At 39.1% G+C, this 144,179-nt stretch overlaps 1 long non-coding RNA gene across 1 annotated transcript; it reads right to left on the bottom strand.

The window, feature by feature from the left end:
• Positions 1–43,779: 43,779 nt before the first annotated feature.
• Positions 43,780–143,811, bottom strand: LOC122239243. The gene is made up of 4 exons (XR_006218191.1): positions 143,707–143,811; positions 142,389–142,470; positions 142,009–142,177; positions 43,780–43,843 (listed from the first exon to the last, which is right to left on the bottom strand). It is a non-coding gene; the product is annotated as an uncharacterized LOC122239243 (long non-coding RNA).
• Between the last annotated feature and the right edge of the window lie 368 nt (positions 143,812–144,179).

The raw sequence follows: 144,179 nt of genomic DNA, 5'->3' as shown, positions 1-144,179 counted from the left end.
GTCTCCAGAACAGCATATCCCAGTGTGGCTGGATATGTGATAGTGAAGTTAGTGAAAGGTGAGTAAGGTGTATAAATGAGAAATGAGATCAGAAGTAGAGGTCTTTTGAGTCATGGCATCAGTCAGAGTCACTCAGACGGACCAATCAAATGGTAGAGAGTTAAATAAAGCAATTGTTTACAAATGTCAGAGGAAGTTTAAGGGAAGTCAAAACGGATAGCAGAGTAATCTGCGGAAGGGAATTGCTGGGAGTTCTTACCACGTCTAGTATTGAAGGGTCAAGGGAAGAGAGTCATTCAAATAGGCTAGGAGAATGGCCACCTGAAGTAGAATGCCACCTGTCAGAGTGACTGCCTATAAGAAACTCATTATCCAGCAGGAGCTGTGGTCTTCAGTGCTACGGGCACCTGTGATGACCCTGAGGGGAAAGAAAAGGATAATAACCTACCTCCACCATCTGCCTATGCCTCCCATCTTCTGCCAGGGCCTCCCTTTGGCTAAGCCTAATATAAATCAGAGAAGCACAGACCTATTGGGGGTACAGGGCTTAAAGGTCAGACTCCTGGGCAGAGACAGCACAGTGGGATTACAGAGAAGGAAAGAGAGTGGTTCTGGAGTGGCAAACAGAAAAACGGACATGCAACGGTGTTGTTCTATGATGAGCAGTACATATAAAGCTAAATTAAGGCATCAATAGCTAAAATGAATCAAAGGGGAAAAATTTTAAATATATCAGAGTAAACAATGTAGAAAAAACTGGATATGGAAGGTCATGATCAAGTTGGTAATACAGCAAGAGAGCAGATTACAAGTGAGAAACATAGGGTGGGGATAAAGTTAATGAGTCAAGTTGAGCACAGCATGGAACTCAAGATGAAATGTCCAGAAGGAAGTTAAAAACATGGGTCTGGCACTCAGAAGAGAGAGGGAGATGGAGTAGACTTGAGTGTCACTGACAGTTGGTTGTTACAATGACTGGATACAATTTTCCAAGGAGGGCACATGGAATGGAAAGAGGGCAGATGAAGCCATTGGGATAAGAGTGAACCAGAACCAAATATCCCGCTTCCCACCACAGAGACTCGGGGGAGACAGCTGTGTCACTGATGCAGTAAGAAAGAGACAATCTCTGTAAAACAGTGTCATAATCCAAACTTCATACAGGTTTTCAGCTCATTGAGACATATTCTTTATGGTCATGGAACTCCAAGCTGTGAACCCACTCACATTCTGTCCATAGGAAGACATCGTCATCCTAGGTCACGCAGAGGATCACTAAAAGTTATTTTCCAAGGACACTGAGCAAAATATGGTAAGTGAAAATGAGACACAGAAAGAAGCAAGATAGCATGTAAGAAGCAGCAAAAAAAAAAAAAAAAAAAAAAAAAAAAAAAAAAGGACAGAAACAGATACAGAAGTCAGATAACTGGAATTATCAGGAATAGATTATAAAACAACTATGTTTACTATGATTAAATAATTACAATGCAAACTGACATGTTTGGAAAAACAAAGTCTAACAGAAGGCAAATCCAGGCTTCCAGAAAAGTCTTCGGTGTCCACTGGGCATTTACCCAGAGCCTCTCTGCTAGAGAAAAAGCCTTTCCAACCCACTACTGGGATCACTGATTCACTGATCCAACTGGAGTGCAATCAAAATCATATCTTCAGGAAGCAACATTACAGAGATTCTTTTGTTCTCCAACATTGTCTACAGCCCCCTCCTGGGAGGACCTTTACCTCACATGATTCATCAGTCCAGCATCCCTGAGTTGCTTTCTGTCTCTGAATGGACACAGAAAAGTATTTTATTCATGATGGACAGTTGCCCAATTGGAGGATAGCTTAAGCCTGACCCAAAGGCAGGCATGGAGTGAAGAATAAGTAACTTCCAAATTCCTTCCAGGTTGACAGGGCTGCTTTAATTTAGGTGCAGACCGGTAAGTGCTTTTCTGCACGTGACTTTACTGTCCTTTCAAACAATAGAAATTCTTCCATTTCCTGCCAATAGACTGACTCTCGGTGTCTGCGTAGAATGGTGGTATAAATTTTATTTTTTCAATTTGGGCAGGAATCACAGAGTCATGGCACATGTCAGGCACTCAGTAAGTATTTATTGAATGAATAAAACAATAAAAAATAATAGGGCATTTTCAAGAATGTCGGGAAATTTCACCAATAGTTGGTAGCCAGCTACTATTTTAAATCAACCTAACTTTATTTTCCTAATCGTTTTATGTTGCTGCCTGAAACTGTAATCAATGCCATCAGAAAATATTTTGCCAATAACTGTATTTCTGAGAACTTCAAATAATGGTGGGCTCATGTAGGAAATAAATGTGGGCAGCATTTGGTCCTGAATATCACCCACATTTATGTTTGCTTACTCTTGGTATATTAAAATCTCACTGGGAAAATAAACACTAGACATCTGCCTTTGAAAAGAATGTCAACAAAAAACATTAAGAAGGTTCTTTTCCTGGCCTGTGATGTTCCATTTAGGACCCCAAAAAAGGCTGACAAACCTGATAAAATTGCTTTGAAATGTGGAAAATAAAGAACTGTCGTTTTATCATGTTTTTTTTTCTTTTGACACAGTTTACACAAAATGAAGTCTAAACGGACAGCCTATTTTTGTCATTTTTTTTATTACTTCAACAATGTGAAATCATAAGAAAATTTGAAACGCTGGTACCACCCCCACCATCAAGAAAAAGGTTACTAAAATAAAGTCTGTGAGGGTTTTGAATGAATAGAATACTATTCAGTGTCTTTAAATGGTAAACAGTTCATGCAGAGAATGATAAAGAGTCGAAACAGAAGATTCACTCAGAAGAAAACATTTCAGTCCCTGGAGATCCTGCTAGGCAGTGACCATGTGAACATGGCTACAAAAAATTAGAAAACCTTACTGAGGTAATATTGAAGGTTGAGAAGAAAAGCAAACACATTTCTCTCTCCTCTTTTTGGGGGAGAAATCCACAACTAATAAAAAAGTGCATGGTTAGCGAGAAAGTATAATAAAGTGGCTAAATTAAAGTGAGTACCAACAACCATTTTACAGAAAAATGTAAAACGAGGGGCAACGTTTTACGATTTTCAGTGAGATAGGTAAATCAATGGTGATATTAGAAATAAATAAAGCCAAGTTTTAAATAATGCATTGGGTGAAGGTATAAAGAAGTGTATAAAAAGATACATATCTGGAAAGATACAAAATTTCCGTAGACAAATGGTTAATGATTCAGGAAATAAGTAGAATGATATGTGCTTCTTTACTGGATTTAATGTTCATGTAAGTCTACAGATCAGACATTTATGGAATGTTCCACAATTTGAGAACGATTGAAAACCTTAATATCACATGGACAGTTAAAGGGACGGAGGATAACATCTTTGCAAAAATGTAAAGAAATCTGGTTATCATTTCTTTGTTCATGAAGGACTATTATTTAACCAGAGCAGTTGAAGTAAACATCCTCTAAGAAGAAAGCAATATGGCTTCAGTTGCATTATAAAGACTTTAGATTTACCCTGAACATGTATGCCCTGGGGGAGATGTACATGCTGAATTGTTAAAATGGAGAATGTTCTAGAATTTTCTTCTATATAAATCTTCCAAGTTGTAATAAAAGCTCACAGGTTTAGCAGAATAATAGTAACCAGTGATCCACTTATCCATTAGTGAAAAAAATCATGGGAGCATAAGCAAGGCTCTACTTACTGGATTAGACTTCCAGTCCATTCAATGTAGATTTTGTTGCCAAAGGTCCCATGGGAAATCCTATAAGAACAAAGTTTTTTCCCCATGTATTCATCCTTCATTTCAACAACTCTAAACTCTTTATGACCTTGGCATCATTTCCCCAGAATCGTTTATAACAGCACTACTCTACTGCTTAAAATAATGAATTCCATTACCTTTCACATATGGAAGTCATCCTCTTTTTTTCTTATGGAAGTGTAACTGACACACAATGTTACATGAGTCAGGTGCATAATACGGTGATTAGACAAATCTATATATTACACTGTGCCCAACCCAAGTGTAGCTACCATCTGTCACCATACAATGCTATTACAATATCACGGACTATATTCCCTATGCTGTACCTTTCATCCCTGCAGAAGGCATCCTTTTAATTTTCTCAAATTTACCTTCCTAAAATTTCAACAAGGGCATCCCTCTTCCTACTTTTGGGAACCCAGGTAGTATGTAGTGTTTCTTTTAGTCCTTTAATTACATTGTACATTAATATAAGATTTCAGTCAATCTCTCTCTAGGTATTCACCTGTCTAAAAGAAATTAAGTTTTAAGTCTAACTTCACCCTTACTCCATATCTCTTCTTTCATTTAATTTTCTCTAGTCTGAAGCTTCTAAATTCACATGCATGTATTTCCTTCATCTTCTGTGGGACGAGTTGCTGAACAAATGGTCAGGAAGAAAGGCAAGGGACTCTGTTCGACTCTTCTGGTTAGTTTCCTGCTTGGTATTTTCTAAATATTTTCTGCATGAAAAGAATCTAAGTGGTGCTCTCCTAGCCTAGTTTTCTTACCAGGGAGAAATAAGATGCAAAGGAAGACAGAGGGAGTCTTAAACAAAACAAAACAAAAAAAAAACAACCTGTGACTTGTAATCGTCTTTTTGAACCCAGAGCCTACCCATATATTTCCTGATAATAATATCACACCTTTACTGAAAGATTCTGTGTGCCAGAAATTAGCTGAAAGCTTTATACTCATCATCTATTTAATCGTCGTAACAACCTCATGGGGTAATTATAAGAGTGGCTGACATTTATTGAACCATTTATATATGGCAGGCACTCTTTTAAGTGTTTAACTCCTACCATCTCATTTAATCATTAAAACAAATGCATGAAACAGGCATTTCATTAGCCCCATCTTAAAGATGAGGTCATTGAAGCTTACAGAGTAAGGTCATACAGTTAATAAGGGAGCTACCAGAATTTTAACGTGAGCCCATGCTATTGACCACTATACTACACTGCCTTATTTATGAAATGATGAATAAACATACATAAGTAAATGAGCAAGAGTGAATGAGTTAATAACTAGAACTAATAGACAATTCTTAAGCCATAGAAAATATGTGGGCATTGTAATGTGTGATAGTTGGATTACAACATCAAGGCTGGATTATACTACCATTCAAGGGCCTTTCAGTTCTAGAATTCTGTGAAATTAACAGCCCAAGTACATCAACTCAAAAGCTTTCGCTACGTTTAAGATTTATAAGACCTAATCAAATTCCTGACTTTTTGCAACACTAACAATCATCAAAAATGGCTACAAAAATTAGCAAGCTTTGTTAGTCTTTGTCTTTCTGATGAAAGGAAACACTGGTCCTAATCAACGAATAAAAATAGTGAAATTCTCAACAAAGCAATGCTTGCTTATCAGTTATTTCAGCTTGTACAGTCCTGTTAGGAAGAACTTCAAAACACAACAGAAATCAGAATCAAAACACAACAGAGGGGAAGTGTGTGTGGACAGAAATAAACGTTTAAGAAAAATATGGAAGTTGTTATCAGATCAATGTCTAATAAGCATTCTTTTTACTCATATTTATTTATCAACTCCTGAAGTGTAAGTTTATTTCAAAAACATACTGTAAAAGTAATTTTGTTATCTAGTTCCATGTAAAAAAAAAATCTATGTGACCCTGAGATGATCTAAAGAAGCAACTTCGAGATGTAAAAAAGAATGTCAAGCACACTTAACTTTTCTACTCCCCATTACAAACACGATCTGTGCAGATTCCTGAGCCGCCACCTCAGCATAAATTTATCAACACATCTTGTATATTAAACTTCACTGAAAAGCTTTGAGAACGTCTATCAGAAGCTGAATTTAACTATGTAGTATTTGGAGAAACTACACTTAAAAGAATATTCTCAATAGCTGTTTTTGGTTTAGGCAGCAGGTTTGTTCTACTGAGACTCATTGGACCTTCACAGGGGTGTAAAGAATCTGAATGTGAAAGGAAACTTCAGATGATCTCGTCTAATACACATGAGAAAACAGTGGGCATTCTTTAGGTCTCTGGCTAGTTAATGGCAGAGACAGAATGAGAACTATGGTTTTCTGTTCTCGGAGTCCCCTGCACACTCTATTGCACTACACTGATGTATTAGGGTTCTTTATTAGAGAAGCAGAACCGAAAAGTTATATATATAAATAATATATATAATATATTATATATAATATATATGCTATATATAATATATAATATATAATATATGTAGTATATATATAATATATATAAAGGTTATATATATAATATATATAGTATATATAATATATATAAAGGTTATGTATATAATATATAATATATATAATATATAATATATATACTGTATATATTATATATATGGTCTATACATATATATACTATACATATATAGTATATATTATATATAATATATACTATATACATATATAGCATATATAATATATACAGTATATATAATATATTATAAATATTATATCTATTATATAATACTTTATATATATATGTGTGTGTGTGTATATATATATATATATATATATATATATATATATATATGCTATTCTTCAGGGGAAAGACTCCAGGAACAGGCAGCAATGGTCCAAGACAAAAATCTTGACAGCTCACTACTGCCAAGAGAACAGCTGGCCCTGAGGATATCCAATGGGACAGTGCGTTCAGGTTGCCACAGCCTTGTACCCTGGCAGACATCATATTAGGACCTCAGGGAAGCATGCCTTAAGCCCCTGGCCTTCAACCTCCTGGAAGGTAATCGACTGGGCAGCTGTCCTACGCATGCTCAGTTCACTCACCCATTCTGGCTTCGGTCAGTCCTGCCCCCAGTACAGCCCCGAGCCCAGAGCTGTCCTCCACACTTTGCTGGGCCCCCAGGGCTAGGTATCAGTGCAGGGTGACCCTGATTGTGGCCTCAGGGGAAGCATGGAGGAGGAGTGGGTACACTTGATCGGTGGCATGAGCCAGACTCCTTACAACGAGTCTGGGAGAAGGAGCCTCCGACACCCAGGGCACTCAGGTTTGTTCCTCATCCCAGGACTCCCGTCACCCCACTGTAGAACTCCAGCAAGAGTGGGCTTCCTCTGGAAAGAATAGCTGCAGTAGCAAAGCTTCAGGCCTGATTCTGCTGCCTTCCAAGCCCCTCCCTGATGCTCAGCATTTCCAGCCCATCCTGTCCCTGCCCTCTCATCTGAACCCACACTTAGTTCCCACCAGCACTGGGAGCCACAGAGCACATCCTCCAGGCTTCATCTGTACCCTGTTTACCTTTCTGAGAAGACCCACACTCCCCTGGCCAGCAGGTATCACCCATGGTGTTCAAAAAAGGAGGACATCTCTTGATTAAGAGTCTTGGGTAAAGCGGCCAGCTCCCCCAATACAGGGTGCTGGCAGTTGAAGGGGTAGTCAGGATAGATATTTTTATAAAGTAGATTTATTATGAGGGATTGGTTCACATGACTATGGAGGCTGAGAAGTCCTCTGATTTGCTGTCTGCAGGCTGGAAACCCACAGAAGCTGGCAGTAATTTCAGTTGGAGCCCAAAGGCCTGAGAATCTGAAGAGGCAATGAAGTGAATTCCAGTCTGGGGGCTGGAGATGAGAGGAGATGTTCCAGCTCCATCAGTGGGGCAGGAAAAAAAAGGGTGAATTCCCCCTTCCTCAGCCTTTTGTTCTTTTGCTTTACTCAGGCCCTCAGTGGATTGGATGATGCCCACCCACACTGGGGAAGGCAGTCTATTTCACGGAGGCCACCCAATCAAATGTCAGGTTGACACACGAAATTAACCGTAACACTGGCCCTCCCCTTCAGTGCTTCAAGACTTCACGTCAACCCACACCTCCAGAGAACAGAATCGCTGGCAATACGCCAATAACCTGGCACTCGAAGTTGTCAGAAGAGAGTGAAAAATGTGCAGGACTAGCTCATCCATGCACCTATTCAATAAATATTTGAGAAACAACCATGTGTGAAACACTATGCGAGGCCTGGAGAGGCAGTAGTGGGTATGCGTCAGCCCTTATCCGTAAGGAACTTACACCAATTGGGAGACAGACTTTTTAAAAGAAAGGGGGAAGTATTACAACAGTGTGCCCAAATGAATAGGCATGCATTTATAGAGCATCCTGTCTGAACCACTCACTGGGTTAAGCGCCTAGGACACATCAGTGAACAGGAGACATAATCCTTGGTCTCAGGAAGTTTACAGTCTAGGTAGAAAATTCTACTTACGGTAGTCTTTTTTTTTTTTTAACATTTATTCATTTTTGAGAGTGAGGGAGACAGAGAGCATGAGGGGAGGAGGGGCAGAGAGAGAGGGAGACACAGAATCTGAAGCAGGCTCCAGGCTTCAAGCTGTCAGCACAGAGCCCGATGCAGGGCTTGAACTTACAGAGTGTGAGATGGTGACCTGAGCCGAAGTCGGACGCTCAACCGACTGAGCCACCCAGGCGCCCCTACTTACAGTAGCCTTAACCTAGAATTTATTAATGGAACTTCATTTCAATTTAATTTTTTTGGTGATCCTATGTATTTTATTTTGTGCATTTAAAAACAACCCTGAGTGGTGGTCCCTGAGGCTTCCCTAGACTGCCAAAGATGTCCTTGATGCAAACTTTTCGTCTATGACTTTGCAATGTGAAATCAAGAAGGCACCCTTAAATAACACGCTCCTTGTCCATGGTAACAGATACATCCTCACAATTAAATCCTGGAGTTTGTGTACGTTTGAGAAGGGTTTTCAGGTAATAAACACTAGCCCATAGGCTTCAATAAATGACTCCGTACACAGACTGTCATTAGAGTCCAAGGTCAGATCCCATGTCTAAGAATAGTCAAGCACATCAGGGCACTGAGCTAATGGACAGCAAGAAATTACCCAGAGCATTGTGCCCACTGCAGTTCCCTCAGCTGAACCCCCTCCTCTTACCCCAGTTTCTGTCACTTCTCATGCCAACCAATTAGGTAGAAACGGTGAGGATTAATCCACTGTGTCGTAGCAGCAGCTCACTGCTCCTCCAAATTAGTAAAAATGAGAGCTGACAGTACAATATAATTTTAGAGATGGAAGGGACTTTCAAAATCATGTGGTCCGACTTCATTTCATAGATGAGAAAACTGAAGATTAATAAAATTATGTGACTTACTCAAGGTCACAGAGCTTATTAGGGAAGGAGCTGAACCTAGAATTTAGGATTCCTGACATCCAGGAGAATGTTCTTGTCACTTCCCTTAGTCCTTCATCATGGAAAGGTCACAAATATCAATATAGATGTCACCAGTATAAATACATTTTAACTGACTTTGGATAAACCAATGTGGACCATACAAGGTTGGAAGAAAAAACAGGGCAGATAGTAATTCATTATAAAACAGAAGCTACAGTCTATAAAACGGACTTCAAATGCATGGATGCACACATATAAACCACCATTTTTGTCTGACACTTTATTTCAAAATCCTTTTTTCAAATTAAATCATTAAATGCTTACTAAAATCATCTTTGTCTCTAAAAAGCATCTTATTAATGGGCCCGGTACCTCTGCATAACTCTCTTGTCATGAACTGTATTCCTGCAGCTCAGTTTTGATGGTATAATTTCCATCTTCATCTTCCAAACAAATGTAGTGTTGTCATTCTCCAAGGTTCTCCTGGTTCTTCTCCAAGAACTACTGAACTATGACACCAGCAGAATCTGAATAGATCCCAATACGGGAGACAAGAGCAAAATGATATTCGAGACTCCTATAAATCGCTGCTCCTCCTGTCCTTTAAAAATGAATAAAGATGAATTGTACTCTATATTTCCTCCAGACAACTTTTCAAAGCCAAAGAAATTTTGATTTATGATACTCCTCTGAACATCAACTTTCAGAGCCTCCTACTCATCCACATTTATAACTTACTGGCGTAACACCAAGTTCCCTATATTTATCCCTATGCTGTCATGTATTGGGCTTCGGGATGGGTGTGTGAGTTGTGCCCAACGTGATACATGTCACTGTGCATTTGCCAAGTGTAGTAAAGGTGAGTAAAGCTGCCCAAAGTGGCGTCTTCAAACCAGCACAGTAATCTGTTCCTCCCTCGTTAAACAACACCTTCAAGCAAAACACTTAACAGACACTTAGCTCCTTTTGCTCAAGAGCCATGTTTCAGTCGCAGAGATATATGTGACGAAAATGCAGAAATGTATCTCTTGACTATCTTCTCCCAAATATCCTGTGATTCTCAAGTAATATTTGTGAAGAGCTGTAAACCATGGAAGGCCTTCTACACACCTTATAGATCTCTGTTGTTATTACTGCTATTAGGGGAGCTTGAGAATCACTTTAAAATGGGCATGCATGACAGTACATGAGTTATTTGTAAGCACATACATGGGAAAATCTCATTGTGAGTCTTTCATTCAGCCACATATCTCTTGCTGTCCAAATGTTTTGTAACGCACCATGAATACAGGTCCATAAACTAATTTCTTGTCTAGTGTCCTGTCTGGCCCCCAACATGGTAGCTGGTGTCCAGGTATTTTATTAAATGGGAGAAGAAATGCTGGAAAAGAAAGGATGGGGGTAGCCTCTTGAAAATCTATGTTTGGGTAAGGCTAAGAAAGATGGAGAAAATTCAACACCTCTTCTACAAAAACTTTTAAGAATCCTTTCTCCCCCAAAGAGGTAGAATTGACTACTCCTGTCTATGTGGCACCAATATCCCTTCCACACACTTCTGACACAGTGCAAACCACATCCTATCTCAATTCGTTGTTCACACTTCTGTCTCCCTCTAATCGACAGAGGAAAATGTTGTTGGCTGGGTGTCTGCATCCCCCACCCCCAGCCCAGTGTTTCGCATAATAATAGGCACTCAATAAAGTTTGAAACCTTGCAGTTGGATGAATACATTTGCAAAAATTGGGAAAAGAGAGGACAAAGAGAGACAATAAAGGAGATAGAGTAATAAAGATAGTAAATAAAGATAGTATATAGTAATAAAGTAAATAAATATAGTAATATATATTTATTATATATATTATATATATTTAATATATATATTATATATAATATATATTTTTTATTTTATTTTATTTATATTTATATTTATTTTTATTTTTATTTTATTTTTATTTTATTATATATTTATTTTATTATTTATTTTAAATTTAAATTTAAATATTTAAAATAAATAAATATATAAATATATAAATAAATAAAATAAATAAATAAAATTTAAATATTTTTAATATTTATTTTTATTTTATTATATATTTATTTTAATATATATTTAATTATATATAATATATATATAAATAAAGATAGTAAATAAAGTAAAAAAAAACTAGTAATAGAGAAAGCGATGGATAGGAAAAGAAATGTGAGAGAAAAACATAGGAAGAAGAAAAAAATGACGGTCGCTCAGAATGACCCGACTGTGCCAAGTGGCTTGTGTGAACAGAAATTAATTGGTGAGGAATAGAGAGGAGTAGACTGACAGAGAAAATCGGGTTCCCCAAATTGTTAGTGCCGCACATTTGTTTTCTTCGCAATGGTCTGAAAAGTGGTTGCTTCTCCACTCCCATGCCTCCCCCACTGGACTAGAGGAAAAACACCCCGAAACTGCATCTGCTGTCAGGGTCAGTCACTTATCTGAAAGTATTTGGTGCATGACCACTGATGACCCCTGTGCTGTACCACTTTCCCTCTGAAGTTCTGGTGAAGGGTAAGTGGTCCCGGCAATCAGAGAAGTTACAGCACAGTGGGAGAGACCAGCGCAGATAAGACAATGACACAAATAAAGTAAACCTGTCACTGTGTTAAGAGCTATACAGATTAAAACACGGTTCGAGGAGAGAACAAACAAGAATTGGACCCATTCGGCAAAGCCAGGCTGCCACAGAAATGATGCCAGAGCTGGGCTAGGAATCAACCACGTGGTTTTGGGGGAGAAGAGCATGCCAAGCTGGGGGTACCAGGATCACAGTGCACAGACGCCATGAAGGCCGTGATGATAAAAGCTGGTTAAATTGCCTTATGGATAAGATTTTAAGAAGGTCTTCCTCTTCCATTTGTAGTATCACCTTCAACAAACTGCCAACAAACGTGGTCGTCTCCCACTATGTTGAGGGGACGCCTCAAAGAAGAGGAGAGGGGTGAGTGGATTTCACAGACCTTCAGAGGAAGACAGTCAGCAAAGTTGCTGGGCCTGCTATTTCATGGGGCTGACGGACCATTCATCTACATAGTCTGGGGGGGCGGGGTTTGTTTGTTACTTCTTTTCCCACAAAAATGGAAACATACTCTATAGCTATTTAAATCTTTTTTTTGTTTGTTTGTTTTAGTGAATGCTACATAGTGAACATCTCCGTGAGTCGAATATGGATTTTCGACATCACTTTTAAGTGTTACAAATTATCCCATCACGATTATAACGCAAATTCTTCAACCGGACCTCAGCTGTTGGACATGTATATTGTTTCCAATTTTTTTTAACAACAACAACATGGAAAGGATGTTTTTGCCCCTGACCTTAGCCTTTTTATGTAAATGGTACTGGGATAAAGTGTAGTATCTGGGGTCAAGCAGACCTGGGTCAATTTCCGGTTATATCACTTAGAGCTGTGTGACTTGGGCAAGTCAGTAAGCTTCAGGTTCCTCAACCATAAAATGAGGATTCTAACAGGACCTATCTTATCAGATTGCTTGGAGGGTTAGCTGAGATAATTCAAGTAAAGTGCACAGCAAGATGTGTGAATACAACCAGCACCTAATAAATAATACCTATTGTTTTGGTGAGAAAAGTTTTATGTTTAAGACTTTTGATATATGTTGCCAAATCACCCTCCAGAAAAATGTCATGTGAATTGGTTTTTTATCAGCCACATGAGAGACAACCCAAGGAAATTGTAGCAGAGATTTATGTAGCAGAGATTCACTACACCATCACTGCTGCAGAGAATTTCCTTATAGAAAAGGTCTGGTTTAAAAGCAATAGCAGTGGGGCACCTGGGTGGCTTAGCCAGTTAAGTGTCTGACTTCAGCTCAGGTCATGATCTCCCATTTTGTGGATTTGAGCCCTGCAATGGGTTTTGTACTGACAGCCCAGAGCCTGGAGCCTGCTTCGGATTCTATGTCTATGTCTCTCTCTCTCTCTCTCTCTCTCTCTCTCTCTCTCTCTCTCTCTCTCTCTCTCTCTGCCCCTCCCCTGCTTGTGCTCTCTTTCTCTCAAAGATAAATAAACATTAAGAAATTTGGCAGGTGGGGGGGGGGGCGGGCGCCTGCGTGGTTCAGTCAGTTAAGCAACCGACTTCAGCTCAGGTCATGATCTCCCAGTCTGTGGGTTTCAGCCCCACGTCCAGCTCTGTGCTGACGGCTCAGAGCCTGGAGCCTGCTTTGGATTCTGTGTCTCCCTCTCTCTCTGCCCCTCCCCTGCTTGCACTCTCTCAAAAATGAATAAACATTAAAATAATTTTTTAATAAAATAAAATAAAAGCAGTAGCAGAAGCAGTCAGTGTTCTCCTATATCTCATTGGATCCCTTCACCACATTTGTCAACATCAGCTACTGATGTGCTTTTCAACCCCAATAGCCAGCAGAGGGTTTGGTAGGCTTCCTTCAGGCTGCTGGGATCTGCTTTGCTCTGTGCATAAGGACAGCTAAAATGCTTGGGGATTCACTCCCCTCACTCCAGGGATAGCCCTTAACCAAAGGCCAACAGGTAAATGTGTATTAATGCTCCAGTGTCCTTGCTCCCTCATGGGGACAACTCTGAGGTGTAATGTGTGCTGTCTTCAAAACTCTCCCATGGGACCAAACAGGCCATTCTCTGTGAGCCATGTTTGCATGGCCTCCTTCCTTTCCCTGACCCACTCCCCATGCCTTTAACCATCTTTTCCTGGGAGCATTTCCTTAAGAAGTAAATTCACAGAAATTTCCATTTGGCAGTGGCTTCCGAGAAATACAAAAGCCAATTTTTTTTTCCTTCTGGTTTTGAGAGTTTTAATATGAAATTGTTGACAAATTATTTTCTAACAGAAAACAACACATCACTTATTTATTTCTTAGGGATTTGCATGCTGTCGCACTGTTTCCGTGTCATCAGCAAAGGAAAAACTGGAGAGCAGGGTAGAGGAAGCAAAAGAGTTTGCGTTTTAATGGGAAGTGTGCTCATGTAGTGACTGCTCAGATATCCTGGACTCTAATCTAGGTCTGCTGATAACTAGCTGTGGGATCCTGAGCAAATCACTCACCATTGCTAGGTCCCTGAACAACTACTGATATTCTCTAGGGCTCAAGAATATCTACTGGATATGTCTGGGGCTTTTTCACGTCTGTGAAAATATTGCTACCTGGAAAGGCAGACATCAGTTGGAGTTCACGTATGCCTTTAATCCTTACCTTTCAAATTTCTTTGAAGATACCCACATTTCTATCATGGGCTTCCTAATTCCAAGCTCATTTTTCTTCTGTCATGGCCTCTTAGGGAGGCCTTTGATGAACAACAGATTCTATCCCTGCTGCTATAGGAAATCCATCAGTCATCCCACCCCTCCCCATGAATTTCTGACTCTCTCACTCAATATATTATCAACCATGCAGCTTTGAAGCTTTGATATTCTCAGCAGAGCAGGCATGTTTGCAGTAGATCAAAAAGGAGAGAAACTGGACCTACATCACTTATCTTCTCATCTGGGAAATCTGAGTAAGCAAGGCCCTCTGAGTTCAGAGAGCACAGAGCGGGAGAAGAGGTAGTCCTGCGACTGAGGACTGGGTCCCCTTCCTGGGCTCATAAGGAGGCACGACATATTAATGAGGAACCAGAAGGCCTAGGACAGTTCAAAGTTTTCTCTGAAAGGCAGCAGGCTCCACAGTTTTCTTTCACAGTGAAGCGGGCTCCAATTATTCTGCGAACAAATGGATTGAGAGGGTTGGCAACTTCTGGCTGAGAGCAAGGACTTAAAAAGAAATGAAGCCTATTCCTGTTTAAGTAAAGACTTAAAACTCAAGACAAAGCACGACATACACCCACAAGACCAGAAAAAACTTTTTACAGTGTGATGATATCAAAAAGATGGTAAGGAGGTTGATCAACAGGAACTCTTTCACACTTTCAGTAGGAGTGAAAATTGTACGACCACTTTGGAAAACATTATGCCATCACCCGCTGAAGTTGAATATATGCATATTATATGACTGTGCTCTGAGATGAACAGGTACAGAAACCCTTGCCTACAAGCTTAAATTCAGACCAGTTTTAATATATGTGAAAAATGGGAAACAATACAAATATCCAAGTATTCTCTGACAAGGATATGGATAAGCAAATGAATAAATTAGTATGTCGTACAAGTGTCTATTCAGTAATGAGAATTAATGAACTGCATCATATGAAATATCAGAAATAAATCTTTGGGGGCACCTGAGTGGCTCAGTCAGTTGAGTGTCCAACTCTTGATTTTGGCTCCAGTCATGATCTCATGATTCCAGTGAGATCCAGCCCCGCATTGAGCTCCGTGTTGAGCATGGAGTCTGCTTAAGATTCTTTCTCACCCTCTGCCCCTCTCCCCCACTCAGGCTTGCTCTCTCTCTCTCTCTCTCTCTCTCTCAAATTTAAAAAGAAAGGAAGAAACCTTTAGACATAATATTTAATTAAAAAAATCAAATCATAGATTATGGACTGTGTTACCATTTTTGTAAAAGATCCAGACCAGACAATGCAAAACTAAGCCATGTGTTATTGAGGAATACCTACACATGAATTAAAAAAAAAAAAAAAAAAAAAAGTTCTTAAGAAAAAAATGCCAAAAAAGTCTAAAATAATCATTATCTCTAGGTGGGAGATTGGCAGAGGTTAGAGAGTAGCATGTGTTGTTCTAGTTTTTCTATAGGGTCCAGCGTCCATGAGTGTTCCCTCTATTAATATGCCCCTCAATCATCATATATATTACATACCATTTTTTAAAAGTATCAAATATTACCTAAACAATAGTTTTTAAATAATATAAATATATGGAAATGCAACTCTAAAAGGAGAAGAAAGCAGAGCAAAGAGGCAAAATGGACTCCCTTCTTAGTAACCCATAGGCATTTGTGGGCATTCATTCATGAGTCACTCTCCAAAGTCATCACTACAGTTTGATCCATATGGAATAGCCAATATCACACTTCAGTTCCTCCACATTTAGTCATGGAACAGTAATTCCTGTTCTACCAAATTCACAGAGCTGCTGGAATATTGTAATATGAATTGGCAAACTCAGAAATGTGTCACAGGTATTATGTGGAATTGTGATCATCTTCCCAAACCTACCTTGTGAGAATGTTGGAGGACAAAGGACAGAGGAAAAGTCTTAAGAATGTTAAAGACTAAGAAAAGTGACAATGATGTAAGGAACAAATAACAATAAAATAATTACAAGACAACTGGTAATTGATCCAGAGCCTTTGCTTACTTTGTTTTCTCTCATGCTCATATTCTCTTGCTATTTATAAAAATGTATAAAGAACATAAAAAGAGCAAACCACAGTCTATGTAATTTCTTTTAAGTGCTGAGCCAATTCAAAAGCAAATACCAGTATATGTTCCTGGGGCTTTACATTTTCACATATAAAAGCACACCCACTTGCTTATATGATCTTCTTAAAGGTAAAATTCTGTGAGGTAAAATTAACTAATAGAGGTAATTTGGAAATTCATAGTTTTATAATTGCTACTATTAGGTATAGAAGCAAATAAATAATTTTTCAGGGCATTTGTTTGTAAAATGAAGTGGTACAAATTCAAAAAAACACAAAAATGCTTTTTGAAATATTTTCCAAAAGTTTGCTTAATGCAAACAAAATTGGTCAAAAATTACAAAATCAGTTAAGCGATTTTGAGACATATTTATCTATGTGATAGTAAGTTAATTGACTGTTTTCCTTTCCCCATGAATGAATTAAATTATTTTACATGACTGACCAATTGCTTCTAGTAACAGCTGTGAATGACCACAATACCCTGACCAGGGCCACCAGAATGGTCTGTTCCGACCTCACCCCAAGCTTATTCATCATTTTGTTCTTTATTTAAAAATTGGGCTATAAAATAATCACATCATATACCTCATTTAGGAAGATGAGAACGAATAGTCACATGGTTACAGTGAAGAAACAGAGGCAGGGAAAAGTTCAATGACTTCCTGAAAGTCACACGAAGACAGAACCGAGAACAGAAAACAGATTTCTTACCAGTCAGTCCAATTAGCTATATTTCCAAGTTTACCTTGACTTCTTAGATCACAGAAAAAGAGAAACCCGATTACCATTCGTGTATTATTTTGTACTGAATTTCTATGTGTCACCTGAAGATCAGCGTAGGGAACAACTTTCTCTCTGCTCTGGTTTGTGTGGTGGTCTACGAGGAGGAAAACAACTTCATCCAAGCCCCATCTTTCTACTCAGCCTAGTGTTGGAAGGTAGACATCTCCCTCTATTCCATCTGTGAGAAGCAGTGAACAGGCCTGCTGTTAGCAGCCTGAAGCTGGTTGGCAAATTGTATTCACATCTCTTCTCAACCTAGTTTTAACTATCTGACCTTCGAAACAATAAGTCCCAGTGTGTAGGCTCCAGGTTTTAAATAAAAGTGAGAAAAAGAGGCCTCCTGGGGGCTCCAGCCTAAGCCATGTTCCCCAACTCAGTTTACCAGAGGCCTTGCATTTCCAGTAGGGTATAGCTACAGTATAAGGGAGATGTTAATCATTTGCCAGTGGCAAGGTTGTCTAAGCTGCTTTACTTCAGGAGCCCCTCCCCCATTTACAAGTACAAAGACTGCCTACTACTAGACCACAAGTTCTCAATTCCCTATTTTTCTTAGACATTAAGACAGGAGTATCCACACTGGGCAATATACTGAGAACTGAGCATATTCTTATGGAACAGACTGAGATTTGCCCCGCTGGTCCACCAATAGGCAAAGTTCTATAGCTGAACACAATCCTACCACACATTGTGAGAGCAGCAGTTGAAAGAACTCTTAGGTACAGCGAATGGGAGATGCATCAAATAAAGACTAAGGGATCTGCAAGTGAAGACCCAGCTCCCATATTGTCTTTAACACTTAACTAATGTCCCTTACCACCATACTTTCCAATCCTCCCACTTGACTTCTCCCGAGCAACAGGCTCTCTCCCTTCCCATAACAGATTCTGTTGCTGCTGCAACAAGAGCCTCTCTCCTAGGCTTGAGCTGTAGGTGTTGGATGCTAATGGCTCACCCCTAAACCCCGCCTCTCTTAGAGCTCCCTGGGAAGTAACACACCAGGCCCCAATAGCTCACAACCAGTGGTTGATGCAGTGCTTCTTGAACACAGCACACTCTAAAGTTCACTTCCACTAGGTTCATTTCCATCATAGTTTCCATCAACTCTAAAGTTCATTGCCATCATTTCCACCAGAGACCATACTTCATCTGAACCCATATCTCTGCTTATCCTCCCCTGCCCTATTCTGCTTCCCTTACTTCTTTGTAGGTTTATCCTGTGAGCATTCTCTCATTAAAACCATTTGTATAAAAATTCCCTTCTCAGGCTCTGCTCCCAAGGACATGATCTGAAGATGCTTCTCAAGCAAACTTCCCAGGGTCAGCTCTCAGGCCACTCAGAGTGGTCTCTGCACTTTCTTATTTTCTAAAGGTAAAAATGCTTTGCCTCTTCTTTGTCTTACCCAGAATACATTTTTTTCTTTCCTCCTCCTCTCTCTCCATTAGCCCTGTTTCCTCTATGTTTCCCCTCCAATATTATTCTTATTCTATTATTTTCTTGTTCTTCCAATGGTCCAATACACCTATAGAGCAATTCCTTAGCAATATAAGATCCAGCTCCATTTTCTTGAGGGCAGGAAGGGCTTTATGTTCAAACCTGCCAATGAAGTAATGAAACAGCTTTCAGTATCATCATGAGAGTTCAAATTTAAATAAACTGTTTTTGTTTTGTTTTAATCAGTTTAAAATAAATAATACTGGCTAGTAACTTTTTCATAAATAAATACAAATCAAGTTCAGTAATAAACATTAAAAAAACACAGATGAAGAACATTTAGAAAAGAAAGTTTACATGTAAAAAGTTTTACAGTGGAGTTCAAGCTTTAGAAATACTAGTTGACCAGATTTAAATAAACAGATATTTAAAAGGGAAAATTTATAAGGTTATCAAGTTTACAAGATTACGGTTAGTCTCTTGATGATAGGAATGTTCCCTCACACAATCACCATACCAGTAAGGGTTGTCACATATCAATCTTATAAAAATCACAAATAAAGTCGGTTTCATTGGAAAGTCAGTAACTTATTGGAAATGGCTATGGTTTTATTTATTTTGGAGGCTAGAACAAGAGAGTTGACCCTGGTTTGTTGCTGTTGCTACTGTTGAGTGTGATGGTGCACATTTATTCACGATGAGGCAGTGCAAGCAGGTTAGCTTTGTTTCACATGGGCTGTTCTTTATATTTTGTGAAGACGACTTATGGATTCCAGCAGGAGGGGGGTATTTATCTTCTTCTTCTAAAGGCCCTGTTTTTAATAGTTCCTTACTTTTTCTTGTGCAGTTTTCCCAAACGACTTTGTTTATTTTGTTTTGTTTTGTTTTGTTTTGTTTTGTTTTAGAAAGAGATTTATTTTTAAGGAGTTGGCTTACACAATTGTGGATGTATGATAAGTCCAAAATAGGCCAGCAGGCTGGAAACCCAGGGAGGAGTTGCAAAGGCAGTCTGCTGGCAGAATTCCCTCTTGGTCAGTGGAGGTTAGTCTTTGTTCTGCTAAGATCTTCAATTGGGGGCACCTGGGTGGCTCAGTCAGTTAAGCATCCAACTCTTGGTTTCAACTCAGGTTATGATCTCACAGTTCGTGAGTTAAGCCCTACATGGGGGTCTGCACTGACAGCATGGAGACTGCTTCGGATTCTCCGTCTCTCTCTTTCTCTGCCCCTGCCCTGCTTGCTCTCTATCTCTCTCAAAACAAATTAATTAAAAAAAAAAAAAATCTTCCATTGACTGGGTGAAGCCCACCCACATTATGGGTGCCTTACTCAAAGCCCACTGATTTAAATGTTAATCTCAGAAGAAAAAAAAAATACTAAAACAAACAAACAAACAAAACACCTTCATAGAAATATCCAAGATAGTATTTAACTAAATATCTGAACATTGTGGCCCAGCCAAGTTTACATAAGAAAATTACATCGGCAAATTCCAAGGTTTTTTTCCCCCCATTAGTTAGGTTTTCAGAAATGAAGATACACTTTATACATTGTTCTAGAATAAATCAGATCCAACATGTCTCATTGCATTTCATCATAATCTCATCGCATTTCATCATAACCAGGGAATAACAATCCCTTAATTTAATTAGTTTAGTAATTTTTGCTGGAAAGTATCTCTTCTCATTGGCTGGTGTGGCTTTAACCTCTGTGAAAGTTATTTCCTTTTCCAGTATCAAATTTCCTGATCAGTGAAGTTGGTAGAGTTAGCTTTGCAGCAAAATTCTGAGTAAATTAAACTGGTTACTGAATAGGTTTTCAGAGAGCCTCAGATACTGACTCACAAACTATGTGCAACATTTTTAAAGGAGAGATGGGTACTCATGGAGTAGACAGACAAGAGCCCAAAGACAGATTTCTCAAGACAAGAGACAGGGAAGCATGGTTTCAAAGTCAAGTCCTACAGATACCGTTACTAGTGAAAGGAAAGAGATAAAGTATAGAAGGAGGAGTTTGGAACAAGTTGAAAACAGATGACTAGTTGTATGGTATGAAAGGAGAATATATGTAAAGAAATACCAGGAAATACATTGCCTGCTGCTAGGGTGAGCTTTTTCATATTCTCTCTCTTGTGAGCTTGGATCACTTCACGAACTTCAGCATCTGCTCATGGGTAGCAGAGAATCCAAACATACTAGTCATCTTTCAACGAAATATGCGATACATCAATAGTTTTCAACCTTGGTTACATATTAAAACTAACAGGAGCAATTTAAAAATCCTTATGCGAAGGCTACAGCTCAGTCCAATTAAATAGAATCTGTGGTGAGACACAGACATCAATATTTTTAAAGCTCCCCAGGAGATGCCGATATGAAGCCAAAGTTGAGAACCATTTACATGCATCCTTAACATAATGTACATAAATAGATCAGGAGATACAAACATTCTATGGGCAATCGACATGAATTCTGGAAAGGTTTAAGGATTTTAAGTATAAAAAAGGAGGAGTTATACTTTTCTCCAGAATGTCTGGGTCATAGATGAGAAATAAAAACGGCTCTAGGGCTGTAATAGGATTGAGTCATGCAGTGATTATAACATAGGTAGGATCCCAGAATACCCCTCTCCACCCATTAAACACATGCCAAAAGAGAAATATTTGGATGTAATACACTGACAGCACTGAAAGGCATAAGAGTTACAAAAATTATATAACAAAGAGGCATAAATTTCAGGTTCTAGACATTTGGTTTTGCTGTCTTCTCCCACATACACACCTAAAAAAGATGGCACAGGTACTGAGATTAGGTTGTTTTGCTGAAGAGCCTCAACAGGGCGCTCTCAATGTGCCTGCCCTCAGGCTGTGGAGGAAGTGATTCAGCATGGGAGTGGCCACAGTACATACCACCAAGGCCACTGTACTCTTCCTGGGGGCAAGCTGAGATAGCCAAACTTAAGGCAGCCCCCAAGTCCTGTTCCCTAAAATAAACAAATTGACAGGAGAAAGCCTCAGATGGGGGTGGTTTTATATTCCCCACCTGTTGATGGTACTCTCAATACTGGAGGAAACTATTTAAGGTATAAGAGTTAAGGACCATTGAGAATGGAACGCTACTACTGAATACAGCACCAATAAATACAATAATATGTTATTGGTTAAGTTGTTAGAAAAGCCAAGGTTGAGAAAGTGAGAAGGGTCACAAGAGAAATGAGGAATTTCTACATTTTTGCAGAATGTAAGTTCTGATGTTATCGAACTGTGCAGCTGGGATTCCAAAACGCTGATTGAAAAAAGGTACCAGAACCCAACAGACCACAAAGTGGGAATTGATGATGACTAGATAGTGCAGGGGGGTGACATAGGACCACAAATTGGGGATAGGCCATCACTGTCAGAAGCACATTGTCCAAACATCCAAAAAAGAATTTTAAAAGATATTTGCATCAGGCAGCCTGTGTGAGATGACTCTGCTGTGAGTTGGGATGTCCGCAATCATCTCTAGGATTGTGATGGAAGTGAAACCAATGGCAGCCAAGGACAGGTTGGAGAGAAAGTACACAGGGATGACGTGGGAATCTGGGCCAACAGAATGCAGGTTCCCAAGAACAATGACCAAATGCATGGTCTGGGACGGCCAAAAGAGGAGGGGCTGCAGTTCCATATCATCTGAGAGGTTTAATGGAGAAATTCCAAGACATGTGTTTAGATTCTTTGGTCCCATGTGGCTGGGACACCTTCTTCACTTATTCATTCTCCAATGTTCTTTCTTTCTTTATACAAAGTTTCTGACCCAAATCATTTTTTTCTCTCTAAATAAGTTCATTTAATACTTTTTGCAAAGGCAGATCTACTTGCAACAAGTTCTCTCAATTTTTGTTTGTCTGAGAAAGTCACCATTTTCCTTTCACTTTTGAAGGATAACTTCACATGATACAGAATTCTAGGCTGGTGGTTTTCTTCTCTCGATACTTTAAATATTTCACTTCATTCTATTTTTGCTTGCATGGTTTATGAGGAGAAGTCAGATGTAATTTTTATCTTTGCTCTTCTAGAAGCAAGATGGTTTTTTTCCCTCTGGCTTTAGACTATTTTTATCCTTGACTTTATGAACTTTGAATACAATATGCCTACGTGTTGTGTTTTTGTGTGTGTTTGTGTTCAGTTTTGGTTTTGGTTTGGGCATTTATCTTGCTGGTGTTCTCTGAGCTTCCTGGATCTGTGGACTGGTGCCTGATATTAATTTGTGGAACTGTCAGCCATTATGGCTTCAAATATTGCTTCTGTTCCTTTCTCTTATGCTATTCCACGTATACGTATGTTCAACCTTCTGTAACTGTCCCACAATTCTTGGTATTCTGTTAGGTTTCTTTTTTTTCCCCTGTTTTCCTCTTTGCTTTTCAATTTTGGAAATTTCTATGGTCGTATCTTCAAGCCTAGAAATTCTTTCCTCAGCTATGTCTAGTCTACGAATAAGGCACCATAGGCATTCTTAATTTCTGTCAGTGTTTTTGATCTCTGGCATTTCTTTTTTTATTTTTTTCTTAAAATACCTATCTCTCTGTTTACATTACCCATCTGTTCTTGCATGCTGTCTACTTTTTCTGGCAGAGCCCTAAGCATATTAATCCTAGTCATTTTATTTACTTATTTTTGAAGAGGTAAGGTTTTGTTTATTATTTTTTTAACATTTAATGGCTTCTCTTTTTAATGTATAGATTTAAGGTACAATTTAAAGTATTATCTCCACTGTAATTCACATTTGCATTATTATATACATTCAAACCATAATTCAATAAAAATAAAAAATAATTGTTGATTAGCAGTTGATGTTTTAAAAACAATTATAGTTATTTTAAATTCCTTCACTGGTAATTCCAATATCCCTACCCATATGACTCTGAATCTGATGCTTCTTCAGTCTCCTCAAACTGTGCTTTTTGCCTTCTAGTACATCTTATAATTTTTGTTGGAACCTAGACATGATGTCCTGTGTAAAAGAAACTCTAGTCAATAGGCATTTAGTGGTATGGTGGTAAGGTGTAGGGAGCAGGGAAACATTCTATTGTCCTATAGGTTAGGCTCTGATAAGTTTGTTCAGCTTTTTATTTGTTGTTAGGATGGAGTGGCAACTTCTAAGCTCCTTACATGTTGGACTGGAAACCCCTCAAAAACTTTCCAACACATGAAACTCCACAAGGGTCCACTAGCTCATTACCTTTCCATAAACTGGAACATCCTTTGTAAAACCTATCTCAATAGGATATTACAGCCCAAAATAGTAAACTCATACTGGAAAAGTATATATTTTTAGGTAGACATTCTCTGATAATTCAGTAGCTTCTTTATTAAGTTCCTCTCTTTCCAGTCTGAGCTTGCCTCTTTTGGAAAGAGCATAATCACTCATGAAATAAATAATTTAAAAATAAGCAGTGAACATCTTATAGTTTTTTATTACGTAACTAAAATAAATTTGTATATTAACAGAGAATTATTCTAAGGAGGCTGTCCAACTCAGACCCACCCCCTAAATAATATATTGTCTTAAATATGACCCATGTGCAAGGAGATAATTTACCTCGCTTCCTCATGGCCTCAGTCTATGATTTAAAAGCGAAAAGTCTACCTCCTTTCCCAAAGGAATTCATATTTCCCTGGATTAGTTAATATTTTTGCACAATGAAAATTCAAAATCTTAAAATCTATTCTCCATCCCAGCCAATTTTACCCTAAAATATTACAGGAAAAACTGCTTAAAGTTAAAATCCATATGAAGTTAACATTTAGCATTTACCTTGTGCCATGCACAAGAATTCCCTTTTCTACTTGCAAAATAAAGTGGGATATTGAAAGACTTTCCCCTCTAATTCAAGCTTTAGGCCTACTTTTCCAAAAAACTTTCTATGCAATTGAGTCAAGCACAGCTTTTAAAGATAAATCAGTATAGGCCTGACCTAACATACCACCATAAAGTACATTGGAGAGATGTCACAGCAGCAGATGTTGGGTCTATTTAATCCCGAGTCTGGCTCAGCAGTGCGTAATGCTATCATTAATCCACTGAGAGCACACCCCTCAGATGATAATTAGGAAGGAACTTTTTTTTTTTAAGTAACCATAATTACAGTGACACTCTCAATAGCTCTAATTATGGAAATGAGTTTCACATTAAGTTCACCTGCCTGATAATATACAGTAAAAGTCTATTTCAGCTGAAACATGTTGTTTGTTAAAACAGCAGTGTCTGAGGTTCAGGTATTCGACATGTGAATAATAGAGTCATCATCTCTAGAGTTTCAACTTAGATTAGAAACTGGTATTAATTTGCCTAGAGTTAGTGTTGTATGCTTTGCATGAAAAATGCATCTCTAGTCAAAAAGCTAGAAGATTTCAAACAACAGTCTAGTCCAGGTTTATTTCCTACTTTTGTCTGATGCCCGATGTTTTATTCTACTCAGAGTCCATAAGACATTGAGCAAGGAAGGCAGCTTCCTGCTTGTTCTCATGCTAAAAAAAAAATCCATAAGTTTGATGCTGATTGCTGATAGTCCCACTCATATTTTAAAGTTTTATTTATTTAAGTGATCTCTGTACCCTATGTGGGGCTCAAATTCACAACCCTAAGATCAAGAGTCACAACTCCCTCTGACTGAGCCAGCCAGGTACCGAGTCCTACTCATTTTTTATCCTGTGAAAAGTAATAGAGTTTGTAACTATGGACACAGAAGATATGTACACATACATACACACAGACACACATGCATTCACCCAATGGCTATAACAACCTAATTCCCTTTATGTAGACATCTCTATTCCCAGGAAGAAGAACTTGGAATCACGTATTTGTCTTTCAGAGAACGTAAGCATACCAGAGTAATGCATTCATCTTCTCATATTCAACAAATGGTAAAGATGCTGAAAGAATTGAAAGCAGTCTATTGTTTACAAGGAGGGATAAAGAAGGACTTCTAAGAAAGAACTATGTGGCCCCCTGCCTTGTCATTTTCCATCCTTTTCCTTGGTTTGGCTCACTCAGAATTACTCATCCAATATTCAGTGAGACTAAGAGCTCTAAGTTTGCCCATATAGCATCCACAAAGCAAACCGCTCAACTTAACTTTGCCAACTACTAAAAAGATCTCCTCCCCTTTGTTCTCAGCCTTGTTACTCTGAAGTTTGGAAGACTCTCCAACTCTGTAAGGTAAAAGGAGAAAGAGGACAGAGTGATTTATTTTCCCTTATTTTCCCCTCAAAATTCCAACTAAAAATGGCAAATGAGGACAAAATCCTGCTACAAGTCATTGTTATGAAGGTGACTTCATTTTGATGAAAGTTGCAAAGAGACAGAATATATTAACTCTGTTTTGAACTTTAAGACAACTCTTTCTCTCATCAGCTGCGGTCCCAGTGGTAGAGTTGAATGGGGGGAGATATCAGTTGTTTCAGTCCTCATTAAATTTTTGGCCACAAGCCATTGAACTAAATTCAATAAGCTGAAGCTTTGGAATTTACATTAGTTCTTTAAACAAAAGCTTCATTCCTGGACAATGAAGTTTTGAGTACAATTTGCTCTCCTAACAGTGGAAGGTTCACAGGGAAGAAATTAATTGGACTCTATTGTTCTTTTCTCTCCTTTCCCACCCCCAACATGTTAAACATTTCTACAGACCTCAAATGCTACTGTCCTTCATTTGGTGAAATTTAATTCAATTAAAATTACAAAACAGATGCAAAATAGATCATAGTAGGAGTCAATTCTAAAAGAAAAACGATAAAGCTATAAATTGCTCATTGATCCCTGCCCTCTAGTAGCTTGTGATCTTAGTCATGCCCATTTAAGACAGATCCTTGCCTTTGGTGTCTGATGAGACTTAAAAAGTAATCTAGCCAATCTGATTCCATATCTTACCTAGGTTTCATTTCCTCATACAAAGAAGAGCACTATAGATAAGATTCTGCCCCCAAAATAGTGTGAGATAAGTCCAACTTGTGGCTTTTCCAGATATGAACAATCTCTATCAAGAATGCCAATAATTCATTTCAATCAGCAAAGGAAAAAACTGTTATACAGATGAAAGATACCAGGGCTGGGAGGGGAGGGATGTGGGAGGAGCAGCGTGACTCAGAATAGGGAAAAAGTCAGCACTATTATAAAGTCTAAATCATGAAAACAATGTTGTATTGGTGACTGTAGTACTTTAAGAAGAGATGTAACCTATAGAAATCCTCACTATGGCAATAGTATTAACTGGTCTTGTGTTTTAAGAGAGTAAAATGTGATCTTTCCCCACCCACTTACTGCCTCCTTTACAGAAGACATACCTAGAGCAAATCTACACCATTTGAATGATGTTACTGAACTCCAGCTTATACTATTTCAGGACTATTTTATTATAGTGAGATGGAAAGTACTAGACTTCAAGTGAGAAAAAAAGCAGGTTCTAGTCCTAATTCAACCATTTACTACCCTTACTGCCTTGAACAAGCATCATAATTTTGTGAGCCTTAGCTTTCTCTTCTATAAAAGCAAGTTATTTGAGATAAGAAATGTAAAGATGTTTTAGAAAACCATCTATCTGTATGAAGGCAGGAATGATCATGGATGATGACCATGTTGTTCATCATCATTTTATAAACAGATCAGGTCTTTAAGAACAGAGATGGGACTAGATCTTTCCAAGAATCTGTCATATAACAGAAGTATAAACAGCTATTAAGAATGTATTAACTCAAAAAGCTCTTTTGATTCATATGTAGTCGAGCTAGAAGGGACTCGAGACATCATTTGGTCCAACCCAATCACATAAAAGACGAGAAGACTGAGCTCAAAGTTGACTTGTTCAAATAACTCATAAAGTGGTACAGACATGGAACCAGATCACAGTCCTCCTGAACTGGGCTCTGTACCACCCACATCAGACTGGGGTATGTTTCATTCAAGAAAAAGAGACTGCAAGTACATGTATGTTTGGGATGAAAGGGGGAAGTCCCAGTCTCCATGGGTGGCTGACTTAATATATGAATATTTTGACAGAGAAGCCCTTTTACAACAGGCTGTCAACCTAAGGATTCATCATTTGCTGGAAGAGGCCAGGTAAAACATAAGCAGTAAAGAGTGAGTGTTCTGACTACTAACCAGAATTCTGGACAAGCAGGATTGGGAATGCCAACAGAACAAGTGAGAAGTGGCATGTTGGGTTTTTTCTACCTCAAAACTCTGACTAGAAAGCTGTATTTCAGTGACTATCCTTGGCATGCAAGTATAAGAGAGACAGAGGAATGTAGTATAAACTCCACTGTCTGTCAGGTTTCAAGGCACATTTTAGATTCTTCACCTCAACTCCTGAAAACAAAGTCCTAATCGCCTTTCTGGTTTTCCCTATAAATTTATCTTCAAGGAGGTCATTAGAGGCAGGCCTCTGGGATGCTATATTCTCTCTCATTCAATGAGTTATTTCAGGGAGAATTTCAAGGACAAGAATGAGGAGAGGCAGAGTCAGGAGGACGTCATCTGGCACAGCAGAGCAGCAGGAACTGGGAACAAGCCGTCAAACCCCAAGCTGGAGGGCCAATGTGCTTCCATTCTTGCATCCCTCTAAAGTCTTCACACATACATATACCCACAGCTTATCTCTCCCCCAACCCTCAGCAGCTTGGCTCAAGCCAAGAGACAGTAGGGGACAAATGCACATATGTTCTGCTATTAATATCTAATTAATTGACACAAGGACTACCTAAGGAGCATAACTTTGAGATGCAGAGAAGGCAGCACAACAGTGACAGCAAAATGTCGTCTTTGACCATGGCCTTATCAGTCTAGAGAATCTCCTGGGGCATCCTACAAATATTTTGAAAGGAGCCTGGGGCTTTCTGGGTTGCTGAAGCTCTACATTTGCAGATGCAAAGACTTTCAGATTCTCTCAGAATTACACCCCATTTCTGAAAACCCTCGAAAGAAAATCATCAGTGCCAATAAAACAGGAGCACCCAGTACCATTTGATTGGTTTCACTATTCATCTCCTTATCCTAGAGCAGAATTTAACCCTAAGACTGGCCTGGCATTATTGGAGTTGCTCTATCTAAACTTGATATTCCAGCTTAAGGTAGAAGAAAGCAGGGTAGACCAATACAAACTTAAGGCAAATTAATGAATGCTGATTTGCTATGGATTCACATACTTTGTTGGATTTTCAAGTTTTTCTTCAGAAGCACTCTCAATAAATTATTACATTCTGCAGGACAGAAAGTAGCAGATTGCTTATGGGTGTTAGGGGAGGTTGGAGGGGGAGAGAGCAGTGGAAGAGAATGAGAATGATTCAGTCCACCCACATGTCTCTGATGTACTGGAAATAAGATTTCCTGAAACCGAGGGTCAGATTCTTACTGATGCTGCAAAAAGACAAAAGAAAAAAAAAGTCCTAAGATTTTTAAAGTTGCCCAGTTTCCTCAGGTCCATACATTTCCAGATCATGCTTTAGCCACCTAAAGCTCAAAGGCCACCATTTTGTTTATTTAGTTCTTGCATAATTTCTGTTGAAAGTCAACTTCCTTTTGATTAACTGTACTGGTAATATTATAGAAGCAATGGGTGACCAAGACTGGCTAAGCAGCAACTCGTATACCGGCTGGATTCTTTGAATTTGCATTACATTTCATCTGCCGCTACTGTAAAATATTCCTTTGGTTTTTCACAAACCCGGGACCTTCCTTATTACATTGGTTATCATACATACAGGCAGACCTCATCAAGACCTGCCTTTTCCTTTAAATAGGGCAGGGTGAAGGTGGGGAGGTTACTCAATTAATGCCACAAATATTTATTCCATAACTACGATGTTCCTAAGAAGGACAGTGGACAACAAACATTTGTGAAATATAGTGATTTCCTCAGAAACTGACATTGCAATGAGGAGAGGCCATGCCAAGCATTCCATGTGAAGAGTAAGAGAGTCTCAGGCAGTGGATAAGAAGAGGCCAGGAACTGAGGCTACCCACTCATGCTCCAGGGATGATGGAAAGATGCTAAGGGCATTCTGATCTGAGACACATTTCAAAGTAAACTTTCCTAAGGTCAATTTTTTTTTAACCTGCTATTAGTGGCACGCTGAAAAATTCTTGAGGGAAGATGATTGAAGGAAATTATTTTTATCTTCACAAAATAGATATTTTGAGACCACATAAATAGTAAAGAGGATTTCTGATAATTTCTTTAGAAAGAAAAATAAAAAAGCAAGGTAGCTGCTATTTAATTTAACAAAGAAATGGAGCTACAGCTCTTTAAGAGTTCTTTCTGAAATAAGAGTGTTATTTTTCTTTCTTTTTCTCTGCATTTTTTATTGTATTTTCCTGCTTCCCCTCATCATATAAGAAAGTACTTTACAATAATAAACTCAATGTTCTATGTGCTTGTTTTAAAAGTTCATTAGTAGGTAATTCATAGAAGATTCTGGTAATCTTTGACAAGGTTACACTCCACTCTACTGTGTCTTGAGAACAATTCCATTAAAAGGCCTTAGGATTAACACTGTTATTTCACACAACCCAGCTTAATGATATTTTTCTTTAATCTCTTACAAAGCTGTTAGGAGCAAGCAAGGGACATCAAGGATTTTAAAGAATATAACACCCTAATAAAAATATGAAAAGATTGAAAAACTTAGCCAAATATAAACCATTGGGATGGTTCTTAATGTCCTAAGTTAGGTTTATTCTTGAGGTCTTCCACAAAAACCCAAAGATTTTAGAATGTTACTCAGATGAAATTCAAAATAAGTCCCTATTTATAGCCCACATATTTGATCTCCCAAACATAAGAGACCTATAGACCTCAAAGTATCATTTAATTTAGAGTTTCTTGACCCTGGATAAACATTTGAATCACCCAGGAGCTTTCAAAGACTGCACTCTTATTTCTCTTCAGATTAATTAGTATTTTTTTAAGTTCCTCAAGTGATGCCAATGTGCAGAGCTGAAATATACTAATTTATTTTCTTATTCTTTGATAGTTATTTTATTTCTATAGCTTTGTGTTTTTTAAATACTCTTCCAAAGATTTTCTGTCTGATCCCTGCCTTCAAATACTCATAATTTTCTAGATAATTCAGTATCATATTTTATTCCCTAGTCTTCTGGTTGACGCTTCTTTCAATTTTGTACTGTAGTCCTCAGTCTAGGACTGTGTTTTCTCTCTTTAGTCCAAAACTGTGATATACCTATACTGCTACATTTATGTTGACTTACAAATTACTCTTACCCAAACACTATTGCAAGGCACACAATATAAAACAAGTGACAGTCTCTGAAAAGTAATTGGTTCCATAAATCTCTAGATGATAGTGATGGTGGGAGTGTCTTATGAAATAACAGACTACTGATAAATCAGGCTGACTTATATGGAATTTCAATTTCAGAAATGTTAGGCATTTTGATCCCAATCATAAACTCTGATCCTAGCCTGAACCTGATGTAGCAATATGTTGCTAAGTTTCAGATAAATGAAGAATTTGGTAAAACAAGAGCTTTTTCTGGGTTACCCTGTTCTACTAAGGTTGTAGCTCATAATCTTTGGAGTTGGAATAAAAGTTTTCTATTTAAATATGATTGTATGTTTCCCTAAGCCTAGAAGAGGCAGAAAGTTCCATTGATACTTGCCAGATAAATGCAAGTGGTGATTTTGAGTTTGTCACTGCAATTCAGTGTCGAACAGGTCCTATAAAAATAAACTCCTCTGCACAAGAAAGAAACTACAGCTTCCTATATGTTGCCCTAGGACAGATCAAATTATGGCCATGTCTGACATATACTAATTTTTTGTGTGTCAGGTTCCCTCATGGAAAATGAGTCATTCCAATCCAATCTGTGTTCCTAGGATGGCATTCAGGACAGATTAAAACCAAAACCATGTGAACAGGCGAATGGCTGGCACAAAAGCAAACCTTAACCTTTGTAAGGACATGGAGTTAAGGTAGAGCTGTTACCTACATAAGAGTGGCCTAACAAACATTAGAGTCCGTAAAAACATGTAAAATTTGGAGAATAGGCATTGGAACCACCCAGCTCTCCTAAAATATGTGATCCTAGGCAAGCTATTTAATCAGTCTCTCAGTTTCGTTATCTTTAAAATGGATTTAACACCCACCTTACATGGCTAGTAGGGAGGAAATAATAGAACACCCACACAGCATTTGAGGCAGTGTCTGGCTTATAAATGCAAGTCTGGGGGCACCTGGATGGCTCAGTCAGTTGAGCGTCTGACTTCGGCTCAGGTCATGATTTTGTGGTTCCTGCGTCCGAGCCCCCCACATTGGTCTCACTTCTGTCAGCAGGAGGCACTTTGGATCCTCTGTCCCCCTCTCTCTGCCCCTCCCCCACTTGCGCTCTCTCAAAAATAAACATTAAAAAATATGTAAATAAATGTACGTCTGGTTTATGAATGCCCAGGCATGCACAGAGACAGGGATGTATCTCTCATTATATAAATACACTAAGCTCTGTATCTCTATGTGAAGCCACACGTAGCCATACAAATACATACCCAAAAAGAGAAATACTCATATAAGGGGAAAAAAAACCTTAATCTTCTCTGTCTTCTTTCTAGAAATGAAAGATATTACCAAAACAGAAGGGGGCAAAGCGACAGGGCTCTTACATTAGTCACAGATCCCCCTCAACTTTTCCAAGAATACTTTGGAAGATGAATTAAGTAATGAGGAAATAGCTCTCACCAGTTAGGCCAGTGATCTGCTGAACAATTAATCCACTTTGAGGACCACAAAATTCTTTATCAGGGTCTAGCTTGCTGGGCTCTCCAATGTATAAAGATCGTGTTTCTTCGATGGGTTAGACAGCTAAATCTGTTCCAACTTGAGACATATTTTTGGGCTCCAAATGATGATCCAACTTGTCTGTTAACAGCAATAAAATTTACCAACGAATGCCAGATTTCCTTTCCCGCCGATTTTAGGCTGTGTTAAGTCCAACACACATTTGGAAAACATCACTCCATTGTATTTCTCTAACTTAAGAGGAAATGGTTAGAATAGGTGAGAAACACCCCAAGGCGTCAGTACAGCTTATATGGTGCTTCTTAACTTCTTCCAAGTTACAGTGTTCGGTGGCACAATTATACCCTAAAGTGAAAGAATTACACTTAGTATGTACTCAATGGGCATTTATTATGTAGTTGATAAACTTACCAAAAATCTTATGCGAGTCCTTTGGGCTCAGCCTGAGAATAAGTTCTTGAAGGATTTGAGACTTTCCAAGTAAGAAGACAGAGTCACAGAAAAGAGCAGTGGAGGAACAGTAACATATTTAAAGTTATACTGCCATTCAGAGAACACAGGAGTGGAACCGGAGTCTTAGAAAACCTAGATAAATGTCCCAATCAACCAGATGAGATGAATAGGAGAGAAAGACTCTACGTGAAGGTTCTCAGGGAAGACACTTCGACCACAGTAAAAAAAGTTTTTGAACAAAACATTTGATTTCTTCTTTAAAAAAAATTTTTTTTAATGTTTATTCGTTTTTGAGAAAGAGAGACAGCATGAGCAGGGGAGGGGCAGAGAGAGGGAGACACAGAATCCAAGGCAGGCTCCAGGCTCTGAGCTGGCAGCACAGAGACTGACACAGGGCTCCAACCCTCAAACCATGAGATTACGACCTGAGCTGAAGTTGGATGCTCAACCAACTGAGCCACCCAGGTGCCCCAAAACATTTGATTTCTTTTGAATTAGCCTGGTAAGAACGTTTCAGAGCGTGCAAGGTAGAGGATTTCATTCCCCAAGTAAAACACTTTAGTTGTTTAATAATTTGGTGTTATGTTTGATTTTATAAAAATGAGTTTAGGTCAGGCATATTTGCTCTAACAATGAAAATGAATACTACGTAGAACACACATTCTACTAGGAAAAAAATTCAGCTCAACTCATTTGCCAAATAATAACTGAGCATGTGGTGAATGTAAGGCATAAAATATTTTAATACTTTATTGTGCATCTTGAATAAAGGTATTTTATGTATTATCTAATTAAAATGTATGAAAAGACTAAGCGAAAATAAGGTGACATATAGCCTAAGTATTGTGTCCAGGTAACATACCAGTAAATGAAGCTATATTCCATTCTAACTCTGTATTCTATGTTCTCAACCATGTCCTAAGACAAAATCCCTTGTCTTAAGCACTTCATATTCAAAAGGACAGAGAAGACAAGCATTCAAACGACATCATATATAGTGCAATAAGGTAGGTAAATACAAATTAAGTCATACTAGATGATCACGACATGACAGACTTAAGAATGTAATATTTAAAGAGTGAGAAACTGATATTCAAAAACAAACTATGTTGTGAGTTCTAAGGCAGAATTCTAAAATTATATCCAGTGTTTAAAACCAGAGGTGTTTAAAATACAGAGGTGTTTTATCTGTAAAATAATTTATACTGAGAAGTTAAAAGGACCCTCATGAGCACTGAGTCCAGGCTCATTCCAAAATAAAAATTGTTCCTAAAAAATTCCCCAAAAAGTGTCAGATCTTGGCATTTTATCCTCCCATATTCCTGTTATGTCTTTTCTTTTTAATGTTTACTTATTTTTGAGAGAGAGAGAGAGAGAGAGCGTGAGCATGAGCGTGAGCAAGTGGGTGAGGGGCAGAGAGAGAGTGGGGAGACGCAGAATCCAAAGCACGCCCCAGGCTCTGAGCTGTCAGCACAGAGCCCGAAGTGAGGCTTGAACTCATGAACCTTGAGATCATGACCTGAGATGAATTTGCAGGCTTAACCGACTGAGCCACCCAGGTACCCCTCCTATTATGTCTTGATACTTACCGCATAGTAAACAGAGAGAGGACAACCCAACTGTGTCAAATTCTCTCCACCCCCTTTTGTAATTAAATGTTCCCTTAACAATATATTCCAATAACACCCAATGTATGTATCAAATTCTTTTTTATCCTCAGAAATTGCTTAGTACAAATTTTAGTTTATTTCAAATTCTCTTTTCTCATAAATAAGCATTTATTGAGTACCAACTAAATCAGAACCTCACATACCTGAGGGTGCATAAAGTTATGATATGTATGGCCCTTTGGAAGCTTGCATTTAAAAGAGGCTCATGCATTAAAAAAGAAACTCCAATAACCATACAAAGTTCCAAAGACTGCAATAATCATGTCGCAGCACCACAGAAGTCATAAAAAGTTCTAGAGAAGAAGCCCTTTTTATAGGCCTTGTGGGATGGGAAAACATGAAAGAAAAGGGATCACCCAATAAATTAAAATTTTAATCCTTAATTAACTATTTAATTCCAATAAGCATTTCTTATTCTAACTCCTATGGGCTCTAAAACAAAAGATGCAAAAGAAAGTTGAAATGCAATTTATGAAGAATGAACTAAATCAGTTTGTTTCCTACCTGGGCCCAGCATGTTTCTCCTATTCCACATCACTTCATTTTCTTACTGATTTCCTGTAAGCTTTCATTTCTAATAAACTAAGTGAACGAGATATCATATCATGCTCAAAATCTTTATTCCATATTTTCAAAAATTCTGTAAAAGTTGGGTTCAGAAGGAGTTAGTTGAACAATACTCTCTCCTTGGCATGCATGAGAATCAAGCCCAAAGCAAGTGGTTTAGAAAAGCTTATCAGGTAGAATAAGTCCAGCATGACATGTAAGAAACGGTCTCTGAACAATAGTCAGTCCCATTTGCAGGACATTACGCTGAAGCCAATGTCCATTTCCCTTCAATACAGAGGTGGTACAGACACAGTGAAAGAGCAATCATGGAAAAAGCCTTTCAAGCAACGTCAAAACACATGCACACACAGACAGCCCCCTCCCCCCCCCCACACACACAACAAACTAAACAGTATTCCATTCAAAATCTGCAAATTGCTGGACTCAGACTGAGCAGATGAGAAGAGATTGCTTTCTTTCTGACGACCTGGTCCAGAGACTCTAGATATTAACAACAATTTATAGCTCAGAAAAGAAGAGCAAAGTGAACGCAAACTTTTCCAGCAGAAAGCCTATAAATCTCACAGGCCTCTACAAAAATGAGCTCAGCCTTCACTGAGCAACAATATCTGGGGAGGGGAGTAGGGAAGGGAGGGGTGGGCTCCAGGCACTGGGAATTTTACCAATCATAAGAAAGCTGGACTGCAGCAAAAGCTGCAATAAAAGAAGTCAATTGTTCAGGGTGCAACTGCTCCAGTAATCCCATCTAAAAATGGGAACTGAGTTTGCAAAATACCGGAAAGAATCAGCATTCAGCATGCTTGTCCTGGGGGGCATGGAAATGCCCAGGACCACTGAAGACACGGAAGTACCGAAGGACTAAAAAGATCGTAAACAGAAAAAACAAAAAAAACAAAACTTTTGCAAAGCACACTAGTGAGAAGCTGCATAGGGTAAGGCAGAGAGTACTGGAAGGTTCATCTCTTCTGGGTCCGTCTTCACATTTGTGAAATTAAGACACTGGCTTAGCTGACTCCTCAAAGTTTTGTCGATATTAAGATTCTATGAGTTCTGTGAAGCACTACAATGAAAACTATACAAAGTAAATACAATAGTATAGGCAGCAGCAATAACACTCAACTGGGGAGACAAGGGGATTGCTGAGGACCCCTTGTGCTACACAGAGGATCCCAACATTCAAGCAAGGTTGGTGTAACCCCACACTCACTCCAACTCTCCAACACAAATTTTGTATCAAACTGTTAAGAAATTTACCATGTCCTGTGCTGTGTAGATATCACGAATTCACAGCATTTAATACCCTAATCCCTCACTAAAATCCTCCATGGCTTCTGTTGCCCCAAATAAGATCCCAGACTCCTGAACCATATCCTCCAAGGCCCAATACAATCTGACCCTGAGCTTTGTCTTCAACCTCACCTCCCCACAATCTCCCTCTGGTTTACTTCATCTGAGCCCACTGGCCCTATTTTTGTACTTTGGGTGCATCAAGCTCACCCCAACCTCAATGCCTTTTTCCTTCTGCCTGCAAAGACTTCTCCCTGCCCAACAACAGGCCGTTTCCTTCACATCATTTATGTTTCACTCCAAATGTCACTTAACTAAGAAGCCATCCCTGATTCCCCTACGAGTCACTTCATCACATTGCTCTTGTATTTTTTCAGCATTATTTACCATTCTCTGAGATTAAATTATTTCTTTACACATTTGTTTTTTGTCTTCCCTAACTAGATCATAAGCTGAGTGAAGGCACAAATGTGATCTGTTTAATGTACTCCTCAACATGATAGATGCTTAAAAATTGTTTGTTGAATGATTAAACCACAATTTAAGTATTAGCACCTTTATTTTACTAAGAAATCTCAGATAAAAGGTTTAGTGACTTGCTCAAGTGAAACCCTCTAGTAAATAATTATGTTAAGATTAGTTAAGATTAGGGACTTTAAATAACCTTTCTATTAGAATTTGTTTCTGCCTTTCTGGAGTATTCCATCCAAGTGATCCTAGAAGCCACTTTTCATCACTCTTTTTTTTTTTTAATTTTTTTTTTAACGTTTATTTATTTTTGAGACAGAGAGAGACACAGCATGAACGGGGGAGGGGCAGAGAGAGAGGGAGACAGAATCGGAAGCAGGCTCCAGGCTCTGAGCCATCAGCCCAGAGCCCAATGCGGGGCTGGAACTCACGGACCGCGAGATCCTGACCTGAGCTGAAGTCGGACGCTTAACCGACTGAGCCACCCAGGCGCCCCTCATCACTCTTTATAAGTGGAGCAAACTACCTCAGTGTATTGATAACCCTGCTCTGTGTATAAGAGGGTCTATTTTCAAGCATGTGTTAGAGTAGAGATGAGGTTCCGGGCTGGGGGGCGGGGGGGTGCGGATGGGGTGGTATCTTAGCATAAGACTAGGGATGAAATTTGATACTTAATAAGAATTAAAAATCATATTTTTCTATCGTGATGAGAAAGAAAGGGATCATGAGGTAGTTGGGGAAAATAACTAATTTGAGACTTGGGTATATTTCAATATCATCGGTCAATGGAATAATAGTCATGGATTTGAAGTTGTGTTCAATTATGTATTGAACTGTTTCAAAGCATGGGCTTGAAAGTCTGGACCTGAATCCCTTTTCTGCCATCTCTGCATGACCTTGTGGCCTGTCTGTACTTCACTTATAAACAGGGGTTACTATCATACACCTGATGCAGACTAAATGAATTTACAGATAGAGAACTCTTGGGTCAGAACCTAGCACTGAGTATCAATCAACACACGCTAGCTATTGTTATTATCACTAGTTTATACTTTTCACTGTGAGCTCTCACATTGCAAAAGACATTAGTCATTTAATTTTCAGATGAACCTTGTTATATCACAATATCTTCGATAGCTATGGATCTTTCACTCATATGTTACTGCATACCACCCAAAACCTTACACAATTCACTGACAACTCTACTCACATGGCTCAGGGAATTTCAGTGGGTTCCTCCCTTCGATTCTGAATCCCTGTTCTCTGCCATTGGCTTCAAACTTTTGGGTTACTTTTAGTCTAACTCCTGTGGACTACCTCCTAGGTTATACTTTCCACAAGGTTTTCTCTTTAGGTTTGCCCCTGGCATCTCTCAGTTGGCTCTTGCTCCTTGCTGAGCATCTTGATGGCTACTCTGGCTCATCCTGACTCAAGTTGGGTCTAGTATCCTGCTCTCCTGTTTCTGTGGAGAGGGACAGGAGATCATAAATACTACAATAGGGCATCCTCAGGGCACCTTGGTGGTTCAGTCGGTTAAGCATCCAACTCTTCATTTTGGCTCAGGTCATGGTCTATAAAGTCTTGGGATCGAGCCCCACATTGGTCTTGTGCTGAGCGTGGAGCCTGCTTAAGATTCTCTCTCACCTCTTTCTGCCCCCTCCCTCACTAGTACTCTCTCTCAAAATAAATAAATAACATTTTTTAAAAAAGAATAAAAAAGAACAATATGGCATCTCAACACAGTGTAGTTCAATAAAGTTGAGCCTGTATTCCAACTTCTATGGGACTGAGTCAAGATGTCTAACTTAGAAAAGAATGGACATCACTTAAGTATGTAGGGTGAATTCATATCTTTTTCTTTACCAGACTCATAAGTAATATCTTCTTTACATTCTCACTTTTTAATGCCATCATCCTTTAGTCAGAAAATATTTTCTGACAGGGGTACCTGGGTGGCTCAGTCAGTTAAGCACCTGACTTCGGCTCAGGTCATGATCTCACTGCTCCTGAGTCTGAGCCCTGCATCCGGCTCTGTGATGAAAGCTCAGAGCCTGGAGCCTGCTTTCAGTTCTGTGTCTCCCTCTGTCTCTGCCCCTCTCCCACTCATGCTCTGTCTCTTTCTCTCAAAAATAAATAAACGTTTAAAAAAATTAAAAAAAAAGAAAATAGTTTCTGACAAATCCTTCTTCCACATTTCTACTCTGCTTCCTCCAACCACTGTATGTTCAAAATGTCTTTAAATATACTTGAACGCTATAAAAGCCCACCATATTTCCTGGATCTTCATTAAAATTCTTGGCTAGAGAGTACCCTGCTCTCTCTATACTTTAAACATTTCCATATTTTCTAACTCATAATCTTTTACAAAATTGTTTTCAAAGGTAAATTTTAGCTAGGTGTTTCCAGGAAGCAAGAATACAGGAACTGAAATGTCATCATGTGCCACAAGTTCTATCATCTTATTTTTATTAAGGAAGTCTTTGGTAAGGGGCGCCTGGGTAGCTCAGGCAGTTAAGCATCCAACTCTTGATCTCGGCTCAGGTCGTGACCTCACAGTTCATGAGATCGAGCCCCACATTGGGCTCTGTGCTGGCAGTGCAAAGTTTGCTTGGGGTTCTCTCTCCCTCTCTCTCTGCCCCTCCCCTGCTCGTGTTCATGTGCTCTCTCATGCTCTTTCTCAAAATAAATAAATAAACTTAAAAAAAAGCCTTTGGTGAAACAAATTATTCTGCTTTGAAAACTAGTCATCTAGGAAGCATAAACCTTAAATAAAAAATAAAAACTCTAGCTTCTCGCAAATATGCTAGGTAAGGGTACTGCACACTTTGTTCAGAGGGTGATTATCAAAATCAGGTGGCATCAGTGTATCAATCTAAGTGGTCCACCTTGCAAAATGAGGAAATACCTTTAATGAGCACATACATTAGAGCTACTAAAGGAAAACAGCTCTATCTCAAAATATACCCTTCCTATGGAAGTATCTCATGAAATAGATACTATGGTCCATGGACAGCAGTCCCTTCTGCTTGTCAAGTCAGATATACTCAAATCAGGAAAAGCACAGGGAAGAAAGAGAGGCAGCCTACTACACAAAACCCTTACCCCAGTTACTTTACCCATCCTTTGAAGGAATATCAAATTTAACTTGAAAAGCACTTAAGCCTAGGCAGGATGAGCTACAGTGCCAACATCACTGATATTTATTGATAAAGTTAACATTACCAGTGGTACTAAAAAAATATAGCTGAACATTTCCACCGTAACTGAGGTCATCTTTGGGTGAAGGGTTAGAAAGGGTGTGTTATAAACTACTAGATCTGGCACTCTCTTCTGGCTATCCATGGAGCTCACATTTTCTCAAGGTAAACGTGAGAGTTCTCTCTACCTCAGCAAAACCCAGGACCAACAACAAAATATCACTTTCGCTAAGTGAGAGGAGCATGAGATTCATACCTGGAAATACCTCAAAACAGTCATCAATAAATGACCATAGACACAGGTAGGATGAGCAGTAAGAGGGTTTCGGTCTTGAGGGTTCACTCTATAAGACCTCTGTTGTCCATTAAATGTATGTTATTTACACCATAGAGTAAATTGCAGCCAAGGTTTGCCAGTTATGGAAACAGGGTGTCATCGGTCTCAGGGGAGCATAGAGAGTTCATCACAGATGACACAATGTTTAGCGTAGAGAAACACCAACAGGATCTGCTTACATCAACCTCCTGTAACCAAATATTCAAGTATGTGTTCACTCATTCCTCATTAAACACTTTTGTTTTTTCCGAGAGACAGAAAGAGAGAGAGAGAGAGCAGGGGAGGGGAAGAGGGAGAGGGAGAGGGAGAGAGAGAATCTTAAGCAGACTCGATCTCAGGACTGTGAGATCATGACCTGAAGCAAAATCAAGAGTCTGGGCACTTAACTGACTGAGCCACTCAGGTGCCCCAAACACTTCTGAATGCCTTCTATCAGCCATGTATTGAGCTGGCTGCTAAGGACACAGAAATGCATGAAATGTGATCTCTGACCTGGACAAATCCATAATCTATTAGATGATGCACATGCAAACAAAAGGTATCAGGTATCATAACAGGAATGTGTATAAGAGCCAATGGTGGGTTTAGGCAGCTGTGTGGGTGGCATTAACCAGGACAGGAAGAGTAAGAATTATGAGCAAGTGAGTGTGTCTGTGGGAGGAGGGGGGGGAGGGGGAGAGGGGGAAAGAAGAGTGAGAGAGTGAGTTTGGGACAGGGAGGAATTGGAAATAATCACTGCTTTGGACATGCTGAGTTTGAAGGGCTACAGGACTATCAGAGGACATGTTCAGTAGGCCATTGAGCATGAGTCTGGAACATCAGATCATAGTGAAGATTACAGTTGCACAGATCTGGAATGCAACCATATGCACGTAGTAGCTGAAGCCTTGGGTATGAATGGGACATCTCTTCCCTGAGCTTCTGCTAAACTGTTGGGTCCATTGTCCATTTCCTCTCATTACTATTTTCTACCCTTGGTATTTTTACCAAAAATATATTCTGTTAGTTGGCTCTCCTCTTGCCCCTTAATTTTTTTCTAGCATCATGTATGACTCTTACTTTTGATCTAGTTTTATTTTTATCACTTTTTCTTCTACTTTTTTCTTACTTCTTTCCAATAATTTTTCCTCATAATAAAAGCCTTCTCCCTTAACACTACTCCAAATATGGAATTAATCTAAATTAGGAACCTATATTTTTAAAAATTTTAACATTTTATCATGTAGAATTCATACATAAACAAAAATATACAGAGTATTCTAACAAACTTCCATATGCTTCAATAGGCAGCTATATTTTAAAAAATAAAATCAGCAATGAGTACTGCAATCATATATGAACCTCATTCTTCTCCTAAACCAGAAAATAACAAGGATAGCCTCTGTCCATGGATGTTCACATCTTTTCATTCTTAATCTCTTGCCCTGTGTTATCCACTATTCAGCCAAACTTTCCATTAATTTTATCCTTATAACCACCTTGTGGGAGTCAGGTGCTATTACTTTACCCATCTGATGCGAACAAAAACTTAAGACTCAGATTTAATGATTTGTCCAAAGTCACACACAACCAACCAATCAGTGTCTGAGCCAGGCAATTTTGATGTATTCCTTCAAACCTGCCTCAGTGCTTTAAATGCAGTGGAAACGATGTGAACACCAGTTGATGATAATTATATTATCCTGCTATAATGACATCCTTTGCATTGTTCTTATTCAAACAATTCCTTGACTCAGCATTTTCTGAATCCTTAAAAGAGCTGTTGGTGAATTTAACATACCGGGCTATTTAAAAGCCAATTAGTTGCAGGTAAGAACAAATCTTCCTTGACAATGCCAGGGGAGTCAGCCTTTTAGATTCAGTTTCAAAAGATTTCAGTGTCACTATCAATCTAGGTGATCATCTGGAACCTCAAGTCTAAGACATCCTTCCCAAGATTCAGGGATGCCTAAATGAGCTCACAGGCCCAGGGTCCCTGCCCAAGGTAAGGAAGAACCGGTTGAGGCAGAATAACAGCTCTTCTTCTACATGTGGTCTTGAGCCCAGTTTTCTAGTCCACCCTAAAAGGAGACATCATTCCTTCTCAAGGCCCACACCAACTGTATGGCCACTAGACCGAAAAGTAGAATCAGATCTCATCATGCTCTGGGGGGACAAGAGCAAAGTGTGATTAGGGAGAAAATAACTTATACTCCAAAGGAATTACAAGGCTATGCCAATTCATATTGGCGGACACCTGAGTAATATAGATGTAAACAGATTCTCAGAGCATTAAACCAAGGAGGGTGGAACTTAACATTGGATTGGGTTGAATTTACTGATATGGGTGCATTGCCAGACACTCGGGATTTCATGTGCCATCTCTAACAGAAGTGCCTATAGCAGTTTGCTTGGTGGGGTGGAGAGATCAGAACTTCCTTAGCATAATGTAAAGGAAGGAAATGAAAAGTTAAGAATACAGGGATGTTGCAGTGAATTTCTTACGTGACTTGAACACCTCCCAAGATCACTATATCTTTCTGGAACGACCAAAAAATACTTTCTTCTTTAAAATATTGAGAAAGACATCATTGATAGGAGTATCAATGTCTTTGAAAAGTTGTGTAGAACCTGCTCTGTATAGGCCAGGATGAAGGTACGATATGCCCCTATTGAGATGTCCTCCCTGATGTTAGAAGAGATAAGGGGATACTGGAGAGGCAAAGGCCAAGTGGCAATGGTTAACCACCAGAAGCAAGGTAGACATAATTTCCATAATGAACAGCAGAAAACAGAGACAACATGGCAGTCTGAATGTTTTGACCTTCATGGATCTGACAGTGGCTCACTGGTTTTCCTAGGAATGAAAAAGCATCAGCTTGCTTCTAAAATACTGTCTGATTTGTAGAACAGAAATCTCAAGCCCAGGAACTGAACTTAAAGGTCCACAATGGAGAGTGAAGACCTCTCATCTAGTTTTCACAATGAAGCAAGTTCATGGACTTTGAGCTTTCTTGATAGGTGGGCCTCCTTCAGGAAGGGCAATGTAATACTGTGCAATTATATACTGAAAATATTTTCCAAGTCTTTCCATAAAGTAACTACAGGCCATTTTCTGAAGTGACCACATACCAGAGAAAGGGAAAGATGAAGATATTTCAGGGGTTTCTAGACACTGGCTCTGGATTAATACTGTTTCCTAGGGATCCAAAGCAGAGTTTCTAGGGGAAGTTGGGAAAACAGTGGTCAACGGTACCTGGAGCTTTGTCTCCAGTTTTTCTTGCAGTGAGCCCAGTAGGTCCATGGATGACCTTGCATTGGCATCCCAGTTCCTGAAAATGTAATTGAAATTAAGTTGCTTAGCTCTTGGCAGAATCCTCACACTGGCTTCCAGCATTCACACACTTATGAATGGAGAAACAGAGGGTAAAAGTGGGAATGGATCCTATTCAAGAAAATTTTGCTATCACCAAAATATCACATTTATAAATAGTACATTCTATAGCATTTCCTGAGTCAATTATGTTTTAAGATATGAAATCTAGAAATGATTCCCAGACATCAGAACCAATGAAATAGATTTTCTCATTTCCATACACTGAAAAATCTGCCAGCATTTTATCACTACATTTTTAATGACAGCTTTAATATGATCTCTGCTTTCATCCACCAAGGACAGCTAATATCTCAGATTTTTGTTCTTCTGTCTCTGTTAGACACTCTATATTTTGAGTCAGTTCTGTAGCCCTTAGAAATGGGTTTACTGGTTAAACCATGATCATTTGCTTTCTATGTCAAAATACATTATTTTCAATGGAGACCATAAGTCAAATTGATTGTGTCTCCTCCCTTAATGAAAGAGTAGATGATAGTAGGGGGAGGAAGATGGCAGTGGAGGAGGAGGAGGCTGGGCTCACTGCATCCTGTGGATCACTTAGATTCCACCCACACCTGCCTAAATAACCCAGAAAACCACCAGAAGACTAGCAGAACGGATTCTCTGGAGCCAAGCGTAGACGAGAGGCCCACGGAAGAGGGTAGGAAGGGTGGAGAGGCGGTGCGCCCTCCACGGACTGGTGGGAGGGAGCCAGGGTAGAGGGGCAGACCGCCGGCAAAGCAGAGCTCCCGAGTCTGGCTGGCAAAAGTGGAGGGGCCGGACGGAGTGTGTCCTGACAGCAAGCGGGACTGAACATCTGGAAGGTTATAAGTTAACAGCTCTGCTCAGAGAACAGGAGGGCTGGAGGACAACAGGAGGGAGAGTTGTTGAACCCTGGACAGCAGAGCTCAGCTTGGTGGGGAACAAAGGCACTGGGAAGCGCCATCTCCTTCGCCCATCCCCCAGCCAAAACTTGTTTGCACCGTGCAAACGCTGTGCTTCTGTGGATCCATCCCTCCGGCAGCGGCGGGTCTGACTCCCTACAGGTGCCACAGGGCCCCTCCTGAAGTGCATCACTGAAGGAAAAGTGAGCTGAGCCTGCCCCTTCCACCCCTGTGCACCTTGCAGATCCACCCAGCTAATACTCCAGATCCCCAGCACCACAAGCCTGGCAGTGTGCAAGTAGCCCAGATGGGCCATGCCACCACACAGTGAATCCCGCCCCTAGGAGAGAGGAAGAGAAGGTACACACCAGTTTGATTGTGGCCCCAGCAGTGGGCTAGGGGCAGACATCAAGTCTGACTGCGGCCCCACTCACCAACGCAAGTTATTCAAGACAGCACAGGGGAAGTGCCCTGCAGTTCCGCACCACTCCAGGGACTATCCAAAATGAAGAAATGGAAGAATTCCCCTCAAAAGAGATGCCAGGAAATAGCGAGAGCTAACGAACTGATCAAAAATGATTTAAACAATGTAACAGAAAATGAATTGAGAATAATAGTCATAAAATTAATCGCTGGGCTTGAAAACAGTATAAAGGACAGCAGAGAATCTATTGCTACAGGAATCAAGGGACTAAGGAACAGCCAGGAGGAGCTAAAAAATGCTATTAATGAGCTGCAAAATAAAATGGAGATGACCACAGCTCGGATTGAAGAGCCAGAGGAGAGATTAGGTCAACTAGAAGATAAAATTATGGAAAAAGAAGAAGCTGAGAAAAAGAGATTAAAAAAATCCAGGACTACGAGGGGAAAATTAGAGAACTAAGGGATGCACTAAAGAGAAATAATCTATGCATAATTGGTATTCCAGAGGAGGAAGAGAGAGGGAAAGGTGCTGAAGGTGTACTTGAAGAAATCATAGCTGAAAACTTCCCGGATCTGGGGAAGGAAAAAGGCATTGAAATCCAAGAGGCACAGAGAACTCCCTTCAGACGTAACTTGAATCGATCTTCTGCACGACATATCATAGTGAAACTGGCAAAATACAAGGATACAGAGAAAATACTGAAAGCAGCTAGGGATAAACGTGCTCTAACATATAAAGGGAGACTGATAAGACTCATGACGGATCTCTCTACTGAAACTTGGCAGACCAGAAAGGAATGGCAGGAAATCTTCAATGTGATGAACAGAAAATATATGCAGCTGAGAATCCTGTATCCAGCAAGTCTCTCATTTAGAATAGAAGGAGAGATAAAGGTCTTCCCAAACAAACAAAAACTGAAGGAATTCGTCACCACTAAACCAGCCCTACAAGAGAGCCTAAGGGGGATTCTGTGAGACAAAGTACCAGAGACATCGCTACAAGCATGAAACCTACAGACATCACAATGACTTTAAACCCATATCTTTCTATAATAACACTGAATGTAAATGGACTAAATGCGCCAACCAAAAGACATAGGGTATCAGAATGGATAAAAAAACAAGACCCATCTATTTGCTGTCTACAAGAGACTCATTTTAGACCTGAGGACACCTTCAGACTGAAAGTGAGGGGATGGAGAACTATTTATCATGCTACTGGAAGTCAAAAGAAAGCTGGAGTAGCCATACTTATATCAGACAAACTAGACTTTAAATTAAAGGTTGTAACAAGAGATGAAGAAGGGCATTATATAATAATTATAAGGTCTATCCATCAGGAAGAGCTAACAATTATAAATGTCTATGCACCAAATACAGAAGCCCCCAAATATGTAAAACAATTACTCACAAACATAAGCAACCTTATTGATAAGAATGTGGTAATTGCAGGGGACTTTAATACTCCACTTACAACAATGGATAGATCATCTAGACACACGGTCAATAAAGAAACAGGGCCCTAAATGATACATTGGATCAGATGGACTTGACAGATATATTAGGAACTCTGAATCCCAAAGCAAGAGAATATACTTTCTTCTCGAGTGCACATGGAACATTCTCCAAGATAGATCACATACTGAGTCACAAAACAGCCTTTCATAAGTATACAAGAATTGAGATCATACCATGCATACTTTCGGACCACAATGCTATGAAGCTTGAAATCAACCACAGGAAAAAGTCTGGAAAAACTCCAAAAGCATGGAGGTTAAAGAACACCCGACTAAAGAATGAATGGGACAACCAGGCAATTAGAGAAGAAATTAAAAAGTATATGGAAACAAACGAAAATGAAAATGCAACAATCCAAACACTTTGGGATGCAGCAAAGGCAGTCCTGAGAGGAAAATACACTGCAATCCAGGCCTATCTCAAGAAACAAGAAAAATCCCAAATACAAAATCTAACAGCATACCTAAAGGAAATAGAAGCAGAACAGCAAAGATACCCCAAACCCAGCAGAAGAAGAGAGATAATAAAGATCAGAGCAGAAATAAACAATATAGAATCTAAAAAAACTATAGAGAAGATCAGTGAAACCAAGAGTTGGTTGTTTGAGAAAATGAACAAAATTGATAAACCTCTAGCCAGGCTTCTCAAAAAGAAAAGGGAGATGACCCAAATAGATAAAATCATGAATGAAAATGGAATTATTACAACCAATCCTTCAGAAATACAAGCAATTATCAGGGAATACTATGAAAAATTATATGCCAACAAACTGGACAACCTGGACCAGAAATGGACCAGAAATGGACCAACCTGGATCAGAAATGGACAAATTCTGAAACACCCACACACTTCCAAAACTCAATCAGGAGGAAATAGAAAGCTTGAACAGACCCATAACCAGAGAAGATATTGAATTGGTTATCAAAAATCTCCCAACAAAGAAGAGTCCAGGACCAGATGGCTTCCCAGGGGAGTTTTACCAGACGTTTAAAGCAGAGATAATACCAATCCTTCTCAAGCTATTCCAAAAAATAGAAAGGGAAGAAAAACTTCCAGACTCATTCTATGAAGCCAGCATTACTTGATTCCTAAACCAGAGACCCAGTAAAAAAAGAGAACTACAGGCCAATATCCCTGATGAATATGGATGCAAAAATTCTCAACAAGATACTAGCAAATCGAATTCAACAGCATATAAAAAGAATTATTCACCATGATCAAGTGGGATTCATTCCTGGGATGCAGGGCTGGTTCAACATTCACAAATCAATCAACGTGATACATCACATTAATAAAAGAAAAGATAAGAACCATATGATTCTGTCAATCGATGTAGAAAAAGCATTTGACAAAATTCAGCATCCTTTCTTAATAAAAACCCTCGTTTGGGCTGAGCACTGGGTGTTGTATGGAAACTAATTTGACAATACATTTTATACAATAGAAAGAAAAGAAAGAAAGAAAGAAAGAAAGAAAGAAAGAAAGAAAGAAAGAAAGAAAGAAAGAAAGAAAAGAAAAGAGTAGAAAAGAAAAGAAAAGAAAAGAAAAGAAAAGAAAAGAAAAGAAAAGAAAAGAAATACCCTCGAGAAAGTCAGGATAGAAGGAACATACTTAAACATCACAAAAGCCATTTATGAAAGCCCACAGCTAACATCATCGTCAATGGGGAAAAACTGAGAGCTTTCCCCCTGAGATCAGGAACACGATAGGGATGTCCATTCTCACCACTGTTGTTTAACAGTGTTGGATGTTCTAGCATCAGCAATCAGACAACAAAAAGAAATCAAAGGCATCAACAATGGCAAAGATGAAGTCAAACTTTCACTTTTTGCAGATGACATGATATTATACATGGAAAATCCGATAGACTCCACCAAAAGTCTGCTAGAACTGATACATGAATTCAGCAAAGTTGCAGGATACGAAATCAATGTACAGAAATCAGTTGCATTCTTATACACTAATAATGAAGCAACAGAAAGCCAAATAAAGAAACTAATCCCATTCACAATTGCACCAAGAAGCATAAAATACCTAGGAATAAATCTAACCAAAGATGTAAAAGATCTGTATGCTGAAAACTATAGAAAGCTTATGAAGGAAATTGAAGAAGATATAAAGAAATGGAAAAACATTCCGTGCTCATGGGTTGGAAGAATAAATATTGTCCAAATGTCAATACTATCCAAAGCTATCTACACATTCAATGCAATCCCAATCAAAATTGCACCAGCATTCTTCTCAAAGCTAGAACAAGCAATCCTAAAATTCATATGGAACCACAAAAGGCCCCAAATAGTGAAAGTAATTTTGAAGAAGAAGACCGGAGCAGGAGACATCACAATCCCAGACTTTAGCTTCTACTACCAAGCTGTAATCATCAAGACAGCATGGTATTGGCACAAAAACAGACACATAGACCAATGGAATAGAATAGAAACCCCAGAACTAGACCCATAAAAGTATGGCCAACTAATCTTTGACAAAGCAGGAAAGAATATCCAATGGAACAAAGACAGTCTCTTTAACAAACGGTGCTGGGAGAACTGACAGCAACATGGACAAGAATGAAACTAGACCACTTTCTCATACCATTCACAAAAATAAACTCAAAATGGATAAAGGACCTGAATGTGAGACAGGAAACCATCAAAACCCTAGAGGAGAAAGCAGGAAAAGACCTCTCTGACCTCAGCCGCAGCAATTTCTTACTTGACACATCCCCAAAGGCAAGGGAATTAAAAGCAAAAATGAACTATTGGGACCTCATGAAGATAAAAAGCTTCTGCACAGCAAAGGAAACAATCAACAAAACTAAAAGGCAACCGACAGAATGGGAAAAGATATTTGCAAATGACATATCGGACAAAGGGCTAGTATCCAAAATCTATAAAGAGCTCACCAAACTCCACACCTGAAAAACAAAGAATCCAGTGAAGAAATGGGCAGAAAACATGAATAGACGCTTCTCTAAAGAAGACATCCAGATGGCCAACAGGCACATGAAAAGATGCTCAACGTCGCTCCTCATCAGAGAAATACAAATAAAAACCACACTCAGATATCATCTCACACCAGTCAGAGTGGCTAAAATAAACAAATCAGGAGACTATAGATGCTGGAGAGGATGTGGAGAAACGGGAACCCTCTTGCACTGTTGGTGGGAATGCAAACTGGTGCAGCCACTCTGGAAAACAGTGTGAAGGTTCCTCGAAAAATTAAAAATAGACCTACGCTATGACGCAGCAATAGTACTGCTAGGAATTTACCCAAGGGATACAATAGTGCTGATGCATAGGGGCACTTGTACCCCAATGTTTGTAGCAGCACTCTCAACAATAGCCAAATTATGGAAAGAGCCTAAATGTCCATCAACTGATGAATGGATAAAGAAATTGTGGTTTATATACACAATGGAGTACTATGTGGCAATGAGAAAGAATGAAATATGGCCCTTGTAGCAACATGGACGGAACTGGAGAGTGTTATGCTAAGTGAAATAAGCCATACAGAGAAAGATAGATACCATATGTTTTTACTCTTATGTGGATCCTGAGAAACTTAACAGGAACCCATGGGGGAGGGGAAGGAAAAAAAAAAAAAGAGGTTAGAGTGGGAGAGAGCCAAAGCATAAGAGACTCTTAAAAAATGAGAACAAACTGAGGGCTGATGGGGGGTGGGAGGGAGGGGAGGATGGGTCATGGGTATTGAAGAGGGCATCTTTTGGGATGAGCACTGGGTGTTGTATGGAAACCAATTTGACAATAAATTTCATATATAAAAAAAATAAAATAAAATGTTTTTAATTAAAATAATAAATAAATGGTAAATTGTATGGTATGTGAATTATATCTCAATAAAACTGTTAAAAAAAAAGTAGATGATACACAAGATAATACTTGCTTAATATCCCTCTCAGCAATATTTTAGGTTGTCACATAAGAATTTTGACTTAAAAGGGCACCTGGGTAGCTCAGTTGGTTGAGCATCTGACTCTTGGTTTTGGCTTAGGTCATGATCTCATGGTTCATGAGTTCAAGCCCTGCATCAGGTTCCATGCTGACAGTGCAGAGCCTGATTGGGATTCTCTCTCCCTCTCTCTCTGCACCTCTTCTGTTTTCTCTCTCTGTCTCTCTGTCTCTCTGTCCTTCTGTCTCTCTCTCTCTCCACAATAAATAAATAAACTTAAAAGGAAAGAATTTTGACTTAAAAAATCAGAATTATTTCCAGTGTCACTATATGAGAAGGAGTCAATACGTTTTCAAAAGAACATCTTTGTACATGCTAATACAAAGTAAAATTTGGTACGTTGAAAACCATGTAGAATCAAACTCCTAAGGGAAAAATGTACTGCATTGAATTATCATGATAATGTTCTTTAAAACATTCCATCTTTATCTCTCAGGAAAATAAAAGCAAATTGAGAAATAGCAAAATTTTAAAAACTTTTGAAAGCCTTAAATTACATAAAATATAGAATTAAAAAAATATCCTATAAGGTTATGCAAAACAGGGTCTCCTATACAGCGTCATCTAGAAGGGAAGCCAGGAAATAGCAAGAGAGTCACATTAATAACTGCTTTTTAAAATTTTTGTTAAGAAATTGAATTTTCACACGTATGTTATCTCAGTCTCTTTTGTATGTTCAAACTAATAGCAACAGAATTTAACTGCTGAAGCATAGTCATGACTTAAAAATGAAAATCTTAAATAAAAGCTTACTATAGCCCATTGTTCCCTATTTTCATCTATTATATATTCCTTAAAAATACGAAAAAATCATTGTGAAAACACTCGTAGAAGGAAAAAAATTATCCTGAGAGCTAATGTGTTGTAAAATCACAAACTATACACTATTTTTCAGAAACTATCTTTAACATTTATCCTCAACATTTCATATGTGATCTCTACTGTTGTTCTTTTCCTTTACATCTGAACACAGTGTGTGTGAGATTGAAACTGGGTTCCAAGAATGTGACATTGTGGCTAAAGACTCACACTTTAAACCTTCAGCTAATAATTTCCAGCTTTATCTGCATTAGTTTAATTTTGTGAGACTAAGCATTTTAGCAATAATATGAACATCTGAACTTTTGTATTCTTCCCGTTCCTTAAAAAATAAAATAGAACAAAATCCCCAAATAGTTGTGACCTTTGCTGTTGCTGATAATTAATACTCAGAATCCTATATTTTTATGGGCACTTATTCAGAGTATATAAGACATCTTTGCATGCATTAATCCATTCAATACTATAATACAGTGAGATGCTAATGATTATCCCATTTGAAACTGAAGCTTAGCAGAGTAAATTGCATATGATTTCACAGCACATAAGCAGAGGAACCACTTAGAAAGATGACATAAATGCCGGTCACTCCTGTGTACTATCTTGAAAAATGGATTGCCCAGCTGACATACTGAAAGCGTTAGTTTAGGTAAGGAAGGTTAGGGGTGTTGTGTTGATTAGATTAAAGCTGATTACACAAATGGTAAATGTATGAGCGTTGAGAACTGCGTATTTTCTTAAACAATTATAACATATTACAAAAAGATATTTATTGTAAGTCTGAATATTAATTTTGGTAGAATTTCACACAGTAATTCAGCTCTTAAATTTCATAATCTATTTGTCTTACCCCATTGTTCAATACCCAAATCTTCCAGGCAAGCAAAGTGTATGTTAAAATTATCACTGAGGTTAATTCAATGAAGAAAAATCTGGTACAAGGAACGGAGACTTTATGTTAAATACTCCAAATCTACTGCCTAACCTAAAAATACTATGTTATGTTATATATAACATATATAATAATGCATACAAGGCATCTAAGTCATGAAGTCATAACTTAACTTGGACAATTTGACTAAAAAGACTGGAACTAGCTTGTTTTTGGTGTGTATGTGATATTTATATCAATTAAAATACTCTAAGTGCTCACTAATATATTTCTGAAATCAATACTAACATTTTCAAGTTTTCATTATATGACAAACACCAATTTTTAAAAATCAGTTTTATTTCAATTCTAGAAAAATTGTTTTAAATATAAGCCAGAGAAAAATACGCAAACCAAATTTATACATAGTATCTACTCAACGGTAGAAACTTGAGTGCCTTTATTTAAAAATGTTTACAGACTTATGCCTAATTTTCCAAATATTTTCCCAACTTTAACATACTGTGATGTGTATGTTATATATATATATACATATATATAGATAGATAGATAATTAAATGATTGCTAGTATCTTTTATTTAATATGCTTTTCAACCCAACGCCTATAGTCAACTCTCAGGTATTTGTTTATGTTGTCCATAACCTAATCCTTGACTACAAGGAGTTCAAATGTCTCTTCCTGGCCTTTTAAAATCATATAATTCACATATATACTTGAGTGATGTTCAAACTCAATGAACCCTATTGGACTTAACACTCCCCTTTTGTAACATACATTTTATAATGAACAGTGTAATAGATAATAGGACTTGTCAGTACCCATAGTTACTAAATATATAAATATATATTAAATAAAACAGTGTATAATAAGCTGGTATAAATGGGTATTTTGAGATACAAGTTTTCAGACATAGCTACATTGCAGTATTTCACTAATTATGAAGATATAATGGAGAAGTCAGATTCTTGCACCTGTACATAGAATCACCAAGAATGGGACATCAGCAGTAAATGCATTCTGATGAGTTGGAGCGGACTCCTCAAATTTATCTACTATAAGCAGCAGGTGTTCCTACTGATGGCATGATACATGATAAAAGTGGAAATCACGTCCTTGTAAAATTAAAACTAAGGCAGTATACAATTCTTCTTCAATAGACATTACAATGGTATTTCTGGAAAATTCAGGTTATATTAAAGCTCTGAAAAGAAAAAAAATCAAACTTTGTGTCGATATGTAAAATTGAGTTACATTCTTGGCTCAGATAATTATAAAGGAGGTTCTCACCTATGTGAATGACCAACAGACTAGCCAGTGGTTGTATATTGCAGTATATGAAGGAGATTCTAGGTTTATAAAGCTGTCCTAGACTTGACAGGGTGGCTAATGTCTCGGCCCCACCCATCAAACACCACCCCCAACTGCTGTGATAACCCAAAATGCCTCCACAAATTTCTAAAACTACCCCTAATGGGGTCATAATGTCAATGTTGAGAACCACTGGCTAAATCATCTTGGCTTTCTGTCTATGTGATCCAAATTCACTAAAAAACTGTTTTGGATTGGGGCACCTGGGTGGCTCAGTCGGTTCAGCATCCACCTGGGCTCAGGTCCTGATCTCACAGTTCGTGGGTTCGAGCCCCATGTCGGGCTCTGTGCTGACAGCTCAGAGCCTGAAGCCTGCTTCAGGTTCTGTGTCTCCCTCTCTCTCTGCCCCTCCCCTGCTCACGCTCTTTCTCTCCCTCTCAAAAATAAACATTAGGAAAAAAAAACTATTTGATCGAGTTGTGAAGTTCTAACAGTGAAAGTAATCAAGAGTTAGACAATAATGTTTCATGTTATTGAATGTTATATTCATGAACGTTCTACACTTCATGACAATTTGCTGTCTCAAGAATAGGGCATAAAAGCAAAATTAAATTTATGGGTTTAAGTACCATTATTAACTCTTTTATACAAGTGAACCAAAAGTAAAGTCTAATTAAAAATGGCTTCTAGTGTGGCAGTTTCTTTTATATCTGAATCTCACTTTGAAAAACATTTAAGATCCTGTTTATCACCTGAAGCCTCTATTCCAATCTACTTGCTTGAAATGTTCAATTGCATTTCATGGTACTTTTAAGCTTAATTAAATTTTTGCAACAGTGCAGGTCTGCCCTTTAAGGCAAGGCATTTCTTTCAATCAGTCTGATTTTCATACCAAAAAAAAAAAGGGCTTGTGAGATATTCTCATTTCTGCAAAGCAAATACTGTCTGCCAATGAATGAATGAATGAATGAATGCTAGTTTCCTGTGGCTATTTTTTTATTTTTTATCTGTAAAATTTTAATGTTTATTTATTTTTGAGAGAGACGGGGGGGGGTGGGGGGTGGAGACAGAGAGACAGAAACTAAGCACCAGCAGGAGAGGGGCAGAGAGAGAGGGACACACAGAACCTGAAGCAGGCTCCAGGCTCTGAGCTGTCGGCACAGAGCCTGATGTGGGACTCAAACTCGTAAACCATGAGATCATGACATGAGCTAAAGTTGGATGCTTAACTGACTGAGCCACCCAGGCACCCCTCCTATTGCTATTTTTAGGGAAAAAAAAGTCTGTGGCAGTGCGAATGCAACTGAGCTCAGAGGAAAAGAGCAGAATGTTTAATCGTTTGAGATACCATCTAATCCTAGAACCTTATATTTCATTAAGATCTAGATGATGAAAAAAAAATCTAACTCCTATTTGAATTAAAATTACTTGATATTATTTAGCTTTATGGTTCTTCTACCATTTAGGTTATGTTACCAAGACCAGGAAACCTAATGTATCTAGGAATAAACCTGAGCTTAATAAAGTGATTCGTGTCTCTCTATCTAATTTTATCTGCCAGAAGAAGCCAATTCCTTCTTCTATTTTTATTAGCTTCTTTTTGTGGCAACTGTCAACTACAAATCTGCAGCAGTAAGAGGAAAACCATAAGCAAGCGGGTCACTCCCTGCTACAGTCACTTCAGACGGCTTCTCGTTTCTCCATAGCCCAGTTCCCAAACATGCCAGAGCTGACCTTGCCCCACTCCCCAAAATAACCCAGCAAATAAGCAAACCTGTCCTCACTGGTACCAGGTATCCAGTTGTGGATGCCAGATATAAGAAGTCATTCTTAATACCTTTCTTCCCCTTATCCAATGCCTCTGTCATTCAATTCATAGAGTCCACACAATTTTACCTGCTAAAAAGCTAAGATCCACCCACCCAGCTGCCCATCTTTTGCAATAGCAGCCTCTCCTAAACTACCGTCATTTCTTGCTTGACATATTACGCAAGCCACCAAATCGGTCGGTCCATTTGTATTTACTCTGCTCCCCCACGTCCTCCCCAACAATGTTTTCACAATGAGTGTCTAAAAATATGACTGCACTGCTCAAAAGGCATTAATATATTACAATTGCTTCCCCCTCCCCCCCCCAAAAAAGTCCCTTACATGTGCTACTCAGTCCTGCAGCAGCGGCTTTTATCTACCATTCCTGCCTCACTCCATTTCTTGCTACCTTTGTTTGTGTCACATTGTCTCATTTCAGTCCCTCACTCCAGACATGGCTTCCTCCAGAGCCTTCCACATGCCATTTGTTCTTCCTTATCTGGGGAGATGGTTTAATGAGAACAGAGAGAACTGGGTGGAGTATGAGAACTGCTGTCTGGGTTCCTATGCCAGGTGCACCTGTTACAAGTTGTATAACGTTAAACCTTCTGCAATTTCAGTATCTGTAATATGGGGATAAATAACAGTGTCTATATCATAAAGTTATTCTGAAAATAAACAGATTTAATATACATAAAGCATTTAGGAATCATGGGGCAAGTGGTAAGTATTCAATACCGTCAAATGTCATCCTTCCTCTCTTCACCTAATTAACCCCTACTAATCCTTCAGATCTCTACTTCTGTGTTGCTTACAAATGGAAGAATTTTCTGGGGCGCCTGGGTGGCTCAGTCAATTAAGCGTCTGACTTCAGCTCAGGTCATGATCTCACAATTCGTGGGTTCGAGCCCCATGTTGGGCTCTGTGCTGACAGCTCAAAGCTTGGAACATGCTTCAGATTCTGTGCCTCCCTCTTCCTCTCTTCCCTGCTTGCACTCTGTCTCTGTCTCAAAAATAAACATTAAAAAATTTAAAAAAAAAAAAAAAAGGAAGAATTTCCTGATTATCCTAACCTAACCAGGGCATACTCCTTGCAAAGAATCAATTAGCACTGGGGTGTCTGGGTGGCTCAGTCCCTTAAGCGTCCGACTTCAGCTCGGGTCATGATCTCACGGTTCGTGGGTTCGAGCCCCACATTGGGCTCTGTGGTGACCACTCAAGAGACTAGAGCCTGCTTCAGATTCTGTGTCTCCCTCTCCCGCTGCCCCTCAGCTACTCGCACTATGTCTCTCTCTTTCTCTCTGTCAAAAATAAACATTAAAAGAAATTTTTTAAATAGAGTCAATTAGCACTGTGTATCTTTCACTGGGCTTGTTATAGAGTTTTAAACTTATGTTTATGTCTGAGTAATGTCTAAATCTCCACTAGATACAAACTCCCAATGACCAGAAGTGTTTTTAGTTTTGTTCAAAGGTGCATCCCCAGTACCTAACACAGTGCCCAGAACCTAGCAATGCTCCATATTTACATCGACTAAATCAATGTTCTCCCTTCTTCCTTGCTTGCCTTCCCTTTCCCATCATGTGATTTCACTTTATCAAGGTCCCACTGATTCCTGCCTTATTTAGTGATCTTCGCCAAACCTCCCAGTTGGAATTAATCTCTCCACTCTCTGCTCACTCATTGCTGTATTTCTCTTTTAGAATAATAACCATTGTCTACCTTGTATCAAGTTATATCTGGTCTATATTCAAGTATCTCTCCTCTTTATCTTTTTCAATTACTATTAGAATCAGGTTTCTAAAATTTAAATTGGTTTCTAACATTGAAATCTGATGTAGTAAAAGCTTTTTGATGATTCCTCAGAGGGTAAAGTCAGCCTCCTTAGCCTGTTACACATACAATTCACAACCTGATCCTGGCCAGTGGTTTTCCGGCTGCATATTACGTTATACTACCTCTAACCCTATGTCGTATTTAGACAGGAGTTCTTTATATGGAACAGAGGGTACCTGCTACCTTTATGGAGAAGCATGTGTATCATATCTCACAGGAATAAATAAATAAATAAACCCCAAATAAACAACAACAAAACACACATTTTTTAAAACGGTTTGCCTTGTTTCCAGACCCCAAAAGACGTGAAACCTTGGGCCTTTCCCACAAGATGCTGACTCACTAACGAACACAGTGTTCTTTCTTCCTTTCATAACACTGATCTGAAATTTGTGTGTGCATGCACACACCACAATGTTTGTTGATATGGACGTCATGTGAAAAAAATTGCTATTTTCCATGATCAATCGTTGCGGCAAAATGCTTTACTGTTTTCAGTTCATTCTTCCCTCTCTCCTGCTTTCTGACATGTGACTTTGCATTTCCACTCACTGAAGATGAGTAGACTTCCTCCCACACTATTGATGTTGGGCATGGCCGCATTGCTTGTTCTGACCAACAGGTTGAAACTGATAGTTTGTCAGTTTAGACGCCTATCCTTGAGAGATATCACCTTTATTCACTCACCCATGCATTTCTGTCATCACTTGCCCAAAGCAGAGAGGATGGGAGATACTTGGAACAGACTTGAGCCCTTACTGAATCTTGGAGCCACCAGCCAAATTCAAACTAGAACTGACATGCCCCAGCTGACCAGCTTATATGCTTATTAAACCATCAGGTTTCATAGCAGTTACATAGCATATTGACAAGAGCTAACAAGCATGGTTATCTTGGTAATCTTGTGGCAAAGTTTTACTTTAAATACTTGCTATATTTTTAAATTTGTGAGCCGGTCTTTTTAAAGGCCGGACTTTCTTGCAATCTTAGGTAAGCTTTTTTTCCCTTCTTTTCTAAATGTTTTATCCCTGAGTCATCCTTGACAAGAGCAATCCACGATAGTGCATTCAAAATCAGTTTTTAATCACTGTGGGGAGTTGTTTATTCCTGAACAAAGTTTGTCTGTCTAATGTTCTCCCGTTGGAATGCATTTTCTCCTAGGAGATGCCTGAATTCCTTGGCTAAATAGACTTCTGGCAGGCTCTTGTCCTTGAATTTAAATTTAAATTCTTCTTCCACTGACTCAAACCACCTGATACAGACAACGTTTGTTGCCCAGTTTCTGGTCCTTATTTAGAAGTAATCTTATGTGACAAGTTTATTTTCCCCAAATGTCCGCAACAATATCTCCAGTTCTACACACTCTCCTAGAAGCTTGACACTCTCCCATCAAGACGTGTAATCTATTTCCCAGACTCTTGAACCTAGACAGAACTGCGTGACTGCCTCAACAGATAGAACAAAACAGAATGTCTGACTTCCATAAGAGGTAATACACTTTCTGCCTGCAACTCTCTTCCTTGGAACCCAGTCACCATGTTACATGTCAGGCTACATGTTGGTGTTCCAGCCAACAGTCCCAATTAAGGGACCAGCTGACAGCCAGAATCAGCCATCATACATGTGAGTGAATGAGTCTTTAGATGATTCCAGTCCCCGACAACTGCTTCCATCAACTTCTCAACTAGCAGAGTTTATATCTGCCCTTATACCATACTGGGGGCAGGGGGTATCAGGGTCTGGCTACAGCCACGGCTTCTGTAAAGAGAACCACTGGGTTCAAGGCAATGTAAGAAAAGGAAAAACAGAACTAAGGAAGCTTCCTCTCCCTCATGCTCCCCCTGCCCTCTGCAGCCCTTCATCCTTGGAAGTTCTCTCCACTTTCACCAGCTCAATGCAAATAGTAGCTTCTCAAAAGGTTTATCCTATTTATTTTGTCTTCTTAGCTCCTGAAGTCTCCATTTCTCTCTCACTTCTATGGATTTCTCAGGGTTAATTTTAATGCAAAGAGACAGCAGCTCATGCTAGTTCACTATCTTGGCAACAAGATATATGTGAAACAGGACAGATAAAAGTAACATTTGCTTATCCATTAAATAGTTTACATTTTGGATGCCTATTCATAGTTTTCCAAATATTGCCTTGACAAGATAGATTCACAGGACTATCTCTGCAAGTGCCAATTTAAGCAGGGCCCCCGGTTTGGGTAACATTACTGCTTCAGATGCCTATTGTCTCTTGGTCCCTGTCAGAACTTAGAATAACAACCAGATGTACACTTGGTTCTACCTAAGTTTACATTTCTAAATGCCAACTATATTTAAATAGACCTCTTTCACTGGAATGTGATAAACAAAAAAAACCATACCTTAGATAAACTGGTTGCAAATTTGTTAAACAGCTAAACATTTCAAATGGCCTCATACGCCATTGGCTCAGCTTCCCAGTATTGCCTTGGTTTCCACTGTTTCTTCTGTATTTCTATGTCTGCTTTCTTCGCAACTTTGTGGCGGAGAGCTGTCCTGGTCTTCCATGACATAAGGCAAAATCTGTCTTGTCTTAATTACAAAAAGAGTTTCTCCAGATTTTCTCCACATTAGCTGCAGTCCCCTTCCACCCTAACTTTCTCTAGCTGTGCCTACGGCCACAGCCCTATCACGAACCAGGCGCTAGCCTCACAGCCCAAAGCTGACAGCTAGGACTTTGCCACATGGTTGCTGCTGGGCCTCTTTGATTCTTCACATATTTTAAGGAACTGTTTACTTATTGTGTAGTTTGGGGAGAAGAAAGGGTAAATACCTGACTGATGTCCATGGTTAGCATAGGGTGGGAAGTCTAAAATCATTATTAAAATAATTTAAGAATTAATCATTAATTTTGGAGTAAGAGGATTGGAAGTTAAAAAAAAAAAAGGAGTAAGTCTACCTACAGAGGCTAACAGAGTCAGATTCATTCATCTGTACAGATGGGAGAAATCTGTGTGACCCTCTGCTCCCGCTCCCTTATCGTGCAGATAAGGAAAGGGAGGCTAAAGAATGGGGCTTAAGTCATGCAGTGGTCACCAAAAGTCAGAGCATGGTGTGATCTGGCACATTGTGCCTCTGCTCAGGGCAGAGGCACTGGGGTACCCACCTCAAGGTAGTTGGCATCTCTGTTTGCTCCACTAACAAAATGGGAGCCCAGGCACAGGGTGACCTCTCTGGCCACAAACACAGAAGTTTTGAGAGATGTCTGCTAGAGCACAGAAATACATCTCAGGCTCCATGCGAGACCTTAAAATAGCTCCCGTGTGGCAGCACTGCTTGGATGGCTTGGCAAAGACAGTCACCGAGCCAACAACCCAGAGGATGCTTTCAGTTCAAGGTTGAAGAAGCTCTCAGCCCAAAGTCAAGGGGCTGGAACTTCAGTAATGTTCTAATAATCCAGAGAGGTATTCGTCCCTGCGGGTACTGAGGAGTGTCGAAGGGGAAGTGTTGTCAAAGTTAAAAACAAATAATTCTCTTATTTAAAGCTCTTATTTCTGATTCATTGTGGGTGGTGAGTAATATAGCGTTAGGTGGGAGGGTGATTGGCACGCAATTGTGGATGCGTTTTCCAGCTTGCACCTGCCTATCAGGGTACAATGTTGTGTGGCCAAACTCAAAAATACAAAGAAAAACAAATAAGGGAACTATTTAAAGTCACCCAAATCCCAAGGTGACCAAAGTACTCATTAATATCTCCAGATACTGGGCACTGAATAACTACTTTTCAAAATAAATGCAGTAAATCACCAGCTATTATTTTTAACAAGGGGCCAAACTTCAGGATTGGCAGGGCATGTGGCTAGAGAAACTGCTTCTATTTTCCCCTAACACAATGGCATATGAAGGCAGCCATTTAAAAAAAAAAATTTTTTTTAACGTTTATTTATTTTTGAGACAGAGAGAGACAGAGCATGAACGGGGGAGGGTCAGAGAGAGAGAGACACAGAATCTGAAACAGGCTCCAGGCTCTGAGCTGTCAGCACAGAGCCCGACGCGGGGCTCGAACTCACGGACCACAAGATCATGACCTGAGCCGAAGTCGGACGCTTAACCGACCGATGCCACCCAGGCGCCCCAAGGCAGCCATTTAAATCATGTTTTTGACCATCCTGGAAATGACTTTTACTTGTTGTGAGAGTTAAAGTAGCATCACTCAAAATTAAGGAAGCTAAAATCCTCCCTAAATGAAGATCTGCAGAATCATTATAAGAACTTGTTTTCCTATTCTTAAAAAAAAAAAAAATCCAAGAACTGTTAATGATCAGATGAAATGTGCCAGGACATTTTTTCCACATTTTACCAGGGAATATATTTTTCAAAAGAGAAATGTAAGTGGATAATAAACATATAAAAAATGTTCAATCTAAGTAATAACCCAAAATGCAAATTAAAAGAAAAACAACTAAATTAGCACAGATTAAAAAAGAAGATAATGCCTAATGCTGATAAGGGTACAGTGAAGTGGGCAATTCTCTTTTGCTGATAGAAGTATAAATTAATTTGCTTTTCCTGGGGAAAAAAAATAGCAATATGCATCAAGGGCCTGAAATTGCTAATAGCCTTTAAACCAATGATCCTATTTATAGTTATCTTGCCTGAAGAAATCATTTTAATACAGACAAAGCTTTATGCAAAATATTGCTTATGCCAGCATATTTATAATTCTTGAAAAGTCAAAACCAACTTAAATGTCTATGTATGGTAAGATTTAAAGAATAATCAATAACATATATAAACTGCCTACACATATTCACACAAGAAACATTTTTTTTAATACTAGAAAAAAATTTTTTAATATCTGGAGGATGAGGTTCTCCAAATTCTAGAACATGTGTAATGAAGTAAAATCCTGAAAATGGATGATTTTTTTCAACAAAAAAGGGGCACCTGGGTGGCTCAGTCGGGTAAGTGTCCAACTTTAGCTCAGGTCATGATCTCACGGTTCATGAGTTCAAGTCCCACCTCGAGCTCTCCACTGACAGTGCAGAGCCTGCTTCAGTTCCTGTTTCTGCCCCTGCTTGCACTCTAAGTAGGTAGGTAGGTAGGTAGATAAGTAGGTAAGTAAGTCAATAAATAAATAAATAAATAAATAAATAAATAAATAAATAAATAAAATCAAGAAAAGATACCTACTAAAATCACCTTCCAAGTGTTTTTATTCATTAGAGTTTTATCCCACAAAGATGACTTCTTACTTCAGTTAAAATGAGATCAAACCAGTCAAAGCCTCTCATTACAAAGAAGCTCCATTGGTTCCCAGACCCTGATAAGGGTTCTAGCCAGCTATCTGGAAATTTGATTCTGAACCCAGTATTTATGATGAGTAGCTGCTTCTCATTCTCTCTGATACACTGAGCCAGACACCCCAAAGTCAAAACCCTACATAGCCACATCTCTTCATCAGCCTCATTTGGGCTGCTTTCCTTATTTCATGCCAGCACCCACCCGCACCCCCCGGTTGCCACCCCCTCATTGGCTGCACTGAAAATACTACTTTCACTCCCAAGAATCTTACACTTAACTGGAAACCTACATCTCACTAGGCTCAATGGTCTCATTCTATTACTTAGTGACTCTATTTTGCCAGTACCAGTTGGAATTAAACCCCTTCCGATAGAGGTCCTGTAACATGAAGAGAGATTTCCTATCTCTAGTATATGTCAGCATATACTCTGAAACATGGGAAATCCACCTCTTGGTAACAGTTTACTAATTTGTGTGTGTGTGTGTGTGTGTGTGTGTGTGTGTGTGTATACTTTAACATAACTGGCAATGCCAAGAGGCATATGTGAATCCTCACGTTCTTCAAGTGAATCCTTGAATTCCTCAAGTTACACTTGCCAACTTCTCTAAAGAATTCCTATGGGAATAATGAACGAAAATTTCCTTCCATTTCCAGTCTAATTCATCACATTTGGCAAGACTTCCATGTGTCACTGAGTTTCAGCACAGTCGATAGTAAAGGCACTGAAAAATAGCCAGTGAAAGCCCAACTCTAAAATGATGGACTTAAGAACTCTTCCTAAATACCTTTGTAAAATGAATCCTAATAGGAAACATAATTAACAGCCTGTCATAGGATATCAGCTTTCTAGCATTTGTGACTGATTCATTTTAGGCAGGTGTTTTCAACTGTATTGCAACCAATGTCATTGGTTAAGCCAGGTCATGAGGGAATTCTACCATCATGGGAAATAAAGTAGCCTTACTACCAAGTGAAACTCACTTCAGTCATGGTACAAAAGTGGCCTGATTAAAGAAGCAGCTGGTTATATGAGTTCCTTTTTTAGGACAACCCTTCAAACCAGATTTCCCCAAAGCACCAATACATTGTAAAACTATGGAGGGCTTAGAGCACTTGACAAAAATATACTGCATTATGCAACAAAACAATCTCTTTTCCGTAGACAAGATTGTATTGTCTATCATTATTTCTGATGGTTTGGAAGGACATTCAGCCATATCTTAAGGGTTAAGTACCCTCCCTCCTCCTTCCTTCAGTGTCACAAATCGGGAACTTGCTTCAAAATTACTGCAGGTTTTTCAGAATATGTTGTTAATTTGCCTCTCTGATCACCATCTTATAGCTCTCTCCTGTTAATTTCCTGTTTTGAAGTTATGGGTTTTTCTTTATAGACCCTATTCATAATCACACAGGGAGATGTTTTTCTAAGGAAGCTGCAAAGAAGACAGTGTTTCCATTATTGACTCAGGCTACAATCTGGAAAAAGGAAGGAAGGAAGGAAGGAAGGAAAAGGAAGAAGGAGAGGAAAAAGGTAAGAAGGAAGGAAAGAAGGAAGGGAAAGAAAGAAAGAAAGAAAGAAAGAAAGAAAGAAAGAAAGAAAGAAAGAAAGAAAGAAAGAAAGAAAGAAAGAAAGAAAGAAAAAGAGAAAGAAACAGAAGCAACAAAAGACTAACTGAAGCAAGAGAGAAAACCAAAGAGTGAAAACGTCCCCAGGATGTTGGAAAGATGAAATAGTCATAAGAGTAGCAGACCTTTGGATAAACACTAGGGATCTGGAGGAAAGTTAATTAAAATGAAAATAAAATTTTTATAGGAAAATGGGAGAGAGAGGAGGAGAATTGAAAAGGACATGTGAATAAAAAAGCAAGAATATTCATGTTAAAAACATGGATTGAATGAAATGTAGCAAACAACTGAACAGGGCCAGTCTCACCTTTACCAGCATTTCATCACTTGGTAAAATTTGTTTCCTTGCTTTAATTGGCAACGCTCCACAAAACAGGAGAGCAGCTAAGCAATCCCATGAGCTTCCTCCACCGCTGCTTCCGTGCTCTATAAAATAGCCATTCCCTGTTGGAAATTTTCTAAGACTGGGGAAGCCATATCTCTGCCTAATCTCTGTGATCTCTTGCATTATGCAACCATCTCTGAAAATCTAATTTTTGCTATTAAATAAACTTTAGGCCTGTAACTGTATCCATGGACATCTTTCTGGAAATCACTGACCCAATGAGACAACTACTCAGGAGGCAATCTTGTGTAGAAATGCAGAAAAGAGAGAGTGTGTATGTGAATCATTGCCTGTGGCTTCGACTCTCCCTAAAGCAAACTATGCGCAATTTGGAAATGTCTACTCGTAATATTAATTAACCAAACTTGTAAGCATATACCGCAGGCATAGCCTATGCCAGGAGTGTAAAGTGATGTAAAAATAAATGGCCCTGTTTCCAAGTAATTTACACTTTAATGGGGAGGAAAGAATAAATTTAAAAATAGCAGTAAGTACTACTAAGGAGGAAAATATAAAATATCTTGGAAGCTCATAAAAGGAAGAGATGAATTCCTACTAAGAATATTAGGGAAGCTCCTTGAACTGGATATTGTTTGATTTGGGGGGCAAGCTTTAACAGAACAGAAGGAAATATAGTATTTGAAAAGAAAGGTATTTTGAGCAGAGAAAAACATGAGCAAAGGTACAGAATTGAAAAATTGTAAGCTGTGTACAGGAAGAACAGCTAAGTCAGTTTGACTAAAGCACAGGGTGTGTGAAAGAATATTTCTTGTATCTTCCATCCTTTAACAAGACTGTGTGGATAGTGGTCAAAAGCAAAGTTTCTAGAGCCATACTGCTTGGATTCAAATCTGTTCTCTACCACATCCTTGCTGTGTGACCCGGCGCAAGCAAATGGATTTTCTTTGCCTTCATTTCCTGTCTGTAAAATGGGGATTATATAGACACATATTTCATACAGATGTCATGGGAAATGGGCCTCAGGAGAGTCCATGGCACTAGATGAGCCATCCGTGAATACGAATTATTATCACCCTCATCTAGAGAGTCTGCATACATGGAAGGCCAAAAGGAAAATTATCTGGTCTTTTCTCCTAGCTACATCAAACTAGTTTCTTTAACTTATATACAGAAATCTTGGGCCATTGGAAGTGGAGGAGCACGATTAAAGAAAGACTACCCAGGGGCACCTGGGTGGCTCAGTCAGTTAAGGGACCGACTTCGGCTCAGGTCATGATCTCACAGTTTGTGAGTTTGAGCCCCACATCAGGCTCTGTGCTGACAGCTCAGAGCCTGGAGCCTGCTTCAGATTCTGTGTCTCCCTCTCTCTCTGGTCTTCCCCCACTCATGCTGTGAGTGCTCTCCTTCAAAAACAAATAAAAACATTTTAAAAAATTAAAAATAATAAAGCAAAATAAAAACTAAAAAAGAAAGACTACCCATTACATAACCTGATACTCCTGCATTCCTGTTCTTACAACATAGGTAAGAGAAAACAGTTCTTCTGATATTTCTGCTCATCTACAAGCATATAAGCTCACTGTTCTTGCTCAACCTGTCAATGAGACAAGGCAAGTCAAAGAATGGCTAGTTCCACAGAAAATGGGTTAAAGTTGGGCATTGTTTTTTCTGTGTTTCTTTATATGCTTTCGTCCTTAGAGGACAGAAACTCTCCCATCTTTGAAGGTCCAAATGTATCCCAACTCAAGGATCCACTTACAGGGGAGGGAAAAGCTTTCCTGGAACCTCTTAGGGTCTCTGCCTGGGTCTAAAAATTAGACTGACAAAGACAGATTAACACGAGAAAAGCATACCCATTTATCAGATATGATTTACATGACATTAGAACCTTAATGTGGAAATGAAGACCTGAAGAAAGAGTTACACCTGAGGATTTTTATGCCAAGTTTGATGGAGAGTAGATAGTCATGCAGATGTGATAGAGAATATGAGGTAAGTGTAGTAAACCGGGGGAAGCTTTGCAAGGTATATTTATTCAAATTCTTCTTGGTGTCACTCTTCTTAAAGATAAGGATGCTGCCTTCCTCCGGGTATGGAGTGGGCACATCTCACATGATGGTTTTTATGACCCATTTCAGAGGAGAATGGTGGCTTCTGCCATTTTCTCAAACTTCTTCAACTTAAAAACATTCAATATGTGGAGCGCCTGGGTGGCTCAGTCAGTTAAGTGTCAGACTCTTGATTTCAGCTCAGGTCATGATCTCATGGTATGAGATGAGGCCCTGTGTCCAGCTCTGTGCTGGGCAGGGAGCCTGCTTAGGATTCTCTCCCTCTCTGCCTCTCTCCCACTCACACATGCACATTTAAACACACTTGCTCTCTCCCTCAAAAAACCAAAAATATTCAAGGTGCCATATTTAGGGGTAATGTGTCCTGTACCCTATCACACCTCACTTCTCAGCACACTTCCACCATGTAATTCTATTTCCACAAAGAAACCCAAATCAGCACCAGTTTCTACCTGTGTCTATACATACAGTAAAAACAACAAGATTTTGGTAAATATATTTTCTTTCCTCTCTCAGCAAATTGGTATTCTCTTCTTCTCAACTATTAAGTAAAAGAACTGTAGGCTGCAGTTAAACAAAAAACAGAGTTGAGTCTCGATTTAAATATAAATAAATAAATAAATATGAACCATAGGGTCATTTATAGTACTAATCCTTTCTGGAATCTGACAGGAGTTAGGTGACTAACAGTAATCTATGACCACATCTAAGAGCCATATCCTAAGAGCCATGGAATAAGTGCTTAGCAAGACACTAAAATAACTTAGCTCAGAAGGACTCCCATACTTCCTTCTTCTCCACCATGAATGATCAACTATGCTATGACCTGTGACCTCCTATTGCAGAAAATAGGTTTACAGAATGTGACAATGCCCATTGAGAAGGGAAAGGAAGAGGGCATAAACCTTTCTTTGAGAAGGATTCATTATCACTAATTAAGACAGAGATGTAGACTTCCAAAAGCAAAGGTTTGCAAATTAATCAACATTTTTTCATTCAAAGAGATATCTTCAAAAGCTGTCTCTCCAACCTTCCCCTCCCCATCCTACTTCTCCCTCACTCTCTTCTCCTTCCCTCTTTCCCTTTTCTCTGCCCCCTCCCTCTCTCTCTAGACCTAAGATATGAGAACTACTTCTACATTTGGCTCGATTTCCCATTTCTGTACAAATCTCCAGGCAGATAAAGACACCAGTTTCATTTTTCTCACTTTTTAGGAAGACTGAAAGGCACACAGTATGAGGGAAATGTAGTTAGAATTCTTTAGTATAGGATTCTATATACCCTTACCAATTATAATTGCATTGTCTGCCTGGAAATTCTATTTTAGACACCAAAGTGAAGAGATGCCTAGGAATACTTTATTGTTCTTTTCTTTATTTATAGTTTACTTTCTCTCCAGTGAAAGCTAAGTCTATTTATTGAATTATGGAATAGAGAATTTGGTCAATTCTGTGCTTAAAAATGTAGACCACAGTCTTCTGAATAATGTCCTAGTAATTGATTAAATTGAATTCCAAGTTACTCCTTGTCCATACCGGACTCAGATTTTCTGATTATTTTACAAGTGAGCATTGAGAGGATATTTCCAGAGTTTGCTAAGTAACACTGGGTTTCTTGTATTTCTATAGAAGCACTCTAAGCCTTTCAAAGAAACTTTCATCTATTAACTCTCACAATAGATCTGTGAGACATGGCAACATTCACATCTTTGAAATGATAACAAAAAAGTCAGCTCTAAAAATCTCCTGATGAGGAAAACAATACCCTAAATCTATCACAGAGAACTAATGTGGTTTCTGTGCTATTTCAACTTTGAAATCCCATTTTCTTTATATTACTGGAATTGTTTCTGTTCTTAAACAAAGGTTCATTACTGCCACTAATTGTCTTTACAACTTTGGGCAAGACGTGCAATTTCTCGGCATCTGAGATTGCTTACCTCTAAAGCAGACGAGGGTTTCCAGCTCAAAATGGAAGCTTGACACACCTCAACAACGACAGAAGATTGTAAAAGGTATGGACCCATAAAAACAGAGACTGGAAGATGAAAGGACTGCAGATAAGACATGTCAACAGCGATGCAGAGGATGAAAGGCAGATAGATGAGTGGCAATTGACCACAGAGAAGCAAAACTGCAACCAAATTGTCTGTCGGGGGAAAGTCGGTAAGAAGCAGGCTGGCCGTGGTAAGCTTAATAAGGGCCCCCCAAACATCCACTTCTTATCCCCATAACTATCATATGTTACCTTCCATGGCAAATGGGACTTCACAGGTATGATTAAGGTATGAAGATGAAGACAGCATCCTGGATTACCCAGGTGGCCTCAGGTAATCACAGGAGGGGGCAGGAGAGGTAGAGCCAGAGAAGGAGACCCATGACCCGTGACAGAAACAGCAGTTGGTGTGACATGGGGCCATACGCCAGGGAATGCAAGCAGCCTCTAGATGCTGGACAAAATCAAGGAAACAAATTCTCTCCGGGGGCCACCAAAAGGAACATGGCCTTGTCAACACTTGGCTTTAGCCCCATTAAGACTCAATATGGACTTTTGACTGCCAGAACGGTAAGATATAAACTTGAATCGTTTTTTACATGTTCATTTATTTTTGAGACAGAGAGAGAAAGAGAGAGCGCACATGAGCAGGGGAGGGGCAGAGAGAGAGAGAGAGAGAGAGAGGGAGACCCAGAATCTGAGGCAGGCTCCAGGCTCTGAGCTGTCAGCACAGAGGGGCTCGAACATGAGCCATGAGATCATGACCTGAGCTGAAGTCAGACGCTTAACTGACTGAGCCACCCAGGTACCCTTAAATTTGTGGCATTTTAAGCCAATTAGTGTATGGTCATTTGTTCCAGCAGCAGTAGGAAACTCTGACACCAATTCATGTCACAGAACTTCGGGTAGACTCGAACTGGAAGCAGCAGACACCTCTAAAAGCGGGGTGGAAGATGGGCAGAAAATGAGGTCAGTGAGAATCTGTATAAGAAAGACTTGGACCCTCCAGTTCTCCTCTTTCATTTTATGTAATCAGGTGACAACTCCACCTCTACCACCACAGGAGGAGGGTTTTTATGCTGAAGGCTCCAAATTTGGGAAAACTTGGCACAGTAGAGGTTAGGGATGAGGCACTGGGCTGAAAACCACTTGCCTATTGAATGGTGGGAACACCAACATCATCCCCAGACTCACAATCCCACAATGTAGGAGACCAGAGGGTTTCTCTCTGAGGAACATCTACAGATACCAATACAGCACCCATCAGCAAATCATCTGGTTCCTGCTCTGCACTCCTCCAGAGAAGCCCAGCAGCTGGGTGGCCCTAGCTATGCAAGAGTTCCCACATAACGTTTTCGCACTTCATGTTTAAATACATATGGGCAGGGGTGCCTGAGGGGCTCAGTCGGTTAAGCATCCAACTTGGTTTCAGCTCAGGTCATGATCTTGTGGTTGGTGAGTTCCAACCTCACATCGGGCTCTGCACTGACAGTGTGGAGCCTGCTTGGGATTCTCTCTCTCTCCCTCTCTTGCTGCCTTTCCCTACTCCCCCTCTCTCTCTCTCTTTCAAAATAAATAAACAAACTTAAAAAATAAAAAATAAATAAACACATATGGGCAGACAAGACACAAGATGCTTGAGAGAGACGGCCTGGGTTCACATCCTGACTCCAACATTTATTAAGTGTGTGACTGTGCATAGACTAACCTTTTTTTTTCCCCATCTCAGTGTTCATATCTGTAAAAAGGGAATAATAAGACTTCTACTTCATAAGGTTGTTTGAAAAATTAAATGAGATTTCAGTTAGAAAGACTTCAGAATCATAGAGTAAGAAAAGATAAAGTTACACACACACACACACACACACACACACACACACACAAGGAATTCAGGTGGAAAAGAGATACTGTAGGTGTGTAAAGAAAAATTCCCCTGCCCCAAATTTCTTTTAATATCTTCAGATGAATTGAGAAGTGTATGTTATGGGAAGAAAAATAATCAGAGAAAGGTTCTTGGAAATTAAAAATATGTTATCCCAAATGAAAATTTCCAAAGAATGTTTGAAAAACAAAGTTTAAATATTCTCCCAGACAGGAGAATAAGATAAAACCATGAACAATATGGGGGGGGGGGGGCGGGGAGTAAGAAAAATCAAGAATCAATCAGAGGGAACTCACCATTGCTTCACCCTCAGATTCATGGATATTTATATAGGTATGAATCCACTATGCATGCCTATATATTCATTTTTCCCTGGCTATTTTCCAATCGTAAAGCCCATCTTCCAAGTGGTAGTGGTATTTTAGGAGACAACGTTTTGTACCTTGAACCACAACCGCATAATCTACAAATAAACTGCCTAGAACACCAAAAGCCAAACATATCGTTCCCATTCCTTTGCCTGATTCCTAGTTCCTTTAAGCCTTATCAAGAAATAATTAGGAACTATATCTTTAATTTATCCTTTCAATTTAATTCATTTTGGGCAGTTAGCCTCAAACCAACATTTTCCTCCTGTTTAATTGCCATTATAAATGTGAAAAGGAAGGTCAGCAGGAAAGAGATAAAGTAATAAAATCGCACTTTCAATATACTGTGCAATGAATTTTTCAATTCTTTAGCCTTCTTTTATATGTTGCATAGTCTGTATTTCTAGACCTATTTGTCTTTTCTGCACCTCAGCATCACCTGAGCTCTCATAGCCTGCTTTACACACCTTTCAGCTAATTTGTTGCTCGCTAGCTGCATTAGCTTATTCTCCCACAAAGAGTATGATGGAGGGGAAAAAAAGAAAAAGAAAGGGAAAATTTTTTAATTGTTGAGGTGCAGAGAATTCTATTATTCTGCACGGAGCATATTGTAATCAGCTACGATAAAATTGAGCCTGTGTTGTGGCCTTTTCGTGCAGAGATTGAGTCCTTTCGTGACCCCGTACAGATTTATAGAAATTGAACATAAGCTACATTTAACTATTTCAGTATTTAACCAGATGAAAATTGGTAAAAATGGACATCAAGAGCTGCCTCTAAATCTGCTTTTTAACAAAAGCTGTTAAAAATATATACATATCCATAAAGATAGTGAGCAGTCGGGCTCCCAACCCTGAGGTATTTCACTTATTTTAAGGATAAAAGCCTCAGGTCATATTTAGCACCAGCTTGCAGCATTGCCCACCCCCCCCCAACCTGCTATATTTTTCAATTATTGGGTAATTCAAGAGCCACCTGGTATCCATAGCAGAAATAGATAAAATGTCAAGGAAGAGAAGACCAGACTTTAACCGATGAGATTTTAGAACTGTGGGTGGATTTTATCAGCTTTTTCTTCTGCATTCATTATTTCCATTATTATCAAAAGTAAGCTCTCTCAACGCATTTATAGAGTTCCTACTGAATATATCATTTAAATAAACTAGAACCCTTTACTTTCAAGGCAAAATCCCAGAGTAGCTGATACAAGCAACAACCGAAAAATGCCACCAAACTCATTCTTATCTGGGAATGGACAAAGTATATCAGAATGAAAGCATGCCAAACTATTTACATAAAGACGATACATAGAAAGGTTATTGGTACAGGATGTCTCTCAACCCTTTCCGACCTCAAACAACCATTTTATCTCTTCCAAACCCAACCACAACCAAGCTGACCTTGGTCAACAGCACCATCTAGTGGATGTTATGACAGACTGCCCCAAATCAGTTCCACAGCGCATACATTGTGATCATATCATGATTTCACTCTTTCATTATCTGTAACTGTTTATTTTACCTCAAGTAAGTAACTTTCTTTTGGGGAGCAGGAAAATTTTTATAATTTTCAAAATAATTCTTATTGTATTGTGTTTTGTTTTATACCAAAGTAAAACACTAATAAGCATTTAAAAATTATATAGATATGCAGATTAAATGAAAATCAAACATAAACCCACCATCCTAAATAGCAACTAATGGGCTTCCCCATGTAGATGGAAGATTTAATATGGCATATAATTTCCCTTTTTTATCCAACCCCATTAAACTATAATAACGGGATTTTTAAAAAATCCACCAGGATGGGAATTACTGGAGAAAACAGTGACATAATTTTAGAAGACAAAACAGATCATGAAAGGAAATTGACTTACAGACCTAAGGCAGGAGTGTCTGAAGTCAATAGTGGGGAAATCTGGTAAGCAACATAATTTACACTGTAAAATCCAGCTACTTCTAGAACTACAAGTGAGCAAAGGAGACAGAAACTAAAAGAAGGAAAAAATGTATTATAGTTGTTTGAGTTGCAGGTACACCCTTTTCCCCACAACACACTCACAGATGACTATCTCTTCTCAATGCCAGCAGACTCCTGGAGTCTCATCTTGATGAGTTAAACAGGATTTCTGAACCAGGAACTGACTAGGAAGCAACTAGGGAACCATGTACCATATATAAAGGGTAATTAAGGTACCACAGGTGGGGGACCTGGGTGGCTCAGTCGGTTAAGTATCCAACTTCGGCTCAGGTCAAGATCTCATGGTCTGTGAGTACGAGCCCCATGTCGGGCTCTGTGCTGTCAGTTCAGAGCCTGCAGCCTGCAGTGGATTCTGTGTCTCCCTCATTCTCTGCCCCTCCCCTATTCATGTCCTGTCTCTGTCTCTCAAAAAATAAACGTTAAAAAAAATTTTTTTTTAAAGTTACCACATGCATATTCAATGCTTTGTTCTAAGTGCTAAAACCTTCAGCCCCCCGGCCCTACTTTTCCATGACTCTGGGAGCCACACTTCTATTCCCCAAGCAGGAGCCAAGCTGGGAAAACTTCTCTGGGTAACCTCAGAGAACAAGGTGACAAGGACATAAGCATCAAATCACCCTACAGTGAAGCTCAAAGCCCCACAGTCGATAAGAGCTTTAGACTCACTTTTAATTTCTAGCAGACAACCAAAGATCAATGAACGTTTGAAGAAATCAGTTAACAAGAAAGATAAAGACAAAACCAACTGAGAAAAAATAACTTGAAAAAAGCTTAGAAAAAAAGTTTAAAAACATACTATATAGTTAACATCCTCAGAGCATTAAGAGGAGATACTACACCCATGAAGTATGGTGCTATAAAGAAAAACAGCTCTTAGAAATTAAAAACAGGACAACAGAAATTTTTTTAAATCCATACAATGTTTGGAGGATACATTTGAGAAAATCATGAAGAAAGTACAGAGATGGAAAGATGCAAGATAAAGAGATGGAAAGTACAAAAGAAGAGATAGAAAAAAAATTAAAGAACATACATACAGGTGAACTAGCATCCAAATATTAGGATAATTTGAATAAGAGTTCCAGAGAGAAAAAAAGAGAGAGAGAGAGAGGATATCATAAATTAAATCACTCAAGAAAAGCCCCTAGGACTAATAGACCTGAGTTTCCAGCTTGAAAGGAATTACAAAATGCTCAACACAATAAATGGAAATAGACCCACACTAAAGCATATCATTGTAAAATTTCAAAACATTGAGGACACAGAAATGATATAAATGCATCCTGGAATTTAAAAAAAAAAAACAAAAGAAAACAGGTCACATACATGCCCCGCCCCCCAAAAGGCATCTGAATGGCTTCTGACTTACCAGAAACACTGCCAAATCAAAGAAAATAGAAGAGTATCTTCAAAATTCTGAAGGATAAAGATTTCCAACACAGAACTCCATACATGTTGTTTGGAAAAGTAAATAAAGAAATACAGAGATACAGATCTCAAAGTAATCAAATTGATCTGTCATCTATCCCTTCTCTGGAAATCACTGCTAGTTGTGTTCCACCAAAATGAGGAAGTAAACTAAGGAAAGAGAAACTAAGAAAGAGGAATCTATAAAACCTAAGAAATAATGCACCCAACCTAAGAGTGAAGAGAATCTCCAGGGTGATGGAGAGACAGGAATCCCAGGATAACTGTTATACCACAAGGATAGAGGGAAACTAGTTTCTATCAAAACACATTAGAAACTGTGTGGCCAAGAATAGCACAAGGCACCATGTCAGTAGGAATCTGTCCAGAGGGAACAGGCAGATGTAGTTAAGATCGACCAAACCATCATTTTATTTATGTTATCTACAGTAATGATGGCATATGGTTGGAACTCAAAGATGAGACTCTAAAGAAATAGATTTCTAACAAGGTTTAACACAAAAGCCTGACATTACTTTTTTTTTTTTTTTTTTTTTTTTTACTAAATATCTTGACAAGAGCCTTTTGGTCCTTAGAGACTGTAATACCAATTAAATACAAATCCATTCAAATATTTAATTCATATGTGTGTATTAAGGCATACACACAAATGAAGGTATAGGTAATTGTGGTTTCTGGGGAAGGCAACATAGTGCAATTAAAAAGGTGTATAGGAGACTCACTTTTCATTCTTTACTTTTTGTCTTTTCCGATTTCTAAAAAAAAATTTTTTTAAGGTTTATTCATTTCTCAGAAACAGAGAGACAGAGTGTGAGCGGGGGAGGGGCAGAGAGAGAGAGGGAGACACAGAATCCGAAACAGGCTCCAGGGTCTGAGCTGTCAACACAGAGCCCAATGCAGGGCTTGAACTCATCAACTGAGTTGAACTCATCAACTCATCAGATCATGACCTGAGCCGAAGTTGGACGCTTAACCGACTGAGCCACCCAGGTGCCCCAATCTTTTCTGATTTCTATAACACAGGCATACATTAAGTGATTAAAACAAAATGTTCCACCCCAAAATAAGAAGAAGAATAGCATTTATGTGCATTATCTGCTACTCCCATTATCAAGCTTTTCCATTTTTGTTTACTCACACATACACATTTATTTTTAATGATTTCCTTCCTTCCACTTGCAATTCAGTTTTTTGCCCAGTAATCCTAGAGGGGGGAAAAAATCTCTTTATATTTCATTTGTGAGGCAAAAAAATTATCCTAATTATAGCTGATCAACCTAAGAGTACTGCTAATGATATTTCCATATCAAGGAAGAGTAAATCCATAAGTTCTGAAGGGAAATTAACCATAATAGTCATTGCCATCAGTTTCTGAAAACTTTGCCTCAAAGGCTCAGATAATTCAGATTTTTTAAATAATTTTCGTGTATCTCCTCTTTTCCTCTAATTAAGACTACTTTACTTTAAGCACCAGCTTTAAAGATTAAGCAACTATTTCTTATTCAATTTGTTTTTGGATTTGTTTAATTACTGTACTGCAGCCTTGCTTCCCCACCCCTTACACCCAGGTTCCTGATTGCAGCTGCATCAGGTCTATAGCAGAATAAGCTAGTTATTGTGCTTGGCGCGCAGGCAAGCCCGTCCTAGAATAAGCAGAAGCTGAAGACCTGCCAGGGCAACGGAGGTAACCAAAGGACAACCCGAAAACAATCTTTAGGAAGAAATAAAAATCAGTAGGTGGACATGGTGTCTTCCACCTGGAAGTAAGGGATAACCAGGTGTCCAGGTGGTAGCTTAGCCGCCAGCAAAAAGACTTGGGCAGCAAACGGTCCCACTGGTGAGTGGGAACAAGCTTCAAGAGACTGGCAATGGCAGCCCATAGAGAAGGCAGGATGGAAAGTATATGAGGGCCAGATAGGGATCATATCAGTAAATACAATGCAAGATAGGAACTAGGTCACTGGGAATAGGGTAAGAGCCAGAACAAGTTCTGATCAGGCCAAAATCTGGTCCTAAGTCAATTAACTTTTTAAAGTCTCCCTAATCAAAGAGACTTTAAGAAGACTCTAATTTGACAATCTGATTTAGGAAGAGAAAAAGAGATTTAGATGTTGGCATTAAGTGACTTTAGTCTAAGACCTTGGAGTAGGAAATGTAGACAGTGGTCAAGGAGGCCAGTCAGGGTGTCAGCAGCCTAGGGACATAGTCCTCATGTCTATCCTTCACAATACAGAAGAGTGTGTTCTACATTTAACCCATCAAAGTCACCTTTGTAAACATTAACTTTTCAAGTTAGAAATTTCTTGTATCTAGAAAGTGTTTACTCTCTTACCATCTACAGTGAATTGTATCTTAAGCATTGTTTGGATAATTGTGTTGGGATGGGTTTGGTGGTGCCATGATTGGGTTGATTCTAAAAGTCTTGCAATAACCTAGACAGACTTGCGCATGAGTGCACACACACATCCACACACAGACACAAACACACAATGTCCCGAAGTGTCATGAGCACTGCCATTAATATACACCAGTTGTGTTATTTCACCACGGTTCTCCCTATAAATGCTGCCCTGTAGGATTTCCAGCTTCCATTAGAGACCTTAAAAGTTTTATTCTCTATACTCCTTTACCTGAATTCACTCATTAATCGTTTAGTTTTTTTTGGGTTTTTTTTTGTTTTTTTTTTTAATGTTTATTTATTTTTGAGACAGAGAGAGATAGAGCATGAATGGGGGAGGGGCAGAGAGAGAGGGAGACACAGAATCGGAAGCAGGCTCCAGGCTCTGAGCCATCAGCCCAGAGCCTGACTCGGGGCTCGAACTCACTAACCGTGAGATCGTGACCTGAGCTGAAGTCGAACGCTCAACCAACTGAGCCACCCAGGCGCCCCACTCATTAGTCGTTTTATAATATGGCAGGAACTTCAGTTAGACTTGGTAGGTATGTCTTTCATGAACATTTCATCTAATTATGATAAACATGGTAGAACCAATTTAAAGTTATTATGTAAAGGACTATAGAAGAGAGTTTGTTTGTTCCTAACAGTAAAGGAAACATATGGGTGAGAAAATCTAAGGCATTGTGAAGGTAATAAACTCATGCAAAGGAACAAGAAGCAATTAAAGCAAATCGTCCATGGATGTTGGATTTGACAAATCACCTCACAGCTCTGCAACAGGTAGCTGCCTCAGGTTAGCTTTCGATCGAGGCTCCAAAGGAAACATCTTCAAAATCACTCCCTGTCGTTACCCTCAAGAGAGGCTTGCTTATCAGAAAGGCACCTTTGGTTTTTAAAACAAGAGAAGGACATATGTTCTACGATTTCAGGGACTATAGGAGTCCCAGGCACCAGCAGATTAGAATGAACTGTTCACCTATTTCAGCTCATTAAATTCAATGGAGGTGCTATCTGTACAGCAGGATAACGAAGTTCATAAATCTGCAGTCGGCTGTGGATTTACTACACAACACATTCACACACGAAGCTTCTCTACAAATTACCTTAATAAAGAGCACATCATTGAGGCCACTCTGTTATGTCTAAGCACCATTTAGACAAAAGGATCTCTCCCAAACTAGCTTCAGCACACTCACTTCAGTCAGGGGTGATGCACACCCGGAATGCATGGACTGGTGATCAAATCTATCTTGCAGATTCAACTTCCCCATTTTGAGGTGATCTAATTTCCGAGGGGAAAATGGGATTCAGTTTTATAGAACTTGGCAAGCCACATTCAGAGAAAAGAGTTTTTCATGTTCTGATGGATTAAGTGAAAACTAGTCAGTCTGGTTGCCGTCCCCACCCTTACCACCACACATGCTTACATGCCACATACCCCACGTAAGTCCTATCCACCTTCCTTGTCCATGCAAAATTTAAGATATCCCTCTCTCTCTTTTCCGAGGTCCCATGGTTCTTATTTTCACTAACAAACATTTAGCATACGCTACTTCATCTTACATTTATTTTTTTATGTTTTAGTTTATATTTGAGAGAGAGAAAGAGAGACAAAGCGTGAGCAGGGCAGGGGCAGAAGGACAGAGACAGAATCTGAAGCAGGCTCCAGGCTCTGCTCCAAGCTATCAGCACAGAGTCCAACGTGGGGCTTGAACTCACAAGCAGGGAAATCATGACCTGAGCTGAAGTCAGACACTCGACCGACTGAGCCACCTAGGCGTCCCACCATCTTACGTTTTAAAAAGCAAGTTTCATATATAAGCTACGTACGTGTCATGCACACAGCAAAGCCCACTGTGGAGCGTAAGCACATAGGTATTTGCTGATGGGGGTATACTGTTATCAGGGTAAAATCTAAAAAGCAATTTCCTTGAATTCATTTTAGTGGTATTTATGGCAGTGATGTTTTTCAATAGGTTGCTCAGATGCTGCCTAGGCAGGGGGATTTGAAAGCAACCCGAAGACCTCGCCTGGATCAAAATACCTCCCTCAGGTTGCTGGTTTTCTCCTTTTCAGTCTAAATGTTCCTATTAATGGAATGTTCCTATTAAAATATAAAAATAAGGACTGATTTCCAAAATTCTCAAATAAGATAGGTACATTATTTCCTTGCATATAAGCAAGGAATGTATATAAGCATCTATCACTCAATAGAAGCACACATATGCTCCAAGGAGGAAGAAGTTTCACTTGGAAGAGATCTGTAGAGACGATCAGCCACAGGCCAGAAGTACAGGAGTTAGGATACATTTGCATCCTGGTTTGCCCAGGACAGTCCCAGTGTATTCCAGTCATCTTAGGATAAATATTCATGAAGCCCACTTTCACTCTCAAAAGTGTCCCAGTCTGGGCAATAAATTATAGATCTATGAGGCTCTTGGGTTTAAACTGGGGCCTGTTGACCTCTGGAAGGAATTGAAGAGGATTATTCTAAGAGCTGGAACTGAACTCACTACTCCTGACTCCTGATTCAGTGCCCTACCCCCCGCTGCCCCACCCCAGCCAACCTCTTAAAACAATGCAGTTATTGTTCTTGACTTGTCTCCTCTAGATTACTTTTGTCTCCCTCTCCCAGAATTTGAAGGCATTTGAAGATTCATGCAATGGCCGGTCCTTGTTTCCCTTGATCCTTGGCATCTGACACTACGCTAAGACCAAAATTAGTAGTTCAGTGTTACACTCACTGATTGACTATTATTATTCTCAGACAACCAAGAAAATTATATGCTACATTTTATGTTCTGAAGAGCAAGTTCTTGACATTTGTGAGGGGTGAAGCCTTCACAACCTGCCAAATTCATCTTTACAATTTTTTATCCTCCAACTGATTAGCTTCCTCTTCTCTTCTATCACTAGTGTCGGCACTTGGATTTCTTTTTAAATCAACTTTCACAATCACTTCCTGGGTGTGTCTACATATATAACAAGTCACAAGATGTGGTTGTGGGGTGGTGAATGAGGCATATTCACCAGCTAAAAGAGTCTCCCTGGCACACCACTGCACTGGGGCTCCAAGTTGTCTCTCAGCACCAGGATAACAGAGGAGAGACAAGGCTTTAGAGCAGGGGGTTGTGTTGCACAATTCTGGGTTGCCGTTCATGTTACATATGCAACACAGCAGCCCCACTCTTTTTTTCTGCTAGTCAAAATCACAAATTTCAATTTGTGAATTCCAAGGGTCCACTATGCATTAAAAATACAAGTTATAATAGGCAATTTTTTTGAGAGAGAGAGGGAGCGGGAGGGGGGAGGGAGAGAGAGTGCACAGAGGAGAGTACAAAGGGAGAGAGCGAGCCTCTTAAGCAGGCTCCACGCTCAGCGCAGAGCCCCACACAAGACCCGATTCCATGACCCTGGGATCATAACCTGAGCAAAAATCAAGTCGGACACACTCAACCAACGGAGCCACCCAGGCACCGCAACGTAACAGGCAAATTTTTGGTTTTTTCCCCTAGGTCAGTTTTGGTTCTGTCTGAAAGACATCTCAAGACAGACTTCAGAGATCTTCCTTCTCTCCATAATTCCCCTCATTTTAATTGTCCATGATCAAGCGCCATGCAACTTTGATATCAAATTTGTGATGGAGAAAACAAAACCGTCTGGGATAGGTGCCACATATTTTGATATAGTTTTGTCACCTATCTAACAACAGACGGGTTTTGATGGATCTGTTTACACATATCCAGTCATATAACATAATGATCGCATTATGCTAACCCGGCGCCTCTGCAGGCTTACTGCCGAGAACTGGCATGGACTCCCTTGGCATTTATCACAGCCAGGTTTCTAAAAGAAGGCTTAAAATGGAAAATTTATTTGAACCAAGTTTAAGCTCCCATTATACCTAATTTCATGATTCAGAAATGTTGCTTTTTGTGAATATGGCCCCAAAAGGTTTTTAAGCACATATTTGGGGTTAATATGGAAATGAGTCCAAAAATACACCTTGCAGAGTTCACCATTGACCCAACGATTCCCATGAGATATACCGTTCTCAATTCGAGCAGAACAGGTAGTTACCATACAACACCTTAGTGATTATTGATGCCTCCCGGCAGGTGGTAAGCCATCTTTTAAAAAGTTCCTGCATCAAAATCCCTTCACAGAAATTCATAGAGAAAAATATATATATCCAGCTGTTTTTAAAATGCAAAATGCTTAACTGACAGCATGATTATCAGTTGAAACCACAGAATATTTAGTTGTCAGAGGTTCTCAAGGGCACATTTTGCAGCTTTGCAGAATTCTTACTCATTAAATGCTTGGTTCGAAATTAAGGGTTGCATCTCTAAGAGCCGGGGTTTCATCTCTTAAGTGTTTGTCATCTCATGGGCAAAAGCGAAAGTTATGTTCTGAGAGTTGCTAATAGAAAAATAATTACAAAAGATGATGATCCCGCCATTTAACCTCCTGAAGAAACAGCGTTAGATTCGTTGGCAATGCTAAGTGGCATCTTAGAGGTAATTAGATAATTCTATTACCCACCCCCCAAAATCTCTAAATAAGGGGAAAAATAGGCTTTGGGTCTTCATGGTACAAATAGGCTTTCTCTAGTGTTGACAACTCAGTTGAGAGCTTTCATTTGCCTGTGTAGATGTCATTTCTCTATACATATACTTTTACAGACATGTTTCCTTAAGGATTCTCTCACTGGGACCTATAAGCAAGATTCTGCCCACAGAGCCAGAATTTAGTCTACCTGAGTTGTTTGTTTTCAACTTTCTTTGAAACAATTTTAGGTTTACAGCAAGTTACCAAATTAGTACAGAGTATTCCCATATACCCCTCACCCAGCTTTCCCTAATGTTAGAAAATGATGGCACATCTGTGAAAATTAAGAAATTAATATTGGTACAGCGCTATTCACTAAACCACAGACTTGACTTGTATTTCCCCAGTTTTTACACCAGCATTGTTTGTCTGTCCCAGAATCCAATCCAAGATGCCACAGAGCATTTAACCATCATGCCTCCTTAATCTCCCCTAGACAACGACAATTCTCTGTCTTTCCTTATTTTTCAGGATCTTGATACTTTTTAAGGAATGAACAGCTATTTTATAGAATGTCTCTCAGTTGGGTTGTCTGAGGTTTTCTCATGATTAAGCAGAGGTTATGAATTTTGTGGGAAAATACCCAGAGGTGAGGTACCCTTCTCATAACATCCCCAAGATATTTTTAAGCAAGAAATAAACTGGTGAAAATTTCCTATCCTCCAGCACAACACTGTTACACTTTACAAATAAATAAGAAGTTGTTGAAATATGAAAATAATTGTTGGCATGCATGAAGTTCCAGGCTCTAGACCTGGGTGTGTTTGCTTTAAAGCCTTTTCAAGTCTCTTTAGACAGAGATTTCAACCAAAGGCTCACACCACATCTATGCATTACAAACAGTTATCGAGGTATGAAATTTGGCATTAATGATAAAGTACTAATGCCTACATTTGATTAGCTATCTCTCTATAAACTGAAATAAATTTAAGAATATCACCATAATAATGATACTTTTACTGACTTGTATCTAATATGCTTTCTTGAGTGGGAGAAAGGGGGTTAGAGTTATAGATAATATGCCCATGAAATAGGCACACATTCATAGAGGTATAGCACATATACAAGCATTAGACTATCCTCTGATGGTCCATTTCTTTAAAACATTGGTAATGTTTTAGACCAGCAATCTCCAAAATGTTTATCTTAAATCCTTTTATAAAGATGTTTTAGCATGCACCTTCTCAGCCTGGATTCTTTTCCCAAGAGTCTAAGACAATGGCCTCTCTACAGGGAGCTTATTTTCACAAATGATTTCACCAAAAAGAACAGGAACGCACTGGAAAAAGGAAAAAAGGAAAGGCTCAAAGGTCAATCCAAAGTTGCAAAATTGAGCTTGTTACTACTATGAGTCAATGAGGTTAGAGTTATGCTGGGGACCCTGTGAGAAGCCATGCAGAATGCACTTCAAAACTGTCCATATGGGACTTGGGAAAGGCAACTATTTATTCACTGGCTGCTGGCTTACATTGAGTCAAGTCCTTATACTACCCATTTGTGCATGCTTGAGAATAACCGGACCGGGGTAGAGAAGGACCGGAATAATAAGTGAGAGACAGAGCAGCAGAAGCATGAGGCTGATGGGTTACACCTGTACACAGCTGGTTGCCACATAATAGAGAAAAAGGGTAGAACAACAGTAGGCAAGCCTGGGCATGTGGGGGCCCCCATACCCACACTAATGCGTGTCTATTCGTGCATGTGTTACTCTCAATCCATATTAAATATTAGCAAACTTTATTTTGTTCTTATTTTTAGATACAAATAAAAATAGAAATTTTCTTCCTACCACCCCATAAATGGCCCTGCAAACCCCTAGATTGCACAGAGTCCACTTTGGAGACCACCGATTTAGATAGACTATGCAATATTCTCCTCAAATGATTTTGAGGAAGTCTTTCCTGGCTACTCCTAGTAAGAAAATTGGCAATGTTCACTTCAACCCGAAAGTCCAGTTGAGAAGCTCATTTAGACCATTGACTTCCTTTCTCATGGAACAGTTGCAATAAGTTCCACCTCTAGTTAAAAATAATAAAGGTCCTTTTAAGGAAGCGTGGCATAGTATGATGGTTCTCCAATTTGAGCATACATCAGAATTACCTGTGAAAAGTGATTCCTAAGACCTGTGAAGACACAGTTCGCTGGGCCCCAACCTCAGACTCAGTAGGTCTACAGTGAGGCTTGAGAATTTAGATTTCCAACAAGTTCCCAAGAGATACATGCTCTGTTGGTCAGGAGGTAGGAGCAATAGAAAGAAACCAGTGGCCTGGTAGAAAGAGCATGGGCTTTGGCATGACACAGAAAAGTCTGGGTTTAAACCTAAACTCCACTACATGCTGCCATAAACTTCTCTGTGGATCAGCTGTAAAATGGGAATTATTCTAACTGCATAGAGCTGCTGTAGGAAGTAAAGGAGAAGATAACACTAGCAAAGTGCCCAGTGGAATGCTGGGCGCATTATATGTCTCAATAAACCATCATCAGTAAAAATAAAAGTGCTAATATCGCCGATTATTTCAGCAAATAATGTTAGAATAATAATAAAAAGTAACTTAACAGATTGAACAGTAATTTGTCAGAATAACAGAGCTTTCTAGGCCAAGTGCTTTGCTGAAAAATTGAGGATAACACAGGACTGCCACTAGAGTTGTGGTTTTGATAATCAGTTAAGGATTGTCCTGTTACTACTCATGTCTCTAGTTTCTCCTTCTCACTTCCCCACTTGCCCTAGCCTTTGTGTTACTATCGGATCTTTAATGGAAGTTCATGGGACAGAGACAGCAGTGGCCCCATAGGCCCAAAAACTACACCCAAAGCAGGGTTCCGTGGCCCTGGGCCACCAGGCAGTTTCCAGGAAACGGGAGGCCTCTGTTGATCTCTCCCTTGCTTTTATAAAAACGGGATGATAAAAACTTCCAAGTGTCCTGTGAAGCTCTAGGTAAATGTTTTGAATTTTAAAATACAAAATATTTCAGGTTGTCCAGTCTGCCAGCAATATTTTCAACTACGTTTTCTTTAAAATGTCTGTATTCGTCTTAAAATTATTTTTACCATGTTGATTTGCTCATCTACAAATGTATGCTGCTTAAGTAGTAGTTTAAATGTAAATTTTAATGAATGCTATGAATCAGTGCCTAATTTGCACATTTTGTTAATTACCTGTGGTTTAGGATAATCCATCCAAGATGTTCCCTATTACCCTGGATAATTAAGAGTTGACCTATTTTCAAATTTTTACAGCTCAAATAGAATGAATTCCAGTCAATTTTCTTGCCTAATAGAAAAAACATCATTTATTTAAATAGTCTATCAGACATAATTGGAATGTAAAATCTTGGGAAGAAAATTGACTTTCAAAGGTCATGGAATCTATCCTCCTACCCTTGGGTAGACTGTCAAACCAGCCAGAAAAGAATATATTCCATCTTTTACAGCATATTTGTAAAATGTAGCCAAGAATGTGCACCAGCGTGAGGAGTGACTGGCTTCTCTCTCTTCAACATCAGAGTCCTTGACTTAAGCAAAGGTCAATCAGAGCAGTTGCCAATATTTCCATATATAAAGTTTCCAGGACTCACAAATACAATCATACATACAAATACACCCAGACACAGCATAGACACATCCTTATATGTAGAGGCTTCCCACTAAAGACTCACAGAGCACAGAGTGCAAAATACTATCTTCCTTGGATACAATTCATGGTCTTTTTATGCCTAAAGGAAAAATCAAAGATTTCCCCCTGAGATTTCTCCCCACTCAAAAAAGTTGTCTTTAAATTATGGGTCATATTCACATTTATAAGACTCAGGGGCAGCTTTGCTATAGGCTCTTCCCTGGCTTGGCAATAGGAAATTTTTTTCAATCTATCATGCTCTTGCCTATATCTCTTTCTGTTAAAAGTTCTATGTCCTCAATGAGCGATGGTTATTTAAGAGCTTTTCTCAGTTCTTCCTCAAGACTGTTCTGTCAGTCTCTGTAGGAAACAGAATACCCCTGGGTTTTCTTATGAAACTCTTAGGATTCTTCATCTGGAATCTTCCTGTTTACCTCTTCTGTCCATACCCAGAAAACCATTTCTACATATAACAAGTTCACTTCCTGGAATGCAGAGGCTTTCTCTCATCCTTCTTCCATTCAAGCCCACCTACTTGCATCCTCTGCTTACCCAGCTCCCCATCTTGAAGACTAACCTGGCCTAGGGCAGGAGACGCTGCCTCAGAAAGCCTTTGACTTAATATTAAGCTGCATGTCGAATGCTGATGCATTGAGCCTACCCTCCAGTTCCTCTGCCTGTATCTTGCTCTTCTCACCCAAAACTTAATCTACCCTGTTTTCCCATTTCAGTTGTACCAACTCTATTTTCTTGTCGGTAAAATAAAGAACTTCAGAGTTATCCATGATGCTTTTCTTTCTCTCATATCATATATCCAACCTATACTCATATAACGCTGAATACTTTTTGGTGAATTGAAAAATTCCCTCTATCCTGCTATGCAGGTCCCTTTGCAATGTGATGTTGCTGCTTATCCCATTAAGAGAGGGAGTCTGTATCTCCACTGGTTATATCTGGATTGCCCATGTGACTGGTTTTGAAAACTAGAATGTGGCAGAAGTAATATGTGACCTGGAGGTAGGTACTTTGCAATATCCACGTTCCCTCTCCTGGAATACTGTCCTGAATCCACCACATGAGGAGGCTGGTTTAGTTCTAGAGGATTAGAGGCTGAGGACAGGAAAGCCAAGGATCTCTGGCATGTGAGCTAACCCATCCTAAACCTTCAATCCAGACAGCCTTCCAGCAAATGTAGCCATATGAGTACAGAAGAAACCATCATGGGAACCATCTGGTCAACCCACAGATTTATGATAAATAATAAACTGTTCCAAGCCACTAAGTTTTGGAAGTGTGTTGCTCAGCCACTTCTCACCACCTGCACTGCCACCATTCTGAATGAAACCACCACCAGAATTATGTCATAGCTTCTTATCTGGCCTCCTTACCTTTGCCTTTGCCCCTTACAGTCTCTTCTCTACACACCCAATGTGATCCCTTGAAACCACAAGATCATGTCACTCCTCCACTCCACACCTATCAAAGTCTCTTATTTCAGAGTGAGAGCCCAGATACTTACAATGTTCTACATGGCCCAACACGGTTTAGCCCCCTCATCTCTCAGATTTCATCTTTTAGTGTACTCTCTCACTCCACTCAGCTTCAGCCACATTGGCCCCCATGTGTCCCTAAACATGCCAGACATGTTCCTTCTGCCTGTAGTGCTCCTCAACCACATACGTCCATATCTCACTCCCTCATCTTCTTCAAGTCTTTTTTTTTTTTTAATGTTTTTAACGCTTACTTATTTTTGAGACAGAGAGAGACAGAGCATGAACGGGGGAGGGTCAGAGAGAGGGAGACACAGAATCCGAAGCAGCTCCAGGCTCTGAGCCGTCAGCCCAGAGCCCGACGCGGGGCTCGAACTCACAGACCGCGAGATCGTGACCTGAGTTGAAGTCGGATTCTTCAAGTCTTTAAGTATCACCTTCTCAACAAAGCCCATCCTCACCATCTTATTTAAAATCGCACTTTTCCAGGGCTTCATTGGCCATACCCTTTCTATATCTCTTTTCACCTTCTATTGTTCTATATAATTAACTTTATTATGTTTATTGATTGCCTTTCCTCATGAAGGCAGGGATTTATGTTTATTCTGTTCATTGATTCCTTGCATACAGAAGGTACTGGATGAATACTTCACGAATGAATATTCGTTGTTTACAGGAAAGGTCACCAAGGTCTTTGATAATCCATTTTAAAGGTTAACAAATCTTAATGATTTTCAGAGATGTCATGAATGTTTTATTTGAATTTCCTATTTCAAATATTCCTTCATCATTTTTAAAAACAGTATAGGAAAACACACACACTCAAATATGGTACTGACCAAATTTTATGTTAATTAAAACAGCCTCGGGACACCTGGGTGGCTTAGTAGGTTAAGCATCAAACTGCAACTCCAGTCACGATCCCATGGTTCGTAAGTTCAAGCCCCGCGTCAGGCTCTGTCCGGACAGCTCAGACCTTAGAGTCTACTTTGGATTTTTTGTCTCCCTTTCTCCCTGCCATCCCCTGCTCATGCTCTGTCTTTCCTTCTTCAAACTAAACAAACATTAAAAAAAAATTTTTTTAAATAGCCTCATAACTGTCATGAATCGAAGCATGGCAGCTGTATCTTTCCCTTTTTCCTCTCCACACTTTCTGTCTTAAAGCCTCTCAGTTCAGCCAAGCCTCAGCAATGCTCCCATAGAATGGCTTTGTTGTACCCTTTGTCCCCCATTCCCTGTTTGGCAGTGAGCTCAGGTGCCTGCAGGCAACTGCTAAAGTTGTTCTGCATGGAAACAAAAGGAGTAATACAGCATATACATAAAACAAGGAGCAGGGAGTAAAAAAAAATAATTTTTTTTAGAATGTGTTTGAACTTAAATGACCATCAACTTAATAAAGACTACTATATACTTAGGATGTTATATATAAACCTCATGGTAACCACAAACCCAAAACCTATAATAGACATACAAAAAAAAAAAGAAAAAAAAGCCAAATATAATACTCATCAATCACAAAGAAAGAGAGCAAGAGAAGAAAGGAACACAAGAGTTATAAAAACAAGAAAACAATTAACAAAATAGCAATAAGTACATAACTATCAATAATTACTTTAAATGTAAATGGCCTAAATGCTTCAGTCAAATCACTTAAGGAGGTAAAATGGGGAAAAAAATATCCATCTATATACTGCCTATAAGAGACTCACCTCAGACCTAAAGACACATACAGATTGAAAGTGAAGGGATGTAAAAACAATATGCAAATGGAAGTAGAAAAAAAACTAAAGTAGCAATGCTTATATCAGAAAAAATAGACTTTAAAACAAAGACTGTAGCAAGAGACAAAGAAGGGCATTACATAATGATAAAAGAATCAATCCAAAAAGAGGATATAACATTTGTAAATATCTATGCATGCAACACTAGAGCACCTAAATATAAAGCAAATACTAACAGACATAAAGAGAGAAATTAATAATAATAGTAGGTGACTTTAATACCCCACTTACATCAAAGAATGGATCATTCAGGCAGAAAAATCAATTAAAAAAAATCAGTGTCTTTGATGACACATTAGATCAGATGAACTTCACAAATGTATATAGGATATTTCATCCAAAACCAATAGAATACATGTTTTTTTGAGTGAACTTGTAACATTCTCAAGGAGAGATTACATGTTAGTCCACAAAACAAGTCTCAATAAATTTAAGAAGACTGAAATCATAGTATGCATCTTTTCTGAGCACAATGGTATGAAACTAAAACCCATTCACAAGAAAAACTAAAAGTAAAACATACAGAGGCTAACAAACATGATACTAAACAATCACAAATCAAAGAAATCACAATCACAAAACAAAGAAATCAAAGAAGACATCAAAAAATAGAGACAAGTGAAAATGGAAACAATGGTCCAAAATCTTTGACACATAGTGTAAACGTATCTAAGAGGGAAGTATATAGTAATACAGGCCTACCCCAAGAAATAAGGAGAAGCTCAAATGAACAACCCAACCTTACACCTAAAGGAACTAGAAAAAGGGGCATCTGGGTGGCTCAGTCAGTTAAGCGTCCAACTTCAGCTCAGGTCATGATCTCACAGTTCAAATTTCGAGCCCTATGTTGGTCTCTGTGCTGACAGCTCAGAGCCTGGAGCCTGCTTCAGATTCTGTGTCTCCCTGTCTCTCTGCCCCTTCCCCACTCATGCTCTGTCTCTCTGTCTCCCATCAGAAATAAATAAATATTAAAAATAAATAAATAAAAATAAAGGAACTAGAAAAAGAATATCAAACAATCCCAAGGTGAGTAAAAGGAGGAAAATAATAACGATCAAAGCACAAATAAATGACAGAGATTAAAAAAGAAAACTAGGGGGGAAGAACTGAAACCAAGAGCTGGTTCTTTAAAAAGATAAACAAAACTGGGGCTCCTGGGTGGCTCAGTCGGTTAAGCGTCCGACTTCGGCTCAGGTCATGATCTCGCGCTCCTTGAGTTCGAGTCCCGTGTCAGGCTCTGTGCTGACAGCTCAGAGCCTGTAGCCTGTTTCAGATTCTGTGTCTCCCTCTCTCTGACCCTCCCCCGTTCATGCTCTGTCTCTCTCTGTCTCAAAAATAAATAAACGTTAAAAAAAAGATAAACAAAACTGATAAACACTTAACCAGACTAATAAAAAAAAGAAACCAAGTAAATAAAATCAGAAATGAAAGAGAAAAAGTAATTGACACCATGGAAACACAAAGAATTATAAGGGAATACTATGAAAAATTATATGCCAAAAAATTGGACAACCTAGAAGAGATGGATAAATTCCTAGAAACATAAGATGTTCCCAAACTAAATCAGGAAGAAAACAGAAAATATGAACATACCAATTACTAGTAACAAAATTGAGTTGGTAAAATTAAATTCTGGTACCAAATGGATTAACAGGTGAATTCTACTAAACATTTAAAAAACAGTTAATACATATTCTTCTCAAATAATTCCAAAAAATAAAAGAGGAAGGAAAGCTTCCAAATATATTCTACAAGGCCAGGATTACCCTGATAGCAAAATCAGACAATGACACCACACACACACACACACACACACACACACACACACACACACCAGATCAGTATCCCTAATGAACATAAATACAAAAATCCTCAATAAAATATTAGCAAACTGCATTCAATGATACCTTAAAGAGATCATTCACTATGATCAAGTGGGATTTATTCCAGGGATGCAAGGATAGTTTAATATTAGCAAATCAATTAACATGAAACACTACATAAACAAAATAAAGAATAAAAAACAGGATCATTTCAATAGATACAGAAAAGCACTTGACAAAACTCAACTTCTGTTGATGATAAAAATTCTCAAGAAAGTGGGTTTAGAAGTAACATATCTCAACTTAATAAAGGTCATATATGAGAAGCCCACAGCTAATATCATACTCAATGGTGAAAAACTGAGAGCTTTTCCTCTAAGATCAGGAATAAGACAAGGATGTCTGCCTTCGCCACTTTTAAATTAAGAAAACAATCCCATTTACAAACGTCTTCTTGCGCCAAAAAATAAAACAAAATAAAATAAAGTGCCTAGAAATAAACTTGCCCAAGGAGGTGAAAGACCTGCACTCTCAAGACTATAAAACTTTAATGAAACTTAAGACAACAGAAATGGAAAAATATTATATGCTCATGAAATGGAAGAATGTTGTTAAAATGTCCATACTACTCAAAGCAATCTACAGATTCAATGTATTCCCTATCCAAATGCCAAGAGCATTTCTTTCTGCAGAACTAGAACAAATAATATCAAAATTTTAATAGAATCTCCAAAGGCCCCAAATAGCCAAAGGAATCTTGACAAAGAAGAACAAACCTAGAGATATCACAATTCCAGAATCCAAGATATACTACAAAGCTATAGTAATCAAAATACCATGATACTGGCACAAAAAGAGACACATAGATCAAGCCCAGAAATAAGCCCACATCTGTATGGTTAATTAATCTATGACAAAGGAGGGGTGCCTGGGTGGCTCAGTCGGTTAAGTGTCTGACTTCAGCTCAGGTCATGATCTCACAGTTCATGGGTTCGAGCCCTGCATTGGGCTCTGTGCTAACGGCTTAGAGCCTGGAACCTGCTTCGAATTCCGTATCTCCCTCTCTCTCTGTTCCTCCCCCACTCACGCTCTGTCTCTCTCTCCTTCAAAAATAAATAACATTAATAAAAAAAAACTTTTTAAAAAAAATATGACAAAGGAGGCAAGAATATACAATGAGGAAAAGATCGTCCCTTCAACAAATGGTGCTGGGAAAACTAGACAGCTACATGCAAAAGAATGAAACTGGACAATTTTTTAACACTATACACAAAAATTAATTCCAAATGGATTAAGGACCTAAATTTGAGATCTGAAACAATAAAAATCCTCTAAGAGAACATAGGTAGTAATTTCTCTGACATTGACCTTACCAACATTTTTCTAGATATGTCTCCTGAGACCAGGGAAACAAAAACAAAAATAAACTATTGAGACTACATCAAAATAAAAAGTTTCTGTGCAGCAAAGGAAACCATCAACAAAACAAAAAGGCAAACTCCTGAATGGAAAAAGATATTTATAAATGATGTATCTGATAAGAGGTTAGTATCCAAAATATATAAAGAACTTACACAATTCAACACCAAAAAAAACCCATTTTTAAAAAGGGCAGGAGACCCAAATACACATTTTTCCAAAGAAGACTTACAGATGGCCAAGAAACACATGAAAAGATGCTCAACATCACTTTAATTATCAGGGAAATGCAAATCAAAACCACAATGAGATACCACCTCACACCTGTCAGTATCACTAAAAACAAAATGACAAGAAATAATAAGCATTGGCAAGCACGTGGAGAAAAAGGAACGCTTGTGCACTGTCAGTAGGAATATAAATTAGTAATAACCACTGTGGAAAACAGTATGGAGGTTCCTGAAAAAAATTAAAAATAGAAATACCATTTGATCCAATAATTTCACTACTATTTACCCCCCCCCAAAGTTAGCCAAAACACTAATTTGATAAGATATATGTTTATTGCAGCATTATTTAAAAAGCCAAGATATGGAAGCAATTTAAGTGACAATCAATAGATGAATAGACAAAGATGTGGTGTGGGGGGAGGGGTGCACACTCAGAGACAAGAATTTATACAACCATAAAAAAAAAATGAAATCTTGCCACTTGCAACAACATGGAAGACCTAAAGGATATTATACTAAAGTGAAATAAGTCAGACTGAAAGGCAAATACCATATAATTTCACTCTATGTGGAATCTATAAAACGAAACAAATAAATAAACAAGCAAAAAACAGAATCAGATCTATAAATACAGAGAACAAACTAAAAGTTGCCAGAGGGAAGGAGAGTGAGGGGATGGGAAAAATAGGTGAAGGAGAGTGGGAGATACATGTTTCCAGTTATGGAATGAATAAATCATAGGACTAAAAGACACAGCATAGAAATACACTTTATCACATTCTAATAGTGTTGTATGGTGACAGAAGGTACATGCATGGCGAGTGAGCATAGCAAAACACAGAGAGAAGATGAATCACTATGCCGTATACCTAAAACTATTGTAACATTGGGTGTCAACTCTACTCAAATAAGAAAAAAAAAAGGAGGGGTGCCTAGGTGGCTCAGTCGGTTAAGCCTCCGACTTTGGCTCAGGTCATGATCTCATGGTCCATGAGTTCCAGCCCCGCGTCGGGCTCTGTGCTGACAGCTCAGAGCCTGGAGCCTGTTTTGGATTCTGTGTCTCCCTCTCTCTGACCCTCCCCCCATTCATGCTCTGTCTCTCTCTGTCTCAAAAATAAATAAACGTTAAAAAAAATTTTTTTTTAAAAAGGAGCTAGTTTAACTGACAGATTTGACCACGTGCAACAATATATTGAGAAGTTTAAAAAACTGTTGGGAAGTGTAGGAGGACCCATTCTTAGGTTGAAGAAAAACAGGACAAAGAAGATGAAACAATTATTAGCTACAGAAAAAGAATGAAAATGCTGCATAGTTGAAACAAATATAATGAAAAGCACTCTCTTATCTACAAAATTCCAGCAAACATCATACCTAACGATAAAACATTAAGATCATTCTTGAAATCTATAAGACAAACATATTTGCTATTACCTCATCTGTATAGTTTTGAACTAGAGATCCTAGTTAGTACAATAAGGCAAGGAAAAGAAATAAAAGACATAAAATTAATAGGGAAAAATTATTATTGCCATTATTTGCAAACACTATAGTTTTGCACATAGAAAACCCAAAGAGTCTATAGGCAAAATATTAAAATTCATAAGGAAATTTAGGAAAATATCTGGATACAAAGTCAATATACCAAAACAATTGTGTTCCTACATACAAGCAAAAAAACAACAGGAACATAAAATTTTTAAAACTCTACCATTTATAATAACATCAAAAATTTTAAATAGTAGGAATAAATCTAATAAAAATTATACAAGACTTCTGCCTAGAAAATATTTATGAGAGAAAATAAAGCTACTTATATGAAGTAAAATGTACTATGTTTGTGGTTGTCATTATTGATATTGACACGTTGACTCCAAAATGTGTATGGACATAAAAAGAAAGAATACTCAAAACAGTCTTGAGAAAAAATTAAGTCAGAGGATTTTCAGATAGCAAGGATTAACATTAAGTCATTAAGTAATGAAGGCAGTGTAGAATGCATACAAGGATAGACAAATGGAAAACTGAAACAAGACAGAGTCCAGAAACAGACCCACAAATAGAAGGCTAACCTACAACAAAGTACCCATACAGTATAGCGGGCATTTATTTTCCAATAAATGGTACTAAAATAATTTTTTTTAATACCACAGGATAAGCAAAAAAGTTGAGAATGTAACAAAGACCAAAAAACAATGGTTTAGTGTTTCCGGCTCTGCGTGGATAGCCACTTTCATCAACCACAGACAAGATGTGGCTTTTGACCCTAAGAAAAAACCTCAGTGCATCTGTTTTCTTTGCAAGCCCATCTGATTTTTGCAGAAAAGGACCAACAGGTACGTAAAACATTTTCAGGTAAGGAAGACTCTGGAGGAATTTAAGTGATCATATTTTGCTGAATTTTGGTACATCTCTTGGCAAATACTAGCAATTCTAAAACTCACTCCATTCTCTTTCTAAAGCTTATTCCTGATTCCTGGTGACACAGAAGTGCTCTTTATTCTATTCTCTTTTAGAATGGTCCTCAAAAGGTAAATATGTCCCAATCTGACATATAAACTTCCAAGTATAGCAAGAGCCTTCTTACTTCATTTTCTTTCTGAAAACAACACCATCGTTTGCTCATTTCAGTTTATTTTTTCACTAATTTTTCTATTACTTAGACCATTTATTGAAATATGAAAAAGCCCTTTCTTCCAAACTTAAAACCCAAGGAAAAAAAAATGGTTTCTGTTCTCCTCGCCCCATTCCCATTGAGTTCTCAATCAAATTTGAGAATTTATCAAAGGAAATGTAGGCTTCAAAAAAATAATAATATTAACCGTTCAAATGACTCTGATTTTTCTCTCTCCAAGCTCATAAAATTAACTTTGAAACCTCTTGAACCTCTGCATATTTCAAATTCTGGTACCTAGTACAGTGCCGTGCTCCCTGCAGGCATTCAATAAATGTTAACTGAATTGAATTTAAATTTAATTTGAAGGCTTTGAGGGAACTAAATTTACCACTTTTTTGTAGCTTTTTGCTTTACACCAAGGAGTCTTTTCCCTGAATTTATTGTAAATTAATTTCAGAACTTAATGTTTAAATGAAGGCACAGCAACTCAACACACAGCTTGACAAAGCTGAAAATAAAAAGTCTCCCTGTGATAATCAAACTGCTTGGGTACCTTTGCAATAATTCTCCTCACAGAAAATCAAACGGATAATAGTCGATGTGTTTAGCATATTCTAGTCATCACAATAATAGCTCTTCTTAAATGGGTTCCAAGGGGAAATGCTATTGAGTATTTCATCGATTCACAGTAACAGTTTTGTTAGAGAATATTCATGGAGGCTTGTGTCACAGAGTGCATTTAGAAAAGCCAATAACTACTCAGACTCTCTTTGACTAAAACTGAAATAGTAATGACGGATCTTCAGTCCTTCCCCATGGTATAGAACCTGTTTCCTCTACGTTTTTCTTTACTTGAGTTTATTTTCGCTGAGTAGCTCATTCATTCTCCAGAACAAATCATTTTCCCAAGAAACAGAAGATGAACTTGACTGGAAGAGCAAGTTCTGCCTGTCCAGAGGCCTGGTGAACAAGCCATTTCCTCCCTTGCTCTTTCTAGTTCTTGCTCTGGTTCCTCCTGAAGCTATCAGGAAAAGAGAGAAGGAGGGGAAATTGTTCTTACATGGAAGGAGAGAGTTTTGTGAATATAGCAAAAACGGGGCTACACAGAATTTCCCCACACTGGTTCTCTGGTGCCAGTATAAAAGGTCAAATTTGAAAGAAAGTCTTTCCACCATGGTGCACATTGCCCAGGAGATGGAAAAGAACTAGGTGTTCTCATTTTAATCTTAGGCAACACAATGAGAACAATCTGGGACTTGGAAGAAGATCAGAAGGACCTAGTTAGCTACTCCTACCATTTTTGCAGGGGGGTTTATAAATAAAACGCAGAGTCTCATCAAAATAAATGTGTAACTGAGATGTGTCCAGAACTGTAGGAAGTCTCTTTTCTTATCTCAAGCCCACTTAACGCAGGTCTCCAAAGCAAATCCAACTCTACACACCATTAGTGAGTATCTGAGATTTACGGGAAACTGAATGAGGAGTCTGGGAAATTGGTTACACGACACACTAGCTGTAAAAATGCTATTTAGAGCCCTATTATATATCTCTATGGTACCCTGTGGTAACCGGTGTCCAACATGGCCCCCAGTGATGCACATTCCTTGGATCTATGCCCTTGTGTAGTCCCTGCTGACACTGAATCAGAGCTGATCTGGGTGACCAGTAGAAGTGATGGTGTGCTACTTCTGAGGTTATCATAAAAGGCTCCAACTTGGCATAAAAGGCAGTAAGGCTCCAACTTGGCCTCTTAGATTGCTCACTCTGAGGAAAGCCAGCTACCACATCATGTGGACATTCAAGTTAGCTCCATGAAGTGGCCCACGTAAAGAAGAACTGAAGCCTCCAGCCAACAGTCAGCACTAATTTACTGGCTAAGCCAGCAGAGTGCTCCAGCCCAGTCAAATTTGCAGATGACCACAGCCCCAGACAGCATAGGCCTACAACTGGACGAGACCCAAACCTAACCCAATTCCCCCAAGTCCTGACTCAGAATCTGCAAGCATAAAGATGATTTTAGGTCACTAAATTCAGGGGTAATTTGTACGAAGCTTTAGATGACTGGAACACCTCCCATCTCCATGTTTCCTCCCCAGCCACCACCGACTTCTTCTTCTTCGCCTTTTTCCCACATGACTTTTGCATATCTTTTTCTGCCTCCTCAATCTTCAGAAATAATGCCATTCCTCCTCCCTACCCATCCCACTCTCTCTGCCTTTCTTATGTAGAACAAGTGACCTCTCTCACGGGCTCTTATTCTTCTCAGTGGCTACTGCCATTCTTTCTATTAAAAATACTACCCTTTTCTCATTAATAACATCAAATGATTTCCCCAGTAATTTATTTTCCTTTTACACACTGGGGTGCTGGATCTTACTTTCTTAAATCAAGACTCAGATCTGATGGCACTGGCACTTTTGGTTCCTAAATTTACCTGGGGTGAAACAAGGACTGTTTTTCTTTTTTTTAATATGAAATTTATTGTCAAATTGGTTTCCATACAACACCCAGTGCTCATCCCAACAGGTGCCCTCCTCAATACCCATCACCCACCCTCCCCTCCCTCTCACCCCCCTATCAACCCTCAGTTTGTTCTCAGTTTTTAAGAGTCTCTTATGTTTTGGCTCCCTCCCTCTGTAACCTTTTTTTTTCCTTCCCCTCCCCTGTGGTCTTCTGTTAAGTTTCTCAGGATCCACATAAGAGTGAAAACATATGGTATCTGTCTTTCTCTGTATGACTTATTTCACTTAGCATAACACTCTCCAGTTACATCCACGTTGCTACAAAAGGCCATATTTCATTCTTTCTCATTGCCACGTAGTACTCCATTGTGTATATAAACCACAATTTCTTTATCCATTCATCAGTTGATGGACATTTAGGCTCTTTCCATAATTTGGCTATTGTTGAGAGTGCTGCTATAAACATTGGGGTACAAGTGCCCCTATGCATCAGCACTCTTGTATGCCTTGGGTAAATTCCTAGCAGGGCTACTGCTGGGTCGTAGGGTAGGCCTATTTTTAATTTTTTGAGGAACCTCCACACTGTTTTCCAGAGTGGCTGCACCAGTTTGCATTCCCACCAACAGTGCAAGAGGGTTCCTGTTTCTCCACATCCTGGCCAGCATCTATAGTCTCCTGATTTGTTCATTTTAGTCACTCTGACTGGCGTGAGGTGGTATCTGAGTGTGGTTTTGATTTGTATTTCCCTGATGAGGAGCAACACTGAGCATCCTTTCATGTGCCTGTTGGCCATCTGGATGTCTTCTTTAGAGAAGTGTCTATTCATGTTTTCTGCCCGTTTCTTCACTGGATTCTTTGTTTTTTGGGTGTGGAGTTTGGTGAGCTCTTTATAGATTTTGGATACTAGCCCTTTGTCCAATACGTCATTTGCAAATATCTTTTCCCATTCCACTGGTTGCCTTTTAGTTTTGTTGATTGTCTCCTTTGCAGTGCAGAAGCTTTTTATCTTCATGAGGTCCCAATAGTTCATTTTTGCTTTTAATTCCCTTGCCTTTGGGGATGTGTCAAGTAAGAAAATGCTGCAACTGAGGTCAGAGAGGTTTTTTCCTGCTTTCTCCTCTAGGGTTTTGATGGTTTCCTGTCTCACAACAAGGACTCTTCTTGACACCCATCTCATTAAAGCAGATTAAAAATAAATAAGCAAGTGAATCCATCTCATTAAAACTAAAAAGTAAACCAACATGAAAAATATTTTTTCTTCTTACAAATTTTTTTCTTTGTGTGTTCTCATTATTCAGCATCATACTCAACGATGAACTGTGATTTCAATTACCCTTATTCATTTTAGCATTTTGTAATTTATTGTGCCACTACTGGCCAAGTCAGAAGAAAGACAATTTTGGCCAAATGATGGACCTCACAACAGTTCAAATTATCCATTGTCACTTGGCAAGGAATGGCGGGGGTGGGGGGGGAGGTTCTTGGCCTTTCTGAAAAATAAATCAGTCTTCATTTTTCTCCAAGACATTTCACGTTTTCTTTTGGCTCCATTGCTCTGTGCTATATTCAAATACATCTCACTTCAAAAGTACTTGTAGAGAGAAGAGGAGGAATTTCTATTTAAATTACTCATAAACAATTCATTTTCATTGTGGTCTTACATTTTTAAGATACTAGTTCCTAGATTGAATTCCGTTACCCAAAATATGTACCACTAGAAATGGAGGGCACCGTCAGCTTCTCTTTTTTCTCCCATCTCCTCGGAGAACCTTCCCATGGCATCCTCTGCGTTCCCACAGGAAATGCCCTCCTGTTGCCTTCCATGAGCCCTGTCACTTCACCTCTTCCCCCTCTCAATGCTCTTATTTGTTTCATTCTATCTACTGCAAAGAAAGAATAATCCACTGCTTTGGTTGATAATACGTATCCCAAAGTTAAAGTCATAAAGTTTATCATTTTTTCTAAGTCTCTTTCATTCAGGAAAAAAACTGTTTCTTATTTTGTAGGAAAAGACAGTTTTCTGTTTGTTAACAGATAACCTATCATTAAAATCAAATAATGATCCCATGAGCTTATATTATGCCTACTTAAATTCAAAGATACATTTCAGAATTGTTCTAATTCATTCTCTGTGTTCTCAATAATTTCCATAATTTCACCTTAATTCCACATCTGTGTGGTAGACAAGAGTAAGAATTATTCCACTAGTATTTCAGAGAGAGAAAAAAATGGGTTGCTATGGAAGTTTCTCTACTAATTACATGCATTATGTGGTCATTACCTTTTTCTTTTATAACAAATTCCTCTAGTATGTGTGTGTTAGGGTTCTCTAGAGAAACAGAACCAGTAAAATATATAAAGATATACAGAAAGATTATGAGGGATTTCTTCATTCAACTATAGAGACTGAGAGGTCCTACAATCTGCCATCTGCATACTGGAGACCCAGGGGAGCAGGTGGTATAGTTTCAGTCTAAACCTCAAGGCCGGAGAACTGGGGGAGCCAATGGTGTAAGACCCAGTACAAGTCTGAAGGTCTGAGAACCAGGAGCTCTGATGTCTGAAGACAAGAGAAGATGGATATCCCAACTCAAGCAGATAGCCTGAGCCTTTCCTTCCTCTGCCTTTTTGTTGTCTTCAGACTCTCAGCAGATTGAAGGATACCTTCCTGCATTGGAGAAGGGGATCTTCTTTATTCAGTCTACCAATTCAAATGCTAATCTCTTCTGCAAACACCTTCACAGACACACTCAGAAAAAATGTTTTACCAATTATCTGAGTATTCTTTTAGCCCAGTCAGCTTAACACATGAAAATAACCAATACAGTGTGTTTTATGAAAATTCAGATGCCTATAATGGTAAATTCAAAAGTAGCAATCACCCTGGTGTTAATCTCAAGGTTGTTTAAAAACAAAACAAAACAAAAAACTAGGCCTTGTTAGCAGATATGTGCAAGGAGACCAATATAAAGATGCGGGAGAGGCAGAGATGATAGAAGAGAATATAATTAAGGCCATCACATGAAGAAAAGAGCAGAATTCTTAAAGATATTGATGAGTAAAGGGTCTAGAGCAGCGCTGTCCAACTGTCCAGTAGAACTTCCTATAATGATGTGGGTATTAAAGTATTTGAAATGTGGCTAGTTGAGGATTTGAATTTTTACTTTTAATTAACTGAAACTCAAATTTAAATAGCCTCATGTGGGGGAGCCTGGGTGGCTCAGTTGGTTGAGCATCCAGCTCTTGATATCGGCTCAGGTCATGATCTCACAGTCATGGTATTGAGCTCCTCATCCAGCTCGCACGGAGTGCAAAAGTCTGCTTGGGATTCTCTGTCTCCCCCGCCCCCTTCTCTCTGCCCCTCCCCTGTTCATACTCACTTTCTCAAAACAAATAAACAAACTTATAAATAAACTTATAAATAAATTAATTAATTAATAACTTCATGTGGCTATGGGCTACTATACTGGCCAGTGCAGTTCTAGAAGCTAAAAGGGACCTTGTTTTTCTTAGTGCCTACAGGAGTCTGGCAGGGATAGTTCCACCTTAGAGAGGCCGAATGGTGAAGGAGAGAGCACAAGATGAAACATCAAATAACCTGTGTTCTTATCCTGATTGCGCCATGAGCTTGAGCAAGTCATTTGCTCTTTTGTTCTCTATTTGTGAGTGGGAAGAGTAGCCATCTGCCCAGCCCATTTCATGGATTCTCTAGAATACTCTAAATGAGATCACAAACAAGAAAAGCTTAGGTTGTAGTTCAGTACTATTGTTTATTGTACTTAGAGTGACTCCACAAAGAGGAAACTAGAAAGAAAAAGTTTGACTTTACTTTCAACCAGCTTTCTTAAATCAGGTTGTCCAAAAATAAACTACAAGAACATTTCCATAATGGTAGTTTACTCAGGAAAAAACAAGAAGATAATGGGGAAGCAGAACATAAAAGGGGAGAAGGACAAACCAAGTCCCAGTCTTGGCTGGATCCCCAGGGCAGCTCTGGAGTGTAAATTACACCTTGGAGCTTATCTCAGCTCCAGACAAGGGAGTTGGACTTTTACAGCTCCCAGTCATGAGTTCAGGGCTGCCCTGGAGGATGTTTTCAGCTGTATGTGTGTAGTATGTGTGTGTACCTCGACACGCACACAAGCATGGATGCTAAGGCAGCAGGTGTAGTTCCAATAGCCCAAGTAACAAGCAAGAGAGTCACAGAGGGACTGGCCAGTAGAAACAAAGGCCAACACAGGCCAGGGGAGGGGCACAAAGACATAGTAAGGGGTCCCAGAGATATGAGGGTCTGGAGCCCCAGACGAAAAGTAATATATTGACTATCAAGGAATGGAATGGGGAGACTAGACAGAGAAATCCTAGAAATGAATACAGTCCCTAAATAAAATGACTTAGAACATGAATAAAAATCACATTTAGCTATAGCAATTAACCACAGTTATGCTTTAGATAAATCCTCCAGGTCTTTTTTTAAGTTTTGCATCTTTGGGGTTTCTACTTCCCACATTCCAGAAAAGAAAATATTTTTGGGCTTTAAACAACAGTGACTTTGTTTTTCCAGCACATCAAACAAAGGGAGAGCTCACGGATTTAGGAAACAATATAAAGTTAAAAATTAGATTTACTGCAGACAAGTCAAACTTGAGCGGCCTGTCTACTAGCACATTCTTGTTTGGGTCCACTAACTTTCACCTTCAGCCTGAAGCACCTATGCTTCCACAGCTTTGTGTTTTCTTTTTTATCTTTCTCTTTTTTATTTTTTTAATTTGTAAGGATTGTTGCCAGGAAGTAACGAAACCTGCTCCAATCTGTTCTCTTGGCCCAATGCTGATTTTTTTCTCTAGCTCTGTATGTTCTGATAAAGTATTGCCTCATTCCTATGTTTACTTTCTCCTACTACATCTTAGATAAGAATTCAATATTATGTTATTTATCTTTAATGTTCCAGCATATTCCTTTAAGAATTATAGGTTGTAAAGGGGCCATCCTTATATTCACATGTATTCTTCACAGATTTATACTTGAAAATCACAAACAAAAATGGGGGCAATCATAATGTTAAAAAAGTTGGCCATGGAGCCTAACGGTCTTTCACTTATTTTTAAGATAGAACAATGAAATACACATAGCCACTTAAATGATATAAGCATTGCATAGGCAATGCTTAACATTTTTCATTGCTTGGAAAGGAGACTTTAATACCTAATATGCACAATATACTTAATCCCAAGAGATATTTGGCCTGAAAAAGTATCCCCAATATTAAGTTTATCCAATTTAAGGGTTGCATCACACCATATTTTCAAAATATTTCCCCAACAGGGGCACCTGGGTGGCTCAGTTGGTTAAGCGTTGTCCAACTCCTGATTCCGGCCCAGGTCGTGATCTCATGGTTCATGGGATCAAACCCCATGTTGGGCTCTGCACTGACAGCACAAAGCCTGCCTGGGATTCTCTCTCTCCCTCTCTCTCTGCCCCTCCTTGCTCTCTCTCTCTCTGTCTCTCTCTCAAAATAAATAAATTTTTTAAAATAAACAAAAATTTAAAAATAAAACATTTACCCAGAAAACTAAGTGAAATAATAGTATACAATTTCTATTTTTCCATTTCCTATATAATTCCTATTTTTCTGATTTCACAAAATTAAATATCCACTTCAAGAGTGAAAAAAAAAAAACAAATGGTTCCCAGATATTTTTTAAAAAGTCACACTTGAGCTAACAACTCTTTATAAAAAATTTATCAACACTGGTAAGTAATAATAATCAAAATAATAACAGATCTCAAATGAGTAGCAGGTATTTAAGATATTCACTATTTTACTATAAATATTTGCATTGAGTGTTTAGCAAATTGCCTGTTTTAACCAGATCCAAATGTCCTTAAAACTTCTTAGTTCATAATTTTTCTGAGTTTTAACCATTATATCTGATATTCTGCCATTTCCATTAGCTTTACCATCCCACTTGCTTTAAGCCAACTGATTCCTCATTATTTTTTCACAACATCCACATACATAAGAGAAAGCCAACAATCTACCAAACTGTGGGATAAGTGATAGGAATGGTTAGATAAACACAGCACAGTCCTTCCGTTACAGAGTCCTATGGGAATAGATCAAGAGACTAGATCACAGTAACTCCCATCTAGAGGTATAACTTTCAGCAAAAAAAAAAAAAAAAAAAAAAAAAAAAAAAACCTATCAGACACAGCTTTTGAATGACAGGCTAACCTTCTCTTCCCACATATGCACAAATACAAGACTGATTGGTATGTGGAAAAATATATTCAACGTTACTCAGAATCAAAGAAATGCAAATTTTAAAAATTAGACATAATTTCTTTAACCTTCAAACTGGCACAACTCAGAAAGTTTTAAAGTATAAAAGGTTACCAAAGTTAATGGAAGTAGGTACTCTCCGATCCTTCTGTTCGGAGCAGAAATATATGCAGTTTCTTATTTTTAAGTGCAAATATTCCTTGTCTCAGAAATTCCTCTATTAGGCATCTAACTTGCAGATATACTCACAGAATTCTACCATGGTATGCTTGTAGATAACATTTTTCTTGTTATCTGTATAAGAGCACAAATAAATAAATAAATAAATAAATAAATAAATAAAACCTAGACACAAACCATCAATAGTATCTGGTTAATTAATTACTAAACACAAATAGAATACTCTGCAACCATTAAACAAGAATTCAGTAGGGGTGCCTGGTGGCTCAGTTGGTTAAGCATCCGATTTCTTGATTTTGGCTCTGGCCATGATCTCACTGTCATGAGATCAAGCCCTACGTCAGGCTCTATGGAGCCTGCTTGAGATTCTCTCTCTCTTACCCTCTGCCATTCCCCTGCTTGTGCGCTCTCGCTCTTTCTCTCTCTCTCTCTCTCTCTCTCTCTCTCAAAAAACAAAAAAGAAAATTGAGTATATCTGTTTGTGCTCTAAAAATACCCTAAATATAGCATTAAGTGAAATCTGATGTGAAACAGGAAAATCCTGTGACATTTTAAAATATGTGTGTGTGTTGAGAATATATATATATAAACGCTAGCTGTATTCTATGTAGTATGTATACCTACATATAGTATAATTACATATATATACTATATGCATACTAAATATATACTGTATATGATAGATGTACTACTTATAGTATAAACCTATAGTATATATATAAATATATATATAACCATATATATATATATATATATATAGCTGATATATATATATAGCTGGAACACATACATATACATATATGTGTGTGTATATATTTGTGGAGAATGCCTAAAATGCATCTCAAAGTTACCTTTAGGTAGAGAAACGAATTCTATTTTTTTTTTATTTCTGTTCCATTTAAATATTCAGCATTATGTAGAATTTTTATTTAAAAATGAAAGCTCAGAAACAATTCTTGAAGTGGCAATGGACACTAAGTGTATGTAGGACCCACCCACTCATTCACTCTGAGATATAAGCCCCCTAATTATTAAGAGCTGAGATATCCAGTCTTCTTAGTAATAGGGGCTTCCCCAGTGTTTCCTAGGACATGGAGTTGTCTGGCAATTAACTAATGTCCAATAATGATCTGTAAATTAGTAGATTCATCACATGTGAAGCTTCTGTCACCAAACTAATCGTTTAACAAATGGCTGATGTCTCCATTAGAGGCTCCTTTGTTTCAAAACAGCATTTGTTGCATTTGGCAAATGCCCCAGCAGCATGGGTATTTGCTGGCTGGCACTGCTTGATTCCTGCAATAGCAAATGTGTGCTCTGTAGTGGAGGGCAGTGGCAGGGAACTGTAAGAGAATGTCCCTGTTGTCATTCATTCATTCATTCACTCATTCATTCAGCAGGTGTTTACTGAGCACACACTATGTACAGACAATGTTGTACGTATAGAAATGACTGAAACCAATGAAAATCATGCCTTCTGGAGCTTACATTCTAGTGGATGGATGGATAAAATAAGAAATTAAAAAATAATTTAGACCATGTTTGATAAGTGTGTGAAGAAAACAAAGCAGGAAAAGGGTTAAATTTAATGGTCAGAAAACCTCTCTCGGAGAAGGTGATCTTCAAGTGAAGATCTAAAGGAGGTGATAAAGCAAGCTGACAGATACGTGAGAAGAATGCTCCAGATAAAGCAAATAGCAAGGGAGCAAGGCCTTCCATGAGTGTGTGCCTGTCATGTTTGGGGTACAGCAAGAATAGCTACTAAGTGCGTAAGCTAGAAGACGACGTGATAAAAGATAGCTGGGTGGAATTCATGAGCCCACAGTAGGTAAGGCCTTACAGACCATTGTAGGAACTTGGGCTTTCTCTCTAGGTAAGATGAAAAGATATTCAAAGGTTTGATCCATGAAGCAACTTGAAATGACTTATATTTTTAAGAGTCACTGTAGCTCAGTGGTTCTAAACTGAGGGTAATTCCCCTACTGCCACCAGCCAGGGGACATTTGGCAATGTCAGGGGACACTTTTGATTGGATGCCTTGGGGCAGGGAGGTGTGCCACTGACGCCCGAGTCAAGCCCAGGGATGCTGTGAAACATCCTGCAACTCCCCACAATAAAAAATTATCCAGCCCAGGATGTCAGCAGGTATCGAGTTTGAGGAAACCTGTGTTGGGCTCTAAGTAGAAGGCAGAGCCAGAAGGACGGCAGACAGGAAGCAAAACAATCAACGACATAAACCAGATGACAGAGTATGGCTTGGACCAGCTGTTCCAAACCAGCATGTTCTGAACCAACCCCCACCCCCTTCCTCCCCATTAATGCTACCACACTGCCTGCCACATCCCGTTTGACACCATGGCGTCTTTTATCCTCAGTGTCATACTGCATTGGACGCCTTTCCTGTTCCTCCAACACTGTGCTAGACTGTGCCTGTCCAGTCTACACTCAGACCACTACAACACTATTTTTCATCATATCATACTATCGATCCAGAGTGCTTTGCTCCCCATATCAAATGTCCAAACAATGCCACAATGAAGACTTGCCAGTTTAATTTCTAAACCTTCTTTTCCATCCACCACCCGTTCCAAACATGCTGACTTTGCCATTTTCCATGTGGACCTCTTTTATTCCCTCCCTCTGGAATGTCCTCTTTCTCCTTACCTCCGAAATGGTTTTAGAATCTCACCTATTACAAAATCTGACTCAATCAATGCCCATATTTCTAAAAAGCCCTCCATAATGAAGCCTGGATAATTCTGTTTACACCTCTACTAGGAAGTTGGCTAGATGACTGCTTGGTGGGTTGATTTGAAAATGACTGCCCTGCTGATTTCTCTGCATATGCCAGACTGTTCTGTAAGTTCCATGAAGAAAAAAAAAATCATATATTCTGTTCTCTTTCTCTTCCCTAAGATTCTGGGTAGTGCTGTCCATATAGGAGAAATGGATTAAATGCCTTGACTTACTGACTGATGAAAGAAATACTGACCTCTATTGATATAACATTTATATAACAATTTGCCTCAGACACGTGGATCATCCCACCAATAACCTGGTCTCCTCCAGTTATTTTGTCCTACCCCTGCTTCTGCCACTCACTCTCAAGGCCATACCCTACTCTAGTCATTGTCAACAAATACCACTCATCTGCCCTATCATAGCCTCCTAATTGGTCTCCCTGCTTCCCCCCTTGCTTCTCTAGACTTCTCTAGAGTCTATTCTAAATGCAGCAGCCAGAGGGAATAAAGCAGGTTACATCATGTCGCTTCTGTTCAAAATCTGCCAGAGGCTCCCATTTCACTCAGAACACAAGACCGTATAAGTCCTAGACCTTATAAGATTCAGACCCCTGTTATTTCTCTGGTTCCATCTCTGACTGCTCCCCATCACTCTGCTCCAACCAGCCTGACCTTCTTGGTGTTTCCCAGCACACTCAACATGCTCAACCTCCATGCTTCTGTAATGCTGTTCCCTCCGTAAAAATGCTCTTCCCCCAAATAGCTTACTTGAATACGTGTCACTTCAACCGTCCCTGCTCATTCTAGTTAATGAAGCTGTACCTCCCACAATATTCTTTTTCCTCTGCCCTTCTTTTATGTTTCTTCATAGAAACTGCGAGCATCTGACACTCATACAACGTACTTATTATTTTTATTATTTACTGTCGTTCTCCCTCCACTAAAATAGAGGCTCCAAAGGGCAGGGATTTTGTATGTTTTCTTCACTCTAGCCTCAACATCCAGAACAAGGTCTAGAAGGCGCTCAGTAAATAATTGTTCAATAGATGTTGCCCACAGTGCCAGGACCAGATGTTGCCCACAGGCTCATGCATTTGCACACACACTTACGTCCATGCACCCATATGCATGCACACACATACACACACACACATGTAAATTGGGACCAGAGCTGCATCGATGGAAAGATAAGAGCCTTCAAAAACCTCCCTTTTTCTCCCCGTCTTGGCTTTGTACTGAGTTCACTCCTTAATTCAAAGGCTATGGAAATTGTACCTGCACAAAGGACTGAGAATGACCAAGTCAGACTCCCTCTATTGATTGGCATCTTTAGACAAACTCCACTCCTGAAATGCTTGAGTTTTCCACACACTCACATCACTAACTTTGCAAAGCCTGAAGTTTCAAACCTTTGCAACCAGAGATCCAAATAGCATCCTCATCTACTTGATAAAAAGAAATAACTGGCTTTATCTCTGGTAGGATATGGAATTGACTTTTATGCATTAGTCATTCAACCTTGAATTGAATTTTGACAGGCTCTGCAGTGTATTAAATTGCTCCCGCAAGGATGAGAAGTGTACATTCCTTATTAAATGTGTAACAGAACTCAATAATGCCTGTCATTTTCCACTGCAGAGATGAACTTGAATTAAAGCAGAATTAATTCAGCTAACTTAAGCAGAAGTCTAATACCAAGTTTATTTCAGTTAAGGTATAAGACAAATAAATCAAATTCCTGTGCAAAGTTCTGTAGTAGTTCAAACAATAATCTCCAATTCAAAATGATAGCTAGAAACATGTCAAAATCAAGAACTTTATGAATCCTTTACAGTCAACAGAAATGCTTAGATGAATGGCACATGTTAAAAAGAAATGAACTATATTTTTCGAAAGGATATATAGTTGCAGAAATTAGCCCATTCTTAAGACAGCTCTGCTATATATTCACAGACAACTGGGTAGACCACTGAGGCATATGTGGAGCTGACAGCTAATATTTACTGAGCACCTACTATGTGCCAGGTACTGTCATGATCTCACTTCATCCTTGTAAGAAAGAACAATGAAGTACTTCATTTTACAAACAGTTAAACAGAATCACATTTAATTATTTGCAGCCAATGTTTGAACCCAGGTATACATGAGCTGTATCACCTTCCAACTGTCTCAGTAATCATGCACTTAGTGGAATATCTCAGAGACAGGACACATCTGACAATATTCATGGAACATAAGTGACTATAGAGCTCAATAAGAAGAGACCCAGGCTATGGGGTGCTTAGATGGCTCAGTAGGTTAAGCGTCCCACTTTGGCTCAGGTCATGAGCTCACAGTTTGTGAGTTTGAGCCTGCATCAGGCTCTGTGCTGACAGCTTAGAGCCTGGAGCCTGCTTCAAATTCTGTGTCTCCCTCTCTCTCTGCTCCTCCCCTACTCATGCTCGCTCTCTCTCTCTCTCTCTCTCTCTCTCTCCTTCAAAAATAAATAAAAACATTAAAAAATTAAAAAAAAAAAAAGAGAGACCCAGGCTAGAAATCAGGGCCTAGTTTGCTAAATGACTTTGGACATCTTTATTTTCCAACCTATAAATTAAGAAAATAATGCTTTACTGCCTACAAGGTGTTATAAAATAACACTAAGACAATATGTAATTAATTTGCTTGTGATGGGCTTCTTGCCTTGGCAAGAGTTTGGATCAGGTACCCTCCATGGTCCTGCACATCTCATGACACGAGGCTCCTAAGAATGCATGATTAATGCCGAGGTGAATCACTTTCTAAAGTAACCAATCACCCCATCTGTTTATATATACACATACATATTCTACCACAATCATTTTTCTTTTTATTTTTTTAATTTTTTAAGTTTATCTATTTATTTTTGAGAGAGAGAGAGAACAAGCTGAGGAGGGGCAGAGAGAAAGAGGGAGACAGACTATCCAAAGCAGGCTCTGTGCTGACAGCAAAGAGCCCAATGAGGGGCTCAAACTCATGAACCATGAGATCATGACCTAAGCTGAAGTTGGACACTTAACCAAGTGAGCAACCCAGGCGCCCCCCTCCCCATCATAATCATTTTTCTTAAAACAGTATATACTTCTTCTTGGTTCATAAAGAACAATAGCAATGCTGAACATGCTCAAAGGTTTTATACAAGTCCTTTGATGCTATGAACATTTTTTTAGAGATTATGACCATGTATCCTGAATCCATAAATATTGAACACTTTTTCAATCTTCCATCAAAGATAGAAGCTTGCCTCAATTTTCTATCAAAGATAGTGACCTATCTCCTTAGGTCACTCATTACTACCCTTTAATGAACACATCATTACATCCTTTAAATATATGAATCCCTTTATTTGTCCCTCTTATCTTCCTTTTTATGTCTAATTTTGCCTTTTCTTTCTCTAGGACTCTGTAGATGTAGGAGTTAAAACATTCCCCCCAAGAACAGTCAGTCATTCTACCCTTTTGTGCATCACACTGTTCACTATGCCCTCCCATTTGTAAATTTCAGTCTAATTTCATCAGTTTTGTATTTGCCATGTACCATCCTACCACACACACACACACACACACACACACACACACACACACACAGTCATGACTCGCCCTTCCTTCATTAATGAACCTCATTTAACCTGATGAATTGTTATTGTACAGAATGGGTCTTGGGCAACCTGATGAGGTAGCTGCATTTTGCTTTTACCAAATCCCTGCTTGCCTTTATTTGAATTTTTCCCACTCTCCCATGGTACCATCAGCCTTCACAACTTCCCAGCCATCATAGCCCTTAACTCAGGCCTGCAATCTGCAGATACCAACCTAAGCTCCTGACCCTCATCTTTCTCTCCTTCTTACTCTCCACAAAGAAGATCTACTCTGTCTCTTGTTCTCTCTGTGCCTGGGTTTCAGATACACCAAACTATGTCAACATCGAACCACTAGGACTTGTTATCCAAACAAAATAATTTTTATAGGTAATCATCTAAACAGTGAATAAACCCCTAGGGAATAAAAAAGAAAACAAGTCTGAAAACACCAAGTGAGACAGAAGGCCAACCAAGAACCACTTTGGGAGAGATGAGCCTCCCGTCCGTCCCCGAGTCCCGCCTTTAGAGGTTCACCACTCCACCTCCTTACGCTTACAGCCAGCATTGGCAAACTTTCTTCTGTGCTCCCTGGTAGTGCCATTTGAAGACATTTCAGTGTCTATAGCTCACCTCTAGGTCCCTCAGTCCCCTCTGCGCCACTGTTATCTAATTCAACAAGTCAGACTTGCAGAAGCTTGTATAGTGAATACCTGATGCTGTGTGAACATCACTACCAAATTCACTCTAACTATAAACAGAACTGCTACTTGGTTCTAGTAAGCACTGGCATCCTAAGCTCATCAGTTCTCCCTAACTGTCCTTTTGGATGTCTGAGAGGGACTTATCTCTGGATTCTCAATTCCTGGGTTGTGACCAACTGTTTGGACCCCCATTGCCTCTTTCTAGGGCTTAATGCAACTACTCACCTGATTCAATCTACCCTTTGGATATTAAGTTCCATTTGGACCTTCTAACCTTTCCAAGATAGTTTTCTTAGCCCAACCATTCCAGAACTTGCCCTTCATTTAATAGGTAAATCTGCTTGTAGGTTTTAGTCCCTCAAAATCTACCCCTCTTACTGTAATTAAGGAAGCTCTACACCCTGCTAGTTCCCAGAGAGATCAGTCTTATCTTCTATGTTAGGGTTCCATAACCATCTAATCAAAGATCACAACATCTGAATCTAAATAGCACCTTCTTCTACTCTGTTCATCTCATTTCCCTATGATTTCTCCCAAATTCTCTACTATGAATTACTTTCTTGAGAACATAAATCAGTCCTTTTCTACTAATGTCAGCAAACCTGAAGATTATTCTAAAAGTCTGGACACTTGGCCACAGTGATGTTGGTCCTTACGTACAATTCATATCTAACTTAATCAGCCTTGGTCAGTGATAGAAGACTGCCAAGAAGTGATAAAGAAGGGGAAAATCCTATTCATTGGTTAATTTTTTAAAAGTGATCTTAAAGGTTTATTCAAAACGTACTCAAATGTATGGAGCTAGGTAAGCATAGTTTAATTATATACCCACCCAAAGCAAAAACATATAAAGCATATATACCTTATATCCTATATAATATCTTTATACTCCTCAAGGTGCTTTCACATAAAACTCTAGTAGAACTTATATCTCCACTCGTTGCTCTAGAATATATCCACAATCTGACCTTGGGAAGCAACATCATAACCTAGGACCCTTCCTGACACATCCTATCTCATACAGCTCAGCCCCATAAGGATGTTTTCTCCTCTGGGTTTGCTGCCTCCCAAGAAGTGCAGGTGATCACAAGCTATTCATCTTCATTTCCAAAGCACTCTGGGAGATCAGAAGAGATGAGAATTGATTAATGTTCTCTATGGAAAGTTCAATAACTGTTTAATCACAGCTTGGAAATAAAGCAATGCTTGTGATCTTTTACAAATTAATTTAACGTTGCATTAAAAATAAAATAGGCTGTAAATTGCACTGTGCAGGGATAATCAATGGCTCATTATCTTTGCTTCTAGCAAAATGCACTGATTCTTTTAAAGCCATTAATGAGCAATATTGGGCAGTACACAGCTGCAAATGTGCTCAAGTATCATTGATCCTACATCTATAAAACTAATCTCATCTGGCCAGAATTTATGAACAATAATAATGCAAACTGTTCTGCAGTCCATAGTAAAGAAATAAAGAAGAAAATTCACGTGCATAAGGCAAGATTATAAGATCACTGGGGAGAAACAATTTCTGAACTCTTATTATATTCTGCTACCAGCATATCATGGCACTTAATCACTGTTAAATATAAATCTAATAAAAGGGGATCATCAATGGTGACCAATGAAATGTTAACAGAGTCTTTCCATATAACCAAACCATTATGACAATTCTGTAATTTGGATTGATGTTACCACTTTCTTTGCGCATTACTAGAACATTATACACAAATTATCTGTAAGGTTACATCTATATCATCTCATGTTTTATGACATAATACTTACAAATATCTTGCTACTAAAACAGAAACATTGAGTTAAAAAATTGTTTTCATTTCCCAACTTTGCAAAATATATGTGCTGTCCATGTGTCCAACTGCACATGAGAGCTCTCTCCTTTGAACACCCATAAAGCCCCTCAAACATAACATGTCCAAAAATCTTGGGCTAGCTCCAGGGAAGGTGGGGTAATGGTGGAGTCTTGGGATCTAGTTTATCCTGGATATCAGAGGGCGGAAAAAAGGCAGAACTGACCCTTGCAGCTTCTTTAGAGGGAGAATAGTGGGAAAATGGAGAACTCCCCACAAATGGAAAAGGAAAACAAAAAATGTAAAGCTAACCAATCCAATATGTATCATATTTTTATGTTCTATTTTATTTTCATTGCTTCAAAACAAGTAAAACTAAACTTTCTCGGGCAACGCAAAAGTCTACCTTACAAAGAGACTAGAAGTAAACACCACAATGAATCATAACAAAGGGATCATATTTTGCCAAAAGCTTCCAAACTAATTCTCTTCTAAGCTTTTATGGAACTTCCCAAGCTTTGCTGAGCTGAGTCCTAAAATGCAAGTGCCTAACATTTTCCTTTTACTATCTGCTCTCATCTCAAATAAGAAGAATGAGAAGTAACAACAATCCAGATAATATAAATATGTAGAAATTCCCCAAGGGCTTTTTAAAAGCTCTATCTCAAACTTTTAAACAACTAATCATATTTTACCTCCAGGGGTTTAGGATCGCTGCTGTTAACAATGGCAGCCTGCTGACCAGAAAGTTCAGACACAGAGAGCAGGCCTTGATTTTCCCTCTTGGCAGTAGATAGGTAAGTGACACATCCCAATCTAGCAAGGGGTAAGAAGAGATGTAAGCGACATGCTGCGTCCAATTCCTCTATACGGTGCCTAATTCTAAAAGACTGTTCTTGCCTATTTGTTAAAAAATTCATAATTTTATTAGAGAAACACAAGCAAAATCTCATTCCCAGCATATCCTCAAAAAGATTGTCAAGCTTATTATTTGTCCAACTGTCAAGCAGGGGTTCAGAGCCCAGTTAGGTCAACACTCCATCACACTTGGCAAGGCTAAATCTAAGAACACCTGAGTCTTTCAGGAATGGACAAAAAAGGAGATAAAATCAGAGGGTGAGTAAGACCAAAGGCAGGACCTGAGTGAGCCCGAAGGAGAAAATGCTATACTTCTCTCAGAACCAGAGCCATCCTCCGGCTCATCCATAAGGGGGCAGCAGAGTGACAGTCAGGTTTCTAGTGGTACCAAGGGGCACACCCAGGATATCAGAGAAAGAGGATTCTTCTTTCCCACCTACTGGCTCCCAAGACAAAGCTGACTTCACCTACTGCTCTGACAGCCTTTGGATGAAACAGACTCACAGGCAGGGAGACAAGCTGGTGGGAGTGTCTGAGGGCACATAAACTTGTGAAGACTAGTTGGCCTAATCATAAATTTTGTTTTCATCCTAAACTTTTTTTATTAACTTTGGCATAGGCCAGTTTAATTTCGATAACTAAGGTCCCAAAGCCAGGATTGAAGCTGGCTAACAACTCTGAATTACAATACATCTGCAACTCCTTTTAAGCTTCAATATGAATGAAAATCACTCATGAATCTTGTTTGTAAAGCACAAGCATATGTAGAAAAAATGTTCAACATCATGAGTCATTAGGGAAATGCAAATCAAAACCACAATGAGCGATTACTTCCTACCCACTGGGATAGCTAAAATCCGAAAAACAGACAAACAGACAAACAGACAACAAGTACTGACAGGATGAAGAAAAATTGGATTGTAGAAAGGTACAGACTTTTTGGAAAACAGTTACCATATGACCAAACAGTTCCATCTCTAATTATATACCTGTATATAATTTTTTTAGTCTACTAAAGCTTTCATACAAAATAGCACCGACTGGGTGGCTTCAAGAGCATAAATTTATTTTCTCATAGTTCTGGAGTCTGGAAGTTCAAGGTCCAGGTGCTGGCAGGGCTGATTCCTCCTGAGGCCTCTCTTGTTAGCTTGCAGATGGCCACCCACTTAATCCCTCTTCACATCTTTGTCCTTGGGCACACACACCCCTGGCATCTCGTTGTATGTCCTAATCTCCTGTTCTTATAAGGACACCAGCCAGACTGCATTAGGGCTCACCCCGATGGCCTTAGCTTAAGCTTAGCCACCTCTTTAAAGGCCTAATCTATAAATATGGGGACATCTTGAGGTACTGGGTGATAGGGCTTCAACATATGAATCTTGGGGGGGGGGGGGGTGGGGACACAAATCAGCCCGTGACAATACCGAGAGAATTGCAAACATATGTCTGCATAAAACCTGTATGTGAGTGTTCATAGCAGCATTATTCACAATAGCCAAAAGTGGAAGCAAACCAAATTGTCCATCAGCTGATGAATGAACAAATAAAGTATGCTATATCCATACAATGGGTTATTACTTGGCAATAAAAAGCAATGAAGTACTGATTTATGCTACAACATAGATGAGCCTTGCAAGTATTAAGCTAAGTGAAAGAAGGCGATCACAAAAGGCCACATATTATATTATTCCATTTATATGAAATATCCAAAAGAGCAAATCCATAGAAAAAGAAAGTAGATTAGTAGTTTTCAGGAGCTGAGTGAGGTATGATGAGTGACTATAGGTTCAGGGTTTCTTCTATGGGTGATAAAAGCATCCTAAAATTATTTACCAATGATGGTTGCACAGCTTTCTGAATATATTGAAAACAACTGTATACTTTAAAAGGGTGAATGTTATGAGAATTCCATTTTGATGAAACTGTTATTTAAATCTAAAACCATGGGTATATTCTAGGCCCTAATTCTGAAAATTCTAATTCAGAATATCTAGAGAGGGTCCAAAAATCTGCACTTTTAACAAGTGTTTAACACCATGGAAGATTCTGTCGAACTTCAAGAAATAATAAGGTAAAAGTGGGGTGATGTGGGCTCTGGAGGCTACTTCAAAGGAGAGACCCAAGAGACTAAGAAGCTGACAATAGAACACCTACACTAAGTTTAATAGTCACCTTTAGTGTGGGGAAGGAGCTCAGCATGAGTGGGTAAAAAGCTGATATATACACAGACTTGCACTTGAGCAGGTGGGAAGCGAGAAGGTACGATGTCCACCACGTTGACACAGCTGGTCTTTTGGGACTTGGATGTCCTAGGAAGATAAAGTTCTAATCCAGAGACAGTCAACCCAAGGGTTCATTCACTGGGAACTTACGTATGAAACCAAATGCACACAGTCTAAATAGTATTTTGCATTGGGGAAGTAGAGTATTTTGCACTCTGAGACAAGTGGAGATAAAAGAAAAATGACCACAGTTAAGGAATAATATAAAAATTACTTTAGAATAGAAAGATAGCCCTGAATTTGTTGGATTCTTTTAACCATTATTGAGACAAATGGCACACACATAATGCCAAGGTTTGGGGGTACAGTTAGGGTTAAAAATAAGATATAGGATGCAGAATTTTGTCTCTCCTTTTGTAAAGACAGTATGGGTGTAAGGCCTGGGGAGCTCTACAAAAGTAACGACCAAGTTTCTTCCCAATTTGTATACTTGGTACAAAGCTAATGAGATAATGTCAATTACACAACCTTTAAGTATTATCATGAAAGAAGCGGGCAAACAGTGCCACCAAAATCAATTGATGGAAGACTTTTCCCGATTCTCAGCCAAAAACAAAAGGTGAAGTTACAGGAAATGTGATGGTCAACCCCCAAGATGGCTTCCAGATAACCTCCTGATATTCACACTGCTGTGTAACCCCTTCAACACTGACCAACAGAATACAGCAGAGGTGAAGCTACATCATTTCCAAAATTAGATTGTAAAAGACACTACAGCTTTCAGCTGGGTCATTCTCTTTCTCTCTTGCATCACGTAGTCTGGGGGAAGGTATATACCACGTCATGAGTAACCCTAAGGAGATGCTCCTGTGATAAAGAACTAGGACCTCCTGTTGACAGCCATCTTGGAAAGCAGACCCTGCCCCAGACAAGCCCTCAGATCACGAGAGCTCCAATCAACAGCTTGAATGCATTTGTAAGGGAGAGCCTGAGCCAGAATCACCCAACCAGGTTGCTCTTGGATTCCTGACTCTCAGAAACTATGGGAGATAAATACTCACTGTCTTCCCCTGCTAAATTTTGGAGTAGTTCATTTGGGGATAATTTTACATAGCAACAGATAACTAATACAGGGGGTCAGTACTGGTTTTTTTATGCTATATTGTTTTAATCAATTGCACCTAATACCTATTACTGCTAATGGAAAAGTCAGAATCCACCATCCACTGGGAAGGACATAAAGTGGTGAAACAAGGTTTGGAGTCAGACAGACCTGGCTTTAGTTCGGGATCCACCACTTTCTCAGTGCAACCTTGGGCAAATTTCTTAAGCTCTCCCAACCACCAGTTGGGGATGATGCCTTCTTCATGGGGTTTTTGTGAAGTTTAAACAAATGATCATATATGTGAAGCACTCAATGCATATGAAGCACTAAACAAATGTTTATTTCTTTCCCCCATCCTTTTGATAATTTATTGGAATTTAGGATAAAAGTGACTATGTAATAGTAATATTTTTTTCTAGCAAAAGTATTTCCAACTAGACACCATGAAATAAAATATCTTAACCTTTCCAAGCATTTTATGGAAAAGAAACACTTCACTTCTAGCTACACCATTTGAATTTGATGATAGAATAAATGGATACTAGGACTTACTTGGAATATATAATCATTCATTTGCAATATGCATATGGCTGGAATAAAAAACATATCCCCTTAGAATTATCCCCTTAGAATACCAACTTCCTTCCTTATTCCCATCTTCAGAGACAACTAAATTTAAAGTAACATTGTGTTTTGTATGCTGAAGTACAGATAGCACCTTTGGTTAACATTCAAGGAAGTTACATCCTGATCCCATAATCAAGAAGACTTCAGAGCTGAATTCAGTAGAAATTTAGAAATGGCAAAGTCATACCTGAACCAAAGAGAGCAAAACATTTTTTCCTTAGAGAAATGTTTTTGGAGAAGTTACCTCTCAAATGATGTTTCTTAGGTTGTAAAACTCTGGAGAACGTCATTAGGATGAAGAAAGAAATATCAGTGATCAACCTTCCAGTTTTCTGCCATGAGAGGAGATTCCCAGTGGAAACTCGCTGGGTAGTTGGTTTCCTCCCACCCACCTGCACTGACTGTTTGCTTTTCCATATGTATGCATAAGACGCTGTCTTATCCAACTCTAACAGGTGCCATCCGCCTCATCCAGCTCCATGACTCACCTGTGACACATCTCACGCTGCCTAAATGATGAAAAGTCCAATGGCACAACAGGAGGCAAGCTTATTAACAGCCCATCTGCTCAGCCAGACGTTCCTCTCAACTGGATGTGAGAACAGGATGAGGAAGGCCTAGCAGATCAGACCCATGTACTACTAAGCACGCTGATCTTAGAGCACTGATACTGGTTTCAAAACTGCTTACTTATTGAAATGACACAGGCACATTTTAAATTACCTTACAGTTGAGAAACTAATACAAATAATCTGCCCAACCTTAAGTTTTACTCTAACCATAAACTCTTGTGATGTCTACATCACTTGCACCCTCCCTCAGGACTTTGCTCAAAAATGATTTTCTCACTGGAGCTTTTCCAGACCGCCCCTGTTTAAAATTGTAGGTCTCCACGCCTGGGTGGCTCAGTTGGTTGAGCATCTGACTTTAGCTCAGGTCATGATCTCACGGTTTGTGAGTTCGAGCCCCGCGTCGGGCTCTGTGCTGACAGCTCGGAGCCTGGAGCCTGCTTTGGATTCTGTGTCTCCTTCTCTCTCTGCCCCTCCCCCACTTATGCTCTGTCTCTATCAAAAATAAATAAATGTAAAATTGTAGGCCTCCATGCCTTGAACTCCTATACTGCTCTCCTTTACTTCATGAATCTTATCCCCATATAATATACCGTCTATTCTACCCATGCCTTCCGTTTAATATTTAGTTCCCTCCAGCCAAATGTGAAGTTCATGAGGATTTATCACCAATATCTAACAATTCTAATTTATCACCAGTATCTGACAAAATCTAAGCAATTAACACTTAAGAGGTATTTACTAAATATTTGTTAAATGACTACTACCTTGTTCCCTAATCTTCATGTACAAGTACAGTGTCTTAAAATTTTGTGTCCACCTCCTAACTAAACCCAGTGCCTTCCCCCCTATTTGTAATAGACCTATCCCAGTGCTAAACAGAGTACAAGTGCAATAAATAGAAGAATATCAATCAATCAATTAATCATTGATTCCACTAGGGACACATGAGAGAACAGGGGGAAAAGGAAATAAATCAATCACCTGGGTTGAAATATAATATTTGTTGTGCATCTGTTTACTGGGTAAACATTTATTAAGAGCCTTCCATGCTATCTTTGCTTCCACAAATGGCTTTGCCCCAGTGGAAGATTGAGTGAAAATACCTACACTGAACATAATCACTTCTGTATGCTGTTGGAATTGTGATTTTGCTCTAATACACCTCTCCTAAAGCAATAAATTATAAGCTTAAACATATAATGAGCTGTCTAAGGGTCTGGCACAATTATACATCCTATTGTCTTAAATCAGTTGCTTAGCAAATGCAGATTAACTCTGATTTACAGAAGGAATTTTCAGGACTCTATACCAAATGCAGAGATGATTTAAAAGCTTGATAGCATGGGACAGGCTGGTTGCTTATAGGATGAAGAGAGGAATAAGAAAAATATAGAGCTTAATTTTAAAACTGTACCTAGCAGAGACAGATTGGGGAGGAGCTAACAAGGAGAGAAGGGTCATTGGGGCCCATGGGACTTAGACTCTCCATCTAACACCACAGAAATACTGCCATTTTGATATCTCTTGAGATGCAATCTAGTTAATCTCTTTGTCAGGGTATAAATGGTATATTATTAACTTGCAAGAACTAGCCCCGATTTCAGAGGATGCCTAATATACCCAGCGAACAATGCCTTACCCACTGGAGGAATTTTCAGCGTGAAAATGGAGGACTTTTAAAGTGTGAGCATGATCAAGCATATGTAACAGGTATGTTCTCTGATATTAAGGCCATCCCATAGCTACAGGAGTTCATGGGTTTCACAGTAATTGAGCCCTCCACCCCAGGGACACAGTGGCAATGAGTCAGGCAATCAAGTTTCCTGACTTCAGAGAGTAGACATTTGAGGTGGGCATGTAGTCAGGAACCATATAAAAATAATAATAAATAAAAATTAAGATGTCTATAGGCTGTGAAAGAAATGCACAGAGTAATGGGAAAGGGAACAACTGAAAGGCCACTCTGAGTAGCTGACATTGAAGCTGTGACTTGAAGGACAAACTAGCCATACAAAGAACTACAGAAAAAGGATGCCAAGGAGAGAAGCAGTCTGGGGTCAGGGCATGAGCTTGTCATGCTCTGCAGCAGCAATCAGACGAGTGGTGCTTGAATGAGGGAGGGAGTTGCAGGGGATGAAGTTCAAGGGTGCACTGGAGCCAATTCATACAGAGCAACATGGGTCGTGTTTAAGGAGGTGGGATTTTATTTTAGGTGCAATGGGCATGACCTTTTCCTATGACTTCGTTAAGGCCATATGTTAAGTAGTATAAACAAAAAACTTCCAGCTACAAACACCTAGAAATGCTGGATAAAATGGCAAATTTTTTTTAACAACTAAGTGCAGATCTGAACTCATGACATATAGAGAGTCCCAGGTGCCAGGGGGCAAAAGGGTGGATATTGACTGAGAAGGGGCATAAGGAAACATTGCAGATACTGGAAATGTTTAAATTTTGATATGGGAAGTAGTTAAATGAGTGTGTATTTATATAAAACTTAAACTGTGCAGTTATGATTTGTGCATTATGTATATCTTATATAACAAAAATTTAAAAATAAATATAAACAAGGAGAGAAGAAACAGGATGCCAATAGATCTCCCAAATGCAACAAAAGGGGCTAGCATGTAAAGGAATATTTCAATGTGCTCAGAGAAAATGTCTCCATTCAGAACTCTAGATTGTATTAAACCACCTCCCCCCAAAGTGTAAACAAATAAAGACAGATTTAGACGTAGACTAAGAATGTTACCAACCACGAGCTTCGCTGTGGATAGACTTAAGTAAAAAGTAAATAGGACTTAGTAGAAAAGAGTAAGAAGCAAGAAAAAATGACCAGTGGAAAATGTGTTCTAGACATCCCTAATCTGCAGTCCAGTATTTGAGGATCACCAAACTAGATGAAGACTGAGGTTCTTGGTGTGTCTGGGTTTTTAAATACAAATTCTCTTTAAAAAAATTAAAAAACGAAAATTTTAAAAATAAATAAAAATAAATTCTCTGTGCCTTTGTTTTCTCATTCACAGTATGAAGAGAACAGTACCTTCTGCACAATGTTTGTGTGTGTGTGTGTGTGTGTGTGTGTGCGCGCGCGCGCGCGCGTGCGCGCACAGGTGTCTCTGGAGCAGTGGCTGGCAAGGGTGAGCTGTTGTTATTACATATTACACATCTGAGCCCTGGGCAGAACGCCTTGCTCTGTGCCCTGAAGAAAGTTCTTTGAGATGTGTCATGACTCTTTGTTTCCTCATATATCACCAATCACTTATTTATTTAGTATTTACGGTCTTTGAGATAGCCATTAAACTATTTTCAAGATAATACTGGGAATCCATTAAACAGTTTCAAACAGAAGAGTAGAAGACTCTGGTTTATATTTTTAAATGATCACTGAGACCATTGTATGGAAAATGGGCAAGAAAGCAAGAAGGCAAGCACAGAGGCCAGTTATAATGCATTTCAGTAGGGAAAGTAGGAACTGACAGTGCCCTAGTCTGAACACAAATTATTTTAGGGAGAAATCTGGAAAGAAAAACAAAAACAAAAGTGTATATTAGAATGTAAACTGTTACTAGCGAACTACTGAGTACATCGAGTACCAAGTTAGTAAATGACTGGGTCTCAAAATCAGAAAATCCAAGTCTGAACACTGTCTCTTATTGTATCCTAGTATTATCTTTGTTTACGCAGTACTCTTAATAATCCTAGATTTTCATCCACATTTATGTCCAGCTATACAGTTGCAGACTGTGCCATTCTCACTCTCTTGCCTTTGATCGTGCGATTGCATCTACCCTAAATGTTCCCCTCTCCCTCCTCTGCCCTGCACAAAGAAGTCTTACGCATACTTCAAAGACACTCAGATTTCTTCTTCTCCGCCCCAGGTTTTCTGCAGTGAGAATCAGTATTTCTTTCTCTTATTTTCCAAATGGGCCATATCTATGGTATCAATGGACCTTTCCTTACTCTAGTCTACCGTATCTTATAGTTACCTGCATCATCACTCTCCCTGGATTACAAAACCCTAAAAATTCAGACAAGTGTCCTGTTCAGTCTGCATCCTTTATAACTTCCAGCAGAGAATCTTTAAAAATATTAAAGAAATTGAAGTTAAAAGGGAATCATTGTCCTTGAACTACTCGAACAATGAGGCCTCTGGAAAGAGGACAGGCAAACCATCATGAGTAAGGGGGCGTCAGGTCTGGGAGCATAGGTCTCTGACTGCCTTATCTCAAAAAGTTTGCCTCCGGGTGTCAGTCCTGATTTCTGAAATGCTACTTAATCACCAGAAACATATTCCTACTTCCTAGTACCAGAGTGGGGAGGGTGGAAGCTGAAAGCAATAAATATTTATTTGCCATCACTTTCCTGGGCACCTTGATTTGGAGATGTTATTTTCATTAACAGAAAAATATTTTCATTCGTTACCATCTTGCTGGTTTGGATTCTATTCCTACATTTGTGTGAGCGTCATTGACAAAGTTGTGTCCCATGAGGCACTTCATGGAAACTAGCATTAGGAATCAGCATCCATGGAATAAAAAGTTCACTCAGAGACAAAATAATATTAAATACAAGTGGAAATCAGCCTTCTTACAGAGTGAAATTACTGGGATAATGTGGCAATTTTCAAAGTTCACCTGAGGACAGTTGAGATTGTAGTACGTTGGACAGAATGTGGAAAACCGTCACGTGTTTACGAGCACAGTGGCTGCTTTGAGGCTTATCTCTAAAACTGTATACATGCCTTCTCCCAAATAGCTTGAGGCCTAATTAAAAACGCCAGCCACTAGGGGCACCTGGGTGGCTCAGTCACTTAAGCGTCAGACTCTTGGTTTCAGCTCTGGTCATGACCTTATGGTTCGTGAGTTCAAGCCCCATGTGGGGTTCTGCGCGGACAGTGCGGAGCCTGCTTGGCATTCTCTCTCTCCTTCTCTCTCTACCCCTCCCCGTCTTGTGCGCTCTCTCTCTCTCTCCCTCTCCAAAAAAAATAAATAAATAAACTTAAAAAAAAATGCCAGCTACTAAATCATGAAGTTAAAGGTAAGATAGGCTTCCCCCAAACGGTACAAGCATAATTTGCAAATTCCCAAATTGGTAGATTTGGGAAGCCCCTCTGCTCACCCAGAGGATATTCCTAATCTGTATAAACACATTTAGAACCCAATCCTCTATTCTACTGCCTGTGTTTCCAGCTGATCCTCAGCCTCAACGCATGCAAAGTTTAGCTCTCCTACCCTGTGAAGAGAGTCTAAAATAAGCAACACGAAAAGACAGAAACAAAGCCATTTCCTTTTCTTGAGGCTGAAAAATAGCAAATGTTTCTGTTCTGGCAAGGTTCTGTGCAGGCCTGAGCCTCTGAGCCACAGACCTCAGCTCTTTCATTGTGCCTTAAGGTAGTTAACTTCTCTGGTCCTCACTTTCCTCACCTACAAAATGGGAATAAGAATATTTAAATCACACACACACACACACACACACACACACACACACACACACAAGGAAAACTTAACTCACAGAATGGTCAATGAAAAAATATTAAAGGAGGCAATCACATTGCCAGGCATGGAAGGTGAATGTGTACCAGATGTATTCGTCCTTTTCAATGCCCCTCAAACCCACACCCCTCAGTCCTGCAATAACCACATCTGCTCTCCCAGTAGAAGGGTTTGGCAGAGCCTGGTTAAATATCAGACCATCTGCACAGCTGTACCAGGCAATGAACTCTAAAGGCTAAACTATCCCCAGGAAAAACTGGGACACAGTTCTGAACTCAGCAGGCAAAATGTAAAGGGCTCTCATTCATACATGCGTTACAAACAGGCATATATTTTGAATTTTAATATTCACAGTTAAACAGTATTTGTTATATGTGATCTCTTGGAGCCTTCACAAGAGTATGAGTTTAGGTAGCAGGAAGATTTTTTTTCCTGATAACAATTAAAATCTTCATATTTCTTGTAATGGCTACTGGCTACTTAAAGGCAGTATTAAGTAGCGGATGGCAGCATAAAAGCTTGGAGACAAAAGTCAGAAAGAGAAAAATGCCCTGAGTAAAAAAAAAAAAAAAAAAAAAAAAAGTGACAGAGAAAAGACAGGGAAAGATTTAGGAAAAGTAAATCAGAAATGCCAACTGTTGGAGAGGGTAGAGAGAACACATAAGGCTGTGGGGTCAAGAACAGAGATCGGTAAGAAATGAGAAACCCAATGGGAATTTCTGGAAATGCTATGTATACCAAGATGCAAATAACCTCATTTTTCTCTCCTATGAAATTTTTATTAAATTCCACATCATTCACTGATGCATTTAGATGAGTGCATTTTTGTTTTAAGGGAGTTTAAAGGAGAACAAGAGAGGTCAAATGATAAATTAAAAATACAGGGCACACTACATTGGTATTAATAGAAAAGTTGTTTCAACTCCACCCTCCACTAAATAGATGTTGAACACATACTTAAATCCAAGTTTGAAAGGGTACCACACTTCCCGGGGGCCCAGCTGTTTCCTCAATTCAGTTGATGTTTGGGGACTCAGATTAAGAAAATGCAGAGGAACGCTCAGAGCTCAGACGAGTGTCAGGAGAGGGGAGAGAAGAGGAAGCTGAGTTCCGAGTGTCTGCTGGGCTTGGTCTGAGACTGCAACCTGCTTCTAGGGTGTGGGACAACAAAGGGACTTCCACAAAAGCAGCAAGAGAGAGGGAGCAAGAGTATGTGGAAAGAGGAGGGAGTTGCACAAGGCAGAGAAAAGGACTACTGATAAATGTTGCTGCAGGGTCCAGTGAGATGGGAAGAAACCTTCCTGTTTGGTGAAGCCATCTCAGTGAAGAAGTGAGACCCTGCGTGATAACCCAGATTAACCAAGAGACCACCTTAAAAAGAAGCTTATGAGATTCAGAGAAGGGCTCCATCTGAGGCTCTCTCGAATCCCGCATGCTCTCCCTAGGACAGTTCATCCATCTCTGTGACGTCGCTGACCCTCTAAATGACCATTTACCTGGAGTCAATCAGCCTAACCCAGACACCCTCTCTCTCCCTTCCTTCTGCCCCTCCTCCTCCTCCTCTCCCTCCTCCTCCATCTCCTCCACTACCACCACCACCACCATCCCCATCCCCCCCACCCCACCCCCACTTTGGAGCCAGTCACTATTCCAACAGCCTGTTTGGCAATTCCACCTGCTTATTCTATAACAATTTCCATTACACTGCACCCAAACAGAAGTGCTCATCTTCCTCCAAAACTGTGCCAACCATTACTTTCTCTCAGTGGACAGTGTCTACATGAGAAGAGGCTGGGTTCCTCTCTTTTCTTTACCTTCCACAGAAACCACTAACCAAGTGGTAGGTTTACTGGTTAACACTCTGTTATCTCTTTATCCATCATCTCCCTTCCTTTAGTCCTCAATTGTTTTTGTAGGTCTTCATCACTTCCTGTGTTGTTACACCAATTTCCTCATGGGTCTGCCTGTCCAGCCCGGCATCTGTCTACATCACTGCCAGAGAGAGCTTCCTGAAACACAAAGCTAATCCCGCAAGTATCTTAGATTCAAATTCTTCCCTTAGCATCAATAATTAACATGGGTATAAGATGCGAGAAAATCACTTCACTTCTGTGCTTTAACTTTCCTTCTGTACAAAGGGAATTGTGCTGGATTTCTCTACCTAGAGCAGAAGGATTTCTATGATGATTAATTCAACACTGCTTCCTAAAAAGTAACTTTTAAGGATTGTAAATGTCAAAAAAAAAAAAACCAAGCCTATGATATAAAGCTGTTTTAAAGTTTTAACTAGAAGAATACTAAATTTTATTTTATAGTATGATACCATCAATGTAAAATGCATAGCAAAATCCTAGAAGAAAATGGTCTAAAATTTTAATGGCGAATGTCTCTTAATGATGTGATTATGGACAACTATTATTTTTTATAACACATTTTTTACATTTCCCACAATGAGCATAAAATTCTTCTCTAATAGAGGCAAAATATTCAACTTTTTAAAACCTAAGCTGTCTGAAATAGGCACTAATACAAAAGAGAATTCCCAATATTTAAAACCGCTGTCACAATTCTGAGGAGGGCTGCTGGACATGATTACTCACTGAACTGTTACAAGGAATTGTCCTCTCTTTGTGCTTCTCCCAGGGTTACTGTCTAAGAGACACGACCAAGGACAATTCTGAACCATCACCACACTAACCGGCTAAGGAGGCTGGAAGAATACAGAAGGTGACAGTTAATTTAAAGGAGGCTCCATGTGGCTGGCAGGTCCAGACTGTGGTGGGTAACAATTGTAGCTCTTCTGGGGCCTTGGAATAAAATTCCAAATAGTAAGGCAGGCACTAAATAAAGTGTAATTTATATTTGGACTTCCACATAATTGCTAAGTGAGCAAAGCAGCCAATAAGATTTTCTACCAATTTTATGCATACCATCCAGGGGAACTGAAGAATAACCCCAAAAAGAATCAGTTATATATTCTTTCTTGGCAGCTGGATTTCATTAAAGGACCATTTTTCTACCTGTCTGTATTTTCAGCTTCTTGGCTTATCTCTTTCAAAGAGAAAGTTTCTTTTAAATTTGTCTACCAAGCAGAAGAGTAGACTCAGGCTAATTACAGGGGCACATGTAGATTTCTGCAGCTTTGTACAGAATGATCTGCATAACAATTTTTTAATAAAAATAGACTTTGCAAAAGTGGTCATTGGAAAAACTTAGCAGCTCTAAATCTGTGATTCTCAACCAGGAGCGATTTTTGTCCCCCTGGATCCCTTTTTCATTATCATAACTGAGGAGCCCCAACGGACTTCTAATGGGTAGAGGTCAAGGATGCTGCTAAATATCACATGATACACAGGAAAGGCCCCACCACAAAACATTATCCAGCCCAGATGTCAAGGCATTAAGGTTGAGAAACCCTTAAACAATCAGAAAGAATAAAATTGTCATTCATGGTAACCAGTTTTCAAGAGTGAGAGATAAATGTATTTAATTCTTTGTTAAACCCAAAGTCACTGACTTTCCTCCTAAGGGCCTGCCCAGTAGAACTCAGGACTCTCTCCAGAAACAGATTAGTCGTCTAGTTGTTTCCAACCTCTTTCCTTAATACCCAAGCAGCAAGCCTGTCCTTATCGACAGAAATCAGAAAGAGTTCCTTCTAAATTTCATTCATGCCTGGTCAGAAAATTAACTGTCATTTTTCATCATATTAATTGTCATCTGATTCTTGACAGAGACTATTTTACAACCTGAGAGCAGAGAACAAGGATTAGGTACAAATTAGGCTCTGGATTGTCCAGAGGCCCAGAGTGGAAGAGAAGGGGTAAAGAAGAAGATGATCAAGACAAAATCCAACGTCCTCAAATTCTACCTGAATTCATCGTGCCAAACAACATACATGGACTTTACAATAAGGAGACACGGGTTTGAATTCCAACTCCACCATTTAAGAGCTGTGCAATATATGACAAGTAATTACCCTCCTTGAGTCTCAATTTCCTCCTATCCTAAGTGGAAATAATTACATGCCCCAATATTTTTGATCCCCCCCAAACAGTAAGTTATCATTAAACATTACCTTCTCTCTTTTATATTCAACACTGTATTAGTGATTAGGTCATATTGATTTTCTAACACTCTTCCTCAACAGAAAAACAGTATCTCAGAGTCTTGGTTTCCACACTGTAAAAGATACACATAAAGTGAGTATCAAATGATACATTCGCATCTGGTATTGTGCCTGGTATTCATAAAGCACACTAAGATGGGAGATATTGTTACTCTCCAGAAAGGTCTCATGACTGTTCATTTTCCTGAAGAAGACTCATCAACCCATGGTATGTTCTGATTAAAAGGTCTCCAACACCTGCAAGTTCCTGCACCAGGTAGTTCACTTTTCTGGGTACCACTCCGTTAGAATATCTGAGCATTCCACTCACTCCCAGGAGGGCACATCACCTGGGCTCCAGTGAGACGAAAGTCTAAATTCTCTTAAATATATACTGATTTTTCCCCATCCTGAGACTTGTCAGAATGAGAATTTTAAGCTCTAAATATCAAGATTTATGTTCAGCATTGTACCTAGACCTTAGTGGATAGCTAAATAAATCACTAACAACACAGGAACAGGAACCTTTTGCCTGGGGCTTTAGATGAGAGAATGGGGGCCCTATCTTTGCTGACTTTGCATAAGATGATCTCTGAAATTTCACCTACTTCTCTACTTGGAAATTTCCTCTTTTTCTCTGTGTTGACTTTTGTAACATGAGAGATGGTATCCAACTATACTCTGCTCTGTATATTTTTACAGCTTTTGACCCAGAGCAATCAAAGTCATCCTCTCAAAGCCATTGTATGTACTCTGTTATCTGGTCAAGTATACCAGGAGCTTCATTTCTTCTCTAGATTTGTCCTCCTTCCAACCTCCGCTGAAACACTGAGTTGATGTAGCAAAGACTCACAAATACAGGCAATCTTTTGTCTCATAAAAAAATCCCATAATCAGCCCTGTCTTTCTATTGCAATAGATTTTTGTCACAATAGAAAAGATGATACAACCTAAAAGGAAGTCCAAAGTTAATTTCATGTCTTCTTCCATGAACTAATTTCCAGATAATCCTTCAATGCGTCTGCCAGAACCTCTACCTTGAGACATTAATAACATCTTATCCTTCCTTACCCACTTTCTTCTTTACATACAGCTTGGTGAGCATTTTATCCTCTTATATTTGTTCACCTATCTTCCCACATAGACACCAAGCAGATGCTAAGCAGGGCTGACTCCTTTGTTCCCATAAACTGAGATAGCACAGAGCATGGCCCATTAAAAGTAAACAATAAATGTTTGTTTAAAGAATTGCACCTAAAACATCTATTTTCATATGCAGTGTAATATAGGGAATCCCTATATACAGAAAAATTGAACAAAGATGTAATTGTTCTACTATTGATGCAAGTGTACTACTCAGACATCAGATGGACTGCCACCTGAGCTGATAGCAGACTGAGAAAGGTCATCTTGGCCTTTGAGTAATGCAAGATGGTGAAACCAGCCAGCAAACTCAGCTCACAATTTGGGATCCTAATGCCTATGAGCACTGGCATTGGAGTATCTTGCTTTCTTTCAGGCATACCAATTCAAATTAACCCAAATTCTCACCTAAGGGTACAATCCTCTGGCTTCATTTCCATGGAACCATGAACCATGGGGCATCGCTCAGAGGAAGAGCTTCTTCTTTGGAGCTTGGGCAGTGATACACTTGAAACCCATTTACCAATAAGTAGCTCTTAGAATGAGTCCTAATCACGAGACACGTGTGTAGTAATGAAGCAAAAAGCAAGTATCTTTTGAAATTGTTACAAATGAGCTGAACTTCAGTAAGAGCAATAAAGTAGGGCAAGAGAAACACTTTCTGGTTTTACTATAATACAATCCTGTATACAGTGTTGTAGTAAAGAGTATATTTGACAATAGCAGTTCATAGCTCATTCTCAAGAATAGGAATGTTCTAGATAATTAACAATTCCATGAGCAAAGACATGATAGATAAGAGTTAGTCAGTTTTAGGTACTTGATATGTCATCTATGATGACTCAAACTTGAATATATTTTTAATTTTCTTTAGAAAGAGGAACTGTGAGAGCTTTAAAAAAATCTCAAGAGCATATCTGGCTCAAACCTCTCATTTTACAGATGAGGCACCAAGGCCCTAGTAGATTTATCTGTCCAAAGACACTGGTGGCTTAGTCTTAAATTTGTACATATTTATTTACACTCCAACTTGTTTCAGAAAATATCTAAGCTGATCAAAACTACATTCAGTTCAGCAAGAGGAAATAACTAACTAAATAAGATTAAAGAGGGATAGCAGGTAAAAGCAAGATTTGTACACCATAAAGTCCTACATACTGGTTAGAAGTGGGCAACAAAACTGGTTCCAAGCTTTCTAACTGCCAATCATATAAAGAAAGAACCTCAATCTATTTCATAGTTTTGTGTCTATAAAATTAAGAACCAGTTGCTCAGAAAGTTGCCAACTCTGTACCAAGATTACAGAATAATTTCTCCCATACTACATTTTCATAAAGAAGGTAAAATGTTTCAGGCACATGGCTCAATACTGAGATAGAATCTAGATAAGAGGGAGGAATAGATAGACTACACCCCCTGAGGAAAGGCTCAATAAGCAACAGTTTCCTCGCAGGCCATAAAGAGTGGCAGGATATATTCAATGTGTTAAATTGGAAAAATATGCAGCCAATAATTCTTTATCCAGCAAGGCTGTCATTCAAAATAGAAGGACAGATAAAGAGTGTCCCTAACAAACAAAACTAAAGGAGTTCATGACCACTAAACCAGTCCTGCAAGAGATTTTAAGGGGGACTCTGAGGAGAGAAAAGATGAAACAAAACAAAAACAGACCAAAAAAAAAACCAAAGACTAGAAAGGACCAGAGAACACCACCAGAAACTCCAATTCTACAGGCAACACAATGGCAATAAATTCATATATTTCAGTACTCACTCTAAATGTCAATGGACGAAACACCCCAATCAAAAGACATAGGGTAACACAATGGGTAAGAACACAAGATCCATCTATATGCTGTTTACAAGAGACCTATGTTAGACCTAAAGGCACCTTCAGATTGAAAGTAAGGGGATGGAGAACCATCTATCATGCTAATGGTCAACAAAAGAAAGCTGGAATAGCCATACTTATATCAGACAAACTAGATTAAAATAAAGACTGTAACAAGAGATGAAGAAGGGCATTATATCATAAGTAAGAGGTCTATCCACCAAGTACATCTAACAATTGTAAACATTTATGCCCCCTAATGAAAGCACCCAAATATATAAATTAATCACAAATACAAAGAAATTCATTGAACCTAATACCATAATAGTAGGGGACTTCAACACCCCACTTACAACAATGGACAGGTCATCTAAGCAGAAAATCAGCAAGGAAACAATGGCTTTGAATGACACACTGAACCAGATGGACTTAACAGATCTATTCAGAACATTTCATTCTAAAGCAGTGGAATACACATTCATCTTGAGTACACATGGAACATGGAACATTCTCCTGAATAGATCACATTCTGGGACACAAATCAGCTCTCAACAATGTACAAAAAGACTGAGATTGTACCGTGCATATTTTCAGACCACAAGGTTATGAAACTTGAAATCATCCACAAGAAAAAATTTGGAAAGACAACAAATACCTGGAGATTAAAAAACATCCTACTAAAGAATGAATGGGTTAACCAAGAAGTTAAAGAGGAAATTAAATAGTACATGGAAGCCAATGAAAATGATAACACAATAACCCAAAACCTCTGGGAGGCAGCAAAGGTAGTCATAAGAGGGAAGTATATAGTGAAAGATCTCAGATACAACCTAACCTTACACCTTAAAGAGCTGGAAAAAGAATAGCAAATAAACCCAAAAACTGCAGAAGACAGGAAATAATAAAGATTAGAGCAGAAATCAATGCTATTGAAACCAAAAAAAAACAGTAGAACTGATCAATGAAACCAGGAACTGGTTCTTTGAAAGAATTAACAAAATTGATAAACCTCTAGCCAGTTTGATCAAAAAGAAAAAGGAAAGGACCCAAATAATTAAAACAAGAATGAAAGAGGAGAGATCACAACCAACACTGCAGAAATATAAATAAGAGAATACTATGAGCAATTATATGCCAATAAAATGGGCAATGTGGAAGAAATGGACAAATTCCTAGAAACATATAAACTACCCAAACTGAAACAGGAAGAAATAGAAAACTTGAACAGACCCATAGCCAGTAGGAAATTGAATCAGTAATCAAAAATCTCCCAAAAAACAAGAGTCCAGGGCCAGATGGCTTTCCAGGGGAATTCTACCAAACATTTAAAGAAGAGTTAACACTTATTATTTTGAAGCTATTTCAAAAGATAGAAATAGAAGGAAAACTTCCAAACTCATTCTATGAGGCCAGCATTATCTTGATTCCAAAACCAAAGACCCCACTAAAAAGGAGAACTACAGAGCAATTTCCCTGATGAATATGATGCAAAAATTCTCAATAAGATGCTAGTCAACTGGATCCAACAATACACCAAAAGAATTATTCACCATGATCAAGTGGGATTATACCTGATATGCGGGGCTAGTTCAATATCCACAAGTCAATGTGATTCATCACATTAATAAAAGAAATAATAAGAACCACATGATCCTCTCAATAGAAGCAGATAAAGCATTTGATAAAATACAGCACACTTACTGGATAAAAAACCCTCAAGAAAGTAGGGATGGAAGGATCATACCTCAAGATCATAAAAGCTATATACAAAAGACCCACTGCTAATATCATTCTCAATGGGGAAAAACTGGGAGCTTTTCCCCTAAAGTCAGGAACACGACAGCGATGTCTCACCACTGTTATTCAACATAGTATTGGAAGTCCTAGCCTCAGCAATCAGACAACACAAAGAAATAAAAGGCATCCAAATTGGCAAGGAGGAAGTCAAACTTTCACTCTTTACAGACGACATGATACTCCAAATGGAAAACCCAAAAGATTCCACCAAAACACTGCTAGAACTGATATGAATTTAGCAAAGTCATGGTATATAAAATCAATGCACAGGAATCAGTTGTAATTCTATACACCAATAATGAAGCAGCAGAAAGAGAAAATGGAGGCATCACAATTCTGGACTTCAAGATATATCACAAAGCTGTAATCATCAAGACAGTATGGTACTGGCACAAAAACAGACACCCAGATCAATGGAACAGAATAGAGAACCCAGAAATGGACCCACAAACGTACGGCTAACTAATCTTTGACAAAGCATAAAAGAATATCCAATGGAATAAAGACAGTCTCTTCAGCAAATGGTGTTAGGAAAACTGGACAGCGGCAAGCAGAAAAATGAACCTGGATGGTGTAAGAAGGATGACTTTCTTACACCATATACAAAAATAAACTCAAAATGTATGAAAGACCTAAATGTGAGACAGGAAGTCATCAAAATCCTCAAGGAGAAAGCAAGCAAAACCTCTTTGACCTTGGCCGCAGCAACTTCCAACTCAACAGGTCTCCAGAAGCAAGGGAAACAAAAGCAAACATGAATTATTGGGACCTCATCAAAATAAAAGTTTCTGCACGGTGAAGGAAACTAAAAGGCAACTGATGGAATAAGAGAAAAAGTGAGATATTTGAAATGACATATCAGATAAAGTGTTAGTAACCAAAATCTATAAAGAACTTATCAAACTCAACACCCGCCCTCAAAAAAATAATCCAGTGATGAAATGGGCAAAAGACATGAATAGATAAGTTTCCAAAGAAAACATCCAAATGGCCAACAGATACATGAAAAAAATGCTCAACATCCCTCATCATCAGGGAAATGCAAACCAAATCCACAAGGAGATACCACCTCACACCTGTCAGAATGGCTAACATTAACAACTCAGGCAACAACAGATGTTGGAGAGGATGCGGAGAAAGAGGATGTCTTTGCACTGCTGGTGGGAATGCAAACTGATGCAGCCACTCTAGAAAACAGTATGGAGGTTCCTCAAAAAATTAAAAATAGAACTACCCTACAACCCAGCAATTGCACTACTAGGTATTTATCCAAGAGATATAGGTGTGCTATTTCAAAGGGGCACAGGCACCCCAATGTTAAAAGCAGCACTATTGACAATAGCCAAAGTATGGAAAAGAGTGCAAGTGTCCAATGACTTATGAATGGATAAAGAAGATATGGTGTGTGTGTGTGTGTGTGTGTGTGTGTGTGTGTATACATATATATATACATATATATATACATGCGTGCTATATATATATATATATATGTGTGTGTGTGTATATATATGTATACACACACACACACACACACACACACACACAATGTGTATACGTACATACACCCACACACACAACCACAATGAAGTATTACTCAGCCATCAAAAAGAGTGAAATCTTCCCATTTGCAACAACGTGGATGGAACTAGAGTGTATTATGCTAAGTGAAATTAGAAAAAGACAAATATCATATTACATCACTCATATGTGAAATTTAAGATACAAAATAGATGAACATAAGGGAAGGGAAGCAAAAATAATATAAAAACAGGGAGGGGGACAAAACATAAGAGACTCTTAAATATAGAGAACAAACTGAGGGTTGCTGGAGGGGTTGTGGGTAGGGGTTGGGCTAAATGGGATGAGCTTGGGTTGGGATGAGCCAACACTTGTTGGGATGAGCACTGGGTGTTATATGTAGGGGATGAATCATGGGATTCTACTCCTGAAATCATTACTGCACTATATGCTAACTTGGGTGTAAATTTTTAAAAAATAATTTAAAAAAGGTAAACATTTTCCCCAAACACAATTGTGACAAATATTGAGGGGCAGCAACTTGTCAATATTTAACCTGTCCTATCTTTACTGTGTTCTCTCTCACCATGAGCCCTCCACTCATCCACTCAGTGGTCTAGCAAGATCCAGGAGCATTCCTCAATATCTCCCACTTTCTCTCCACCCAATCAGTCAGAAAGTTATACTAATTTTGCCTCCAAAATATCTCACAACCAATCATTTCCTTCTATCCTGAATTTCTCTGTCACTCTGTCATCATTTCACCTATAATAATTCTCTACATCTAATCTTGTGTCCCTGCTGGTCACAATCCCCACAGAGACCCTGTGATTCTTCCAAGCAAAACTCTGATGATATCATTCCCCTGCTTAAAACTTTTCAGGATTTCTCCAGTGCCTTCCAAGTAACATTCCAAGTCCTTAATACAGCAGAGCAGGTATTGCATTCTTTGGTCTCTGCCTCCAGCCTTTTTCACACTCTCTTCCTCACTCTCTTTCATCCAGGCACACAGGTTTATTGGCAGTCCCAATAGGTACTTTATACTTTGCTCCATCAGAACCCTGAAGTCTCCAAGTATTCATTTCAGTAGTGCCTTATGTGCATTTGTCACATTGTAACCAGTTGTTTCCTGAGGTAAACATGTTGTCAAAACCTTTCTATCCCATGCATGTAAACCTCACAAGGTAGGGAACTTCATCTTTCTGGCTTCATTGTTGTATTTTTTACCTCACATAGTACCAGGCACAGTGCGGTAAAATACTTGAATGAATAAGGAATGGGATGATTAAATGGGTAGAAAGTGAATAGAGGCTAGCTATCCTATTTTTCCAGATAGATAGACAATTTTACGTGATGTGTAGAGCCACCTGTTGGCAGACATCCACCACTGGTCTCTTGTGTTTCTGCTTGTCTTCCAATAAAAAGGCATTGACAGCTTTGTTCTGGATTGTCTTTGCAAGGATGTCTACATAGTCAACCACCTTGGAAGACAGAGGTGATATCTCTCTGTGAAGCAGAGGGCGTATTTGTTTCCTGACCGTAAACATATCTCCCTCTGGAGCAATAGTTTGGGAAGATTGCTAGCAGCCCTCTTCCACAACTGAGGATTTCTTAAATTCAGGGTTTCTCTGGCAAAAATCTGTGTACACAACATCTACTTGGGCTGCTCTCCATTGCCTCTGTGGGATGCAGAAGGCCAAAGGAACCAATACAAAAATTAAGCTTGTGATATTTTCTGTACCCTGAGTAATAAAGTTCTCTGTCTCTGACCCAAGAGTCTCACGTCTTCTGAAGCATCTATGAAACAATGGCAGGCTAATTTGATAGCTTGAAAATTGGATAAAATCTTAGACTCTTAACAGTTCTTGACACCATGAGCTGTAAAAATTGGCACAGCTGGGAGAAGGGGGTAGAGGCTGAGATCCTCTTGTGAAAATTGGGAATCCTACAAACCACAATATTTCGATTGGCTATGAATTTGAGCTCTTCTTCAAAAGTTAATTTGGAGATGTTTCGAGAAATATGCCAACTCTTGTCTTCAGATTTCATGAATACCATATTATCATATGGTGTTAATAAAAATGTAATTCTGGGAGCACTTGCAACAGAAAGGTCTCTGTTCAAAAGTAAGACTCCTACACCCTATCCCAAGTCTATTAAATTGGAACTATACTCATAAAAATTATCTTTATAGTTGAAATAGCAGTTTTGTACCGATCCATTGATTTTCCCCCATACCTCCTAGGAACCAAAAGTTTGCATCCTCCCTCAAACATATCTATATACATATGTATATGTATATATATATGTGTGTGTGTGTGTGTGTGTATATATATATATATATATATATATATATATATATAAACAATTCAGCATCAGGATCCAAACCCCTAACTTTTAAAAGAGTTAAAGCTATGCCCACACCCTGATCTCATTCCATCCTTTCTGTTTGTAGTAATCCCACCCATGTTCTGCAATTCTATATATCACCATCTAATATACATTTTATGGATAGTAAAGAGAGAATACATGATGGTGATAAGGAGAGAAAGCATATCTACAAACAAGATAAACACAACATGCCTAAACCTCTCCATTTAGAATAGGGCAAGTATGTAACGTAGATAAAAAAGAATTTATAAAGTTTTCCTTTAATAGAAAGTGAACTTATAGTCTTCTCTTTCAACCTATAGGTGCAAAATTAAATGACAGCTCTAGCAAACAAAGAAGCTCGGTATTCAGTAGTCTTTATTGCCACAGTAAGGTCTGAATTTTCTGCTTCCTTTTATTTCACAAGTAAGCTCCAAACCTTGCAGCATCCTATATGAAAAGCACTGCTTGCTCAAATGCCAAGAATGAAAGATCTAATTACTGATGGAAACTCACCTGTGAGCACAACCCAGCAAGCGCCGCTCGCGGGGCTCATTTAGAGTCTCTTAATGGCTTTGATTCAAAGAACTCCCTGAAGACTGAACTGATTACATCAGGATTTCTGGCTGCAATGGTCAAAGTAATATCCACAGGATATGACAGGAATTATGATGGATATCGAAAGCTCTGCAAATCGAAGAGTAAAATCACTTTTCTACCTGAGAGTTCTGTTCCCTATAAAACTCAGAATATATCAACAGTGAAAAGTTAATCTCTTCCCAGGAGAAGTAATGAAGATATACAACACACAACTCTGCCGGAGAAAAGGAAAAGAATCTTTCCTGTGTGAAGATTTTCTCCTCATATAATCTAATTGGAAATTGTATAGGATACTAAATAATGTGTTGGATTAAATACCCACCAGACTAGCATAGAAAAAAATTGACCAGCCTTCATAGTACACATAAATTTATTGTTGAAAACTTTCTCTTTAGAAATCAATGTCTTTCAGATATTAAGATGTGTCTTTGAATGTGACCTAAGGCATGCTGCTATGACAAAAAGTTTCAATTTAACTTTAAAAAACTGGTTGTGGGAAAGTATTCTTTTCATTTTTGAACCTACATTTACAGACCAAATCTATAATATATATACACACACATACACACACACATTTAAAATGAAAACCAGTTAAAGCCCAAATGATTTATGTAGATACTCTGCCCTTAAGAGAATGAAGCAGAACACCCCACTTCTAAGGTGTGGGCCTCGTGACTTACTTCCAAAAAGTAGGGTGTGGAGGGGGGTGAGGGACATGTTAGAGTGGAAAAACCTGACAAACATGATCTCAGCAAAGAGTTCAAGGTTTACACCACCAATGACAACTCCCGAGCTTTTGATAGGATACCATGAGAAAGGCACATTCGCCTCTCTGGTTCTCCTCTCCAAAACTCCCAACCCCACACTACTCATAAAGAAAACATCAGACAAATCCCAGTTAAGGGACATCGACAAAATACCTGACCAGAACTCCTCATAACTGCCCAAGTCATCAAAAACAAGGAAAATCTAGAAGCTGGTAAAAGGATATAAGCTTTCAGTTATATGATGACCAAGGTCTGAGGTCCAATGTATAACAACGGGAACTACAGTTGATAATACCGTATTGTATATTTCAAATTTGCTAAGGGAATAGAATTTAGGTGTTCTCATCAAAAGAAGAGATAACTTTTTAAAAAAAATAAAATAAAATAAGTTTCCCATGTTTCTTATTCTGTATATTGAAAATGAAAGCAAAGTGAGTTGCATTGTCTAGTAGATAGCAATTCTTGTCATACAGTGTTCACGGAATGATCATTAGAGGTGCTCTGATTTGCATGTGAATGGGAAATTAAACTATACTCTTGAAAGACCAAAAAATAAAACAAAAGAGAGTCTGAGAAACTGCCATAGCCCAACGGAGCCTTCAAACATGATGAGTAAATATAATGTGATATCCTAGATGAGAGCCTGGAACAGAAAAATAACAGATGGATATTAAGGAGACCTGAATAAAATGCGGCCTTTAGTTGATAATAAGGTATAAATATTAATTCATTAGTGATGACAAATGTATCATACTGTAAGATGTCGATAATAGGCAAATCTATTTTTGGTGGGTACATAGGGACTCTACTATCTTCACAATTTTCCTGTAAATCTAAATCTATTCCAAAATACAAAATTTATTTTTAAAGTTTTTTTTAAGGAGTCAATAAACTATTTTCTGAAAAAAAAAATTAAAGCTCCAAACTCTGAAGCCTGATTTGATCCTAAGCCAGTAGTGATTATCTGATTATATCCACATAGGCTAATTACAACATAGTTATATTTTTACATAACTAGGTAGCATCTGAAAGCAGGACGAAGAACTATGTGTTAACCCAAAGAATAAAAATGCACTGGTATTCACAAAATCTTCCATGTCACATCTGAATCCCATCTTCTAAATGTCTATTTCTCTAGCAAACGCTTTCAAAACAGAAGCCACTGTTTTACTGTTCCTGGTAAATACAAAGCACTGACCTTAGCTGACAGCAAAAATAAAGTATGCAAGGTTAACAAGGTATGAATTCAGGATAAAAAGTTACATTCTCAAAAAAAAAACAAAAAAAAAAACAAAAAACAAAAACAAAAACAATTCCTCCTATACATGGGGCCTGAAAATCCTTTCCCAGGGTATAAAGTATCTTACAATTACAGAGATTTAATTGCAAATTCATTCTGATTCATAATGAACCTAATTTTCTACTTGAGTCTAAATGACTGGCAAGCGTTGTTTTGATTCCATGGCTTGGCGATGGGCCTTTCCCAAAGACACGGATTGAGATGAGACAGAGAGAGAGGGGAAGAAAACTGTACTATTCATGCTATAACTCAGCAGCTCAGCTCTATTTGTATTTATATAGATTTCATATATACTGAAGCGATGTTCTAATTGGTATTTAAGTTCCCGATATATCTCGTGAATTAAATGAAGTCTCATGAGATATATTGGGAACCTAAATACCAATTAGAGCATCACTTCAGTACAAAAATATGTACTTATTTCCAAACACTGAATTATAAACTACTGACTGTAGAAACCAGACCATGTGTGAAACATTGCCTACTCACATACCTTCATATCAGGAATTTTACATGTTGCATCCACTTACTTAGAGTATTTGAGTAATGCTACACCTACCTTCCTCTTCACAGAAGCCCAATTAAAGTACCAACACTCCGTGTTCTAGGGAAAAAATTAAGCACATAAACTAAACCCTAGTTGCAGAGTTGTTCCACAATATTTATAATATGTAAGAGCTCATTTCTAACAAGAGAGACTGCTTAAATGAACATGCACATCTGTGTATTGGTATATTATGCAATCATTAAAATGGCTATAGAATAACATTTAATGTCAGGAAAAAATTTTTACCGTATACTGGGGGCGGGGAGTCAATTACCTGTTTATTCTCAGATCAACCCCCATCATTCTCTGCTCTGTCGCATCGCACAGCGAACTATATTTCCCTGCCCTGGGGCATCAAGCAGTTTCAGACTACGAAAGGCACGAGCAGAACACTACGGTGTGGGTGTGTAGCCAACAATGTCACAATGCATGCAGGTCACCAGGGACCCATTTTTTTATGGTTTCTAAGTGTGCCTCCCCCAGCTCCCACAAGCTTGCATGTGATTTTCCATCAAGGGAGCCCCTGCAATTATTCTTTGGAAAAAGTGTCTTCAGGCTGTGGGAGCTCACATCGCCTAGCAAAGATCTAGAAATGCCTGTGTACTTTAGAGGAGGGGTTGCCAGCAACCAATGCCTGAGATGGGTAAGGGTTATAACAACACAGCTCCTTTGCTTCAGGATCGGAGAAGTGAGGTGCAGCTGACACCGCAGGACCCGGCTACAGCCACCGTCTGAGGAACTTTGCCTGGCTTTTCCTCCTCCTCTGATCCTGCCTCTCCACTCCTTACTTCCAGGACCCCTTCTGCAATAATTCCTAACATGCAAACCCTTGCCCCTGGGGAACTCCCTCTCCTTCCACACCTGTGCTGCCCCCTGCAGAGGCTCCGGCTCCTGTCAGCTAACTTCCCCTTACTTGGCCAATACAAGCACGCTCAAATCTCTCATGTTAAGGTTAGGACATTATTCAGAAGAGTGGGACCGTGGGATTGGGGACGGCGGTATTTGGGTGTCTCAGGTAAAACTGCACAATCTTGAGCCACCCCAACATCTTGGGCCTCCACTGACCTTTCAGAGTAAAAAGGGCATTTCAGCAACAGGCTTGATCTGTGTCACCCCCTCATCTTACGTGGCCCAACCCCAAGAAACAGCTGGCCTAATAGCAAGAATGGTTTGCTGAAAGTTCACTGTGGCTAATGTGCATATAATATTCCATCACTGCAACTTTGCAGCGTTGTTTTCCGATGGTTTATAGATCTTGGTTCCCAAGGGAGCAAGGTTTCGCAATCGTCCCGTTCAATTATAAGCTAAAACTGTCTGGTCACTTTGGGCCTCTCGTGCCATTGTTCCAACAGGCAGAGGGGTTATTGTACTAGCTGATGATACATACAATCTATCAAAGGGAAACTGCATTGAGGCGACACAAGAGGGCCAGAAGACTACGCCAGAACCCAGAAGAACCAGAAGATATACTGTGGCACCTTCCACTACTTCCAGGTCCACAGTAAAAGTCAACGGAAGATTACAACAACCTAATCAGGGCGGACCACCAATGACATATATGCTTCAGGGAGAAAGAGTCAGATCATTCCGCCAGAACCCAGTTGAGGTGCTCCTGAGTGTCGTGTCAGAGAACGTGGAATGGACCGTACAAGACAAAAAAAAAAAAAAGATGTGTCAATGATATGGCCTCATGACGTCTACAGAAATGAGGACTGCCCGTATATAATAACAAAATACCTACGTCCACCTTTCTTCTTCCTTTACTATTTTGTTTGAGGAGTATTGGCGAGTCCTAATTTCATAATTTAGTTCTCAGAAAACCGAACCACAAATAGGAGCACCTGGAACTAACAGAGGTGCTGCAGATCACCTGGAGAACCTAGCTTGGCTAACACAGTTACTCTGTGCCTCCATCTGGGGGAAAGGAGGGAAATGTCTGTCTGTATAAGTGACAGCTGCCTCCTGATAGGTGCAAGTGTGAAGTCGTTGCCTAGACATTAAACTCAGGCAGAAGAGTGAAAGGGGGTGCTGAGTGACAAGAAGGAGACAGTAATAGCCACTCTCCTGTTGGCTCTCAGATCCATTTCTTGCTCTTTGCCCTCCAGCGTGGCACAGGCAACGACATGTCCTCAGCCCAGAGTATTTAACCAGACAACCAAAGGACGGAAGGGGTGGAGAAACCTGGGTACTCTTCCCCTGCTCTCCCTGCCGCGAGTGCACCCTTACAGCAGCTGCGTCTTTCCTGTGGCTCCAGCCTCCACCGGCCCTCACCGCCATCCGGCCCTAGCTCTGCAGCCCTCTGCACGGACCTGCCTCCAGCTAGATGGCCCTGGTGTCCGTATTCTGTTAACACTGCCTCTTCCCTTCGTCCCTTCACGTCTGGGAGTAAGGCATTTTCCTACTGCTGGTCGTTTCTGGGTTGCCTCGCCATTCTCTGACTACTAAACTCTGGCATCAGCTGTATAATAAATCCCCTTTATTTTACACTTGTTTGAAACATATACAGTGGTTTCTATTTGCTGATGATTCCTAATACCATTCTTTTTCGTTAATGTTTTACTTTTGAGAGAGCGCAAGTAGGGGAGGGACAGAGAGGAAGGCGGACAAAGGGTCTGAAGTGGGCTCTGTGCTGACAGCAGAGAACCCAGTGAGGGGCTTGAACTCACGAACCACAAGATCATACCTGAGCTGAAGTCTGATGCTTAACTGAGCCACCCAGGTGCCTGATACCATTCTTAAGTATAAATAAAAATACCACAAAGCAATATGTTCTCAGTTAAAGAAAACACACATACATATTCATACAAATGTCCTGAAAAGATACACTTTCAAGTTAACAGTGGCCAGAAATTCTGAGATAGAGTAATCCTCCCTTATCTGGAGGGATACATGCCATGACCCCCAGTGGGTACCTGAAACTGTGAACAGTACCGAACCCTATATAATATATCCTATGTTTTTTTTTAATTTACTTACAAATTAGGCACAGTGAGATAGCAATAATGAAATAGAACAATTAAAACAATGTATACTTAAAAAGTTATGTGAATGTGGTCTCTCAAAATATCTTATTGTACTGTACTCACCCTTCTTCTTTGTGATAATGTGAGATGATACAATGCCTTCATGGTAACACGAAGTGAGGTGAATGATGTAGGCACTGTGACTAGCATTAGGCTACTGTTGACCTTCAGCGATAGGTTAAAAAAAAAAAAAAGGACCATCTGCTTCTAGATGACGGTTGACCACAGGTACCTGAAACCACAGAAAGTGAAACCAGAAGTAAGGTAGGACTACTTTACCAAAACTCTCCTCTTCCATCCACGTAATTCATTTTTGAGGTCCCAAAGGGAAATATATTCATAGACCATAATGTCCAGCAAACAAATACTCTTACTAGTAGATCTGTCCTCCAATCCTAATATGGAACTCTGGTGAGCAAGACTAGACTATGATTTCTTCTTACCCCTACCGATGGTGTCTTCCTGCTCCTCTCACTTGCTCACCATTGGACATACTCTGGTTGTAGTTTCCAGGCTGTCTCCAGGCTAGGGGAAAAAGAGGGAAGAGTTGAATAATTGAGGGAAACCTCTCCAAATCACTCTAGTATTTAGGAAGTATGTAGCAGCTGCACCTGCAGCTGAGGGAGGGAGAGAGCCCAACTGAGCTACAGGTGCCTGGGGCCACGAGAAGCTGGGGGCAGGGTAGGAGGACTGAGCAAACAACTCCAAGGAATGCCAGCAGCAGGAAGCAGCAGCCATCAGTGACCAGGGGAGAAGAAAAGCAACAAACTATTGCTTGTAGTCCTGAGGCACAGACAGGTGAAAGCTGCTAGGGAAAAAGGCAGGACGAGACTGAGTATTCATTTTTTACATAAAGTTCTCACTCTCTTTGAGAAGCAAATAATCATCCAGGAGAGGGGCCAAGAACATAGTCCTTTATCACTGCATTATACTTGAGATCTTGAATCTCTCCCAATGATCAAAGCTTTGTCGCTGAATTAATCTCACTGTACCTGGGGCCCTCTTCTCAGGATGAGCTCTCTCATGAGAAATACAGCAGACATTGCTGGATGGGACCCACATCTAATCCTATCCCCTCTTACTTAATAGGACTCTCCCATTTTGTGCAGAGACCTACCCTTCTCTGAGAAAACCTGTGCTTTAGGGAAGGCTGATACCAGGTGTAGCCCTGGGAGGCAAATGCTGATTGGTGTAAGCCAATCACGGAGATCCTGTTCTCCTTGCCAGCATTGGTTTAGGCATGAGCAGATGAGGCACTTGTGTTCAATAAAACATGAGAAGATGTCTGCTATCAGGCTTCTGGGAAAGCCTTCTTCAGTCTTAAGAAGACCCACATGAGAAAACAAGTTCTTCTAGATGTGGTCATTCCTGGTTAGGACCTTGGAAGCATTAGAGGGGAAGTTAGGAGGGGAACATGCCTGAAGACAAATCCAAAATGCTGAGGATGGCAGAGCAGAAAGACAAACCTGGAGTCTAATGATGTAATTTATCCATTAAATGAGCCAATGCTGACACTGTCCTATCCTTGGTTTGTTAAATACTTAATATCCTGGTTTAAGTGAATTAGATTTGGAGTTTTCTGTTGCTTGTAGTCTAAAACATTCTAATTGGTATAAGAAGTATCTCAGGCCTTCTCCTAATGAGTTGTGTTTTAGGTGGAGTTATTAATGCTAGTTATCCTAATAAATCATCCCCCAATCTCAATGCTTTAACCTAATAAAAGTTCATGGCTGGCTCATGATCAGATGTTTGGCATACAACCTTTTTCTGTGTGGCTGAGAGATTCTTTCTTCCTCTGTCTTAGGTTTCCAGTATCCTTTGGTGTTTCGTTGAAGTCACCCGTTGGTTCCTCTGCATTCAGGTAACGGATAACTAAAGTGGGAGAATATAAAAGATGGCAGAAGACATTTAGGGGCCAGATCTGCCCAGAGAGTTGATTCATTCACATGTTTTCTAGGCATGTCCAGTGCACTTGTCAAGTTTACATTCGTCTACACATTACAGAATCCCAACTGCACAAGCGCTAACAAATGGGGTTCATTTTTACACACACATACAAAATCCAAACAAGACGGGTGTCACCCAGGACCCAGCATCCTTCTGTCTTTCCACTCCATCATCCTTACTATGTGTCTTTCTTCCTTATGCTTCCAAATGGTGTTACACTTCTAGGAATTCGAGTATTATACTAAATTCCAGACCAGAAGGAGGAGAAAGAGCTAAAGGCATGTTTC

The sequence above is a fragment of the Panthera tigris genome, chromosome B3, assembly GCF_018350195.1.
Source record: "Panthera tigris isolate Pti1 chromosome B3, P.tigris_Pti1_mat1.1, whole genome shotgun sequence".
Taxonomy (NCBI): domain Eukaryota; kingdom Metazoa; phylum Chordata; class Mammalia; order Carnivora; family Felidae; genus Panthera; species Panthera tigris.
Note: the sequence above shows the minus strand (reverse complement) of the source record. Positions and strands in the feature narration are given on the sequence as shown.